This window comes from Salmo salar, chromosome ssa16 (assembly GCF_905237065.1).
Source record: "Salmo salar chromosome ssa16, Ssal_v3.1, whole genome shotgun sequence".
Lineage (NCBI taxonomy): Eukaryota > Metazoa > Chordata > Actinopteri > Salmoniformes > Salmonidae > Salmo > Salmo salar.
The window spans coordinates 66,690,411-66,834,261 of NC_059457.1; the positions used below are offsets into that span (position 1 = coordinate 66,690,411).

The 143,851-nt window shown below is 42.6% G+C and overlaps 6 protein-coding genes across 13 annotated transcripts; 2 read left to right on the forward strand and 4 right to left on the reverse strand.

The window, feature by feature from the left end:
* Nucleotides 1-17,441: 17,441 nt before the first annotated feature.
* LOC106574267 (anosmin-1) lies at nt 17,442-50,993 on the reverse strand. Of its 2 annotated transcripts, none has more exons than XM_014150050.2 (14): nt 50,735-50,993; nt 47,058-47,105; nt 41,948-42,007; nt 41,405-41,627; nt 39,364-39,548; nt 39,043-39,172; nt 38,270-38,481; nt 37,422-37,554; nt 33,394-33,525; nt 32,694-32,782; nt 32,387-32,558; nt 31,904-32,130; nt 31,329-31,470; nt 17,442-17,982 (listed from the first exon to the last, which is right to left on the reverse strand). In XM_014150050.2, the coding sequence occupies exons 1-14, from the start codon at nt 50,930-50,932 to the stop codon at nt 17,930-17,932; spliced, it is 2,004 nt and encodes a 667-aa protein (XP_014005525.1). In that variant the 5' UTR covers nt 50,933-50,993; the 3' UTR covers nt 17,442-17,929. The 2 variants fall into 2 exon arrangements, with proteins under 2 accessions (XP_014005525.1, XP_014005527.2); XM_014150052.2 differs by lacking the exon at nt 17,442-17,982 and adding an exon at nt 29,770-30,436.
* A 6,077-nt stretch (nt 50,994-57,070) lies between these two features.
* LOC106574371 (phospholipase A2 inhibitor 31 kDa subunit) lies at nt 57,071-58,361 on the reverse strand. Of its 2 annotated transcripts, none has more exons than XM_014150226.2 (4): nt 58,177-58,361; nt 57,876-57,960; nt 57,557-57,667; nt 57,071-57,313 (listed from the first exon to the last, which is right to left on the reverse strand). In XM_014150226.2, the coding sequence occupies exons 2-4, from the start codon at nt 57,925-57,927 to the stop codon at nt 57,210-57,212; spliced, it is 267 nt and encodes an 88-aa protein (XP_014005701.1). In that variant the 5' UTR covers nt 57,928-57,960; nt 58,177-58,361; the 3' UTR covers nt 57,071-57,209. The 2 variants fall into 2 exon arrangements, with proteins under 2 accessions (XP_014005701.1, XP_014005702.1); XM_014150227.2 differs by having other exon boundaries at nt 57,876-58,004; nt 58,177-58,222.
* Nucleotides 58,362-66,722: 8,361 nt separating this feature from the next.
* Nucleotides 66,723-72,363, reverse strand: LOC106574266 (ras-related protein M-Ras). Of its 3 annotated transcripts, none has more exons than XM_014150048.2 (6): nt 72,174-72,363; nt 69,234-69,445; nt 68,784-68,937; nt 68,532-68,631; nt 68,366-68,445; nt 66,723-68,257 (listed from the first exon to the last, which is right to left on the reverse strand). In XM_014150048.2, the coding sequence occupies exons 2-6, from the start codon at nt 69,424-69,426 to the stop codon at nt 68,158-68,160; spliced, it is 627 nt and encodes a 208-aa protein (XP_014005523.1). In that variant the 5' UTR covers nt 69,427-69,445; nt 72,174-72,363; the 3' UTR covers nt 66,723-68,157. The 3 variants fall into 3 exon arrangements, with proteins under 3 accessions (XP_014005523.1, XP_014005522.1, XP_014005524.1); XM_014150047.2 differs by lacking the exon at nt 72,174-72,363 and adding an exon at nt 71,036-71,210; XM_014150049.2 differs by lacking the exons at nt 68,366-68,445; nt 72,174-72,363 and adding an exon at nt 71,036-71,194.
* On the forward strand, nt 72,159-107,618 carry LOC106574264 (tyrosine-protein phosphatase non-receptor type 4). 2 transcript variants are annotated; one of them, XM_014150045.2, is made up of 26 exons: nt 72,159-72,438; nt 76,712-76,866; nt 87,638-87,745; nt 88,407-88,449; nt 88,546-88,624; nt 88,763-88,807; nt 88,919-88,971; nt 90,262-90,382; nt 90,693-90,780; nt 90,924-91,012; nt 91,901-91,964; nt 92,973-93,145; nt 94,266-94,334; nt 94,575-94,721; nt 94,955-95,116; nt 96,799-96,955; nt 97,061-97,201; nt 97,328-97,487; nt 98,456-98,658; nt 100,175-100,265; nt 100,409-100,473; nt 100,773-100,919; nt 101,107-101,235; nt 101,628-101,776; nt 102,131-102,266; nt 104,359-107,618. In XM_014150045.2, exons 2-26 carry the CDS (start codon nt 76,729-76,731, stop codon nt 104,761-104,763), a joined length of 3,162 nt encoding a protein of 1,053 aa, XP_014005520.2. In that variant the 5' UTR covers nt 72,159-72,438; nt 76,712-76,728; the 3' UTR covers nt 104,764-107,618. The 2 variants fall into 2 exon arrangements, with proteins under 2 accessions (XP_014005520.2, XP_014005521.2); XM_014150046.2 differs by having other exon boundaries at nt 94,958-95,116.
* A 3,475-nt stretch (nt 107,619-111,093) lies between these two features.
* On the reverse strand, nt 111,094-115,041 carry ralbb (v-ral simian leukemia viral oncogene homolog Bb (ras related)). Of its 3 annotated transcripts, none has more exons than XM_014149903.2 (5): nt 114,905-115,041; nt 113,466-113,647; nt 113,069-113,277; nt 111,601-111,778; nt 111,094-111,347 (listed from the first exon to the last, which is right to left on the reverse strand). In XM_014149903.2, the coding sequence occupies exons 2-5, from the start codon at nt 113,577-113,579 to the stop codon at nt 111,237-111,239; spliced, it is 612 nt and encodes a 203-aa protein (XP_014005378.1). In that variant the 5' UTR covers nt 113,580-113,647; nt 114,905-115,041; the 3' UTR covers nt 111,094-111,236. The 3 variants fall into 3 exon arrangements, with proteins under 3 accessions (XP_014005378.1, XP_014005381.1, NP_001134153.1); XM_014149906.2 differs by having other exon boundaries at nt 114,988-115,006; NM_001140681.3 differs by lacking the exon at nt 114,905-115,041 and having other exon boundaries at nt 111,099-111,347; nt 113,466-113,584.
* A 12,832-nt stretch (nt 115,042-127,873) lies between these two features.
* LOC106574263 (inhibin beta B chain) lies at nt 127,874-138,993 on the forward strand. Its single transcript, XM_014150044.2, has 2 exons — nt 127,874-129,111; nt 136,602-138,993. Exons 1-2 carry the CDS (start codon nt 128,697-128,699, stop codon nt 137,375-137,377), a joined length of 1,191 nt encoding a protein of 396 aa, XP_014005519.1. The 5' UTR covers nt 127,874-128,696; the 3' UTR covers nt 137,378-138,993.
* Nucleotides 138,994-143,851: the final 4,858 nt, after the last annotated feature.

The following is a 143,851-nucleotide window of genomic DNA, read 5'->3' on the forward strand; positions in this document are numbered from 1 at the left end:
GACTGAGGGACCTTACAGATAATTGCATGTGTGGTGTACAGAGATGGGGTAGTCATTTAAAAATCATGTTAAACACCATTATTGCACACAGAGTGAGTCCATGCAACTTATTATCTGGCTTGTTAAACAAATCTTTACTCCTGAAGTTATTTAGGCTTGCCATAACAACAGGGTTGAATACTTATTGACTAAAGACATTAAGGAGGCAACTTCATCAACACCCAGTTGTTGTTGAAGGTTAACAACCTTTCTCAAGGACATAATAGCAGGTTTTTCCAACTTAGCAGCTCAGGGATTTGAACCAGCAATCTTTTGGTTACTGGCCCAATGTTCCTAACCACTAGGCTACCTGCTACCCGTAAATGGGCTATTGTGTGCAGATCACTGACACAAAATCTAAATGTTGTAACACAACAAAACATGGAAATAGCCAAGAGGTATGAATACTTTTTGAAAGCACTGTAGCTCTCCTTAATCACTATGATGAATAAAATAGTTTTTCTTGAGTGTACTTTTAACAAAACTGATATTTACTTTGAAGTGCAAAGTGTAGCAATACAGGTGAAATCAGTTATTGACACAGACATGGTGGCATAGCAGGAAGCTTGATGTGCTGTGAAACAAGAGGGTGTGAGTTCAAATCCCAGCTGAGGTCATGTTAAATATAAATTACTCTAAATGAACATGCCCCAGGTAATCATGTGTGTAAAATATTTAAGTTGGAAAACATTGTTATTACCACTGTTGTGTGTAACTAATTCCACAGCCTTTTTTCTGGTAAGATGCCCAAATATTAATTTCTAGTTGAATTAACATATGAGACAATTTGAGCAAACACATAGTTTTAAGTTTTTGCCTATAATTTTCTCATGTTGGAGCTAAGTTTGCGCCAACTAAAAATGTTACGTTTGGGTAACACTTTGACTGAAAAGTTGCGTACACAAAAAAAGGCTGTGGAACCAAGTTACTTAATAATATTTCGTTGAAACAACTAGATTATTTTTACAGTGTGGTCTGCAGTCCCAGTACTTAAATCTCACACAAATGCAGGACTTTACTAAAACAGCAGGCAGACACATTTCTGATCTTCCTCTCCATCTAGAACAATCTGTTTGACACATCTAGTCACACTGTGGAATCCTGAAACAGTGTTCTCATGTTATAGTATATTCTCAAAATGCACCACCTTTGTCTGAAAGACCCTGTGGGCTGCCCACTTTCAGAGATTAACCAATATAAATGTTTATTAGACCACTGCATACTGAACTAAAACTAACAGCAGCACTCTACTGTTAGTAGGTTAATAATTAATTATAACTGTGACTAACTATGACTTTGTGATCCATTCGTCATTTACTGAGCTGGCCAGGCTTCAGATGCCTGACAGCACATCATGTAGAAATCAATGAACACACACGCCTCTGGTGCTGACGTATAGTCAGTGGTGCTTGACATATCTATCAATAACTCATAATTAACTGTATTTAGGGCCGTCTAACAACTGTGATATTATTACTGTAAAACAAAGCTTTTGAGCAGTGACAAAGTGAACAATTAGAAAAATAGACAAAAAATAAGTACATCTGTCAAATCTAGCTAACATGTAGTTCTCGGCATGTATGTAGTTCTCGGCATGTATGTACTGTAGGATACATTTTATTTTTGGCAGTGAAACGAGGCTACTCAGGCAAGGGAAAAACCAGTTGGAAAATATAAATTGACTGTTTGGGAAAAAAAATAAAATAATGTAAAACACATTTTTTAAATGTGAATCACATTTTTATTTGGCGTACCCCCGACGGCATTGGTATGCATACCCCAGTTTGGGAATACCTGATCTAGAGTAAGTACAGTGGCTTGCAAAAGTATTCACCCCCCTTGGCTTTTTTCCTATTTTATTGCCTTACAACCTGGAATTAAAATATATTTTGGGGGGGTTTGTATCATTTGATTTATAGAACATACCTACCACTTTGAAGATCCAAAATATTTTTTATTGTGAAATAAGACAAAAAAAATGATAACTTCAGCGTGCGCAACTATTCATCCCCCCCTTCCCAAAGTAAATACTTTGTAGAGCCACCTTTTGCAGCAATAACAGCTGCAAGTCTCTTGTGGTATGTCTCAATAAGCTTGGTACATCTAGCCACTGGGATTTTTGCCCATTCTTCAAGGCAAAACTTCTCCAGCTCCTTCAAGTTTTATGGGTTCCACTGGTGTACAGCAATCTTTAAGTCATACCACAGATTCTCAATTGGATTGAGGTCTGGGCTTTGACTAGGCCATTCCAAGACATTTAAATGTTCCCCTTAAACCACTCAATTGTTGCTTTAGCAGTATGCTTAGGGTCATTGTCCTGCTGGAAGGTGAACCTCTGTCCCAGTCTCAAACCTCTGTAAGACTGAAACAAGTTTCCCTCAAGAATTTCCCTGTATTTAGCGCCATCCATCATTCCTTCAATTCTGACCATTTTCCCAGTCCCTACCGATGAAAAACATCCCCACAGCATGATGCTGCCACCACCATGCTTCTCAGGGTGATGAGAGGTGTTGGGTTTGTGCCAGACATAGCGTTTTCCTTGATGGCCAAAAAGCTCAATTTTAGTCTCATCTGACCAGAGTACTTTTTCCATATGTTTGGGGAGTCTCCCACATGCCTTTTGGCAAACACCAAACGTGTTTTCTTATTTTTTTCTTTAGGCAATGGCTCTTTCTGTCCACTCTTCCGTAAAGCCCAGCTCTGTGGAGTGTACGGCTTAAAGTGGTCCTATGGACAGATACTCCAATCTCCGCTGTGGAGCTTTGCAGCTCATTCAGGGTTATCTTTGGTCTCTGTTGCCTCTCTGATTAATGCCCTCTTTGCCTGGTCCGTGACTTTTGGTGGGCGGCCCTCTCTTGGCAGGTTTGTTGTGGTGCCATATTCTTTCCATTTTTTTATAATGGATTTAATGGTGCTCCATGTTCAAAGTTTCAGATATTTTTTTATAACTCAACCCTGATCTGTACTTCTCCACAACTTTGTCCCTGACCTGTTTGGAGAGCTCCTTGGTCTTCATGATGCCGCTTACTTAGTGGTGCCCCTTGCTTCATGGTGTTGCAGACTCTGGGGCCTTTCAGAACAGGTGTGTATATACTGAGATCATGTGACAGATCATGTGACACTTAGGTTTCACACAGGTGGACTTTATTTAACTAATTATGTGACTTCTGAAGGTAATTTGTTGCACCAGATCTTATTTAGGGGCGTCATAGCAAAGCGGGTGAATACATATGCACACACCACTTTTCAGTTTGTTTAAAAAAAAAATTGAAACATATAATTTTTTTCATTTCACTTCACCAATTTGGACTATTTTGTGTATGTCCATTACATGAAATCCAAATAAAAATCAATTTAAATGACAGGTTGTAATGCAACAAAATAGGAAAAAGGGCAACGGGGATGAATACTTTTGCAAGGCACTGTAGCCAAGTGTTTAATGAGGTAACTGGCAGTGGATCACAAGCCTTGTACAAATCTGATGTGTATGACCACATCATTAGCATTATAGGAAGGAGAGGGGGAGAAACAAGGCACCCAGCTCTTTCATCATTCATCTCTACTGAGGACAGCTCTGACTCTATTCCACTACGCTTGCAAAGAACTCCATTTGTTTCCTTATTGATGTGAATGCTGGTTGTGGCACGTAAACAACGACCATTGAGGCCATGGCAGAGACTCAAGTTTGTCATTATATTGTCAATACCGTAACAGGTCCTGGTTTGTTTGTATGAACTAATGAATGATTCTCTGAAGATGCCATCAGATAGGAGGCAGAGGGAGTTGGATTCATAATTCATAACAATCAGCAACTAATTCAGGGATTATTACACATGTAAAGTGTCTCTGCCAATTTTGTTTCAATACCTACCGTATTATAAGCACCTAAACATTGATAGGTGTAATGGAAATGCAGAGGAGAGGCCAGAGATCATGCAATACTATGCGATATTAAAGTCTATCAATATCTGTGGGTCAGGCTGCACTCTCTTCGGGAAACCTACTCTTCTGAGGCTCCATCCCAAATGGCACCCTATTCCCTATTAGAGTGCAGTACTTTTAACCAGGAGTGCATTTTGGGAGCCATCTTGAATCTATCAGCGTTATAAGCAGCTCTTCCAATGGGAATATCCTCTGCTAGGCCTCTTCCTTACTGTTGGAAGCGTCCAAGTTATAGATCCCTGAAGATCACATGCAGTCGATCTGCCATGAAGCACAAATCAGAATTATGAAACCGCCAAATTCTCTTTTCAAAGAGACTGTGGATATTCTGAGGGGAATTGTCGCACGCAATCGTGTATGTGTGTGAGGGGGTGAGGGTTAGAGTGTGTGTGTGTGTGTGTGTGTGTGAGGGGGTGAGAGCCTGTATGCGTGCAAGTGTGTCTGAACTTTGATATCACTTCAACACTCAAGCTGATGTTTTCTCAGTCCTACTGCTATAGCACTTTTAATAGTTCACTAATGAGGAAGGTGGAAAATACGGTATAGAATGTCATGCTCTTTGATTCATCTCCTCCTTGGTTAGGGTAGAGTAACAGAGTCTGTGTTGATGGAAACCCTAAGTCAGGTCATACTTTCATTCTCAAGTATTAATTTTCCACATCAAATAATCTGTCATCTCCTCAGAAATGCAGTCACAGGCTCACAGCCACAGAATTATTCAAATTTCTATGGTCTATTCTCTAATTCTACAGTCACAGTGAGTACGCTTTAAACATACTGTGCTGACACTTTACTCAAAGACATGTTCATCTCCATAAACGTGACAATTGGAGCTCAGATACCCCTTACGTGCAACAGACCCTATCAATCAATATCCATGTTTATTTAATGAGTTGGTGAGTTAGAACATTGATGTGCAGCGTTGTTGGCTTGTTACTAAGTGAATAGAAATGCGGATCAATGCGGCCAAGGTTGTGTGGTTGGACCCCAGCACTGCAGACTTCTGTTGTGGTGACCTAGCTCTAACTATCACCATCACAAGGACATTCATGACTGGCTTAATACACATAGCAGACCAAAGAGAATGAGGAAATTTGGTTTAAGCTAGTCTCACAATGCCATCCTTCCAAGTCTCGTTGATGAAGCCTGGGAATCAAGGCTAGGTTGAATCGTGCAGAGGATACATACTTCTACAAACATATTGTATTATTTAGTTGTTTGGCATCTTGCATTGTAAGATGAACCATCCCTATGTGATATTGATTTATTGTTCCAATTTACTTTTCTCTATTTTTGCATGCATTTTTCCCTCTCTTACACACCTGTGTTAAACCCTGCTTTTGGCATAACAGCTTGGAAGAACGTCCATTTGTAATGTATTACCTTGATTCCTCAGCACTTCTAACTGCTGCTGCCAGCCCCTCTGGTTTCGATTAAGTGTCAATGTGTGTTTTATCAACCTATCAGAGCTGCCATCACCCCCCCTCTTGCTCCTCTCTCTCTCTCTCTCTCTCTCTCTCTCTCTCTCTCTCTCTCTCTCTCTCTCTCTCTCTCTCTCGCTCTCCCTCTCTGTCTCTTTCTCTCGCTTTCTATCTCTCTCTCTCAAGCCATCTTTCTCTATTCCTCTCTCTTTCTCTCTCTCTTTCTCTCTCTCTTTCCCTCTATCACTATCTCCATCTTCTCTCTCTCTCTCTCTCTCTTTCTCTCTCTCTTTCTGAGGTAATGAATCTCTCTAATTCTCTCTCTTTTGGCTGATCGCAGTGCCCATTGTTCGAAAAGAAGAAAACCCTGTCAGGATGGAAGATACAGCACAAGTGAGTTGAGTGAGTTGATGACCTTCAACACAGCGTTTCAAAACAATGGGAGACAGAGAATGCCTCGAGGTGAAGTCTGCTGTTTCATTGTCTTGTAGGTCCAATGAAGAATGAAGGTGAATTATTTTACTCCCAGCCCACTTAATCAACCCAACCAGGGTTTACAGAAAGCACAGCATCTCCAACACCAACAACTGTTATACAGGGTGTTGCCATTGCCCTGTAGTTCCTAACTGCATACATATTCCATAACAACACAGTACATAAACTTCTTCAAGCTACTATTCATTCTACAGGTAATAAATGCAGTTACCATGCTGAGCTTGTAAAAATGTGATCATAGAAAATGGTTTAAACCCTATACGTTATGCATGAGTGCACACCAGTACTTTAAAAAAGTGTTTCTCCTACATGTACATTAAATCTTTGTTGCCCTATTGCTGAGTTTAAAAACAATTAGCTATAAACCATGCCATAAATTACACACAATGCATTTCTCATCCATAACCACCTCCCTGACATAACCCACAGTATCATCTCTGCTTTTATTAGAGGGATATTCTGTCTGGACCTTGGACTGTCCCCCTTACTGACAGGCTGTGTCTCTGGATTAGAATTTCCAGCCTCTCAATATTGTGCACACATCACAACAGATCATGCATGTCCCCTAAGAGAGAGGGAGAGAGCAAGAAAGAGGAGAGCGAGAGAGAAGGGGGGTGAAGAGAGAGGGGGGAGAGAAACAGAGCGAGAAAGGGAGAGACAGAGAGAGAGGTCCCCCTTTACAATCCAGAGCACATCATATTAGGTTACATTGGAAATCACACTTCCATTTCAAGGACTTTTTATTCATTAGAATAAACAGGACATTCCTAATTAAATCTGCTAGTCCTGCTTGACCTTGTACATTTTGCTGCTCACTACTCAACAAGCAAGGCAATCACTCACTCACTCACTCACTCACAAACCACTTGGATAGCATACTTGCTGTCTATATGTGTTGTGCGATCAATATTGCACACTATATGACTTGTAGTTACATGAAAGGTTCTAGTGTATAGTGTATTGGATAAAATATAACCAATATACACACTACAGCAAGTATACAAACAAAAACAGGAAGTACCAGTGACTCGCTCAATACAGAAGTGGTCAGATGATGCAGATGTTAAGCTACAGGACTGTTTTTCTATCACAGACTGGAATATGTTCAGCGATTCTTCCGATGGCATTGAGGCGTACACCACATCAGTCACTGGCTTCATCAATAAGTGCATCGATGACGTTGTCCCCACAGTGACCTTACGTACATACCCCAACCAGAAGCCACTTTCATTTCAAAGAGCAGGACTCTTATATTTTTCTTTAACCTTTATTTAACTAGGCAAGTCAGTTAAGAACAAATTCTTATTTACAATGACGGCCTACCCCGGCCAGCCCTAACCAGGACAACGCTGGGCCAATTGTGCACCACCCTATGGGACTCACAATCATGGCCGTTTGTGATACAGCCTGGAATTGACCCAGGGTCTGTAGTGACGCCTCTAGCACTGAGATGCAGTGCCTTAAATCGCTGCACCACTCACTCTAATCCGGATGCTTATAAGAAATCCCGCTGTGCCCTCCGACGAACCATCAAACAGGCAAAGCGTCAATACAGGACTAAGATTGAATCCTTCTGCACCAGCTCCGATGCTCGTCGGATGTGGCAGGGCTTGTAAACTATTACGGACTATAAAGGGAAGCACAGTTGCAAGCTGTCCAGTGGCACAAGCATACCAGACGAGCTAAATAACTTCTATGCACGCTTTGAAGCAAGCAACAATGAAGCATGCATGAGAGCATCAGCTGTTCCCGGATGACCGTGTGATCACGAGTAAGATCTAAGGTGAACATTCACAAGGCCGCAGGGCCAGACGGATTACCAGGACGTGTACTCCGAGCATACGCTGACCAATTGGCAAGTGTCTTCACTGACCTTTTCAACCTGTCCCTGACCAAGTCTGTAATACCAACGTTTCAAGCAGACCACCATAGTCCCTGTGCACAAAAACACCAAGGTAACCTGCCTAAATGACTACCGACCCATCTGTAGCCATGAAGTGCTTTGAAATGCTGGTCATGGCTCACATCCACACCATTATCCCAGAAACCCTAGACCCACTCCAATTTGCATACCGCCTCAACAGATCCACAGATGGCACAATCTTTATTGCACTCCACACTGCCCTTACCACCTGGACAAAAGGAACACCTACGTGAGAATGTTATTCATTGACTACAGCTCAGCGTTCAACACCATAAGCTAAGCTAAGGACCCTGGGACTAAACACCTCCCACCTCCCAATTTAGCTGTTTAAACAAGTTTTGTTTAGCTAAAAAAAAATTGAAACATTCATTCTAACTATTTTTTGGTACCTTGTTAACATTACAACACGAAATCCATGTGTAAACGTGTAATCTGCTTGACACATTAAAGTTACTTACCTTACAGATCACGAAGTCAGCTAATTTCCACTCCATTCATGTGCAAATCCGTTTGAGTCATACACTGGCTTGTCTGGCTGTCATGTTTTCATTGTATCCCTTATCTACACTGAAATAATATCATTTCAGTTGTCCTCTATTATGATTATTCTTTTCTATCTGGCATAGCTCATTGGTACACCTTTGTGGTTGAATATATATGTATCTATTGTAGGTCCTAGGATACAACAATGAATAATGTGGAACAAATACATACCATCAAAGGAAACCTTACAACTTACAGTAATGAACACCTTATGAAACAGCTGTGAAAACCATCCTGGAAAAATGTAAGATTTTAATACATAAACTTTGATCGTTTTTTGGTACAGTTGTGTCATTTAATTTATTTTCACAGGTCATTTTTTTGTACACTCACATTGCAATCAGACTGAAATACTTAATTCTGGTGTGTGGAATAAAGAGGTGGGTGCTGTGTGGTTGGGAGGTTCTGCCTGTCACTTGTTCTCAACAGGCAGTCTTGGAAGGGGGACTGCTGCTCTCTTTGTTCTGAGTGTTTGCAGTGCTGGTGGTTTTCAGTTCATCTGTGTATCTCACATATTATATGCCCAGTATGATATGGCTAGCAAACTTTATTAGCAGATAATGACAACATGACAATAACAGTAGCTTTAGACGATGTAATGAGATGGAGGAGGGGATGGGATGAGTGGGCAGATTGTTGGGCAATCAGACGTCACTAGATACAGAATTCCGTCTGGAGGAAGAGGAGAGAAAGAGTTAAAGGATGAGGAGAGAGGAAAGAGGCAGAATCAAGAGATGCTCGATCAGGTGCTGTGGCTAGTTCTTCCTGTCACTTGTTCTCAACAGGCAGCCAGTCTCAGGGGTTCAGGGGTTCAATAACATGGGCCTGGTTTAGTTGGAAGCCCTCTCACAACATTTACATTTACATTTAAGTCATTTAGCAGACGCTCTTATCCAGAGCGACTTACAAAATGGTGCATTCACCTTATGATATCCAGTGGAACAACCACTTTACAATAGTGCATCTAAATCTTTTAAGGGGGGGGGTTAGAAGGATTACTTTATCCTATCCTAGGTATTCCTTAAAGAGGTGGGGTTTCAGGTGTCTCCGGAAGGTGGTGATTGACTCCGCTGTCCTGGCGTCGTGAGGGAGCTTGTTCCACCATTGGGGTGCCAGAGCAGCGAACAGTTTTGACTGGGCTGAGCGGGAACTGTGCTTCCTCAGAGGTAGGGGGGCCAGCAGGCCAGTGGTGGATGAACGCAGTGCCCTTGTTTGGGTGTAGGGCCTGATCAGAGCCTGAAGGTATGGAGGTGCCGTTCCCTTCACAGCTCCGTAGGCAATCACCATGGTCTTGTAGCGGATGCGAGCTTCAACTGGAAGCCAGTGGAGAGAGCGGAGGAGCGGGGTGACGTGAGAGAACTTGGGAAGGTTGAACACCAGACGGGCTGCGGCGTTCTGGATGAGTTGTAGGGGTTTAATGGCACAGGCAGGGAGCCCAGCCAACAGCGAGTTGCAGTAATCCAGACGGGAGATGACAAGTGCCTGGATTAGGACCTGCGCCGCTTCCTGTGTGAGGCAGGGTCGTACTCTGCGAATGTTGTAGAGCATGAACCTACAGGATCGGGTCACCACCTTGATGTTAGTGGAGAACGACAGGGTGTTGTCCAGGATCACGCCAAGGTTCTTAGCACTCTGGGAGGAGGACACAAGGGAGTTGTCAACCGTGATGGCGAGATCATGGAACGGGCAGTCCTTCCCCGGGAGGAAGAGCAGCTCCGTCTTGCCGAGGTTCAGCTTGAGCTGGTGATCCGTCATCCACACTGATATGTCTGACAGACATGCAGAGATGCGATTCGCCGCCTGGTTATCAGAAGGGGGGAAAGGAGAAGATTAATTGTGTGTCGTCTGCATAGCAATGATAGGAGAGACCATGTGAGGATATGACAGAGCCAAGTGACTTGGTGTATAGCGAGAATAGGAGAGGGCCTAGAACAGAGCCCTGGGGGACACCAGTGGTGAGAGCGCATGGTGCGGAGACAGATTCTCGCCACGCCACCTGGTAGGAGCGACCTGTCAGGTAGGACGCAATCCAAGCGTGGGCCGCGCCGGAGATGCCCAACTCGGAGAGGGTGGAGAGGAGGATCTGATGGTTCACAGTATCAAAGGCAGCAGATAGGTCTAGAAGGATGAGAGCAGAGGAGAGAGAGTTAGCTTTAGCAGTGCGGAGAGCCTCCGTGACACAGAGAAGAGCAGTCTCAGTTGAATGCCCAGTCTTGAAACCTGACTGATTAGGATCAAGAAGGTCATTCTGAGAGAGATAGCAGGAGAGCTGGCCAAGGACGGCACGTTCAAGAGTTTTGGAGAGAAAAGAAAGAAGGGATACTGGTCTGTAGTTGTTGACATCGGAGGGATCGAGTGTAGGTTTTTTTCAGAAGGGGTGCAACTCTCGCTCTCTTGAAGACGGAAGGGACGTAGCCAGCGGTCAAGGATGAGTTGATGAGCGAGGTGAGGAAGGGGAGAAGGTCTCCGGAAATGGTCTGGAGAAGAGAGGAGGGGATAGAGTCAAGTGGGCAGGTTGTTGGGCGGCCGGCCGTCACAAGACGCGAGATTTCATCTGGAGAGAGAGGGGAGAAAGAGGTCAAAGCACAGGGTAGGGCAGTGTGAGCAGGACCAGCGGTGTCGTTTGACTTAGCAAACGAGGATCGGATATCGTCAACCTTCTTTTCAAAATGGTTGACGAAGTCATCCGCAGAGAGGGAGGAGGGGGGGAGGGGGAGGAGGATTCAGGAGGGAGGAGAAGGTAGCAAAGAGCTTCCTAGGGTTAGAGGCAGATGCTTGGAATTTAGAGTGGTAGAAAGTGGCTTTAGCAGCAGAGACAGAAGAGGAGAATGTAGAGAGGAGTGAGTGAAAGGATGCCAGGTCCGCAGGGAGGCGAGTTTTCCTCCATTTCCGCTCGGCTGCCCGGAGCCTTGTTCTGTGAGCTCAACATCAAGGTACAGGCCAAGAGAAGGATTTTGTTTTTAATTAAGACATTTAACCCCCTACTCTATCTTTGTAGTATTTGACCTGATGGGGCTTGGATAGGTGTAGCAATATGGTGATGACTCAACCCTGCTGTGTAATGGACTCCGGGACACTTCTGCCATATTACATACACAAATCTAGAACCTCCGGATATGCAAACACTAACTAGAAACCAATGTCCAATTCCATGCAAACCCTGGCCTAAAACTTGATTTGGAATTGGACACAAAAGATGAATAGTTAGGGAGAAGGGGTTAAGGACCAGTAAGGAACTAGGCAACTGAGCTGTCAATTGTGAGAGAAACTCTGGGGTGGTGTTATGACCACTGGAGTCATACACCTTAACAGTACCTACCTGGCAGTGAAGGTTACTTACCGTGACCCGGTAGTTAGCCTTGAGATTGACTATCTGGACAAACCCCTGGGCCAGTGTTGATACTGCTGACAGCATGGCGATGCCACCCACCGCGAGGAGGACTCCTACTTCTGGATGCTGCACCTGCAGAAGAGCTTGAGCACGATCAATTGTAAAATTGTGGCGGAATAGTTGGAAGTGTCCAATTGCTCCAACTGGAGAAGATTGTTGGCTTCCACCGAGGTAACCATTTATGAAGACATAAAGAGAACAATGGCAGCGTTAGGAAAATTAAAACTAGCTTCAGGTTATTTTGTGTGCAAATTCAAATAGTTATTATCTGAGATTTTTTTCTATTTACCTAACCCTAACGGATGATGACCCCAGCTAGGAGCGAAAGAGGAGCGAGGTTTCCCAGGTCTCGCCTTCCTTTCCTTTCATAGTAACCGCAAAACACCAGTCTCAACATCAACAGTGATAAGGTGACTTCTAGGCAGAGTTGCAAAGAAAAAGCCATATCTCAGACTGGCCAATGAAAAGAAAAGATTAAGATGGGCAAAAGAATACAGACACAGGACAGAGGAGCTCTGTCTAGAAGGCCAGCATCTTGGAGTCGCCTCTTCGCTGTTGACGTTGAGACTGATGTTTTGCGGGTGCTATTTAATGAAACTGCCAGTTGAGGACTTGTGAGGCATCCGTTTCTCAAACTAGACACTAATGTACTTGTCCTCTTGCTCAGTTGTGCACCGGGGCCTCCCACTCCTCTTTCTATTCTGGTTAGAGACAGTTTGCGCTGTTCTGTGAAGGGAGTTTTACACAGCGTTGTACCAGATCTTCATTTCTCAGAACAAGAATAGACTGACGAGTTTCAGAAGAAAGGTTTTTGTTTCTGGCCATTTTGAGCCTGTAATCGAACCCACAAATGCTGATGCTCCAGATACTCAACTAGTCTAAAAAAAAAAAGCCAGTTTTATTGCTTCTTTAATCAGGACAACAGTTTTCAGCTGTGCTAACATAATTGATCAATTAGCCTTTTAAAATTATAAACTTGGAATAGCTAACACAACGTGCCATTGGAACACAGGAGTGATGGTTGCTGATAATGGGCCTCTGTACGCCTATGTAGATATTCCATAAAAAAATAATCAGTTTCCAGCAACAATCGTCATTTACAACATTAACAATGTCTACACTGTATTTTTGATCAATTTGATGTTATTTTAATGGACAAAAATTGTGCTTTTCTTTAAAAAACAAGGACATTTCTAAGTGACCCCAAACTTTTGAACGGTAGCGTACATATTATCTCAATTACCTCAACTAACCTGTGCCCCCGCACATTGACTTTGTACCGGTAGCCCCTGTATATACTGTAGCCTCGTTACTGTTATTTTATTGTCGCTCTTTAATTAGTAGTTATTTTTCTATTTTCTTATTTTTTTCTTTTTTACATCAGTTTATTTAGGCTTGTAAGTAAGCATTTCACTGTAAGGTCTACACCTCTTGTATTTGGCACGTATGACAAATAAAATTTGATTCCATTTTTTTTTATACTGTTGTCAACTGTATTGTGCCACAATCAATCTGCCACAATGAATTCATTTGTAAACCCTTATGTTATGCTATGTTGTGTTATGTTATGTTACCCCATAATATAATGTTATCCAAACCAGCCAACATATCCAATGGTAGAGGACCATGCTGATGCCCTGAACAAGGGAGGAGAGAGGCAGCATCTGTCCTCCTCCTCTCCTCTCACACTTCAGGCCTAGTGAGTCCCTAACAGATGTTGCGTTCTCTCAAAAGAGCAATTTTTTATAATGAAAGGAATGAATGACTCTCTCTGTAACAAACATAACGGGAACATAAAGCATTCTTCTCCGGGCACCATGCTGCTTTCAGCCAACGCTAATCCCACAGCTCAGTATGGTGTCAGATCATTAATTTATACATACATTTCACATGGGCCATTTAAAAAAAGACATACAAGAGCTGCTTTGAAGGTGGCTCTGAGGAGTTGGTTTGAATAAATTCCGCTAAACCACACAAGATTTTGTGTTTGGGAAAACAGCCTCCGTTAACACGTTAATATACATGTAACTGCCAAAATAAAGGAAACACCTCCATAAAGCGTCTTAAAGGGCATTGGGCCACCACAAGCCAGTATAGCTTCCCTGCACCTTGGTATAGATTCTACAATTGTCTGGAACTCTATGAGGGATGCAACACCATTCTTCCACGCAAAATTCCATCATTTGGTATTTTCTTGATGGGTTGTAAAACGCTGTCTAAGGCGCCGCTCCAGAATCTCCCATAAGTGCTCAATTGGGTTGAGATCTGGTGACTTAGACAGCCATGGCATTTGGTTTACATTGCTTACATGCTCATCAAACCATTTAGTGACCATTCATGCCCTGTGGATGGGGGCATTGCCAACCTATGTGGGCATAGCCATGGTACCCAAAATAATTGCAAAAATAATGGCCTGCCCAGCATTTTTGTACATGACCCTAAGGATGATGGCATGTTAATTGCTTAATTAACTCAAGAACTACACCTGTGTGGAAGCACCTGCTTTCAATAGGCGTTGTATCCCTCGTTTACTCACGTTTCCATTATTTTGGCAGTTACCAGTATAACATTGATATACACAGTAACATAAGCTTGACATATCAACATTGGATATTTCCTCAGTCACAAAGATGACCTTGTAGAATGATTTAGAATTATTTTTTTCCCCAATGAGGATACAGGTTTGTGTCATGGTGGTAAAAACAGAGGACAAAGGTGGAGGTATCAGGTGAAGGATAAGGCCAATGTTAAAAATATATATTTTGAAGTTAGTTGCTCGGTTATCATTTTGAAGTTAGTTGCTAGGTGCTAAAATAGTTAAAGACATATGTGAAATATCTTTTAATATTGTAACCATGCCGTCTAAACTTTCATATACAGTTGAAGTCGTAAGTTTACATACACTTAGGTTGGAGTCTTTAAAACTCATTTTTCAACCACTCCACAAATTTCTTGTTTACAAACTATAGTTTTGGCAAGTTAGTTGGGACATCTACTTTGTGCATGACACAAGTAATTTTTCCAACAATTGTTTACAGACAGATTACATCACTTATAATTCACTGTATCACAATTCCAGTGGGTCAGAAGTAGACTGTGCTGTACACTAAGTTGACTGAGCCTTTAAACAGCTTGGAAAATTCCAGACAATTATGTCATGGCTTTAGAAGCTTCTGATAGGCTAATTGATATAATTTGAGTCAATTGGAGGTGTACCTGTGGATGTATTTCAAGGCCTACTGTCACGTCCTGACCATAGAAAGCTGTTATTTTCTATGGTAGAGTAGGTCAGGGCGTGACAGGGGGTTTCTAGTTTAGTTTTTCTATGTTGTTATGTTCTAGTTTTGTATTTCTATGTTTGGTTTTGTTTGGGATGATCTCCAATTAGAGGCAGCTGGTCCTCCTTGTCTCTAATTGGAGATCATACTTAAGTAGGTGTTTTTTCCACCTGAGTTTGTGGGAGATTGTCTTTGAGTTAGTGTATGTTTCACCTCTGCATCACGGTTTGTTGTTTTGTTATTCAGTTTATTTATATGTATTGCATAGTTTCACAGTTCAATAAAAATGTGGAACGATAATCTTTGGTCTTTGGTCCGCTCCTTCCTACGACAACCGTGACACCTACCTTCAAACTCAGTGCCTCTTTGCTGGACATCATGGGAAAATCAAAAGAAAAATTGTAGACCTCCACACGTCTGGTTTATCCTTGGGAGCAATTTTCAAACGCCTGAAGGTACCACGTTCATCTGTACAAACAATAGTACGCAAGTATAAACACCATGGGGCCGTCATACCGCTCAGGAAGGAGACGCGTTCTGTCTCGTGGAGATGAACGTACTTTGGTGCAAAAGTGCATATCAATCCCAGAACAACAGCAAATGACTTTGTGATGATCTTGGAGGAAACAGGTACAAAAGTATCTATATCCACAGTAAAACGAGTCCTATATCGACATAACCTGAAAGGCCGCTCAGCAAGGAAAAAGCCTCTGCCCCAAAACCACCATAAAAAAGCCAGACTACGGTTTGCAACTGCACATGGGGACAAAGATCGTACTTTTTGGAGAAATGTCCTCTGGTCTGATGAAACAAAAATAGAATTGTTTGGCCATAATGACCATCGTTATGTTTGGAGGAAAAAGGGGGACGCTTGCAAGCCGAAGAACACCATCCCAACCGTGAAGCACGGGGGTGGCAGCATCATGTTGTGGGGGTGCTTTGCTGCAGGAGGGGCTGGTGCACTTCACAAAATGGATGGCATCATGAGGATGGAAAATTATGTTGATATATTGAAGCAACATCTCAAGACATCAGTCAGGAAGTTAAAGTTTGGTCGCAAATGGGTCTTCCAAATGGACAATGACCCCAAGCATACTTCCAAAGTTGTGGAAAAATGGCTTAAGTATAACAAAGTGAAGGTATTGGAGTGGCCATCACAAAGCTCTGACCTCAATCCTATGGAAAATTTGTGGGCAGAACTGAAAAAGCATGTGCGAGCAAGGAGGCCTACAAACCTGACTCAGTTACACCAGCTCTGTTAGGAGGAATGGGCCAAGTGGGAAGCTTGTGGAATTTTTACTAGGATTAAATGTCAGGAATTGTGAAAAACTGATTTTAAATGTATTTGGCTAAGGTGTATGTAAACATCCGACTTCAATTGTACATCCCATGTTTTCCCTTTTTCTTTCTTTCTTTCTTTCTTTCTTTCTTTCTTTCTTTCTTTCTTTCTTTCTTTCTTTCTTTCTTTCTTTCTTTCTTTCTTTCTTTCTTTCTTTCTTTCTTTCTTTCTTTCTTTCCTTCCTTCCTTCCTTCCTTCCTTCCTTCCTTCCTCCTCTCGTTTGCCATCTCTCCCTCTATGTTTCTGCCTTATCTCTCTTGCTCTCACTCTGTCTCTCTAGGGAAGGTCATAAATGTGTTTAGGGCATAGAGGGACCACGGTCTTAAAACACAGTCATTAATTCTGAGCCAGGATGGAGCTGGATAGAGTTGGTTATGTTCACAGCAAGGCCATTCATTCCTTATACTAAATAGACTCCCAGTACAGTGTTTACCAGAGCATTCAGCTGTTTACTGTTCATACAAGTGTTTTACACCGTTACATGCCATAGACAGAAAATTATATCGCATTAGCATAAAGAGCTGCAAGGATGGCTTTCTTCAATGTGTGAACCAACAACTCCCTCATAGGATAAAAATAAAAAGGTAAAGGACCCCAAAGACGTAAAATAGAGAGGGATAGAGCGAAAGAGACCATAGCAGAGTCATATTCAGATGCATGTGCACACATTCTGCATTTAGACAGGCAGAAACACAGAGACCAGTTGGCTGGGTTGAATGGGAATAAGTGTGACGCCATGCACCATGGGTATAGAACGCTGACAGACTGCGTTGCCGGGTGGTGTGTGTGTTTGTATTTCTACACGTCCCCACGAGACCAATGTTTCACTAGCTAACCTTTTGTTTGCACACCAAACAAGCTATCATGTCAATAGAAACACAATGGTCGTTCATTTTCTCTGGTTTATAACTATGGACTTTTGAACCATACAGTGTAAGATATATTATGCACAGACAGGACGCTTTTTGACATGGAATTTATTTTTACTCAAAACATCTCTATACAGAGTATGTCAGTTTTCTAAAGGGTGAATTGAAACGAACAAACACAGCAATACATGCAAATAAACCACTGTAGACATAAATTGTTGACAAAATGTATGTACAGCATTTACAGTACATGGGAGTTGGGACACAATATCTTCAGCCTATTAAAACGTAAAGTAATATCACTTTTTTATTGAAATGTTTTATTAATTAACACTTACAAGTCATTGTCTATTTGTCGGAGAAAGGGAGATAGTAAATACAAATAATTTCATGCCAGAAACACTAGGATTTTACATGCAAAGCCAAGGTCTCTAAGGAATCTTAATCTACTGTATAACGACTCACATCCACATGCAAAATTCAGAAGCATTCCCTCATTGAAGGGTTGAGTGAACTGTTTATCGGTGGGCTACTTGTTAGCAATTTCTTTGATTGGTAGAGTGTGGATACAGCAGTAGAGGCATGACTGAGTAGTGTCTGAAAGAGGACCCTTCTCTCTTCTGTTGGTGGCTGTTCTCCAGTGTCCTGAGTCTGGGAGGTTAGTTCTGTGCAGTCTGGTCAGCTCTGGTCAGTGCCTCTCCATGTTGGGCTGGTGCTGGTGATGGGTCCGGAGTCTAGGTCCTGAATGGTCACATTGAGATAGGCCAAACAAGTCAACAGTAAGGTCAGGGTTAGTATTGCAAACCTACTAGTAATTTACCAAAATTACGGCATCTTAGGTAATAATGGTAATTACCAGGTAATCTATGGCAATGTGTGGTAACTTTGGTCATTTATACTTAAAAAAAAATATTCATATATAAAGTATATATTTTTTTATATTTGTATCCATATTGTCAATGAATTTCTAGTAGATAGATCAAATAGTTCCAAGCGAAAATAGCCTAATTAATGAAAAAAGGATCTAATCAACAATGGTATTATTTTCAATTAACTCTGTTACTCTTCCAACTAATGACTTTTTCACTACAGACACTATAGACATATTGACATATTCAAATAAATTAAAGTGTGTAAAAAAAAAAATATATATAAAGGATATTTCATGCTGAAACCTTCATTTTAAACCCCACTCAGTGGCGATTGGTGCCATTTAAGATGAGGGAGGAACTAGATACTTTTTCTAACCTCTCTGGATTAAATCCCAAAAATGTGTACTATATTAAGTATTTAATCACAAAAAAATACAACTTTTACATTACAATGTAGTTTACCAATAAAATGGTCTGACGGGTGGACATACTGTGGACATACTCGGTATACATATCCCAAAAGAAAGAAATGATCTTGCTACTATGGAAAGGAAAATACCTGTCTATTTGTGGAAAAATCTTTCTGAATAACTCCTTAGTTATATTCCAGTTTACCTATCTGCTTATGGTCTTGCCTACACCTAGCGAACTGTTTTTTAAATTATATAAGCAAAAGATATTCCATTTGACTTGGAACGGCAAGCCAGACAAAATTAAAAGGGCCTATTTATATAATGAATATGAATTCAGACGGCAGAAATGATAAAATATTTAAGCATTAGACCTCTCACTAAAGGCATCAGTCAAACAAAAGTACTATTAATATCCAAACTGGTTCGCTAGCAAATTAGTAAAAATGTCTCACACCATGTTCAAGAATGGCTTTTTTCCCTTTATTCAAATTGCAACCTCTCACTTTCAGTTATTTGAAAACAAAATAATCTCCAAAATATCACTACTTTTAAAACAAGCCATAGAAAGTTGGTTGCAATTTCAGTTTAATCCACCAGAAACGACAGAACAAATAATACAATAAATACTGTGGTTAAACTCAAATATACTAATTGTAAAAAAATAAACATAATTTTTCTATACATAAAAAAAAAAAAAGTATACTCTTTGTAAATTTGACCATTAATAGGACTGGTGGAGTTATGTCACACATGCAGCTAACAAAAATATATGAAAATGTCTGCTCTACCCAAAATTACAACCAACTAATTGCAGCGTTACCGCAAAAATGGAAGAGGCAAGTGGAAGGGGGAAAAGTAAGGAACTTGTCTGTCAGCCCTGCATTAAAGACCAAAATTGGTTTAAATAAAAATATATACCAGTTTCATTTAAGGACCAAAAAAATGACAGCTGTGCCCTATAGATTGCAAAGTCGTTGGGATGAGATTTTCGATGTACCGATTCCATGGCACATGGTTTGTGAATTGATATGCAAAACAATGTCAGATTCAAAACTTAGAATTTCCCAATTTAAATTATTATACAAAATTCTTGCAACCAATAGAATGTTATATACAGTGCCTTCGTAAAGTATTCAGACCCATTGACTTTTTCCACATTTTGTTACATTACAGCCGTATTCTAAAATGCATTAAATGTAACAAAAAAAATCATCAGCAAAATACACACAATACCCAATAATGACAAAGCTAAAACAGTTTTTTATAATTTTTAATTTACATAAGTAATCAGATCCTTTGCTATGAGACTCCTGTTTCCATTGATCATTTTTATGGAATAGTCTGCCTACCCATGTGAGAGACGCAGACTCAGTCTCAACCTTTAAGTCTTTACTGAAGACACATCTCTTCAGTAGGTCCTATGATTAAGTGTAGTCTGGCCCAGGGGTGTGAAGGTGAACGGAAAGGCTGGAGCAACGAACCGCCCTTGCTGTCTCTGCCTGGCCGGTTTCCTCTCTTTCCACTGGGATTCTCTGCCTCTACCCCTATTACGGGGGCTGAGTCACTGGCTTACTGGTGTTCTTCCATGCCGTCCCTGGGAGGGGTGCGTCACTTGAGTGGGTTGAGTCACTGACGTGGTCTTCCTGTCTGGGTTGGCGCCCCTCCTTGGGCTGTGCCGTGGCGGAGATCTTTGTGGGCTATACTCGGCCTTGTCCCGGGATGGTATGTTGGTGGTTGGAGATATCCCTCCAGTGGTGTGGAGGCTGTGCTTTGGCAAAATGGGTGGGGTTATATCCTACCTGTTTGGCCCTGTCCGGGGGTTTCATCGGATGGGGCCACAGTGTCTCCTGACCCCTCCTGTCTCAGCCTCCAGTACTTATGCTGCAGTAGTTTATGTGTCGGGGGGCTAGGGTCAGTCTGTTATATCTGGAGTATTTCTCCTGTCTTATCCGGTGTCCTGGGTGAATTTAAGTATGCTCTCTCTAATTCTCTCTTTCTTTCTTTCTTTCTTTCTCTCTCTCGGAGGACCTGAGCCCTAGGACCATGCCTCAGGACTACCTGGCTTGATGACTCCTTGCTGTCCCCAGTTCACCTGGCCGTGCTGCTGCTCCAGTTCCAACTGTTCTGCCTGCAGCTATGGAACCCTGACCTGTTCACCGGACATGCTACCTGTCCCAGACCTGCTGTCCCAGACCTGCTGGAACCCTGACCTATTCACCGGACGTGCTACCTGTCCCAGACCTGCTGTTTTCAACTCTCTAGAGACAGCAGGAGCGGTAGAGATACTCTCAAAGATCGGCTATGAAAAAGCCAACTGACACTTACTCTTGTGTTACTGACTTGTTGCACCCTCGACAACTACTATGATTATTATTATTTGACCATGCTGGTCATTTATGAACATTTGAACATCTAGGCCATGTGCTGTTATAATCTCCACCCGGCACAGCCAGAAGAGGACTGGCCACCCCTCATAGCCTGGTTCCTCTCTAGGTTTCTTCCTAGGTTTTGGCCTTTCTAGGGAGTTTTTCCTAGCCACCGTGCTTCTACACCTGCATTGCTTGCTGTTTGGGGTTTTAGGCTGGGTTTCTGTACAGCACTTTGAGATATCAGCTGATGTAAGAAGGGCTATATACATACATTTGATTTGATTTTATCATCCTTGAGATGTTTCTACAACTTGATTGGAGTCCACCTGTGGTAAATTCAATTGATTGGACATGATTTGGAAAGGCACCCAGCTGTCTATATAAGGACCCACAGTTGACAGTGCATGTCAGAGAAAAAAAGCCATGAGGTCGAAGTAATTGTCTGTAGAGCTCCGAGATAGGATTGTGTCGTGGCACAGATCTAGAGAAGGGTAGCAAAAAATGTCTGCAGCATTGAAGGTCCCCAGGACACAGTGGCCTCCATCATTCTTAAATGGAAGAAGTTTGGAACCACCAAAACTCTTCCTAGAGCTGGCCGCCCGGCCAAACTGAGCAATTGGGGGAGAAGGGCCTTGCTCAGGGAGGTGACCAAGAACCCGATGGTCACTCTGACAGAGCTCTAGAGTTCCGCTGTGGAAATGGGAGAAACTTCCAGAGGGACAACCATCTCTGCAGCACTCCACCAATCAGGACTTTATGGTAGAGTGGCCAGACGGACGCCACATGACAGCTCGCTTGGAGTTTGCCAAATTACACCTAAAGACTCTCAGACCATGAGAAACAAGATTCTCTGGTCTGATGAAACTCTTTGGCCTGAGTGCCAAGCATCATCTCTGGAGGAAACCTGGCACCATCCCTACAGTGAAGCATGGTGGTGGCAGCAGCATGCTGTGGAGGTGTTTTTCAGCGGCAGGGACTGGGAGACTAGTCAGGATCAAGGCAAAGATGAACAGAGCAAAGTTCAGAGAGATCCTTGATGAAAACCTGCTCCAGAACGCTCAGGACCTCAGACTGGGGTGAAGGTTCACCTTCCAACAGGACAAGGACCCTAAGCACACAGCCAAGACAATGCAGGTGTGGCTTCGGGACAAGTCTCTGAAGGTCCTTGAGTGGCCCAGCCAGAACCCGGATTTGAACCCGATCGAACATCTCTGGAGAGACCTGAAAATAGCTGTGCAGCAACACTCCCGATCCAACCTGACAGAGCTTGAGAGGATCTGCAGAGAAGAATGGGAGAAACTCCCCAAATACAGGTGTGCCAAGCTTGTAGAGTCATACCCAAAAAGATTCAAGGCTGTAATTGCTGCCAAAGGTGATTCAACAAAATACTGAGTAATGGGTCTGAGTACTTATATAAATGTGATATTTCTGTTTTTTATTTTCAATAATTTAGCAGAATGTATTTTTTTAAACAGTTTTTGCATTGTCATTATGGGGTATTGTGTGTAGATTGATGATGGAAAAAAAACAATGTTATCAATTTTAGAATAAGGCTGTAACCTAACAAAATGTGGGAAAAAATCAAGGGGTGTGAATACCTTCTGAAGGCACTGTATATGGGGGATACAACCTTGATCATTCAATTTGGTACTGTCCATATGTAGCTTGTTTTTGGTCACAGGTCAAGGAATGGCGGAAGAATTGCAACATTTATCTGGAGCTAATGCCGCAGATAGCAAAACTGGGTGGTTTGAAAAGTCATAGTCAATCGATCAATAATATAATAATACTTTTAGAAAAAAACCAAATATTGAATTTAATTTCTGTAGAAACTATAAGAATAAAAATGTTCAGAACTTTTGTGAAGAATCACAGCACAGTAAAATATATATATGGAAAATAGAAATCCAATATGGATAGTGCTAAGAGATAGTTGGGAGGGGTTGAGGGTAGCGGAAGGACAGGACTAAAAACAAACAAAATGTAACTATTGTAAAATAGATTGTGTCCGTAAAACGTACAGTACCAGTCAAAAGTTTGGACATATCTACTTATTCCAGGGTTTTTCTTTATTTTTACTATTTTCGACATTGTAGAATAGTAGTGAAGACATCAGAACTATGAAATAACACACATGGAATCGTGTAGTAACCAAAAAAGTGTTAAACAAATAAAAATATATTTTATTTTTGAGATTCTTCAAAGTAGCTACTCTTTCACTTGATGACAGCTTTGCACACTCTTGGCATTCTCTCAACCAGCTTTCATGAGGTAGTCACCTGGAATGCATTTCAATTAACAGGTATGCCTTGTTAAAAGTTCATTTGTCGGAATATCTTTCATTCTTAATGCGTTTGTGTCACGAGAATTTTCATCCCAATGTTGTGAACTCAACTATCACTTAAGCTTTGAATAATTCCCAGGGGTTGTAAATCCCCGGTTAATGAAGAATTAGACAAAGTCCCAGTCTGCAATAGGTCAGACATTTATTCAGAGAACGTTCTGAAAATCATACTATGCACATAACCTTTTATACCTCACATTTGGTCATACCATACCCCTTATAAATGCCCCTCCTCTTCTCTAACACTGTCAATGCTATTTACAAGAATTTTCCAACAAATACATTGCTTCAATATGTTTCATAATCTACTGCAAGCCTAACGGTTTCTCCCCTCCCTGGGTGGGGAGACCTTCTTCCTGTTATCAGTTTCACAGTTGCATGTCACAAGTTGTCTGTCTACAGTTCCTCTTCTCCTTAAATGTCTCACTTACATTGCTAAATAGTAAAGTCTTAACTTGTCCTATGCACACACATTAGAGAATTACAGTCTTATAATTCTAATTCATCATACGTTTCAGGGCAGAATACTTTAGTCATTATAAATCATATAAATTCCTATATCAGTTTGAGGCAATCAGTTGTGTTGTGACAAGGTAGGGTTGGTATACAGAAGATAATACTATTTGATAAAAAACCAAGTCCATATTATGGCAACAACAGCTCAAATAAGCAAAGAGAAACGACAGTCCATCAATACTTTAAGACATGAAGGTCAGTCAATGCGGAAAATTTCAAGAACTTTGAAAGTTTCTTCAAGTGCAGTCGCAAAAACCATCAAGCGCTATGATGAACCTGGCTCTCATGAGGATGGCCACAGGAAAGGAAGTTACCTCTGCCGTAGAGGATACATTCATTAGAGTTACCAGCCTCAGAAATTGCAGCCCAAATAAATGCTTCCCAGAGTTCAAGTAACAGACACATCTCAATATCAGCTGTTCAGAGTAGACTGCGTCTATCAGGCCTTCATGGTTGAATTGCTTCAAAGAAACCCCTACTAAAGGACACCAATAAGAAGAAAAGACTTGCTTGGGCCACTAAACACGAGCAACAGACATTAGACTGGTGGAAATCTGTCCTTTGGTCTGATGAGTCCAAATTTGAGATGTTTGGTTCCAACCGCCGTGGCTTTGTGAAATGCATAGTAGGTGAACGGATGAACTCCGCATGTGTGGTTCCCAACATGAAGCATGGAGGAGGAGGTGTGATGGTGTGGGGGTGCTTTGCTGGTGACACTGTCTGTGATTTATTTAGAATTCAAGGCACACTTAACCAGCATGGCTACCACAGCATTCTGCAGCAATACGCCATCCCATCTGGTTTGCGCTTAGTGGGACTATCATTTGTTTTTCAACAGGACAATGACCCAAAACACATCTCCAGGCTGTGTAAGGGCTATTTGACCAAGAAGGAGAGGGATGCATCAGATGACCTGGCATCCTCAATCACCTGACCTCAACCCAATTGAGATGGTTTGGGATGAGTTGGACCGCAGAGTGAAGAGAAATCAGCCAACAAGTGCTCAGCATATGTGGGAACTCCTTCTTGACTATTAGAAATGCATTCCTCATGAAGCTGGTTGAGAGAACGCCAAGATTGTGCAAAGCTGTCATCAAGGGAAAGGTTGGCTACTTTGAAGAATATAAATATCAAAAATACGTTTTTGGTTACTACATGATTCCATATGTATTATTTCATAGTTTTGATGTCTTCCCTATTATTCTACACTGTAGAAAATAGTAAAAAAGAAAGAAAAACCCTTGAATGAGTAGGTGTGTACAAACTTTTGACTGGTACTGTATATTTTGAAGTTAATTAGTTGCTAGGATATTGACGTTTGTTGCTAGGTGCTAAAACAGTCAATTTAATATGTGAAATATATTTATATACTTGAACCATGCCTTCTAAACTGTTTTGATATATACTGCTCAAAAAAATAAAGGGAACACTTAAACAACACAATGTAACTCCAAGTCAATCACACTTCTGTGAAATCAAACTGTCCACTTAGGAAGCAACACTGATTGACAATAAATGTCACATGCTGTTGTGCAAATGGAATAGACAACAGGTGGAAATTATAGGCAATTAGCAAGACACCCCCAATAAAGGAGTGGTTCTGCAGGTGGTAACCACAGACCACTTCTCAGTTCCTATGCTTCCTGGCTGATGTTTTTGTCACTTTTGAATGCTGGCGGTGCTTTCACTCTAGTGGTAGCATGAGACGGAGTCTACAACCCACACAAGTGGCTCAGGTAGTGCAGCTCATCCAGGATGGCACATCAATGCGAGCTGTGTCAAGAAGGTTTGCTGTGTCTGTCAGCGTAGTGTCCAGAGCATGGAGGCGCTACCAGGAGACAGGCCAGTACATCAGGAGACGTGGAGGAGGCCGTAGGAGGGCAACAACCCAGCAGCAGGACCGCCTTTGTGCAAGGAGGTGCAGGAGAAGCACTGCCAGAGCCCTGCAAAATGACCTCCAGCAGGCCACAAATGTGCATGTGTCTGCTCAAACGGTCAGAAACAGACTCCATGAGGGTGGTATGAGGGCCCGACATCCACAGGTGGGGGTTGTGCTTACAGCCCAACACCTTGCAGGACGTTTGGCATTTGCCAGAGAACACCAAGATTGGCAAATTCGCCACTGGCGCCCTGTGCTCTTCACAGATGAAAGCAGGTTCACACTGAGCACGTGACAGACGTGACAGAGTCTGGAGACGCCGTGGAGAACGTTCTGCTGCCTGCAACATCCTCCAGCATGACCGGTTTGGCGGTGGGTCAGTCATGGTGTGGGGTGGCATTTCTTTGGGGGGCCGCACAGCCCTCCATGTGCTCGCCAGAGGTAGCCTGACTGCCATTAGGTACCGAGATGAGATCCTCAGACCCCTTGTTAGACCATATGCTGGTGCGGTTGGCCCTGGGTTCCTCCTAATGCAAGACAATGCTAGACCTCATGTGGCTGGAGTGTGTCAGCAGTTCCTGCAAGAGGAAGGCATTGATGCTATGGACTGGCCCGCCCCTTCCCCAGACCTGAATCCAATTGAGCACATCTGGGACATCATGTCTCGCTCCATCCACCAACGCCACATTGCACCACAGACTGTCCAGGAGTTGGCGGATGCTTTAGTCCAGGTCTGGGAGGAGATCCCTCAGGAGACCATCCGCCACCTCATCAGGAGCATGCCCAGGCGTTGTAGGGAGGTCATACAGGCACGTGGAGGCCACACACACACTACTGAGCCTCATTTTGACTTGTTTTAAGGACGTTACATCAAAGTTGGATCAGCCTGTAGTGTGGTTTTCCACTTTAATTTTGAGTGTGACTCCAAATCCAGACCTCCATGGGTTGATAAATTGGATTTCCATTGATTATTTTTGTGTGATTTTGTTGTCAGCACATTCAACTATGTAAAGAAAAAAGTATTTAATAAGATTATTTCATTCATTCAGATCTAGGATGTGTTATTTTAGTGTTCCCTTTATTTTTTTGAGCAGTGTATATCCCATGTATTCTCCCTTTTTCCTTCATCCTTCATCCTCCTTTCTCCATCTCTCCCTCTATTTGTCTACCTCCTTTCTCTCTCTCTCTCTCTCTCTCTCTCTCTCTCTCTCTCTTCCTCTCTCCCTAGGGAAGGTCATAAACATGAGGGGCCATACTCATCAAACAGTCATAAATCCCGAACCAGGATGGAGCTGGATAGATGTGGTTATGTTCGCAGCAAGGCCTTTCAGGACTCCCAGTACAGTGTACACTAGAGCATTCAGCCATTTACTGTTCAAGTGTTTTACAGCATTACCTGCCATCAGTGGCGGTCAGTGCCGCTTACAATGACGGAGGCCTTGTTTCTATTACAGCATATTGGATGACTGTCATTCATATTCCATTCACCCAGTTCAATGTAACATCAATAGGTTTAGGCTACTACATGATACTACAATTTTCCCAATACCCATCATGAGGTTGCTGTAACCTAGCCTATGAATGAAAGCTTACAACGTAGGTGCGCAAAGGTTGAGAGAAAAGGTGACAGACAGTGACACATTGACAGACAGTGACACGTTCAATACCGCCTTGCACACTCTTGCCTGCATCTAGCTTATCAAGGGTGTAATCATCAGTCCAACAGTTGCAAACAAGAGTTTCTATTGAACAAATTCAGCTATTTTTATCGCTGTTTTGTTTGTTTCTGTTTAAGAAAGGATTTTAAACAGAATCAGTGGAATCAATACAACCCTGATCACACGTAAACACAGTTCACTTTCATAGCAGCCACGTTGTATTCCTTCTCGCATCTATGCACTCTCCTCCTCTCACCTTTTCCCTTTGTTTGTGGACTTCAATGCAGAACACATCAGCTGTATGTGACCATGCAAAAAAACATTTCCAACCAAATCATATCAAAACCGCTTCCCACAGCCTACATCTTTGTCCCCATATTAGCTAAAGTAACGTCCTAGTCAACATAACTAACAGAACTAATGTGTTAGTAAACCCGCTACAATCATGCAGTGTACAGTCAGTAAGCAGTTTAGCAGTTACACCAGCGGGCCCCATGGCAATAAATTAATAAAACTAAAAGCTTACCTTCACTTGGAAGAATTCCAGTGTTGTGTTGAATAGTCATAGCCAGCTAGCTAACATAGTATCCCTCTGTTTGAGCCGGTTGTTTGAGTAAGCTTAACTAGCCATGTGCATTTGCTAGCTAAGTGAAACTGAAAGTGAAAAAATAATGATTAAATCTCTCTCCCACTCTCTCTTGCTTCTCCTTTATTGAATTTGTTGAAAACTGTTAAGCTATTGTCTTTCTCTCTCTTTGAGTCAACTACTCACCAAATGTTATGCACTGCAGTGCTAGCTAGCTGTAGCTTATGCTTTCACTACTAGATTCATTCTCTGATCCTTTGATAGGGTGGACAACATGTCAGTTCATGCTCCAAGAGCTTTGATGGGTTGGAGGACATTCCCTGGAAGTTGTCATAATTACTGTGTAAGTCTATGGAAGGGGGTGAGGACCAAGAGCCTCCTAGGTTTTGTATTGAAGTCAATGTACCAAGAGGAGGACGGAAGCTAGCTTTCCTCCGGCTACACAATGGTGCTACCCTACAGAGTGCTGTTTAGGCTACTGTAGACCTTCATTGCAAAACAGTATGTTTTAATCAATTATTTGGGGACGTGAATATATTTAGTATAGTTTTATCGAAAAATTATAACTTTGTTTTTAAATGTATTTATTCACCGAGGAGGATGGTCCTCCCCTTCCTCCTCTGAGGAGCCTCCACTGCCTGCCATAAACTAGGTTTACATCCAATTGGAGACAGATTTTAATATGAATATTCTCAAATCTGCATAAAGAAAATATTTTTTTTCATCATTGTTTCCATCAAACTGACTTATTGCAGATACAAAACAAACAGTGCGTGATGACATAGTGCACACAAAATATACTTTTTAGCTGAAGTTTTCATGTCCCGAATATAAATCTAGTGTTCAATGTGTTTCCATTGCATTTCAACTCTATGGATAGTTTTTAATCACTGACATTGTAAATAGCAAATGTGCCTACTCTGGTTTTAGCACGTGCAATGTAGCCAACAGCTCGCAGATAGAGTGCGGGTAGGCCCTGCAGGTAGGCTAGTCTACATGAAGAGATTATGGATAAGAGCGAGAATGTTTTTGTCAAAACGGTTGTCAAGCGTCGATCATCATGTCACCAGAATAAGACCCTCGACATTTATTGGAAAGGAGCATCAAGCTCATACAATGCATTTTCACCACCCTGTGAAGTTCATCATTATTTAATCATTAGCCCAATTTAAACTGCCAGGTTTCCTGAATTGTAGTGGCAGGACCACAAGTTTACTTCCATATGATGGCTATTATATCAATAATTGCGTATTAAAGGCATTTCCACCACCATTTGTCGTATAATACATTTGACTGAAACAAAAAGATTCCATGTCGAACGAATAAATGATCTGTTGGCATTTATACAATTTTACAGAAAATTCCTGCTTCCATCACAGCTGTCATGACTTTACTCGCATAAAAACTGTGGATGATAGCAAGTTAGAGAATTAAAATTATAGATAGCAAATTAAATCAGCATTAACATAGAGCAGTAAGGATGGCTTCAATGCTTGAACCAACAACTCCCTTATAGGCTAAAACTAAAAAGTTAAAGGACCCCAAAGATGTAAAATATATATAAATAAGATAGATACCATAGCAGTCATATTCAGACGCATGTGCACACATACAGTAGTAAGACAGGCAGAAACACAGCGACCTGGTTGAATGGGAATAAGTGTGACGCCATGCACCATGGGTATAGAACGCTGACAGACTGCGTTGCCGGGTGGTGTGTGTGTTTGTATTTCCACACGTCCCCACGAGACCAATGTTTCACTAGCTAACCTTTTGTTTGCACACCAAACAAGCTATCATGTCAATAGAAACACAATGGTCGTTCATTTTCTCTGGTTTATAACTATGGACTTTTGAACCATACAGTATAAAATATGCACAGACACGACACTTTTGACATGGAATTTACTTATACATCTCTATACAGGGTATGTCAGTTTACAAAAGGGTGAACTGGAAAGAACATACACAGTCAAATGTAACACAAAGACAACTGTGTACAGTAATACATACAAATAAACCACTGTGACATAAATAAATTATAGACAAACTGTATGTACAGCATTTACAGTACATGAGTTGGGGCACAAAATGACATCTTCAGCCTATTAAAACGTAAAATAATATCACTTTTATATTTAAAAAAAAGTATTAATTAACAGTGACAAGTCATTGTCTATTTGTCGGAGAGAGGGAGGTAGTACAAATAATTTCATGCCAGAAACACTAGGATTTTACATGCAAAGCCAAGGTCTCTAAGGAATCTTAATCTACTGTATAACGACTCACATCCACATGCAAAATTCAGAAGCATTCCCTCATTGAAGGGTTGGGTGAACTGTTTATCGGTGGGCTACTTGTTAGCAATTTCTTTGATTGGTAGAGTGTGGATACAGCAGTAGAGGCATGACTGAGTAGTGTCTGAAAGAGGACCCTTCTCTCTTCTGTTGGTGGCTGTTCTCCAGTGTCCTGAGTCTGGGAGGTTAGTTCTGTGCAGTCTGGTCAGCTCTGGTCAGTGCCTCTCCATGTTGGGCTGGTGCTGGTCCGGAGTCTAGGTCCTGAATGGTCACATTGAGATAGGCCAAACAAGTCAACGATACGGTCAGAGTTAGGGTTGCAAAGCTACCGGTAATTTACCTGATTCTTCAGTAATAATGGTAATTAACAGGTAATCTATGGCAACTTTGGTGATTTATACTTGAATAACAAACATTTTTATTCATATATAAAGTATACATTTATTATATCTGTGTCCATATTGTCCATGAGTTTCTAGTGGATAGGCCACATGGTTCAAGATAAAATAGCATCATTATTGAGAAAAAAAAGCATCTAATCAACAATGACATTATTTTCAATTAACTCAGGAACTCTTCCAACTATTGTCTTTTTTCACAACTACAACCAGTTTGTACTCAAAACATTTACAACAAAAACATATTGATATAGTCAATTAAATAAGTGTGTAAAAAATATTTCATGCTGAAATCCTCATATTAAACACATACATTTACTAAGTTGGTTTATATTTAGAATAATGTTTTATAGCTTTGTCTTTATATTTTAAAATCATCTTATTGGATTTTTTGTAATATATTTTACATGAGGCCACACAGAGGGCCAGAGATAATTACAGACACCTGTGATAGTCGGCGGCACCCAAAAAGGCAACTAGATGTCATCTTGTAAAATTCCATACGTTCCTTGAAAGTTACCAAAATTATGGTAGTTTACTGGTAGACTTTGAAAGTTTCCAGTAATATGCTCTCCCTTTGCAACCGTAGTCAGACTGCAACATCACCCATTTTTTTTACATGACATTTTCTATCACCTATCAAACTGGCCATATTTAAGAGAACATCAGTTATCAGTGGTTATGCATGTGCGTATTCTCATTGTAAATCTCTTAAAATCTGGAAAAGAGCAAGATAATCCAGTCAATGATCTTACTGTGCTGCTGGACTGGTGAGGTGGTGGGAGTGCAAAAAGTCTTGATGGTGGCAGGACCCTCTCCTCCTGCTCCAATCACCTGGATCTCCAGCCTGTAGGGGGTGGCTAGCTGCAGACCTGTCACTACCAGGACATTACGCTCCTGAGAGAAGAGGGAAGACAGCAAGACATGGGCTCATTAACTGTGAAAAGGGGGAGCTGGTTGGCTTTTTCCTATATGGATGTTTTGGTCACCTTACTCTACTACACATCCACCCTTTGCCGTGACGCGACTTATTTAAACCGTAACAAATCATGGGAATTTGTGAAAATGAAGATGGATTACTTTGACATTTGTTGGTTATTGCAGGGATTTTGATTTACTGAGACAAATGGTCAGATTTGTTGCATAAAGGTGGGCTAATTCATTGAGTTGATATGGGTTTCCAGTTATGGTGGCACCCCACTGGGGAGACACTGGTAGAATCGACGTTGTTTCCACGTCATTTCAATGAAATTATTATGTGGCAAAGACGCTGAATTTACGTCTGTGCCCAGTGGGACAGCACTATTTGGGTTTATACTGATGGACTTACTGGTGGTAGTATCTGGGACTGTGAGATTAGGCTGTTGGGAAGGTTGTTATGGCGACTGGCTGAGGTCACTTCCGCCCATGTGACCTGGAACCCATGGAGCTGTTGGGGTGGGAGTGGCGTAGACACCTCCCATGTAAACACAGCTGTGACGTTACCCTTGTGGGCCATGAAGGAGGCGGTCAGGTTCTCTGCCTTGGACAGCACCTTGGGAGGAGGAGGAGGAGCTCCTATGGGACAAACATACAGAGTGTTTGAGGGGATCAGTTTGAGCAAAGAGACGTGCAGAATTTCAAATCTTGATCACATACTGACTAGTTATTTAGGATGCAAGGTGATATGTAGATCAGTGATTCTGCACAGTCCGACTTCAATGTAGTTGATCTCAAACATAGAGAGGTACACCAATAGACATGTGAATTGAAGGGTCAATAGGTCAACGACAAAATGATTAAAGTCCTCTTTGGGTGATCAGTGGTGTCTCACCTTCCTGGCCGGGACAGGCTATGTGTTTGGGGCTCTTGGCCCTGATGGTGGCACAGGAGGGGGTGAAGAAGAAGGTGGTTTCTGCCTGGGCACGTCCCTTAGTACCCAGTGGCTGGAGGTTCACTCTGTACTTACAGGAGAAGAGCAGGCCGTGGAGGCTGGCAAAGCCCTCCTATAAGAGGTTAAAGACAGTGGACACAGATATGATGAGAGCAGCCTATACTGTAACTCCAATAGAGATAGATACCCTTTGTCTTACTTGAAGTTGCACCATAAATCGGTTGTATGACTGAATGAAACTGGTTACCCGTGTGATAATCTTGTCCACTCCTTTGGTCTGGTTGTGTCCACAGTACTCTGGTACCCACTGGACACGATACCGAACTACAGTGGGATCTGAGAGAGATGGAAAGTAGTGTCAATCAATAATCATTCATCAATCAATCGCATAACATTGGTGACAAAGCACACATTGGCCTTTCAAAATAAGAGTCAATAGTTCACTTCTATAAAGCTCAACTTGTTCAGACAGAACAGATTATTTGACGCAAAATGTGCGCCGTGGGGAGCCCAGTGTGCGCGCCGTGGGGAGCCCTTGGTAGCGATGCTAGCTTACTGTGCTCATGTTCCTGCATGAACAGGATTCAGGATGTACTTCTGTGCATCTTATCAGCTTGTAAGAAAACAGCCTTTTGTTTTGTGTTTAATTACCAGCAAGCAGCCTGTACATTTACGATAATCTCTGTTTACACAACGATAGGGAGGTGGTGGTTAGAGGATTATTTCCTCAGCAACACTGCTATTCTTGTCGAAGGGCAAATCAAATGTGTGTGTGTGGATGTGTGTGTGTGCACAATGGTGCGTGCATGCACACATGCGTGCCTTTTGTGTGTGTGTGTGTGTGTGTGTGTGTGTGTGTGCAACCAGTCTTGCGTGTGTGTGTGTGTGTGCTCCTATGTGTGCGTTCATTCATGCGTGTGGCTGTGTCTGGGTTTCCCCCTGCATACCTGTGCTCCTCTGCCAGTAGACACGGACCTGCAGCTGGCCGTCCTGGTAGAAGGGGGTGCCCACATCCAACACATCAGGGATAAGGCCCTCGGGGACGGGGACCGGGTGGGTGCCAGACGTCTGCTCCTGCCCTGATTGTGGAACAATGAAAATGGGAACAAAGCGATGTTAGACCAGATGCAAACATACACTACATTTCCCTTTTTTACACCGATCGCCCTGTATACACACATCAATACACGAAAAGCAAAACACAATTACAGGAAACAAACACATTCTTCAGTAAAAAAGATCCTCAAGCAGCCTTTTCTGTCAATCCAGATAATTATAAGCAGGGACATGAACAGAGGGCAATGTACACACTATATATACAAAAGTATGTGGACACCCCTTCAAATGAGTGGATTTGGCTATTTCAGCCACACCCATTGTTGACAGATTTATACAATCGATCACATAGCCATGCAATCTCCATAGACAAACATTGGCAGTAGAATGGCCTTACTGAAGAGCTGTGACTTTCAACGTGGCACCATCATAAGATGCCACCTTTCCAACAAGTCAGTTCGTAAAATTTCCACCCTGCTAGAGCTGCCCCGGTCAACTGTAAGTGCTGTTATTGTGAAGTGGAAACGTCTAGGAGAAACAATGTCTCAGCCGCAAAGTTGTAGGCCATACAAGCTCACAGAACGGAACTGCAGAGTGCTGAAGCGTGTAAAAATTGCCTGTCCTCGGTTGCAACACTGACTACCGAGTTCCAAACTGCTTCTGGAAGCAACGTCAGCACAATAACTATTAGTCGGGAGCTTCATGAAATGGGTTTCCATGGCCGAGTAGCCGCATACAAGCCTAAGATCACCATGCACAATGCCAAGCTGGAGTGGTGTAAAGCTCACCACCATTGGACTCTGGAGCAGTGGAAATACGTTTTGTGGAGTGATGAATCACCATCTGGCAGTCCGACTGACGAATCTGGGTTTGGCCGATGCCGGGAGAATGCGACCTGCCCCAATGCATAGTGCCAACTGTAAAGTTTGGTGGACGAGGAATAATGGTCTGTGGCTATTTTTCATGGTTCAGGCTAGGCCCATTAGTTCCAGTGAAGGGAAATCTTAATGCTACAGCATACAATGACATTCTAGACAATTATGTGTGTCCAACTTTGTGGCAACAGTTTGGGGAAGACCTTTTCCTGTTTCAGCATGACAATGCCCCGTGTACAAAGCGAGGTCCATACAGAAATGGTTTGTTGGCCTCCCGAGTGGCGCAGTGGTCTAAGGCACTGCATTGCAGTGCTAGCTGTGCCACTAGAGATTCTGGATTTGAGTACAGGCTCAGCCGGCCGCGACCGGGAGACCCATGGGGCAGCACACATTTGGCCCAGCGTTGTCCAGGTTAGGGGAGGGTTTGGCCGGCAGTACACGCTGACACGGTGTTTCCTCCGACACTTTGGTGCGGCTGGTTCCGGGTTAAGTGGGCATTGTGTCAAGAAGCAGTGCGGCTTGGTTGGGTTCTGTTTCAGAGGACACACGGCTCTCGAAATTCGCCTCTCCCGAGTCTGTACGGAAGTTGCAGCGATGAGACAAGACTGTGACTACCAATTGGATACCACGAAACTGGGGAGAAAAAGGGGTAAGAAAAAAAGAAATGATTTGTCAAGATTGGTGTGGAAGAACTTGACTGGCCTGCACAGAGCCCTGACCGCAACTCCATCGAACACCTTTGGGATGAATTGGAACCCCAACTGCGAACCAGGCCTGATCGCCCAACATCAGTGCCTGACCTCACTAATGCTCTTGCGGCTGAATGGAAGCAAGTCCCCGCAGCAATGTTCCAACATCTAGTGGAAAGCTTTCCCAGAAGAGTGGAGGCTGTTATAGCAGCGAAGGGGGGACCAACTACTTATTTCTCAACTGTGGCAATCATGAAATTGTCAGCCAGTGATTGTCAAGCAAATAACTGCTGGTCTCACAGTAATTGACGAATAATTAACATAAACACATTTAGCATCTCCTGGCTTCCACAAATAGCCTACAAGCCACTGATTCAAACCTTTGGAACATTACATTTTAAAAAGTCAGCTAAATCCATGTAATATAGTCTACACCATCACAATAAAGCCATTATTTATTTTATACAGGTCTAAAGAAACTGTAGTCTATTTCAGAAGAACAGAATAGAATACTCTGAGTTGTCCTTATGTTAGGCCCTGATCTGGCTATGCCATATTTGTATTTATTATGGATCCTCATTGGCTGCAGCCGAAGCAGCAGCTACTCTTCCTGGGGTCCTGCAAAATTAAGGAAGTTTATACAATTTAAAAACATTACAATACATTCACAGATTTCACAACGCACTGTGTGCCCTCAGGCCCCTACCACATATCTACAGTACTAAATCCATGTGTATGTATAGTGCGTGTGTGTGTGTGTGTGTGTGTGTGTCATATGGCTGTGGGCTACAGTACACTCGTTCATTTAGCAGACAAGATTTCCTTAGAATTCTGTGACATTATTTTATATTATTTAATAGTATGAAGAATACAATTGAACATAGCTGAATAAAATAGAAAGGATATTTTCTCCAAACGATTTGAGGGAGTGCGCACATGCGGCTATTCTGTGCTGAGCGGTTAACAACAAAACAGGTCCTCCTATGCTTCATTTAGAGTTACTTTAGTTGTGATACAGACGTTGGGCTATAACTTTTGATTTTTAATACATTCTAAGGCTGCATGACGAGACTAATGATTTATTTATTTTTTTAAGTTGTGTGAAAGGCTTGAGCTCTGCTTGTTTTTTTTGCGCAGGCTGTACACAGTCTCTGATTCAGAATTTGAAGAGCACTTGACAATGCCTCAAATTTCCCGGCGACATCCCCTTCGCGTGGCCGTAATGCTCCCTGAATAAATCCGTGCCTTTTGCGGCCATGACCGCGAATGCGATTATGCATGTAATGCTTTTACTATAAAGGTGACTTTTTATGGTGAAAATGATCTTCCGCCGAACTTGAAAGTCACACGCTGCTTATGTACAGTATGCCAGTTAGGCTCTACACCCCTTGTAAAGCAGATTAATGTGCTTCATTTTAAGAAGTTATTTGGCCACTTTAGTTGTGATACAAACTTTATCAAAACAGGCCTTTGGGCTAGGCTACATGAGGTGTGTGACTATGATTAGGAAAAGTCGCAAAAAAAGACATTGTTTCTTGTGCTGGGCATCATTGTATAATTCACAAGTGATATTGTCACCCATCAGACTATTCTTGATTTAATGATTTTGTCTTTACATATACTAAATAATATATGTGTTACATTTGTTTTGATTTAAAAAATGGACCTGTCTCGAAAACAAGGGCAGTGGAAAAAAAATACGTCATCTATGCACTTAAATAGCGAATGGAGGACGCTTTTCCCCGTGGTTCATTTTCATGCCAGCCAGGTAGGCTATACTCCTGTTGTAAAGAGAAGCAATGTGCTTAAAATAAGTTGAGAAATAAATATAGTAGGCATAGCCTATAAAAAGCTGATGGGCGCCACCTCTTTTTAGTAGAGGCCATCACTGTTTTCTCACACAATTGCATAGCCTATTGAAATGTTGCGCAATATGAGCTCATTGGCTCTCATGAAGTGTTTGATTAGATTTTCGATTACAATTGCATTGATGATGAGTACCAGGCAGTTAGCAAGTTTGGTAGGCTATTAATGACCATCAGCAGCATCAGAGCTTGGAGAAGCCTAATTACCGTGATAAACGGCCTTGTGGAATTTGACTGCCGCCATGACTCGTGACCGGCGGTGTTGCGGTAATACGGTCACCGTAACAGCCCTAGCAACTTTGGAATAAGATGTTCGACAAGTAGACTTTTGGTCATGTAGTGTATCACGCTTCCAACCTCAATATACTGGGTAAATATTTAATAGAGTTGCTAAATTCTGTAAATCCTCCAACTGGGATTTCTAGAAAAACCTGGGAACTGAGAATGTTCCCAGAATTTGGGAGCTGATAAGCATTGACTGTTGACGTACTGTGTCGTGTGTTGAAGTGCAGGGTGGCTTTGGGACTTTTCAGTGGGGTCTGTCCCCAATAGGACACAGCCTGTAGCTCCACACTGTAACTTCTGTTAACTCGCAGACTCTCCAGCTCCACATAGCTCTGCCCCTGGATACGCACAAAGGACAGAGGGGTTATGGGGTCAGGAAGACCGTTCTGTGTCCTCTGCATCCACACAACAAAGGTACAAAGTAGGTCCAATAACCACAGCATAACTTGTCGGAAATGTTCATTTTCCAAAACATACATGAGCTAATGCAGATTTTGGCTATTTAATAGCATCGATTTGCGATTAATTCACATTTGCCAGAGGCGACAACTATACAATTGCTTGGTTTGGTGTGTAAGCACTAAGCACCATCCGATTGGAGTGTTTATGGCATCAAAGCCACACACACTGCCATTGTTTATCCTTCCATTACATTTGTTGTGGCTTGAGGAAAGAAAGAACAGGCTTCCACTGTACATTGTCCCAGGGAATGTCCCATGTTAATGAGTGCCTACATGTCAGAGTAGAAAAAGGGTTCCAAAAGGGTTCTACGGCTGTCCCCATAGGAGAACCCTTTTTGGTTCCATGTAGAACCCACTTTGGAAAGGGTTCTACCTGGAACCACAAAAGGGTTATCCTATGGGGAAAGCCGAAGAAGCCTTTTAGTTTCTAAATAGCACCTTTTTTTCCTAAGAGTGTAGAGGCTATGACCATAGAAATAGAATGACTAGACTGCCAAGGCCCCTCAGAGCACATCATTCCATTTCTATTGGTATGACTGACCTACCCCATGGGCCCAAAATGTCAGGGTAGGGGACTTACTCTATGACTTACCCCATTGACCATCTTCCTCCTCTTGGTCTTAAGTGGTGCTGTGGCCCCAGTGCTGCCTGTGGCCCAGCTCCAGGACACCTTGTAGTGGTGTACAGGGACATCCAAGTCTGAGGGGATGGACCAGCGCAGCCGGACCGACACCGCCCTGCCACCGGGGCCAAAGGTCATGTTGGACATCCTCAGCTCAGATGGGGCAGGGGGGCTGGAGGGGTCTGGGGAAGACATCGTTAATCAATCAGGTGTCATTGGTCTGACGTAGACATCAGTAGTGTTTCCGGTGTTTCTATGTCAAAGCGTTTTGTTATATTTCAGTCTTCTGTGATGTGTATATAAAGTGTAATATTGGGATGCAAACTCAAAATGTAATACAGTTCAGCTCTATATCTGACATGGTTGATTCTTTTTTTAAGCCCATAACCATGTGTGTGAGGTGTATACTTGTGTTTCAAAGTAGGTTTGTTTAAGACTACTAAGAATCTGTGTGACCCTGATTAAGCCCACTGCAGTGAAAAGGTTAATGACATTACAGCTGCCAAATACATGAAGCTTTAGTAACTGTCTATTAAAGATATTCATATATTGACTGGAAGGTATTACAGCTCTACGGGGCTAAAGCACAATACAGCACTTCAGAAATGGCCAAAAGCCAATGTAATTAGTCTGTATTCATCTTCATTACAGTCAGTGCAATATCACCCCAGGGTGATTAAGTCAGCCTCACACACATACACACGCAAGCAGACACACACACAAACACAGACACTCTGCCTGACCTTTCTTGGTGTGGATGTGGCGACTGGGAGTGGTGAACCCTCTGGTCCCGTGGACGTTCACTGCTGCCACTCTGAACTGGTACCACCGGCCTGCCCGGATATCAGCCAGCCGCGCTTTCACCTCCGTGGTCTAGAGAGAGAGCGCAAGAGAGCGTGAGAGAGAGAGAGAAGGCATAAAACAGAGACAGAGCGTTGTTTAACTTCATGAACAATCAATACATTGCCACACTTTGAATTCTAAGTAGATTACATTCATTTGTCCCTTTATAATCAACTAAAAACAGTAGCAATAAGTAAGCATCCCCAAAAAGGCTGACTAACCTGAGCTACCACCTCCCACTGTGTAGCAGCGTCCTCACTGGGTTGGATCCCGTAGTTCCACCTCCTCTGGAGCACGTAGATGACCGGCTCGGCCGACACGTTGAATCGGGTGGACCAGCTCACCTCCATCTGACCAGACCTCAGCTCCTCAAAACTCAGCTCCTTCCTGGGCTTCAGAGGGGCTCCTGGAAGGGTGAGGTGGATCATTTCAACGTCACATGTGATCATTCGATTTTAGTCACTTAGCAGACGTTCTTATCCAGAGCAATTAGGGTTAAGTGCCTTGCTCAAGGGCACAGCGACAGATTTTTCACCTAGTTAGATTCGAACCTTACATGACATCAGTAAATTATCTATGCAAAAGTTAAAAAAATGTTCTCTCATCTTTGAATTGGCCCACAAATTGGTTGCAGATAATATACTGCTCAAAAAAATAAAGGGAACACTTAAACAACACATCCTAGATCTGAATGAAAGAAATAATCTTATCAAATACTTTTCTTTACATAGTTGAATGTGCTGACAACAAAAATCACACAAAAATAATCAATGGAAATCCAATTTATCAACCCATGGAGGTCTGAATTAGGAGTCACACTCAAAATTAAAGTGGAAAACCACACTAAAGGCTGATCCAACTTTGATGTAATGTGCTTAAAACAAGTCAAAATGAGGCTCAGTAGTGTGTGTGGCCTCCACGTGCCTGTATGACCTCCCTACAACGCCTGGGCATGCTCCTGATGAGGTGGTGGATGGTCTCCTGAGGGATCTCCTCCCAGACCTGGACTAAAGCATCCGCCAACTCCTGGACAGTCTGTGGTGCAACGTGTCGTTGGTGGATGGAGCGAGACATGATGTCCCAGATGTGCTCAACTGGATTCAGGTCTGGGGAACGGGCGGACCAGTCCATAGCATCAATGCCTTCCTCTTGCAGGAACTGCTGACACACTCCAGCCACATGAGGTCTAGCATTAGGAGGAACCCAGGGCCAACCGCACCAGCATATGGTCTCACAAGGGGTCTGAGGATCTCATCTCGGTACCCAATGGCAGTCAGGCTACCTCTGGCGAGCACATGGACGGCTGTGCGGCCCCCCAAAGAAATGCCACCCCACACCATGACTGAGCCACCGCCAAACCGGTCAAGCTGGAGGATGTTGCAGGCAGCAGAACGTTCTCCACCGCGTCTCCAGACTCTGTCACGTCTGTCACGTGCTCAGTGTGAACCTGCTTTCATCTGTGAAGAGCACAGGGCGCCAGTGGCGAATTTGCCAATCTTGGTGTTCTCTGGCAAATGCCAAACATCCTGCACGGTGTTGGGCTGTAAGCACAACCCCCACCTGTGGACGTCGGGCCCTCATACCACCCTCATGGAGTCTGTTTCTGACCGTTTGAGCAGACACATGCACATTTGTGGCCTGCTGGAGGTCATTTTGCAGGGCTCTGGCAAGTGCTTCTCCTGCTCCTCCTTGCACAAAGGCGGAGGTAGCGGTCCTGCTGCTGGGTTGTTGCCCTCCTACGGCCTCCTCCACGTCTCCTGATGTACTGGCCTGTCTCCTGGTAGCGCCTCCATGCTCTGGACACTACGCTGACAGACACAGCAAACCTTCTTGCCACAGCTCGCATTGATGTGCCATCCTGGATGAGATGCACTACCTGAGCCACTTGTGTGGGTTGTAGACTCCGTCTCATGCTACCACTAGAGTGAAAGCACCGCCAGCATTCAAAAGTGACCAAAACATCAGCCAGGAAGCATAGGAACTGAGAAGTGGTCTGTGGTCCCCACCTGCAGAACCACTCCTTTATTGGCGGTGTCTTGCTAATTGCCTATAATTTCCACCTGTTGTTTATTCCATTTATTGTCAATCAGTGCTGCTTCCTAAGTGGACAGTTTGATTTCACAGAAGTGTGATTGACTTGGAGTTACATTGTGTTGTTTAAGTGTTCGCTTTATTTTTTTGAGCAGTGTATATTGGTTGTAACCAACCAACAAAAAATGTACATACTGTAGTTTCTACTGTGTGTACTGGAGGTTGCTGTACCTTTGTAAAGGTTCTTGGGAGGTTGGCAGGTGTGCCCACAGCCGTTGGAACAGCACTTCTTCTGGGCAGAGCACTCTCTGTCCTCCTCGCATCCCTCCACGCACGCCGCCGCAAATCCGCTGGCCTTTTCAGGGGCAGGGCAGTCACCCTGCTTCACTGCCACCACCGAGCGCAGGAACTCACAACTCGTCACACACTCCCAGTGCTTCTTGGGAAATGAGCGCTGGGGTGGGGGATTGAGAGAGAGAGATTAGAGTGTTAGAAAGCACAGATGCTTTACTACTAAAATAACATGACCAAAAAAAACTGAAGAAACTGTAGGAAAAAGATCAGTTTCTGATTACGTTTGACTGAGTAAGGAAATTGAGGAAGCACAGAGGTAGAAGATGTCTGTGTCTGATTACGTTTGATGAAAAAAAAAATCCTATGGAGGAGAATCTGAACCGAACTCTACTAATTTAGCCTCTCAACATGAAGCCTCTCCTCAGCGCGTTCCTCCCCCCTAACTTAACGAAATGGGAGGCTGTCAAAAAGTCATCATACCTCACAAAGCTCCCGGCACTGGCTCTTCAGGTCCCAGGAGGCCTTGCAGGGTTCCAGGCACTTTGAAGGTGACAGAAACAGAGATGGAGGTAAGGGCTTGTTACACCTTCCATGCCACCACAGGGGATTTCTGAAGCAGCTTATTACAGTAAAAAAACGTGTCACCATGGTTGCCACTAACTTTAAGCAGTTTGAGGTTTATTGGGATGAATCTTTGTATGTATCTGACATCTGTGGCCTTGTCGGTGTTCCTGACTCTCTTGAGGAGAGAACAGCTAAAAGAACTTGACAGCCGGTTGCTGGGCCTACATTTAATTTGGGGAACATCATTATAAGGGAAATAAATAGGATGTTTGAAAATCAAAGAACACCACTCTTCCAAAGTGTGTTTGTTAAGTATGTGCTTCCTGTAGCGGCTTGTAGATCTGTACTGCTGTCCTTGTCCCCTGAGTGACACTCTTCCTGCATGAGTAACCCAGGCTAGACTGCCCAGGGGAATATTCACATTTCCAATTTCATGCTGCAATGAAACACAGTGGTTGGTAGCTATGGAGGAAAGGCAGTGGGGAATGTTGCATCTAGGGGTAATTTGAAAGTTACCATATTACAGTAACAATATCCATTTGATGTCACTCTTTTTCTAGGTGTAACTATGCTGAACCAAAATATAAATGCAACGATTTTACTGAGTTACAGTTCATATAAGGCAATCAGTCAATTTAAATAAATAAATTAGGCCCTAATCTATAGACTTCACATGACTGGGCAGGGGCACAGCCATGTGTGGGCCTGGCAGGGCATAGGCCCACCCACTTGGGAGCCAGGCCTAGCCAATAAGAACGAGTTTTTCCCCACAAAAAGGGCTTTATCACAGACAGAAATACTCCTCAGTTTCATCAGCTGTCCGGGTGGCTGGTCTCAGACGATCCCGTAGGTGAAGAAACAGGATGTGGAGGTTCTGGGCTGGCGTGGTTACAAGTGGTCTGCGGTTGTGAGGCCGGTTGGACGTACTGCCAAAATCTCTAAAAAGACGTTGGATGCGGCTTACGGTAGAGAAATTAACATTCAATTCTCTGACAACAGCTCTGGTGGACATTCCTGCAGTCAGCATGCCAATTGCACACTCCCGCAACTTGAGACATCTGTGGCATTGTGTTGTGTGACAAAACTGCACATTTTAGAGTGGCCTTTTATTGTCCCCAGCACAAAGTGTACTTTTGTAATTATCATGCTGTTTAATCAGCTTATTGATATGCCACGTCAGGTGGATGGATTGTCTTGGTAATCTCTGGGGTCTTTTATTTCAGCTCATGAAACATGGGACCAACACTTTGCGTTTATATTTGTGTTCAGTATATAAACTCGGTATGCTTATGGTTATTATTTTTTACTTACTTATGCCTTGACACAAGTATAACAGCATGTCCAATACACTCCTACAACCTTCTAGAGAAAACCTCAGCCATGTAATGCGTTGTTGAAAGTTTAAGGCGTGAAGATGGGAGTTATCCAGGGGCAACGTTTTGGTCGGAATGAGAGTGGGAAACACATTTATCTTCAGTTGCTGTGAAAACATGAACAAGTGTGTGTGTGTGTGTGTGAGTGTGAGTGTGTGAGGGGTGGAAAGTGTTGGTAGTTGTCGGAAACTCTGAATAATGTGAAGGAAGGAGGCGCACGTTTAAATGCAGCTGAGGTGCCCACTTTATGGAGGGGGAAATGCGGAGACCCTGCCGAGCTCGCCCCAGGCCCCACTGCTACTTCTATAGAAGGAACATCCTGAAACTGCTAAAGGCTGACGTTGTACCCTTTCCCATTCAGTAACACATGCTCATACATTCAGCTAGCTCCCTCTCACCCCTCTACTCTCCTGTAGTACCCTGTCCTTGCTTTCCTCTCTCCTACAGTCCCTCCATACTACAACGTAATGCATGTCTAAAGCTCTCCCATAGCGTCTAGATCCTCGGCTCCCTGCCATAGCCGAGTGCCATGCTGTACTCTGAGAGTCCCTGTCCTGTCATCTCTTATCTCCCTTCTCTGGTCTCCAACTTGAGATTCTTCCTCTAATCCCAACTGACGCTCAGACTCCCGTCTCCTCGTTTCTTATTGTGCCTCGGCTACGCTCCATTTTCTGCCCCATTTCAAACTCAAACCAAGCATTCCTCTCCACTTGCAACCAAACGCAAATAAAGCAGAGTTCTAGGACTCTGATAGAATGTCTAGGAATTTACAGAACACCTAAGGACTCTCTTCCACTGATGGCAACAGACAACGGAGTGTTACCCCTTGATGGCATAAATTTGATATACATTTCAAAGTCAATAATGCTTACTCTTAATTTTGAACACAGGAAAACCTGCTCTGTTTTACAAAGGAACCCGGGAAAACAGGAAAAGCACCACCAGAATGCACATGGCCATTTCAGGATGTAGTAGGACAGGAGTGAACCGTTTCCTTTGTGAACGACGGTAAATAATGGCCTCAGTGACTTCTCTGCTGACCGTGCATAACGCTGCTATTCTGTTGGGGGAGACTGAGCCTGCTTCCCAAACGGTAGCCTGTTCTCTATATAGTGCACTCCTTTTGACCAGCGCCATATGGGCCCTGGTCAAAATAAATGCACTACTTAGGGAAAAGGGTGCCATTTTGGGATGCGCCCTGGCTGTACTGTAGCACACAAGTGTTTGATACAGTGCCCAGACGACACCCTCCCTGGAGGAAAGCATTTGTCTCTCCCTTCCTGTTTCTACAAATTGAACAGGCTTTGAGGGGGTTCCAGAGTCTTTCTCAAGAGGACAAGCCACCTCTCTGTAGTACTAACACTGTGCATTATTTAACATGGTCATGTCTGTGGTGGAAGATGCATTCATGTGGTGTGCATTCAAAAGTAGTGCACTATATATGGAATAGGGTGCCATTTCAGCCTTATTTATAGTCCTTAGGGCCACATCATCCCAACTGCTAGACCAGTAAGTGTTAGTTAGTACACTAATGACTCCCAAGTGCCGCCTAAACGCCAATCTGAAGGAGCCGAGGCTTGTCGTGAGGTGATAAAAAAAATAAAAATAATAATGACTTGAACTAAGCATTCATATCTGCAGAGCTGAGAGGCTGACAGGCAGCCCGGTGTAATGGCATGGCAATTATGACCGTCCACGGCTCTCCTAAATGAGGCACTGAAGCGATCCTGTCATCCCCTGCTAAGCCTTTAAATGAAGATGTGACCGGACTCCATTTTGTCAGGCTATGGTAATCATCTATAGTAGCCCTAATTGACTGCCTGCCTCGAAGAGATAGTGACAGGCGGATTAACAGTCACCCATCGTTACCAGGGAGGTCCACAGAGACAACGTGATGCTGAGTGTGCACGGGCAAAGTACAGGATGATCGGACTATTGTGACCAAACATGATCATAGCTCTGCTGGATGTAGTCATTGAGGGCTTTAAAAAAAAAAATGGCAGCACTGTTGTTGTCTTCGATAAGTTGCGGGTGGACTTTTAGTGTAGCTGTAAGCACTGCTGCAAGCAATAACCAAATGCAGACATCCGATGGCTTATGCAGCGAAAACAAATCATCTCCTGTAATCAAATACTGCAAAACATGAGGGTCTGACTTCCAAATTTGTGGTTGAGCTGGAACTACAGTACAGCTTTCATAGTAGGCAGTGACATTTCAGGAACACCTTAAATCAGACTGGAATCCTTGGGCAGCCTATCAAATCTAATGTTGAGTTCTAGTGATATACAGAACCGTTGGTGGCACATAACCGAACTGAAAGCAAAGCAAGTTTACTTTTAAAGTGAGACCCGCAGAGACATTAAGATCTCCTTAGTGAGAATAAATTGATTCTTGATCTCTACTTCAGAGCCTCTAATTTGGCAATTAGCTGCCGTGTAATAAACATTCTACAAGGAAGAGAATTCTAATTGGCTGTGTTCTTTCTTAACAAGAATAGAATATCATTATTACTTTCTTTGTGTGAATAAAATAGCATTGTCACTCTTCAAGAAAACAAGGAGAGCGCTGACATTTTATTATCTGTAGCTTGGTATCCAAACTGATATGCTCAGTTTCACCGTTAAACAGAGCATATTGGTTTCGGGTTGCAGGCTATATTACATGGACCTAGTGTGGAGGATGCTATCATGCTGCAGGGATTGACCTGGTTTAAAGTTTGAGTGAAAACTCTCTCTGGAGTTCTGGAGAAATCTGCTGAGCAGTTGGCCAAATGTTTTCACGGACCCACCAAGAGAGGTCAGAGCCTGTCTGACTACGTTTCTGCTGCAAGCCTACCCTGGGGTGTGTCTGTCTGTCCCAGAGAGAGACGCGTGTTGTTGTGCTTCTCTCCCATATGGCGACAAAACACACAACTAGCCAGAGTGTTATACTGTAGTAAACAAAGCAACAAAACAATCACAAAGGCAATTCTAAACTGATTAGGAATGTGGCTTCAGAATAAATAGCTACGAGTGTGAACGTGTTATTAAAAAAAACATTATTCAATTTATCAAAAACATATGAGATAATATTGTTCATAATGGTATTTGACTGTTGTTTTCATTATGAGATATGATAACTGTGCAACCATTCTATTTCCGTATACTACAGTATAGCCTGTGGAATAAGCACAAAAGCAACATGTCAGCTTCACTTCTGTACACTGCAGGGATTGTATACTGCAGGGCTGTTAGAGAACGTTACTGTCCTCATTACCAGAAATGAGTGGAACCTCATTACCCAAAGACAGTTGACTTCCAGAGAGGGATGTGGAGAAATGTATTTGATGAAAACACAAAGTGGAGAGACTAAGAGCTTAACAGCCAAGCATCCATCTAAAGCACCTGTCGCTATACATTGCAATCATATATTATGTAGGCTCTGTGACCGACAGATGAACAGTACATAGCTAGCTGCAGTATATTTGCTGGCACAGTGATGTATGGTATTGCATGGTAAATAGAGTACTGTGTAAGAACCACTATGACAATGATGTATCATGCTATTTGCTCAGCTGCTGACTTTCCCTGAGAGTTTTTCCTCTGAAAATAGATCATTCAGTTTGTGTGATTGTCATGTTAGGTATGGTGCGCATGTAAACATCTGTACGTTACCTTGGCACACTGTTTATGATTTTGACACCAGCCCAGGTATCCATTGTTCTGTAGGGGGAGAAGAGAGTAGAGGGCAGTCAGTAGTATAATTACTAGGGAGAGAAGAGAGTAGAGGACAGTCAGTAGTGTAATTACTAGGGAGAGAAGAGAGTAGAGGACAGTCAGTAGTGTAATTACTAGGGAGAGAAGAGAGTAGAGGGCAGTCAGTAGTGTAATTACTAGGGAGAGAAGAGAGTAGAGGACAGTCAGTAGTGTAATTACTAGGGAGAGAAGAGAGTAGAGGGCAGTCAGTAGTGTAATTACTAGGGAGAGAAGAGAGTAGAGGGCAGTCAGTAGTGTAATTACTAGGGAGAGAAGAGAGTAGAGGACAGTCAGTAGTGTAATTACTAGGGAGAGTAGAGGACAGTCAGTAGTGTAATTACTAGGGAGAGAAGAGAGTAGAGGACAGTCAGTAGTGTAATTACTAGGGAGAGAAGAGAGTAGAGGACAGTCAGTAGTATAATTACTAGGGAGAGAAGAGAGTAGAGGACAGTCAGTAGTGTAATTACTAGGGAGAGAAGAGAGTAGAGGACAGTCAGTAGTGTAATTACTAGGGAGAGAAGAGAGTAGAGGACAGTCAGTAGTGTAATTACTAGGGAGAGAAGAGAATAGAGGACAGTCAGTAGTATAATTACTAGGGAGAGAAGAGAGTAGAGGACAGTCAGTAGTATAATTACTAGGGAGAGAAGAGAGTAGAGGACAGTCAGTAGTGTAATTACTAGGGAGAGAAGAGAGTAGAGGACAGTCAGTAGTGTAATTACTAGGGAGAGACGAGAGTAGAGGACAGTCAGTAGTGTAATTACTAGGGAGAGTAGAGGACAGTCAGTAGTGTAATTACTAGGGAGAGAAGAGAGTAGAGGACAGTCAGTAGTGTAATTACTAGGGGGAGAAGAGAGTAGAGGACAGTCAGTAGTGTAATTACTAGGGAGAGAAGAGAGTAGAGGGCAGTCAGTAGTATAATTACTAGGGAGAGAAGAGAGTAGAGGACAGTCAGTAGTGTAATTACTAGGGAGAGAAGAGAGTAGAGGACAGTCAGTAGTGTAATTACTAGGGAGAGAAGAGAGTAGAGGGCAGTCAGTAGTGTAATTACTAGGGAGAGACGAGAGTAGAGGACAGTCAGTAGTGTAATTACTAGGGAGAGAAGAGAGTAGAGGACAGTCAGTAGTGTAATTACTAGGGAGAGACGAGAGTAGAGGACAGTCAGTAGTGTAATTACTAGGGAGAGAAGAGAGTAGAGGACAGTCAGTAGTGTAATTACTAGGGAGAGAAGAGAGTAGAGGACAGTCAGTAGTGTAATTACTAGGGAGAGAAGAGAGTAGAGGGCAGTCAGTAGTGTAATTACTAGGGGGAGAAGAGAGTAGAGGGCAGTCAGTAGTGTAATTACTAGGGAGAGAAGAGAGTAGAGGACAGTCAGTAGTGTAATTACTAGGGAGAGAAGAGAGTAGAGGACAGTCAGTAGTGTAATTACTAGGGAGAGAAGAGAGTAGAGGACAGTCAGTAGTGTAATTACTAGGGAGAGAAGAGAGTAGAGGACAGTCAGTAGTGTAATTACTAGGGAGAGAAGAGAGTAGAGGACAGTCAGTAGTGTAATTACTAGGGAGAGTAGAGGACAGTCAGTAGTGTAATTACTAGGGGGAGAAGAGAGTAGAGGGCAGTCAGTACTGTAAAAGTTAAAGTCTTAACTACTGTCCTAACTACCATGTAACAAAAGTCGAAAGTGTACAAACACGATTTTTACCCATTCATGTTGGCAACACAGCTTTTGAAGTGGCAAAGAAAGTGACCTAAAGTGAAAGTGACTAAGTGAGCTAATGTCTTGAGGAGACCGAGCAGGCCAGTCACAGGCACCCTGGCCTTCGTCTGTCCAGTGCAGCCACAAGGGTCTGGAAGGGGTGGTTGTGGGCAAAAACGACCGCTGTGTCCTGTGCCGGCAAGGCTAAAGACAGAGTCATCTGACTTCTCTGTCATTATCAGGTCAATGAATGCCTGCATCCCAAATGGCTGGTCAAAAGTAGTGCACTATGAAGGGAATAGGGTACCATTGGGGACTCATCCAATTCATCATACCCATGTTATGAAGGCTACTATGGCAGCCCAAGGGACATGAAAGTCAGGACAGATAAGGGCATTTTGTTATGTCACTTTGACTCAATGAATGGAGCACAATATGACCTCTGACGCAAATCAGAACTAGTCTCACAAGTCAGACAATTGTTTCCGAAATACTACATGTGAAAGACTGGAAATCAAGGGTACGGCTACATCCCAAATGGCACCCTATTCCTTATATAGTGCACTACTAATCCTGATTGATGGTGGCACTAACATGATTTGAAGTCACTGTCCGGGGTAGATTCAGTCATGTTAAAAAGTCTCCATCAAATCTCAGAAAGGGACTTTCCAATATGGAAAGTTACGATAGATTCAACGATCTGTACCAAGATGTATTTCCGTGGCTGCTTCCGGCACATTGCCAACAGAGACCTTTCAAACAATATGCTTCATTCTAGTCACGTTCATCTGTCCATTACTATGTGTCGAATTGATGAAAACGTATAGCTGAAGCGTACTGTAGCTATATACCCAAGTCTGGCAATAAGAATTAGCCATTTTATAGGCTGACATGACATAGTATCCTATCCACTCCTACAATGGGTAGATTTGATCTATGACAGGAATTCCATCACAGAGGGAATAGATGGACTGCCCTTGCAATCTAACATTGACCCTGCTACATGATCCGTGGGAAGTAGTGATTAAACAGGTTAAAGGTCATATCCTGACCCTTAGAGAGGTCGCGAGTGCTTGACAGTGTGGCTAATGATCTGATGTCAGTGCAGTTCCAGTCCTATGATAATAAACCATAGCTAATAGCCATGTCTCACTAGTCCCCCATTCCATATTCCCTATGGATCAATTCATTCAGTAATCTATATAGGCCTACTATGTGGGAGTATACTAGTGGGCATTCTCACGGGGCCATCCTTCCAAATCCTGAGGCTGAATAGCGAGTAACTGGGCATGTTCACTGCTAAGGCTAAGTTATCTCCATGTACTGTATGTTATCCAAGGAGGAGGACATGAACTTGATCATGTGACCTGGGTGGCTCAGTCAGTGTGGTAGGCTTGGGACTGGAGGGGCAGTGAAGGGCTTGGTATGGACGTAATTAGGATAACAAGCCTCTCTCTCCATCAGCCAGTAGGTTGCTCCACTTCTCAATGCAGAGTCAGATTTAAAAATGGGACATGGTAAAGACAACTTTCTAATGAGGAGTACAGTGTATAGTCAGTTTCCTGTCAGAACATGGTACTGAATTGTCTTCATATATTGTGTCTAGTTTGCTTGCAAACTTAACAAATCTGAAGCAGTTATTGTGAGGCCAAAAACTAAACTTCAGTTATCAGTGAATAGTCAACTAAATAAACAAATTAAATATAAACAATGAAAACAAACATGTTCTCGTTAATGGGGTGGTCTATTTCAAGCACATTCTTGTTTATTAATTCATTTAGCATTAAAAAAAGTTAATGGAATATTATATAATGCAGTAGAAAAATTCTGATTGCCTGCGTTTGATCCAACTTTGACTTTATTCCATGAAGACAGCGGCATGCTCGCGGGCTTGTTTTGGCCTTACCTCCACCTGAGATCGTTTGGAGAGCGTCGCTATACGAGTGCTGTGCAAGCTGAGGCACCGAGACGCACATCTCCCTCTGTAGATGTCGTTCATAGACCGGGTCTCGTCTTTCTTCCGCGTCTTCGCATTGACACTCAAGAACAAGAAAGTCCACAAACACAGACTCGCAAATACACCTCGACTTTTGAATAACGACATTGTCGGGGACTTCTCTCTTGCGTGTTTCGCCTCGTCGCGACGGGACGGGTTTATGACAGTTTGTGGATGCAGCCCGGGAAACTGATGAAACTTCCATGTCGAAGGGAGGAGCCAGGATCTGAGCTCAGCCTGCCATTGGAAGACATTTACCATAAACGGCAAATGATCTCAGGTACGATGCGTGTGATGAGTTTGGACCGATGCCATCTAATTGTTTAATTGCTGACGTATTTTAAATTATGATTGCCAAATAGCCTCCAAAATTACAATCTAAATGTAAGGGATCATTTACCTCACGTTATAAATCTAGGTCTAGTATTATCTTTAATGATAATGTCCTGCTTCAAATGAAGAATGCATTTTGATAAAGGGTAATTATACATGAACAAAATCGACAGAATCCACTCCTCAGCACTCCTGTTCACCTGTAACTCACTACACCTGTTTGTGGTCTTGCCCAATGCATTTTCTGGAGCCTCAAAAAACAAAGAACTGCAACAATCACTTCATAATCTCTTAAATGTTATCCTTGACTGTACTGAAAAACCCAAGTTCTACATATTCATTGTGTCTTATTTGGGATTCATCCCTTCATTTTCATTAATTCATTCAGTATTTCGTTAATTCATCCATTCATTCATTGAAACTTACCTAACTAACAAGTTTGTTGCCTCATGGAAACCTATCTTGGGGGCGGGAAGTTACACAGCTTCCAGGGATCCCCATCATTTTCACCGGTAGCAGAGAACAACATTTTTATGGGCAAAACTATAAAAACTAACCACTAACATATCTCACAAAATATCTCTCCACGTTTTGGCATCGTTTTCTGGCCCACGGAAAGGAGAGAATATGACGTGTAGGAAATATTGAAGAAATCCTCCCGTAGTTGGTATTTTTTGCTCATGCTCGTTGAAAAATAGTCTCTGCTTGGTGCGTTAGCCTCCTGGGGTGATAATGACTGGCCCATACCTCTTCGATGTTAGGTTTTATAGAGTGGTGCTGTGCTGAGCTGTGTGGAATCACAGCAGCTGTGCCGTCTACTAACTACAGTGTCATAATTAGTCTACAGGTGAGGAGCGTTTCTGACACTGGCTGCAGTTCAGAACCAGAGTCAGGTTCAATCTGTCCATTTACAGTAGCTTTAGTTTACACAGAGTGAGATTGCGGAGAGTGAATGGTGAAGAGTTTGGTAACTCAGTCTGTCTTCCGTCATTTGGACCGCAATTGCATGTTTAAATGCAATCATGTATTTAGTAGAAATGGCATGGGGCCCCTCTCAAATCCTTGGTCATGCAATGCTGAGTGACAGTGTGTGACTATATCTTAAAGGGGCAATCCACAGATGCTACATACATTTTTGGCCTTATAAAATAAGAAGAATATAACTTTTATAAATGCCTCATTTATAATGCCTCAGAACCAAAAATATAAGCTTGTTTTATATCATTTGTGTGCAAACATTGTACATGTAAACAAACACTATATAGCCTCAAAATAAACTTCAAACTATATTTTTTTCTGTCCTTGCATCAAGAGCTCTGTATTTTTACCAAAACAGAGGCAGGGTAGCCACTTTGTTATTGTTTCAACTACAGATTACCCTTTTAAACTCTAAGGCTATATATCAGGCAATGCCAGAGTTACTCAATAAATGACGCATGTACATTTTATTCACCTGGTGGTCCAACCACACTGCAACTTTCAAGTGGAGGAATACCCCCTGCTCCTTTAAAAAACATTTTTTAAAGAATATGTACTTATATGCATGCGTGTGTGCAGAGAGGGGATCCTTGCAAGTACGTGGTGGAAGAAGTAGCTAGTTGGTGTGGGGTCCTGCAGTCTCCTGCAGGCTGCTGAATGGTATTTTCCACAACCCTGGTGGTTTCCTTTCCTGACTGGGGGAAGCCGCTGCCAATGGGGTGTCCCCTACAATATGGGTCATAAAACCAGGGTCAGGAAACCCCTGTGTCTATGCGGGAAGGGGGGAATGGGCGTGATACGAGTTGCCTACTTCAGCCATCAACGTTTGTATGTGTGTGTGTTTGTGTGTGTGTGATTGTGTGTGTTTACGCATGCGTGTGCGTGCGTGCCTGTGTCAGTGTGTGTGTGTGTGTGTGTGTGTGTGTGTGTGTGTGTGTGTGTGTGTGTGTGTGTGTGTGTGTGTGTGTGTGTGTGTGTGTGTGTGTGTGTGTGTGAGTGGGGGGGATTTTCGCTGGCAACCTTAGTTTACAAATACAAATATTCCCTTGACTGTGTTAGTATTTAGAAAACAACAATCACATTTGGAGCGTGATCATACAATTCCCTAGGAGGTGTAACGATCGGTTATTGGAGTGTAATGAAATAAATCAATAACTATTGACACCGACGGAGCTTGTCTCTCAGCATGGGTGTTTGAGTCAATACACTACTACACGGAGTCTCATGACACTAGGGCTGAGTCCCAAATGGCACCATATTCTCTACATTTCACCTTATGGGCCCTGGTCAGAGTAGTGCACGAGCCCTATGGGTCCTGGTCAAAATGAATGCACTATATAGGGAAAAGGTGCCATTTGGGACACAGGCAAATAATCATTATCTGTATAGAGTTTGAATTATTAATACATTTTAGTTTTGTTAATCTCAAATGCGTGATCATAATATATTGTAGGAAACTGATAAATGTAGTTTGATTCAGCGTTTTAATAATGCATGTCTGTCACGATGGAGTGATCTTTATGCTGTGCCCAGCTGAACCATAAGTTATTTTTATTGGACTATGCTGTAATTTGGAGCTCTGTTGACATCTAGTGGAAGAATTATGTATCAGTTTATTTTCACTGTTGACAAATCGGCCCTGAACTCATGTTGTAATTATGTTGTAATATTCTCTGAGTAGAAGTGTGAAACTGCAACCTAAAAAAACATCTTTAACCTAAGACTATAACCTAAAAAAGATCCACGAACGTTGTAAACATGCAGATATTTATTCATTTTATTTTTAGGCTGTGTGTGATATAACAAATGGAAGACTAGAGAAGGCATTTTAAATGCACTCTCTTTAGTGGTTACAGAGGTCATATTTGCAGCAGTAGGTGTGGAGGAGTCCTCCCTCGATGCCCTGGAGATGTTCACACTCTGTGCTGCTGATGAATCCTCGGAAACATGACACCATTACAAGGAGAGAGAGGTGGACAATGGGACACAAAACAGATGCAATCACAACATCAACAAACGTACACAAACAATATAAAAACAAGATTTCACTGATCGTAATGTTGTAGATGATGAGATATTGGGGAAGAGGAGGAATTAGAGTGAGTGGAACCTTTATTTGTGGCTTTCTCACATTTGATCTGAAATAATTCCTTCCAATAACCAAGTGATAAATGAGACGTCTCCACACACATCTTCATTAGTGTGTCTGGGCGACACCGGTAACACTGGAGGGCCTCTCCTACATCTAGACAATACAGTACCACAAACTCAGTTAAAAATGGTTTGTTGTAAACTTTAATATTGTGTTCTTATTTGTCAGTATATTGTATATCCACTGAATCAATTAGGTTGTTAATACAGTTCACAAACACTATACAGCATGTTATTATCATGAACGCAGAGTGGAAGAGTTTCAGTGTTGTTTTGAAGTTATTTCCGGAACATTCTATTCACTGACATACCACAAATATAACTCATCAGAAGAAGGAAAGATATAGCCAAGACTCTCATCTTCACTGCTTAACCAAACACAGGATAGTCCGAGATATTTTCTTTACCAGGTATTTTAGAATGGTTATGTAAATGTCACCTACAGAATGTAATAATCTCACCTGAGTTCTTGTGCTTCACAGGTGTCTGTGAAACTCTAGTGTGAACACAGTGCTGTCCTCATATAAACTGCCTTATCACTGTTACATAAATACAACTTTATCACTGAAGTTCCTGATAAAGATGGTGTAGTGTTCTGAGAATTGTGACACGGCAGGCTGCCATGGGAAGTATTCTAGGAATGCCACCTGGATCTTTCCCACTTGGTCACTATAGTAACGGCAGAGAAGCTCAAGCCTTGGGTGGTGGCATATAGTGCTGCTCGGTGCTCATGTTTTATGCCATCAACTTACCTGACCAATCACATGCTAAAGAGTCAGATGATATCTGTATAGGCCCATCTATTTTATCCAACTGAATCATGCATTCAAGTTAAAGCTGACATCAATAAGCAAATGGAAATTGTTGGGGAATGAAGCAACTTTAATTTTGTAACTGCTTCACAACAACAGTAATAGATGGTAAATGGACTACATATGTGGTACTCTTGCGGTGCCAGACATCACACCAAATTAAAGAATCAACTATGGTAGTCAACGGTTGTCTCAGTTGCATAGGTCAGAGGGACAGCACCAGACATGAATGTTCTCACTCTCGTCTCCAAACATCTGGCATTCTGACATCTGCATGCGTCTCTTAAATGTTTAGGGAGCTGTGGAGAGAGGATTGAAAATACCAGATACCTAAAAGACATAACCTGGGCCTGTATTTATATAGCATCTCAGAGTTCTGATCCAGGAATAGGTCTTCCGTGTCCATATAATCTTATTCATTATGATCTAAAAGGATAAACTGATCCAGGATCAGCACTCCTACTCCAAAATGTGTGTGTTTTACTGATCATTTAACCTTGGTAGGTCGCACCGATGAAGCACAAGGTAAAGTGGCCAAGTGAAGGAGGGAGCTAAATACGAAGTGAGTGTTTGAACGTGATTCTCGCACAGACCTTTTTATTTTTCGCTTTGGCAGGTCTCCACTGTGTCTCGGCTGTGGTCTCCACTGTCAAGACATTTGTTGCACCTTAGGCCCTCTCCTGGACATACAGTAGACCAGCATTATCTCTGGTGTAGTTTAGTAGCTTGGTTAAACCTGACTGAATGCTTCACGTTAAACAATGGTGAAAACAATTGTTTAGTAGCTTGGTTAAACCTGACTGAACGCTCCACTTTAAACAATAGTGTAAACATTTGTTTAGTAGCTTGGTTAAACCTGACTGAACGCTCCACTTTAAACAATGGTGAAATCATTGTTTAGTAGCTTAGTTAAACCTGACTGAACGCTCCATGTTAAACAATGCTGAAAAAATTATTTCACAATGGTTCAGTCTGGTTAATAACCAAGCAAGTATTCAGTGAGACAGTTTATCATACCTAGTAAAACATAGAGTACTCTTTTTTGGGCAGACTCATCATAGCTTAAAGACAGCAGCAGGAGAAGGAGAGAAACACACACCACTTTCATCTTTCCTTCTCTTCAGGTGTCTTATGAGCTGTCATTTTAACGATAGAACATATGTCATCAAAGAGTGCTTAGTGTGACAGACGTATACAGTTGGTCCTGTCCCGGTGCATCACATGTAGGCTTGTGTATAATGATAGACATGGTGAAACCCAAGTAGCACAATTTAATTGAGACAAATATTTGTGACACTTTATAACTTTTTAAGCATTTTGGTGTTTGTGTTTGTTCTCGTGGCGATTTCTAAGCTTTGTTATAGTGCGTTGTTATGAGCAGTAAATAGTGAAGTAGTTGCAGGTAAGTTACAACTCAAACAGAATCTCTGACCTGGTTAAGTTTCCTTCCGATGTGTGTGGAGCTGTCCTTTCTTAGCACAGCATTTCCTAGATGTCCTCTTGTCTGGATCTGAATATCGGAATGGGAATTGCTGGTTTTCAGAAGAGATTACGCAAGACTAGAAAGTTTACAGCGATCAGTGCCACATAACAGTGACTGTTCCAGACCTGGCCAAAAATCATTATATTTTGTAGTTTATTTGAAAATACAAATAGTTTTAAAAAGTAGTCATTTTTGGGATCTGTATTCAAATCGTTGTAGGCACCTCCAAAGTAACTATTTGCTCCCCCGGATAAATAGTTACTTTCCACATTGCAGAGTTATCCAAGGTCTGCTCTGTTCCACATTGGGACATTCAACATCGGGACAGAGTGTGTAATGACAATTTTAATGGAGTCTATATTTTATGTTGTGTTACTGGGTAACACATCATATAGCCTATAAACTAGTCCTGTATATATCAGCTATAAACTAAACTTGCTCATCACAGGTTAATTATGTCAAACATAAATAATCATTAAATGCAAACTGTTTGGAACAGACGCAAAAGTACAACTTTATTTCTGTAACTTCTTGACAGTTTCAATCATGTGCATTGATTAGTGATATTCAGCTTAGTACAATAAATGGACTGTATAGTATACAGTATGGTAGACAGAGGGTGTGTCTCTCAGTTGCACTGGTTGGTGGTGCAGCAATAGGCATCGATGTCCTTGTTGCTTCCCAGCAACATGCATTCTGACATCTTCATGCATCTCTTGAAGTATGAGATAGCTGTGGAGAGAGAGAAGCGAGACAGGGTAAAACACCAGATATAGAAGACACAAACCAGCACATTTTCTTGATTGGATAAAGCAAATGTTTCCTTAGATGTCAATCAAAAGGATTGGTTATTTTGTGTTTTATCGATTGGTTACTGATCCTCGGGTTACACACATTGTAAAGTGCCTAGTGAAGGGATATATACAGATGAAACTCAGGGTATACTGCCTAGTAAAGGGGATAATAGATACGTACGGAGTGGGGGCTTGAATATGACCGTGCCGCATGTGTCATGGTCAATACGGCAGGTCTCCACTGTGTTTCTGCAGCCTTTGCCAACACAACGGTTGCATTTCAGGCCCTCTCCTGGAGAAAACAGAAGAACAGCATTATCTCTGTTGTATTGGAGGGAGTCTGGTTATCCATTGTGTAAACTGGGAGACTGGAGATTAAAGAATGGAGATAAGAATACGCAGGCAAGCTTTAATCTGGGTCAGATGAATCTGTTTATTTGGCATTGTCCCTGTCAAATAAAGACATGAAATAAGATGAAGACCTTGATGGGCAGACTCACCGAAGCTACATGCCAGCAGCAGGAGAAGGAGAGAAAAACATATAGCTTTCATCTTTCCTTTGTCTTTCTTCAGGAGTCTGTTGATCTGTCGTTCCAACAATAGAAAAAAGGCATCACCGAAGACTCCCTCTATGCGGTGGGATTATGCGATGTTCAACAATTGCTACATGTAGGTTCATGTAAGTCTGATTTATTTGAAATGTGCAGAAACATTCTGAAACCAACCATTTGACAACCCCAGTAGCACAATACCATGAGACAAAGTTATTAAGGAGCTGTAGATAGTAGAGTAGTTGCTCACCTGACTGTATTTCCTTTAGGTGTATTGAGCTTCCTTGACTCTCCTCTCCTTCTTCTTCTCCTTTTATACAGCATAGTACGCTAATAAAGCTGTTATCTATGAGTCACTTGTGTGAGATATTGGGCAATGTATTTACTCAGGTTTAGCACAAGTAGTACCCTATGTCTCTCTGTAAAGGACTGGAAATTCCCGGATTTCTCAAGACAAAGGTTTGCAGTGTCGTGTTCCACACTGGGACATTCCACATTGGGACAGGGTGTTTAGAGAATTTTGAAATATCAAAGCTCAACAAAACAACTGACTGGTGTGCATAGCTTATGTAAGAGGCGGTGTTGGATGCTGAATCCTTCATATCATATGTAAACAAGTTCTTCTTATGACATTTAGACATATGTTGAAATCAGGAACAAAAGATAAAAAAATACAATTTTGCAATACTGAATGTATTTCATTGCCATTTGAACTGGGCTCCAGCCACATGCATATCAATGATAAAGAAGGTGAGTATGGGTCATAGGTCTTATAGGTTGCAGTTGTCCCAGCTGCAGCAGGTGACTCTCAGATCCTTGGTTACACCAAGCTTCGAGGACTCCATCATCTTGAAGCAGGACTTGTGGAAGGTGTTCTCTGGAGAAATAGAGAGAGAAAGATAGAGAGAGGGGGGGGAGAGATGATGATGACGATACCCACTGGGCACAGACGTCAGTTCAACATCTAGTTTTGATTTACATTTGGTTGAGTTGTCAACTAACGTGAATTCAACTTGAAATCAACAAGAAATGTCACCATGTCATTGGATTTAGGTTAAAAGCTGGGTGAAAACATTTGGAAATTCCCTTATATTGGTTAACTTTTGCAAATCCAATCAGTCATCACATAGATTTTTGGGGGGGTTAAAATGACGTGGAAACAACGTTGATTCAACCAGTTTTTGTCCAGTGGGTAATGACTGACGACTGAGTGATAATCTTGTAGGCCTACCTAGTAAATAGATTTGTGTTGTGTGTGTGTGTGTGTGTGTCTTTGATTGATTTCTGGTCGGATTAATAAGGCATTGTGGCGTCTCTGCAGTGATTGTGGCTATATGCCATGCTGACTGAATGGTGCTGGGACTCACCATAAGGGGAAGGGTAGGTCACTTTGGCACAGGCGTCCAGCTCAGGAGGACAGGTCTCCACAGTCTCCACACAATCACCACTGCCTGGTGTGGCCTGGACACAGTTATGGCACTGCAGGGCCTCACCTGAGAGAGGGGAGAGAGAAAGAGAGAGAGAAATAGAGAAACATGAAAGAAACCACGACTAAATCTTGAAAGTCACTGGCCATAGGCCATAGTCATAGTGTGTAGTCTAGTGCACACTATTGACCTACTATCAAGGTTTTTTTTTATCTGAACTTTTGAAAATAAAAACATTAGGATGGTTCAACATGAAGAGATGATATTTACCATAGATGACGGCCACCAGGAGCAGGAGACCAAAAGCAAAGACGTTCATGTTTGGATGTGGTTCTAGGAGAGAAATACACTTTTAAACAGTGTAACCTATATAGACACTACAGTTAACATATTGTTCAATGCCTGAAAGTCTTTGTGTCCTAGGCTCAGACAGACGTTTCAAACAGGTTCAAAAAGTGTGAAGTCAGTTCCCTTTTGCCCATCTTAACCTACTGGACCTCTGCAGGTTTCAGTGTAACTCTCCTTCCTCCGGCCCCTCCTTTTATACAGCAATATGATACTGAAAGACAGTGCTGTGGGAAAAGAACCAGATAAAAAAAAACATGTTATTTTTAAAGCAAGGACACAGGTGCAAAGTCAGAGGATCATTGGGTTTAATATCCTGGACTGGCATCAGCTGTAATTGTGATGTAGCTATGTGATTGTGCGATATAGCAGTTACAGGAGCTAAACATACTTTTTCATCTTCCAACTATTTTTCATTAAAAAAAAGGGTTGAAAAAGGAGGTGTGGAAATAAGAAAATAAGATCAACTATTTGAAATGAACCTGTAAAGCTTTGAAAATTACAATAAAAACAATGAAAAGAAAAAAGGGGGAAATATAAAGAGTTGAAATGTTAGGCCTTCCTAAAGGATGAGGAGGCTGTGCAGCCCGCGCTGTGAACCTACCTGATGCTGCAGGTCAGAGTGGGTCCCATTATGCCTGGCAACAAAAAAAAACCACTGCATTCCACAGTAAGAACCTTAAACCAACGGTCAAGCATGGTGGTTGTTGTGTGATGGTTTGGGAATGCTTTGCTGCCTCAGGACCTGGACGACTTGCCTTAATAGAAGGAACCATGAATTCTGCTCTGTATCAGAGAATTCTACAGGAGAATGTCAGGCCATCCATCTGTAAGCTGAAGCGAAGGTGGGTCATGCAGCAAGACAATGATCCAAAACACACAATGAAGTCTACATGAAAATGGCTAAAAATAAAGAAATTTGAAGTTTTGGAATGACCTAGTTAAAGTCCAGACCTAATCCCAACTGAGATGTTGTGACAGGACTTGAAAACCCAAAAATGTTGATGAGTTACAGCAGTCCTGATTGGAAAGGTGGAACAAAATTCCTCCACATTGACGTGAGAGACTGATCAACGACTACAGGAAACGTTTGGTTGGAGTCATTGCAACTAAATGTGGCACAACCAGTTATTGAGTGTAAGGGGTTATTTACTTTTTCACACAGGAGCGTTGAGTGTTGCATACCTTTGTTTATGAAATAAATAAATGAAGTATGTCATTGTTGTGTTATTTGTTCACTCAGGTTCCCTTTATCTAATATTAGGTTTTGGTTGAAGATCTGAAAACTTTCAGTATCAAAAATATGTAAAAATAGAGAAGATTAGAAAGGGGACAAATACTTTTTTACAGCACTGTACTGACAATATGCCAAATAAAATGGGAGTATACTGTACGTTTAAAACAGGTTAAAACAATAATGTTCTCACTTTATTCGCTTCCAGAAAACTAGAATATAATAAAATACATATAGAATAAAATGGATATATAACCCTAGCAAGCAAATATGAAAAATCTGATATATTCTCCAGAACTCCTTCACATTATGTTGGCCTATTGAAATAAGCATGTTAATTCTCTATGCTGCTGTTGATCTTTGTATTGTATGTCTGTCACAGGGGTCGTTGAATGGAGACCAAGGCGCAGCGTGTATAGTGCTCATTTTTAAACTTTTAATGAAAACACTTCAACAACAAAACAATAAAACGACCAACAACAGTCCCGTCAGGTACTCTAGACTAAACGGAAACAACCACCCACAAAACCCCATGAAAAAACAGGCTGCCTAAGTATGGCTTCCAATCAGAGACAACGATAAACAGCTGCCTCTGATTGGAAACCATACCTGGCCACAACATAGAAAATGACAACATAGAATGACACTCTAGACAACCCACATAGAAAACAGAAAACCCAAAACACATAGACAAAACACCCCCCTGTCAAGCCCTGACCAATCTACTAGGGAAAAATGACCTCATACCAGGGTCAGGACGTGACAATGTCGTGCTCTGCGTGATCCATTGTACTACTCTCTGAGCTAGACCATTTCCCCTATGATCACAAAGGATCGCATTATTCATTATCAACCCTCTTCACTACGAAGTACACTTAGTCACAAGCCTAAATTGGATTATCATGAAATTAACATCACTGGCTAAATGCTGCATCCTTTGAAAAGGGGCTACATAAATCTGAGAATCTAAGAAACAACAAATTGATTCATTACATAAACTAGATTTGGTTATTTCAGTGCTTAGCTTTCTGTGGGATACATTGCTTTCAGAAAGTATTCATACCCCTTGAAAATTGAAAATGGTTTAAATCTTTTTTTTTATTACCCATCTACACACAATTCCCCAACACTGTTGGCAACAATTGCAGCTGTGAGTCTTTCTGGGTAAGTCTCTAAGAGCTTTGCACACCTGGATTGTACAATATCTGCACATTATTCTTAAAAAAAATATTAAAGCATAGATTTTCAAGCTGATTTAAGTCAAAACTGTAACTAGGCCACTCAGCAACATTCAATGTTGTCTTGGTAAGCAACTGCAGTGTATATTTGGCCTTGTGTTTTAGGTTATTGTCCTGCTGAAAGGTGAATTTGTTTCCCCATGGTCTGTTGGAAAGCAGACTCAACCAGGTTTTCCTCTTGGATTTTGCCTGTGCTTAGCTCCATTCTGTTTATTTGTACACTTAAACACTCCCTAGTCCTTGCCAAAGACAAACATACCTATAACATTGTGCAGCCACCAACATGCCTACAAATAGTGGTATTCACTGATGTGTTGTGTTGGATTTACCCCAAACATAATGCTTTGTATTCAGGACATAAAGTGAACTTCTTTGCCACATTTTTTGCAGGTTTAATTTAGTGCCTTATTGCAAACAGGATGCATGTTTTGGAATATTTTTATTCTGAACAGGCTTTCATCTAGTCACTCTGTCATTTAGGTTAGTATCGTGTTAGGAAGGACACCTGTCTTTGTAGTGACATGGGCTGGATCTAGCTTTTTTGAGCCCTAAGCGAGATTTGGTTGAGGGACCCCGTCACCAAGAGGGAAAAATGTTTTATTAGATCCCCTCTTGACAGCAGAGAGAAAAATGTACATTTTAAAGTTAATTTGCAATTCTACCCATTTTGCCATGAGGCGTACAGAAAATGTTGCAGTTTCAAGGCAAGTTTTCTGCAGTTCTACACATTTTTTCATGGGGTGGAGAGAAAATGTAGCAATTTTATAACACATTTCAAACAATTCTGCTAATTTTGCCATTTGTCAGAGAGACATTTTGCATTTTTAAAGCACATTTCCTTCAATTCTACCCATTTTGCCATGGGGTGGAGAGTTTTAAAGGGAAATTAACCTTGTATTCATCCTTTTCAGTACCAAACCAGTGTCTACATGCAGTGAATTCAGAAAGTATTCAGAGCCCTTGACTTTTCCCACATTTTGTTAAGTTACAGCCTTATTCTAAAATTGATTTTAAAAAATCCTTAGCAATCTACACACAATACCCCATAATGACAAAGCAAAAACAGTTTTTTAGAAATTTTTGCAAATGTATTAAAAAGAAAAAAACAGAAATACCTTATTTAGATGTTTCTACAACTTGATTCGAGTCCACCTGTGGTAAATTCAATTGATTGGACATGATTTGGAAAGGCACACAACTGTCTGTATAAGTTCCCACAGCTGACAGTGCATGTCAGAGCAAAAACCAAGCCATGACATAGAAGGAATGTCCGAAGAGCTTTGGGACAGGATTTTGTCGAGGCACAGATCTGGGGAAGTGTACCAAAAAATGTCTGCAACATTGAAGGTCCCCAAGAACACAGTGGCCTCCATCATTCTTAAATTGAAGAAGTTTGGAACCACCAAAACTCTTCCTAGAGCTGGCCGCCTGACCAAACTGAGCAATTGGGGGAGAAGGGTCTTGGTCAGGGAGGTGACCAAGAACCTGATGGTCACTCTGATAGAGCTCTAGAGTTCCTCTGTGGAGATAGGAGAACCTCCCAGAAGGACAACTATCTCTGCAGCACTGCACCAATCAGGCCTTTATGGTGACCAGACGGAAGCCACTCCTCAGTAAAAGGAGTTTGTTGGCACATGACAGCCGACTTGGATTTTGCCAAAAGGGACCTAAAGACTCTCAGACCATGAGAAACAAGATTCTTTGGTCTGATGAAACCAAGATTGAACTCTTTGGCCTCAATGCCATTTGTCACGTCTGGAGGAAACCTGGCACCATCCCTATGGTAAAGCATGATGGTGGCAGCATCATGCTGTGGGGATGTTTTTCAGCGGCAGGGACTGGGAGACTAGTCAGGATCAAGGCAAAGATGAACAGAGCAAAGTACAAAGAGATCCTTGATGAAAACATGCTCCAGAGGGCTCAGGGCCTCAGACAGGGACGAAGGTTCACCTTCCAACAGGACAACGACCCTAAGCACACAGCGAAGACAATGCAGGTGTGGCTTCGGGACAAGTCTCTGAATGTCCTTGAGTGGCCCAGCAAGAGCCCGGATATGAACCCGATCAAACATCCCTGGAGAGACCTGAAAATAGCTATGCAGCAACGCTCCCCATCCAACCTGACAGAGGTTGAGAGGATCTGCAGAGAAGAATGGGAGAAAATCCCTAAATACAGGTGTGCCAAGCTTGTAGCATCATACCCAAGAAGAATCAAGGCTGTAATCACTGCCCAAGGAGCTTCAACAAAGTACTGAGTAAAGTGTCTGAATACCTATGTAAATATTTTTTTATTTTATTTTTAAGAAATTAGCAAAAAATTCTGAAAACCTGTTTTCGCTTTATCTTTATGTGGTATTGTGTGTAGATTAATGAGGAAAAAAACAATTTAATCCATTTTAGAATAAGGCTGTAACCTAACAAAATGTGGAAAAGTCAAGGGGTCTGAATAAAGGCACTGAATGTGAAAACAGCGCGCTTCTATGATCTGTGGTTAAAAAGATAATGTCCTAAAAAAATGCTTCTCTGTGACATCACATGGTAGGATTAGAAGTACAAAACAGTGATTTTCAAAACCTGGATGTCACGTTGGTATGAAGAGATTCGGGAGACAGGCGCAGGAATGTTTAATAGGGTTTTTTATTCATCCCAAATGACGGAGTGCCGTGTAAGGGCACGAAGACCAAATAAACACGTAACAAAAACACAGGGTTGAAACCCAAACAAAAGAGAGAGGAGTACCTCGAATAAATACACACGCGCACAATGATTAACCCACGGGACGAGACTCGTAATCGTCTGCGCAATCCACAATGGCACGAAAGCCAAAACACACAGCACAGTTACTCCAACGGACATAGTAACAATAATCGACAAGACCATGGAAACCAAAGGGCACATATATACAAATACTAATCAGTGGAAATAGGGGACAGGTGTGCGTGATTAAAGTTCTGGAGGGATCCGTGACACTGGAACGAGTTTCTAGCACAAGGTAGGGTCTTTTCTTGCTCCCCACATCACCTTGAATCTCATATTGTTTGAAAATCACTGTTTTAAAAAATGTTTTACCTTTTGATGATGTCATCGGGTAGAACATTTCAACTTTATATTTAATTCTACGAAACTTAGAAATTAGCCATTTTCACATATGTTGATACTGGTATTGTGCTGGAGATAATGCAATTGAGGTTGAAAAGTTGCGGTTTAAAGCAAATTACCTGCAATTCTACTAATTTTGCCATGGGGCAGAGATTTAAAAAAATCACACATTTTATTTGCTGGAGCACCCATCCGTAGCACGCGCTCCAGCAGGTATATTTCACTGGTCACCGCCAAAGCCAATTCCTCCTTCGGTCGCCTTTCCTTCCAGTTCTCTGCTGCCAATGACTGGAACGAACTGCAAAAATCACTGAAGCTGGAGACTCATATCTCCCTCACTAGCTTTAAGCACCAGTTGTCAGAGCAGCTCACAGATCACAGCACCTGTACATAGCTCATCTGTAAATAGCCCATCCAACTACCCCATCCCCATACTGTTATTTATTTTGTTCCTTTGCACCCCAGTATCTACTTGCACACTCATCTTCTGTACACCTATCACTCCAGTGATTAATTGCTATATTGTAATCATTTCGCCACTAAGGTCTATTTATTGCCTTACCTCCCTTATCCTTCCTCATTTGCACACACTGTATATAGACTTTTTCTACTGTCTTATTCCATGTGTAACTCTGTGTGGTTGTTTGTGTCGCACTGCTTTGCTTTATCTTGGCCAGGTCGCAGTTGTAAATAAGAACTTGTTCTCAACTAGCCTACCTGGTTAAATAAAGGTGAAATAAAAAATATATATTTAAAAAAAAATATCATAGAATTGTACACATTTGCCATGGGGCACAGAGACATTTTTGCCGTTTTAAAGAAAGTTTTCTGCAGTTCTACACTTTTGCCATGCAATGGAGAGAAAATGTTGAAATTCTATAACACATTCTATGCAATTCTACTCATTTTGCCATGTGGCAGACAGAATTCTTTGCAGTTTTAAAGCTAATTTCCTGCATTTCTACAAACAGGCCCCAAGTTTGGATAACTGGCCAGACAAACTTAGCAATCTAAAAATTGTTAGCTGACATGGCTAATTGAGTGACTGTCAGTGACTGACAAAACAAGATTTTGAACTTGCACCTTGTGTATTCTACTATTCTAACTCAACAGTAAGTTCAGACCCCGACTGAGTTCCAAAAAACCCCACACATAAAATCATTTGTAAACATTTCGAAAAACGTCATTCCATTTTGACATTATGGGGTCTTGTGTGTAGACCAGGGACACAAAATCTCAATTGAATCACTTTTAAAGTCAGACTGCATCACAACAAAATGTGGAAAAAGTCAAGGGTTGTGAATATTTTCTGAATGCACTGTATATTCCCAAGAGCAAAGAGCCAAATGTACAACCATGCTAAATGTTGTTCCATTCTTGCAATTACATTTATATCCACTGGAGGGTACCATCAACACACTAATATTCACTGAGAATGACAGAGATAGACAGTCTTCTGTGTCATAATTATGGTTTTATCCAGACAAACCATTTTACCCAAGATGTGTACACATATAATAGAACACAAAATGTATTAACACACATTTATTACTTTGCTTACAAATGTTTTGTTCCTTCAATTTCTTAGTTAAGCTCTGTGCTTTGTGCCTCTCTGGAGTAGCCTTCTACTAATGATAACACAGCTATAAATTACTTATATAAAATAAATAATGAAATAGTAGCAAAGCAAACTAATATTCAGATGTGAAAATAAGATTTCATCGTCTAGGCCACAACATATCCGGGGAACTCATGACGCACACACAAACACACACACCACAATAGTGTGTTTGAAGCATTTTGAGAAGTACACAAGTACATCCAGTGAGCACTGATAAGTCAAAATGGTAATGGTTCATAAATGTACATTCAAATAAGACATTTGGTGCATTCAATAAACTTCAATGCAGTTATATAACAGTCTTGTTCGGAGGTTATAAAGACATTCTCCCTGTATAAGTTATGGGGCTACACATTGGCTGCCTCCCAGGCTTTGACACAATGTCTGGAGTCCCTTTGCCAGCTGCTATGCATTTGGAATATCTCTTTCTCTCTCTGTATCTCTTTCCTCACTTTCCCTTCTTCTCTCTGTTGTCTGACAGGCCCACTGATTCCAAAACAAACAGACACATCCTCTCCCCTCCTCTCACTCCCCTCTCTACTATACTCCCCCTTGCTGGGGAAAGCTCTCTGTTTCCTCCCTCCTTCCAGTGCTTTACTCAATGGCCTCCATCTTAATGAAAACATGGACCAAGTTTTAAAGGCCTACTTCTTAGTAAAACAATGTTTAAATGTCTACCTCTTAGTAAAACAATGTTTAAAGGCCTACCTCTTAGTAAAATGTACAGTATGTCTAATTATTTACAGATTTACTTTGTGAGCACATATGTCAAGTTTCTCAGTCAAAGAGCTTCATTGGTAGATAAAAGCAGTCATGCTAAAGTGATGCCACTTTGCGGCGGCAGCGTAGCCTAGTAGTTAGAGCATTGGACTAGTAACCGCAAGGTTGCAAGTTCGCATCCCTGAGCTGACAAGGTACAAATCTGTCGTTCTGCCCCTGAACAAGGCAATTAACCCACTGTTCCTAGGCTGTCATTGAAAATAAGAATTTATTCTTAACTGACTTGCCCAGTTAAATAAAGATAAATAAAATATCTCCATGTTGTTGAGTAAGTTAGTGCACATCCCCAGAAGAGCTGTAAATTGTTGCACTGGTCCTTTTAGGGCGAGTCAGTCACATCCCATGTCTGGGCAACTCCCTACTACCTAACTCATGTGCCAGGGTAGAGGGCACAAACTGCCTCCTGGCACTCTGGGTAGAGAGTAAACACTCCTAAATTAATCATCTTCCCGCTGTCCTGTAGGGAGCAGCTGTACAAGTAAAAGCCATCATAGGACAACACAGTGCAGTCTGTGGGACACAGTGGACCTGTCGGCCCGCCACTTGGCTTTCCTCTTCTTCTTCTGGCTCCTCTCTGGAATCTGTTGCCTGGGTGAGAGAGAGAGGGAGAGAGAGAGAGAGAGAGAGAGAGAGACTCTCATAGCATTTGTATCAAACAGACAAACCTACTCTAAATAATCTGTGGCGGTAACATACCTGATTACCCTAACTAACTCGTGGAACGCCTTGTCAACATTCATGGCTGGGTCCTTAGCACTTGTTTCAATGTAAGCTATCTGTAAATTAAAAAGCTCCGAATTTAGTATGGAGATCAAACAATATCTGTCAATGATATATATGTCAAGTTCACACATTCACTCACACTGTGTTTACTAGCCATCTCCCTCCCCTGATCACTGGGTATTTTACGTAAATGCAGCAGGTCCACTTTGTTGGCCACAAGAACCATAGGAAAGGATTCCCTAAAAAATAAGAAAAATAAGAAGGAATGAATGAACGAACGAATGAATGGATGGACGGACTAATAAATGCATGAACACATGAATAACTGAATGAATGAATGACTGTTGTCCTAGCCACGGCCACCAGTGGGAAGTTAAGTAGTAAATCCCACCGGTCCTTCACCCTGAGGATGAGTTGATGGAAGCGGTCCACATGTTCAAAGCTGGCCTTGTCTGTGACAGAGAACACGATGAGGAACCCGTCCCCAGTCCTCATGTACTGTTCCCTCATAGCACTGAACTCCTCTTGGCCTGCTGTATCCAGAACTGCAGAGACAGACACATGCACGATCAGACAGGTCACACATATAACATCTACAGTGAGAACAGTATTACAAATGATCCTGGTTATTCATGAATATTTGTAACTGTGTGCTGATCCCTCAGATTTCACAATGGCTGCACAATAACGTTATCCTTTTTTCTCCTTATAACAGAACATTCAATCGTGTTCTTCAGTACATTGGAAAGATTATTTCGGGGGAAACGACATAGTACTTTGGCCAGGTTAACAGGTCGTACTTTTTATTTGTAATGTATGTGCTATCTATAAATCCATTTACCGTCCAATATGGCCCACTGGGCATCAATCTCAGTGTGTTTGAGGTAGGAGTCCTCGATGGTGGGGTCGTAATCAGGGACAAAGATCTTCTGAAAGAACTGAATGGTGAGAGCACTCTTCCCCACTCCCCCATCCCCCACCACGACCAGCTTATACGTGGGGAGATTGTCGCTGGGAACAGCGCTCGTTGCCATAGTGACAGCTATGCTATACCTGGAACACAGAGGGAAGACAGAAGATGGTGTATGTCTGACTGATGCCATTTAGAATGGGCTCTTTGCCCCTCTCTTGCTCTGGACAAAAATACCTGACAAAAATCACAAATGAAATGCCACAGGTAATAGTGTGGTAATAGAATACATCTTAAATGAATATTATAAAAGCAGAGATCCTTCTATTTCACTGCAATGCATAGAAAACATGGTAATCATAATGTTTAGCTTCCATTCCTTATATAGTCGCTTACTCACTCGGCCAAAACAGTATCATTCTTATGTTGGAATACCCACACCTTTTCACTGAAAACATCAAACACTCAAACAAGGCTGAGGTCTGTACTGTAGCTGTCTATTCCTTGTCTGCTGGATCTTCACTGATGTACTTAAGTCAGGGAATCACCCACCCACACACACGCCATGAGTAAGCAAACCCAGCCTGCAGCTCCATACAATGGCACTGGTCTAACATGATGACGTCACAAAGAGAGCTCTTCCTTCCTGCGGTCAACAATGGCGGGACGTGGAGAGTTTCCTTTCTCAGTGGATACTGTAGCCTGTGTCCCTGGCCAAAGCAGGAAAGGGACCCAGATGCCTGTGGAACTTACAGGCCCTCCAGAACAATGTTGTAGCCAGAGAATGGGCCAAGGGCCGACCAACTCAAACAATTCTCAGTCAAACCTGGGGGCTGGGGAGACCCTATTCTGAGGGGTACTTCTTTGGGTTCCAAGGGGTATCACATTCTCTAGGGCAGGGTTCCCCAACTGGGGAATTTGTCCCCCAAAGTTTCAGAGAACAACAAAAACACTGGGTTTTTTTTACATAAAAGACTGTAAAAACACCAGGAAATCAGCTCCAAGTTATTTTAATTTAAGAAATCTGTTAAAGTATTCCCACGCATAATAGAGAGATACGTGATCTCATTCAAATGTTAGCAAGGTTTTAAATAATTGTTGAAGACATTATATCTATTTGGGCTTCTTGTGGACAATTTGATGTCTACAAATGATGTGTAATTATGTTCCAGCCCCCCCCCTCAAGAAAAAATCGGCCCATGGCTGAATCTAGTTGATGATCCCTGCTCTAGGGTCATTATGAAAATACTGTTGTTGTTTTTTCAGTTATATGTCATCAAAGGCTGTTCTAATCGCATATTATGTAGGCCTACCTGCAGAGCACAACCTGTTGATCAAGAGGACTACTTCATGTAGTCTGACGTGGGTGATTCCTTATTTCTCAGACACATTTCGCGCACACATTCACCTCATTTGTGATCAGTCCGATCTGTGACTCATAAATCCCCATTCATCTGTGATTCACAAATCCCATATCCCCGACTGAACACTTTAGTTTTTATTGTGCCATATTCGACCCAGTAACAAAGTTGAACAATTATTTGCTTAGGCATAACCAGATAAAGTGGGATTCCGTATTGTAAAATGCCTCGCCATTTCATATTATTACATGGTATAATTTGACTTTCACACACATTTCAGTAGGATACAGCTAGCCGTGACTTTACATCTGAAAACACCAGACATCCCAAAGCAACGCAATCTGTAGTAGCCGATTAAATAAAAAAGCTTACCCCAATATATATACTGTAAAGTCGCCTGAATGAAGTCACATTTCTTGCCTTCTCGTGTTGTAAAGCTGACTTCATTCAGATCTGTACATTTATATCCAATCAATTTCATATCACAGCTGCTGGAAAAGCCAGCATCTGCCACAAAAATGTAACAGTTACTTTGCGCTGCAACAGCTGATACGATAGGTTTGCTTCAAGCGGGAGAAGGGGGGTCAACATTTATTATTTTTGAGCAAATAAGCCATTATTTTAATGATTATAGGTCACATTTAGAGTTTGTCGGGCTTAATTTAAGTGCTTAAGTATTGACTTTCAATATGTTATGTTTTTAGCCTGCCACTTTTGGAGGGTAAGTAAAACAATATTTGAACAGGAGCCCCCTGATGTAGAAATGGAGCATTCCATGATGGCTCAAGTCCAGATGTGATCATATAAAAAATAATGTAAGTCATTTTCAACCAATGTATAGCCTATTGCTTATTTACAAAGTATCTATAAACTATCTATAAAAACGAATAAAGAACCATTTATTAACAACTTCCAAACTCTCCATGAATAATTTTAAGTAGGCAATACCTTAATGTTACTTACATGTTACCTACAAGTGGGCAGTTCTAGATGCGGATGTACAATATCAGAGTTTCTGCATTTCATTTTGAAACTATATACAATATACCAGTTATTACCATTAATCTCAAATAGAAGTGGCATGAACATAGAATTGGCCACAAGATGGGAGTATAGGATATTTATTTGCAAAGGTAGATAAATGTTTAATAAGCGTTTAATATATCACACACAAACTACCTTTATGGAAAAAGATTTGAAGTTACGTACAATCTAATAATAATAATAACAGTATTAACGTTTAATATTTTTCCCATTTCTCACAATATAGGCTGCGCGCGTGCGTGTTGTGAAATCTGCGCCTCGAATGCCACGCCTACTAGTTTGACAGACATCACCCCCGTTCCAAAAAAAATATGTGTTGTGGAGTTTACGCCATATTTCGTTGCTGCCCAATGGTTTATGCTGCATATAAATGATCAACGTCTTCAAACGAGGTTGTCTTTGAATTGAACTACAGTTTGGGGACCGCGGAAAGGAAGTTCTGTTTTTTTGTGGTAATCATACCTACCTGCTCGTGCTTGCCTTGCTCGCATTACAATGGTTGCGTCCTGTATTGACGTTTGCCTGGGTCCATCATCGCTGTGGTGCTGAAGAGAAACGAACCTGTGCGGCCGAAACGAACCTGTGCGGCCGTAGCGAGTGTATGCTGCTGCGAACGATGAGGAGGTTTCTGTGGATCTGCAGCGGTTGAATTTCACCACTTCGCCCACTTATTGCTGTGTTCTTGATTTTATCCCTCAAAAACCTGGACTCTACCGGCGCAGTTTATGAAGGTAACGTTAAGCAGCCTGCATAATAATAACGTCATGCCATGGTTAGCTTGCTAGCTTGCATAGCACAGCTGTTGTAGCAAGTTAGCCAACTAGCTGTTAATCTATCCAGAGACAGTATTGCTACACCACTACGTTAGCTGATGCTAGTCCTAGTGACAGTGACAACTATTTGATGGCCTGGAGGTTGGCTTTCTAGCTAGCTAACATCAATGTGTTGTTTGTTATTTTTTCCCTGTCATATGCCAGTTGGCATGCATATAGGCTACAGTTAACTAGAATAGAACAGAACAGAATAGAGTGTGCACTTCTGGTTTTGGGAGAGGGAGGGAGTGTAGGCCAGGGGAGAAGGTAGAGGTTAAATATATGTCTGGGTCAATAGATGGATGAACCTGTTTCTTGAATCAGTACACAGAGAAACCCCACTGATTCTGATTACAGGTAGGCTAAACACTGGTTTAGCTGGTTGACATAATAAACTCCACTCAGATTTCATACAAGTCCTGTTTGCCTGTAATAATGCAGTTATGACACATATTCATGTTGTATTCATGCTGCTGGATGCAAGACCCAGTGCTCGGTTCCTATCACAAGAAATATGGAAGCTCTAGTCTAGTGCACTGACTGACTTCGTAGAAACACTAGGCTTCTAATCTACCTGCCGCTACAAAGAAAGACTGAGGGAATAGAGCTTCACAGAAATGGCTTTGTCCCTGGAATCTATAGAATCCCCAGTGATGTCATCATGACATTTCCTTCTCTGCCTCCTTTGCTGACCATAGTGGAATATAGAGCTAGAGGAGCAGCCATTTGCTATCACACAATCTCAACTGTCTCTCTCTCTCTCTCTCTGATGAAGAGCTGCAGAGTAGAAAGAAGAGGATGCTTGTATCCTCCACCTCTCCATCTCTCTCCGTCTGTCTAAAGCAGCCTCACACTTTTAGAGACTGGGTCAGTTATTGTCAAGTGCAAGGCTTTTGACAGTGCAGTGAATGAGAGTGATGGAGGACATGGGATTTGATGGGGGAGAAGGGGGGGGGTGTGCTGAAACGGATGAAACCGATCAACGTAGCGTGTGCTGCAGACAGCGGAAAAGTGTGTGGCAAATGACATAAAACACATATGTGCTCATGAAGCTCAAAAACAGGATGAGTCACTAGGGGGTCTACACTGTAGTGTCCCCACCTCCACAGTATGGGGGTGGTGAGTAAGTAACTACACTGCAGCTGGGGCTAAATATCTGAATGAATGAGATCAATAGCAACAAACACCTCTGGAGCTTTAAGAACGGGAGGGGGAGGCGGAAGGAAGGAACCAGGGAGAATGAGAATGGCCGCAAATGGGGTTTTATCAATGGCAACGTTCTCTAACCTCTAGCTCACGGCAATCGACAATGTAATTGTGTTTGTTAGGTTGTTTATCATTATGCACCATTCTGTGTGGACATAATTGATAGCCTATGTTGCACAGGAGTGCAGATGATTTTAACAAGCCTTTTCAGAGTGAATCTCTTATGTCGTGAACAATGTTGTTTAGATTTGTGCCCAGGGCTTGTTAGCTACTGTTGGCTTTAGCCTCACAAAGCTGAGAAGGCTTGCTAGACCACGCACCGGACCAAAAAACTGAGAATAGTGGAAAGAGAGAGAAAAAAAGAGCGCATACGCTCTCTAGTGTCACGCATGAGTGTGTGATCTGTGATGCATGTGTGGCGCTCCACAGTTGATCTAATGATGGCAGCCCTCCAAATGGCATCCTATTCCCTACATAGTGCACTACTTTTGAACAGAGCCCTATGGTGAATAGGGTGCCATTTGGGACGCACATGTGGTGACTGAGGTCTGCAGAGTGGAAGATCTGAGAGGAAGGGGAACTCCCTTTGTGTGTGGAACATAACCTATCTGGGTTGTGTTCAGTAGGCCACACTGTAGCAAAATGTGTTGAAACGAAAATGCGTGTTTGTTATTGGACAAGTCCAAGTAGTCCCTCCTTGTTTTAGTCCATTTTCTTCCGTTTCATGCCTAATGAACATGACCCTGGTTGTTTGTACTGTAGTCTCTTGGGGGAGAGATGTGTCTGAACTGTACACACAGCATGTTAATCCAGTGCTGGAGTGGGTGGGAGTGTTTCAGGAGCCAAGGTTTAATAAAACGATTATGTCCCTTAGCTGTCATCGCAGTTTATTGTACACAGATGCTTTGAAGAATGAATGTAGCCTTAGTACATTAAGGGATTTCTGTTTTATAACCCATAGTGATTACTGTATCAGATAGGTAATGCTGTTCTGTTGTACATGGTGTGAAAATACTAAGACAACGGCAGGCCAATATATCACCTGATGGATCTGTAAAGCAATGTGTAGCCTACTTTATTCAGGAGTGAGGTTATTAACTTCGGTCTAGGGCCTAGGAGTTGCATTAGGATTCAAGGTAGTCTATGCATTTGGAATGGTGTCCAGAGCTGTGGCTCTATTACTGAAAGGTCACTCAGCCCCATAGATGATTTGGACTCTGTTATGGTGGGGGGTGTTGTTGGCAGGCGAGCCAGGTTGGAAGCGGGTTACACTGACACTGTCACACAGTCTATCTGCTCCCATCCCTCAAGTTCATGGATATTGGATGGACCCACCCTCCACTCAAGGCTAGCTGCCATGGCTATTCACTGCCAGCTTTGTGTGGTTGTCCTGGAGGCTATAGTGACAGAAAGTGCAGTAAACGAACACAGTGACAGACAGTAAAGGTCAAAGTAGGTATTTATGGATCAGTATGTTCATTAGGATTCTACTGTGACTGTTCCATGTGTTGACATCTGCACACTGTAGGTGATGTTTTTGGACTGCAACTTTGTTCAAAGGAGGGACGACGTTGTAAATAACCTTAGTCTTAACCTGAGAGTCGTTTGGACATTTGTCTTTTTTCTGTTGGTAAGCGATAGTAACCAAAAACGGTCATTTCCTGAATAGACTTGAATAGATAATAAGGTATGGGTCAAGCCAGGACAGCCACTCCCTAGATATTGTTTAGGCCTAGTTTGACCATTTCATTCAAGAATTCAGAACATGGAAAACATAGACAAAGTGCATGTGAACTGTTAAAAACATGTTTAAATAATGGGAATGATTAACACGATAGAATAATAGCTAGTAGGTTTTGAAGTGTCTGATCCCTGATCCCCCTGCTTTAACCTCTCTCTAACTGTTGAGAAGTTGAGACCCGTGACAGGGTATTGACCCATGTGGGTGTTCTAGAGATGGGGGCCAGTGTGACAACACAGTACAGCGCCTCAGCGTGTCTTTGTGTGTTGCACTATGACATTCACAGGAACACCATTGTCACTGACAAAAGCCCTGCTGCTGGTGTGGCCTTGGTTTATTTCGGGACCTTTCTGTGTGCAGTCAATGGATGATGTCATGCAGGAAAAAGGTCAAAGGTGATATAGCCTATCCTAGTTGTTTTAAAACTTTTTCTATGTTTCTGCAGTCACTTTTCTCCCTAATATTTGATATGATTGTGAAATATGATTTGAATAATTATTTATCACCCTTCCCCCTATTATTACAACTTTATAACTCAGAATTAGGCCTAACAGCATCCATCCGAGCGTGTGTGTGTGTGTGTGTGTGTGTGTGTGTGTGTGTGTGTGTGTGTGGACTCTGGTAGGGACGTGAAGACTGCTATCCCTCCTGGGGAAGTCCTCTGTAGTGTGTGTAGCTGTCTTCCTCCCAGCGGTAGTGAACTGGGTCATGCCTCACTGAATCCTTTCATCGTACTGCAGCCTGACTGTGAGAGCATAGACCATAGAGGATCAAGGGCCTTGGATCTGCTAGGGATCTCTTTCTAGAAAGTACTAGAATGAAGTATGACATCCTCAGCATCAGTCACAGATTTAAGGAGGGGTGCATTGTCTTTATTATTTTTACTTGACTCAAATATGCTGTTGCCGACTGTTTAAATAAAAAGTGGTATACTGGTGTTGAAGACGAGGCTAACCATTCGCCATTGCAGAATGTTTACTTTTATTTAACTAGGCAAGTCAGTTAAGAACAAATTCCTACCCTGTCCAAACTCTCCCCTAACCCGGACGATGCTGGGCCAATTGTGCGCCGCCCTATGGGACTCCCGATCACGGCCGGGTTGTGATACAGCCCAGGATCGAACCAGGGGCTGTAGTGATATGCTGTGCTTTAGACCGCTGCACCACTCTGGAGCAATGTAATGTATTTAAATGCAGTATAATAAAAAGGTCCCTCACCCTGCTGTTTTCTTTCTCTGTGTTGCAGACCCAGTGTGGACAGTAATGACCTCACCCTCCCAGTTGCCAGCTGGCAGTAACTACAATGACCGAGCATCAGAGCTGGCACAAGACAGGCAGCACACAGAGGTGGTCTGTAATGTTCTTCTGCTGGATAACACAGTTCAAGCCTTCAAAGTTAACGTAAGTACTGTACTATACTACCCCCGGCATCTACACTGACTGTACAGCCCTACATATCACCATAGAGAATGACTAGGTCAGGGCCTTCTCTCTCTTCTCTCAAGACCAGTTGTCTATCAATAGGCAACACAGTAACCAAGTAGGCCTATAAAGATAAATTAGACTTTGTTTAAAGGGTAATTCTGCCGCTTTTCAACCTCATGTTCATTACCTCCAGCACCATACCAGTGTCTACGTATGTGAAAACGGCACGATTCCACGATCTGTGGTTAAAAATATTTTTTTTAAATGCTTCTCCGTGACATCTCAGGGTAGGATTAAAACGAAGACAAATTAGAGGGAGGGTATTTTCTTGCTCCCCACAAATCTTATAGTGCTTAAAAATGTCATAGGGTAGACATTTTTAACTTTATATTTTTCTACAAAATGTAGAAAAGCACAATTTTCACACAGTGCATTCAGAAAGTATTCAGACCACTTTGACTTTTTCCACATTTTGTTACGTTACAGCCTTATTCTAAAATGGATTAAATCGTTTTTTTCCTGTAATCAATCTACACACAATACCCAATAATGACAAAGAAAAAACAGGTCTTTAGTATTTTTGCATATAAAAAATAATGAAATATTGCATTTGCATAACTATTCTGACACTTTACTCAGTACTTTGTTGAAGCACCTTTGGCAGAGATTACAGCCTCAATTCTTCTTCGGTATGACGCTACAAGCTTGGCACACCTGTATTTGGGGAGTTTCTCCCATTCTTCTCTGCAGAACTTCTCAAGCTCTGTCAGGTTGGATGGGGAGCGTTGCCGCACAGCTATTTTCAGGTCTCTCCAGAGATGTTCGATCGGGTTCAAGTCCGGGCTCTGGCTGGGCCACTCAAGAACATTCAGAGACTTGTCCCAAAGCCACTCCTGCGTTGTCTTGGCTGTGTGCTTAGGGTCATTGTCCTGTTGGAAGGTGAACCTTTGCCTCAGTCTGAGATTATGAGCGCTCTGGAGCAGGTTTTCATCAAGGATCTCTCTGTACCTTGGTGGTTCCAAACAACTTCCATTTAAGAATGATGGAGGACACTGTGCTCTTTGGTACCATTTCCCAAATCTGTGCCTTGTCACAATCCTGTCTCGGAGCTCTACGGACAATTCCTTTGACCTCATGGCTTGGATTTTGCTCTGACATTCACTGTCAACTGTGGGACCTTATATAGACAGGTGTGTGCCTTTCCAAATCCTGTCCAATCAATTGAATTTACCAAAGGTTGACTCCAATCAAGTTGTAGAAACAGGATGTACCTGAGCTCAATTTCGAGTCTCATAGCAAAGAGTCTGAATACTTATGTAAATAAGCTATTTCTGTTCTTTATTTTTATTAAATGTGACTCACCACCTGGATTTTGTCTTATGTAGCAACATTTGAATTTCATTTTTTTTTTTTTACATTGGATAAAAATAGAGACTCAGAGCTACAAAATGCTATATCATACACAGCATTTTTGAGGAACAATGGGAAAGTAATTCTACTTTGAAAGTTTATACACTTGTAAACTCACTTTTGAAAAAAGGGCCTTTGAATGTTTTGGTACCTACTAGAGAGCTCTCCTTTGTCTACACCCATTCAGCATTATTCACACCCTCTTAAGCCCCACCCATCTCTTTAAGGATTCACGTGAGGTCATGTGCTAAAGACTAAAAGTGGTAGTATCCTACAACAAGGAAACATTTCAGGTTAACAGAAAGTGTCCAGATAAAAATATTTTCTAAATATTAGATGACGCTTACCCAGATACACTTGTCTAAATTGATAGGTCATGTGAAAGAAATGTTATAACCCCCAGCCACATCCAGTGGTGGAAAAAGTACTACATTGTCATACTTGCGTAAAAGTGTAAATCATTTCAAATTCCATATATTAAACCAGACGGCACAAATGTATTAAAAAATAATAATAATTTGACGGATAGTCAGGGGCACAATGTACTTAAGTATCAAACGTAAAAGTAAAAATATTTCATTTCAACTTCCTTATGTTAAGAAAACCAGACAGCACAATTGTATTATTTTTTGATGGATAGCCAGGGGGCACACTTCAACACTCAGACATAATTTACAAATGAAGCATTTGTGTTTAGTGAGTCTGCCAGATCAGAGGCAGTATGATGACCAGGGATGTTCTCTTGATGAGTGTGTGAATTGGACAATTTTCCTGTCCAAATGTAACGAGTACTTTTGGGTGTCAAGGAAAATGTATGGTGTAAAAAGTACATTATTTTCTTTACGAATGTAGTGAAGTAAAAGTTGCCAAAAATATTAATAGTAAAGTCATGTAAAGTAAACTACTTAAGTAGTACTTTAATGTATTTTTACTTAAGGACTTTACATCACTGCCCAAATGCCTTCACACCAGTACATTAGCATACTTTATATACTGTTACACATGCACTTATCACATAGTATTCCATACATAAGTTAAGGCCATGCAACCTGAGTTAAAACCTGAGTGAGGTGCACATGTCCAGTACATAAACAGATGCATGCGCCATATATTTAAGTGGTGGACACTTAATACAGTCACATGATATTGTTGTGGTATGTCACAAAATCATGTTACGACCACACATATCAACAATATCAGCCACGTATGGCGTGTGTGTTAGGAGAGAGTCATGTGAATAGAGGCACTGCAGAGAGTGCTGATGAACAGGTCTGTCCGAACCACGCATTAACAAGGGAATCTATAGTCGGAGAGCCTGTTTCTGTCCTGCCCTTGACTTTGGTGCAGGGCATGTGATGTCCATAGCCTCTTTGTCGCAAAACTCCCTGATCTTGTCAAAAAGATAGTTTGTCTAGCTGTGTCCGGTCCAGGTGGTGCTTTTATAGGCAGACCATCTATGGGAGGAAGGATGTCAGCGTTGCGCTTCAGCTGAAACCTGGTCACGACAGTCCGAACGCCCCTTGGCGACAACACCAGGCTCCAGAGCATCGAAGGTGTAAAACAGCGAATAACAAAAAAATCTGAATACATTACAACCCTGCACAACATCAATTCACCTCCCAAGTTTAGATAAGAATAACCTCATACAAAGAAAATACTTTTTTACCTGAAGTGCTGATCTGTGGCACTGAAGTATGGAGTCAGGTGTTGTTGCCAGCCATAGCTTTCCACAAGCACCGTACCATCCTCCAGGCCAACCAGCTGTGGGATGTTTACCCCTGTCACTGTGCTGTCCTTCACAACACCAGCAATCTCAGACAAAGTGTTCACTCTGGTCTTTCTGAAGCGCTGCTTGATGAGGCCGAAGCACAAGTCAGGGGCAAACTTGGTGTGGCCTGTGATCAGGAAGTGAAGGTCCAAATTGTCGTGGAGCTTGTGCATGGTCCACCAGGTACAATACCAGAGCACAAACTTGTTCTTGTTTTGGCCACTGCAGTTATCACAATTCAGGTCCACACGTGTTTTCCCAACTCTATATATAGTTGGTGAAGAAATGGTGCATGTAGTTGATGACTGCGCTGCTGCCTTAGCTTGCTTGGGCCAGCTCTCTTTTTGATGACTGTATGACTGGTGTGTTCTACTGATTAATGCTGAAAGACAAATTCCAGATACAAATATTGTAGCATTATTATACAATAGATGCGAAATGGCATTCTGCGATATCACTACACACAGTTCATACAGGTAATGTTAGCTACTGTAGCTAACCAGCCATCTAACGTCAGCTGGCTAGCTAACAGCAAGCTTTAACTAGCAATACAGACTGATTGTCATAGCTAGCTAAAGTTAAACAATAAGTTCAATGTTAGCTAGCTGACATTAGGCTATAACTAGCAACGTGAAATGGCATTCTGAGAAAACATCACTAATGTTACACACACTTCATACACGTACAGTTGAATTCGTAAGTTTACATACAACTTAGCCAAGTACATTTAAACTCAGTTTTTCACAATTCCTAACATTTAATCCTAGTAAAAAATTAGGTCAGTTAGGATCACCAATTTATTTTAAGAATGTGAAATGTCAGAATAATAGTAGAGAGAATGATTTATTTCAGCTTATATTTCTTTCATCATATTCCCAGTGGGTCAGAAGTTTACATACACTCAATTAGTATTTGGTAGCATTTCCTTTAAATTGTTTAACTTGGGTCAAACCTTTCGGGTAGCCTTCCACAAGCTTCCCACAATAAGTTGGGTGAATTTTGTCCCATTCCTCCTGACAGAGCTGGTGTAACTGAGTCAGGCTTGTAGGCCTCCTTGCTCACACACGCTTTTTCAGTTCTGCCCACAAATTTTCTATGGGATTGAGGTCAGGGCTTTGTGATGGCCACTCCAATACCTTGACTTTGTTGTCCTTAAGCCATTTTGCCACACCTTTGGAAGTATGCTTGGGGTCATTGTCCATTTGGAAGACCCATTTGTGACCAAGCTTTAACTTCCTGACTGATGTCTTGAGATGTTGCTTCAATATATCCACATCATTTTCCTACCTCATGATGCCATCTATTTTGTGAAATGCACCAGTCCCTCCTGCAGCAAAGCACCCCCACAACATGATGCTGCCACCCCCGTGCTTCACGGTTGGGATGGTGTGGTTTTGGAGCAGTGGCTTCTTCCTTGATGAGCGGCCTTTCAGGTTATGTCGATATAGGACTCGTTTTCCTGTGGATATAGATACTTTTGTACCTGTTTCCTCCAGCATCTTCACAAGGTCCTTTGCTGTTGTTCTTGGATTGATTTGCACTTTTCACACCAAAGTACGTTCATCTCTAGGAGACAGAATGCGTCTCCTTCCTGAGTGGTATGACGGCTGCGTGGTCCCATGGTGTTTATGCTTGCGTACTATTGTTTGTACAGATGAACGTGGTACCATCAGGCATTTGGAAATTGCTCCCAAGGATGAACCAGACTTGTGGAGGTCTACAATTTTTTTTCTGAGGTCTTGGCTGATTTCCCCATGATATCAAGCAAAGAGACACAGAGTTTGAAGGTAGGCCTTGAAATACATCCACAGGTACACCTCCATTTGACTCAAATGATGTCAATTAGCCTATCAGAAGCTTCTAAAGCCATGACATAATTTTCTGGAATTTTCCAAGCTGTTTAAAGGCACAGTCAACTTAATGTATGTAAACTTCTAACCCACTGGAATTGTGATACAGTGAATTATAAGTGAAATAATCTGTCTGTAAACAATTGTTGGAAAAATTACTTTTGACATGCACCAAGTAGATGTCCTAACCGACTTGCCAAAACTATAGTTTGTTAACAAGAAATTTGTGGAGTGGTTGAAAAACTAGTTTTAATGACTCCAACCTAAGTGTGTGTAAACGCCCGACTTCAACTCTAAGTTAATGTTAGCTAGCAAGCCAGCCACCTAACCTCAGCTAATGTTAGCTAGGTAACAGCAAGCTGTAACTTGGGATCTTTTGTTTAGACATGTCACATTAACGTTAGCTAGCTAAAAAATGTACTATTTTCCCAATCCATAGAGTAACGTTACTAGCAATACAAACAGATTGTCATAGCAAGCTAAAGTTAACCAAATTACATTAGATTCATTGTTAGTTAGCAAGCCAGCCATCAAACTCCAGCTGGCTAGCTAACAGCAAGCTTTAGCTTGCAATGAAACAACTTTTGGACAAAATTAGAAACTTATAATATCTGAATCTGTAGCTAGATTCTTACCTGTATACATGGATGAAAGCTTAGTTTGCACAGCTTGTTTGGCCCGTTGTGTTTCACTGATTTCAAAACGTGTTATGAAATGAGAGAGTCAGCATTGCGTGGCACGATCGTCGTCCAGAAAGTAGTCCATCACAACTTTTTCCCACTGACCTTTGTTGATAGCGCCTGATAAATCCAGGGCAGCAATGTTATTGAGAGCAGTAGCAACATAATATGTTTACAAAAAAACTGCAGTAGAAACTATTATTTACGCATTACGAGCAGCAGGCAACACCGACCAATACAAACTCATCTCTCGGCATGTCCAGCCCACTCATTATCTCAGCCAATCAAGGCTAGCGGGAAGGTTGCTCACTTTTTCTGTGGCTAAACCAACTAGGCTCATAATTTAACAATTCTATTCATATTTACAGATGACATACCCGTTTGATATTAAGGCACATGAAAGTTCACATATTCGAGAAGGCATATCTGCCAAAAAACACATTTTGATTAAAAAAAATAATGTTTTATTACGTTTAAAAGGCTCTCCTGGGAAGTCGTGACTTGCGACATACGCCTAGTTTCCTGAATCGGGTCACAAATGTGCAAACATTTCTAAAAACCTGTTTTCACTTTGTCATTATCGGGTATTGTGTTTAGATTGATGAGGAAAAACATTTAATTTAATACATTTTAGAATAAGGCTGTAACGTGACAAAATATGGAAAAAGTCAAGGGGTCTGAATACTTTCCGAATGCACCGTATATAGACACTGGTATTGTGCTGGAGATAATAAAAATGTGGCTGAAAAGTGATGGAATTGCACTTTAAAATACAGATGCATTGTAGTAGTAAGGACCAAAGGAGCCTGGGTCATTTTAGATATCTGTCATTAATAGCAGCATAGCAGCGACATCGCAGAATGTCTGGCATTCTGGTTTAAAAAGACACTCCAGGGGTTACTAGCCAATGGCGTAAACACTTACACCAGGACTGAACTGCACACATCACAATAGCTTTTCCGAGCCAAGCGTGGGGGATATCTGGCCCGTGTGGTGCACTGTGGGGAACGGGGGCAGAGAGGCACAATGTTAATGCATTCCCCTCTGTGAGGTACTCTAATTACAACACACACACATAGCACCTCAGTCTAACCCCCGACCATCTCTGTTGCCCCGACACTCTTTGTTCTGTTCTGGGTCAAATAAATCTGCTCAGCCGCTGACCACTAATCCCCTGGTCATGAATTAAGATGAGTTCATTTCAGGGACTACAGAGCTGTCATTATGGAGTCCTTTGTCTTTACTAGTGCCATGCTGGGCTGAACCAGGTCAAGGCTTCACTGCCAGTCAGGATTAGGTGAATACAGGCCCTCATGTTTGTGTGCGTATGTGTTTCATATACTTTGTTGGCGTTGATGTGGTTTGTATCCTCTGGGAACCATCCAGTGTGCACAGACACACATCATGTTTACACAGGTGAAGTCAGTACTGAATGACAACTGACAGCTCCATTATCATGTCCTCTGGCATTCTACCGCCATGCGTGCGCCACCTCCAATACTTGCACTGCACAGGGAATCTACAAGAAGGCTTCTAACAGGCATCTGTTTAACTTCTAGAGCTGGAGAGCTTCAGTGTTTCAGTAAAGCCCCTTGTTAGCTGGTAGTTTGGTTCCCAACATGGCTGCTGTGCATTAGCCTAGTGGCTGGACAGAGTATGACCTGATAGCTGCTGAACGCTATGGGTAGAGATCATCTCCACGTTGACGCACAGCACTCTGATTTCACTCGTTGGCGCCACATAGACTTGTGTGGGGTGTTTAGGGCTGTTGCGGTTACCATGTAACCGCCACACAGGCAGTCATGAGTCACGACCGTAGTAAAATTCCACGTGACTCGTAATCTCCTCTCTGGGGCAGCAGCGTAGCCTAGTGGTTAGAGCGTTGGACTAGTAACCGAAAGGTTGCAAGTTCAAATCCCCGAGCTGACAAGGTACAAATCTGTCGTTCTGCCCCTGAACAAGGCAGTTAACCCACTGTTCCTAGGCCGTTATTGAAAATAAGAATTTGTTCTTAACTGACTTGCCTAGTAAAATAAAAATTATGCACTCTGGACATGCTGTGGTAGTACCTAACTTGCTAACGGTCAGGGTGCTAATGGCCTAGTACTCAGGGCTCTGTTGTCCCTCTTAACCACTATGACAGCAATGCAAATGCAGTTGTGTGTGATTTTAAAACTCGCCTCACTGCGATGATCAATTTGAAGAAAGGAGTTCAGCATCAGGATGAAACAAACTACATGGTCGTTGTGGATGTTGTTTCAAAGCCTAACACAATGAAATGGACAGCACTTTCTAAGGCGATGATTCATTCAAAACACCCATGTGCATATTAGAGCTTATGAATCAAAATGATAATTGTGCCGTTATACAATATAGCCTTCCGCATATTACGCATGGCGAAAAAAATACGAAACAGATTGAGGATGTCTTTGGTCCATAATCAGTCTAGCCTAAACTCCAAAATTAAACACATTCCAGTCATCGCCTTTGAGTGTATCATTATGCATACTGGGTGGTCTGGTTACCTTAACCTCTCTAGGGTCGGCGGGACGAAATCGTCCCACCTACGTAACAGCCAGTGGAATCCTGTGCCGCGTTATTCAAATACCTTAGAAATGCTATTACTTCAATTTCTCAAACATATGACTATTTTACACCATTTTAAAGACAAGACTCTCGTTAATCTAACCACACTGTCCGATTTCAAAAAGGCTTTACAACGAAAGCAAAACATTAGATTATGTCAGCAGAGTACCCAGCCAGAAATAATCAGACACCCATTTTTCAAGCTAGCATATAATGTCACAAAAACCCAGAAGACAGCTAAATGCAGCACTAACCTTTGATGATCTTCATCAGATGACACACCTAGGACATTATGTTATACAATACATGCATGTTTTGTTCGATCAAGTTCATATTTATATCAAAAAACAGCTTTTTACATTAGCATGTGACGTTCAGAACTAGCATACCCCCCGCAAACTTCCGGTGAATTTACTAAAAATGTACTAAATTACTCACGATAAACGTTCACAAAAAGCATAACAATTATTTTAAGAATTATAGATACAGAACTCCTCTATGCACTCGATATGTCCGATTTTAAAATAGCTTTTCGGTGAAAGCACATTTTGCAATATTCTAAGTAGATAGCCCGGCATCACAGGGCTAGCTATTTAGACACCCAGCAAGTTTAGCACTCACCAAAGTCAGATTTACTATAAGAAAAATGTTATTACCTTTGGTGTTCTTCGTCAGAATGCACTCCCAGGACTTCTACTTCAATAACAAATGTTGGTTTGGACCCAAATAATCCATAGTTATATCCAAACAGCGGCGTTTTGTTCGTGCGTTCAAGACACCATCCGAAAGGGTAAAGAAGGGTGACGAGCACGACGCATTTCGTGACAAGAAATTTCTAAATATTCCATTACCGTACTTCGAAGCATGTCAACCGATGTTTAAAATCAATTTTTATGCCATTTTTCTCGTAAAAAAGCGATAATATTCCGACCGGGAATCTGCGTTTAGGTAAAAAGACGAAAGAAAATAAAGCATGGGGTCGACTCGTGCACGCGCCTAAGTCCATTGTCTTCTGATCGGCCACTTGTCAAAAGCGCAAATGTGTTTCAGCCTGGGGCTGCCTCGATATCATTCAGCTTTTTCCCGGGCTCTGAGAGCCTATGGGAGCCGTAGGAAGTGTCACGTTACAGCAAAGATCCTCAGTCTTCAATAAACAGAGACAAGAAGAACAAGATCTTGTCAGAGAGGGCACTTCCTGTAAGGAATCTTCTCAGGTTTTTGCCTGCCATATGAGTTCTGTTATACTCACAGACACCATTCAAACAGTTTTAGAAACTTTAGGGTGTTTTCTATCCAAAGCCAATAATTATATGCATATTCTAGTTACTGGGCAGGAGTAGTAACCAGATTAAATCAGGTACATTTTTTTATCCGGCCGTGTCAATACTGCCCCCTACCCCCAACAGGTTATGCTACGCTCCAAAATGTCTATCCACGAGTCTGGGAGAGAACTTATAGCCCTAGGCGATGCTGTTGGTTCATTGATTGTGCTAACAGTTAGCCTACAATTGTAGTGAATTTTCATTTTGAATGGCCTAGTAATAGGGCTTTTTAAAATGTATTATTGATTGGGTGACAAATGACCTTTTAGCTCTAGAATATCTCACCACCGTGCGTTTCCATCTCCTCCTCTCTCTCCTTTATTGCTTTCTGCAGCGTGCAGAGGGGCTGTCAACAGTTTAGTGACATATGTTTCATATTGATGTTCCTGAACAGATTTCACTTAGTGTAAATGAGAACTTGTTCTCAACTAGCCTACCTGGTTAATTGTTTTTATTTTTAGTATTTTTTTTTAATACCTTTATTTAACAAATTCTTATTTTCAATGACAGCTTAGGAACAGTGGGTTAACTGCCTTGTTCAGGGGCAGAACAACAGATTTTTACCTTGTCAGCTCGGGGATTCGATCTTGAAACCTTTCGGTTACAAGTCCAACGCTCTAACCACTAGGCTACCTGCCGCCCCAATAAATAAATAAATAAAGGTGAAATAAAACAATTACAAAAATAGTAGCCTGGTGGGTAGCCTATATGACATGGGCCAATCAAATCAGGCAAAGAGAAGTCACTGTGTGTAGTATAATTTGTGTTCCTTCCTTCTCCCAGCTCTCTGTAAATAATACATGGTCTGGTTCTGTGTTCCGGAAGACTGTGGCTGCACATTGCCCTGACACTTCTAGAAAGCAGGCTGTGAGGCCTTGTTGTGAAACGCTTACAATGCTCAACCTCCAGTTAGAAACCCAGTAGGGTAAGCATTACACATACTTGTGTGATAGATTTGCAATAACCCTCTATCAATTAAGTATTTTTAGGCTACACTGTATTGGAGGTTTCAATCGCTTTATGGCCAACACACTTCCCAGTCCTATGTCGCTTCAGTCGTCTGTATCATGAGATAGTCATGTATCTGTACCACAGACTTTTGACGGTCTTGTCTGGTTTCTCTCCCTGCAGAAGCACGATCAAGGACAGGTCCTGCTGGATGTAGTGTTTAAACACCTGGAGCTGACGGAGAGAGACTACTTCGGCCTCCAGCTGGCCGACGACTCCTCAGACAGTCAGGTGAGGCCTCTTATCGGAACCCAGAACCAAATCTTGCGTAAGCTAGGTAACTAGCTAGCTGCTCGATTGGCTCGTTTATTTCGACAGGCTGTCGCAAGAGATTAGGTGAGGCCGTGAGGTTGTGCGCGTTAGACCACATTGCAGTCGGACGGCGCAGAATCATTGATCTGCAAATCAACTGGCTTCCGAAATGACTAATTATTATGTGATCAGGATTAGCGGATCTACGCAGGGCCCTGCTCTGGCTGATCCCCTCAAATACTCTGATTGGCAGCATAGCAGCATCTCATGAATAGGCTTTCTCCAGCCCTGTCAGCAAACTGTGGCGTTTCTGCAGCAAACCGATTGAGATACTAAGAAGATTATGGGTCATGACCTGCAAACAATGGAGTTGAAACAGTCGCTAGAATACTGTGAAGGGGCTACAGATTGTGTTTCTGAAAGTTCACAAAATAACAATGCAAATATTCATTTGTGACAGCAGAAATTCAGACTTTTGTACATATGTATATTTTTGATGATGCTGTCTCACAGAACAGTTCGATTTCTATACGGAACATGCTCTAATGTTTTGAGTAAAAATGTATCTTAATTTCTTTATGGCCTATTTTCCCTCTTGTCCCGTACTGTGTCTGAGGTTGTCTTCATCCATATTTTACAGAGGTGGCTGGATCCGACCAAACCCATCAGAAAGCAATTAAAAGGTATGTTTGATACATTTGGAATATTCTCTAGTATTTTCATTATTATATTTATTGCTAGTTTTAGTTCCATTAATCTGCTTGTTTGTTTTTCTTCAGGGGGGTCTCCACACAGTTTAAATTTTAGGGTTAAATTCTTTGTAACCGACCCCAATAAACTTCAGGAGGAGTATACAAGGTAAGTGCTTAATGGGTGGCACTGTGACAGAAATAGGAAGTACACTATAGGTCTTCCTCACTGCTATTCTCTAGACAGTTTGATTATAAGGGGACTTAAAAGCTCTGTATTGATCTTGCTGTTTTGGGTCCCCTTTAGGTACCAGTACTTTTTGCAGATTAAACAGGACATACTTAGTGGAAGGTGAGTGTGGATTTGATAAACACGCAGCTCTGTATGTGGTTGGTTTATTCAAACATTTTTAATAATCTTCATGTGGTGAATTTGAGTTATAACTGAATCCTCGGCTCGCAGACTGCCGTGTCCATACATCACAGCCGCTCTTCTTGCTTCATACGCTGTTCAATGTAAGTACTTCAATTATTCCTCTTAGCTATTCAACTAGAACTATACTACTGACTTATGGTCGCATAAATTCTGCCTGAAACCTTGTAACTAACTGGACTAATGATAGAAAATGTTAAATAGTGTATTATCTCTATCACCCTCTTAATATCCACCATGTGATTTCAAGCATTGAGAGTATGGGGGGGGGATCAGACTATTACAGTAGCTTGGAAAGCCCAGACCGAAACACAACTGTAATACTACTTCATACTGTACTTGGCTTGTAATGATGCAGCTTCCTTGTAGCCTGGCTGCTGCGGGTCTTTGTTTACACATTGACCCCAATACGCCGCTGAGGGGGGAGGAGTAACAGCACAATCACCACAACCAGGCTGGCAGCAGGGCAGAAGAACACTGCTCATTGGTTGTTAGCTTAATAGGCTGGCTGACTGCCTGGCTTGCTGGCTGACTGGCTGACTGGATGGCTGGGATAACTGGCTGACTGGCTGACTCCCTCGTGGGGTTGTAGTAAACGTATCATGCTATGTGGGAGGTATAGAGGTCACAGGAGGAAATGGAAAGTTGCCATGGTGGTCTCACCGCATTTACTGTAATAACAACAATAGAATGGAGGACATTTCACAAGTGCCAGTCTGTCTGTCAGTCACAATTCTGACCAGGATAGTTAGTGTATACTGGGCTATTACTGTTCATTTTTCCCACTGTTTTGGCATACTGATGTAGTTTCTATTAAAATGAAAGAGCGGGGCTCTTTATTAATTGATTCACATTATTGTGCTACATACTTTTCTTAAAGTGCTTCGGAAATAGAGGCACTTAACCCCCAACTTTCTCATGTCTGCTCCCTTTTCATTATGGAAGATGGCATGTGTCCCAAATGGCACCCTGTTCCGTATATAGTGCACTATTTTTGACCAGAACCCTATGAGCCCTGGTCAAAAGTAGTGCACTGTATAGGGGATAGTGTGCGATTTGGGACGAAGGCAGACTGTTTATACAGTATGGAAACACTGAGGCACTCAGCAGGAGGACTCGTCTCTGTCTCTCTTTTCTAAACATTGACAAAAAAGTGTTTGGCTCCTCTCAAGCTGCAAAAGTCCTGCTTCTTTCCGTTTGCACACAAAGGACAAGTTTGACCAGAAAATTAGTGAATGAATGGGAGCTGTGCAGGAGGGAGAGAAGGAGAGGATTAAAGGCCTCATTGTGCTCTATGTCACACACACACACACACACACACGCACACTTGCACTTACACACTCACACACTGTGTGCTTTGTGTTGTGTTGCAGCTGAGCTAGGGGACTACAGTCAGGACGAGAACTTGCCCGGCTACCTCTCCGAATACTCTTTCATCCCCAACGCACCACAAGACTTTGAGAAAGAGATTGCCAAACAGCATCAGCAACACAAGTAAGAAGCAATCTCTCAACTGACATTGTGTGAGTGTGTGGATACATTGGTGTAAAACGGGAAATGCACAGAAAATATCAAATAACTTGTAGATTAAACAGGGATGGACTCTGCTCATTCGCTGAAGCTGAGGCTGAGGCGGCTCAGACTTTGTGCCCAGGTCAGAACAAGGGCTGTCATTGTTCATCCTCTCAAGTAGATGGTAGGGTGGCCTACTCTCCGCTCTCTGAATGGCCTGTGTGGAGCCAACTAAAGTGTCTCTCTCTCGCTCTCTCTCCCTATCTCGCACTCTCACTCTTTTTCCTTTCAGGGGACTGCCTCCTGCCCAGTCAGAGTTCAATTATCTAAACACAGCACGGACGCTAGAGCTCTATGGAGTCGAATTGCACTATGCAAGGGTAAGGGTTCAGGTGTGAAATGGAGTGATGGGTGCATACTATGCTCCCCAATCAACCTCTGTTAAGTAGAATCCATACATAGGAAGTCAAAAAGCTGGGCACCTTACAATCCTCCCTGTCCTTTTTCCCCTCCTCCGTTACAGGATCAAAGCAACACTGAGATTTTAATCGGAGTGATGTCAACTGGGATTGTCACCTATAAGAACAGGGTACGAATCAACTGCTTTCCATGGTGAGTCAAATCAGTTGAGTATGTTTCCACATTCAGCCACATTCTCCATATAGGGGAGCCATTGGATGGGACGCTCAGAACCTAAAGAGTATTATAAATTGGGTGGTTCGAGCCCTGAATGCTGATTGGCTGACAGCTGTGGTATATCAGACCGTATACCATGGGTATGACAAAACATTTATTTTTACTGCTCTAATTACATTGGTAACCAGTTTCTAATAGCCATAAGACACCTCGGGGTTTGTGGTATATGGCCAATATACCACGGCGAAGGGCTGTTTTCAAGCACCCCGCGTTGCATCGTGACTAAGAACAGCCCTTAGCCGTGGTATATTGGCCATATACCACACCTCTTCGGGCCTTATTGCTTAAGTAACAAACAGCAGTAGCAAACATTGGATGGATAGCATTTATGATGCTGTACTTCTTTGGCCCAGATTTAGCCATAACTTACTCCAGCTCTACTGTAAAGTGACAACATGAGCCCTCTCCCCACTGTTTGATCTTGCCCTACTCCCTTTGATGGTACAGTACAGTGAGAGTTTATCTTCATGAAAAGAGACTTCTGCAGAAATGAGTAATAGTGTAATTGTGTCAGGTTGCGACAGTGCGGTCTATATTTAGATTCTCCCTCTGAGTCATGCTTTAAGGAACCAGGGAAATAGGCCAGCAGGCACAATGGAACTTTCGAACACCTGAAAATGATTTGTTTCTGATTGAAGAAACAGAGGGGATTCTTATGGATGATAACATGGGTGGCAAACGGGACTATGTATTCTATAAGCTTATCCAGTGGCTTCAGAATACTGGATAAGATCTCTGTTATGTAGGAAATAAAGGAGAGATTCCTTCCTATTGGTGGTAAAAGCTTATTTTTCTTTCTTTCAGGCTACAGATTGTAAAGATCTCGTTTAAATGTAGACAGTTTTTTATTCAACTCCGAAGAGAATTGGTAAGTATGTCCTGGTTTCAACTGTGATTGCATCCCTACTATTCTGCCCTACCAAGAAAAAAGGCAGTAACTGCTCATTTGGTTGAAAATGAGTTAATGTCATTTTTGCTATATTAAATACATGCTTAATCATGTGGACAAGTATCCTGCCTCTATTGTACTGTGTTTTGGAGAAAATGGGGGTCATGTTAGCAGTAACTGCATAACATTACTGTGAAATTAAGGTAAATATAAAAGCCATTTTTCTCAGTTCCACGCGATGAGCAGCTACTGCCTTTTTGCTTGGTAGGGCAGTATTGTGCGAGCTCAAATTCTCTCTCATCATTATTCATATTGGAGAATGCATAATGCACGGTGTGTGTGTGCTAGGCTAGTCAAATGAAACTAAATCTAAAAGGATTTGATCCCAACAAGGGCGTCTAGTAGTGGAAGACACACAAAAACACCTGGTTGAATAATGCAAGCCAAGGAGACCTTTGAAAGCAGTTGTACAGTACTTGATATCTAGATGAAATGATGTCATGCGCTATAATTCATGTATCCGAGTAGAGATGTACTACAGAGCACACCATAGTGTCTGGCCTAGAAGAAGCTATCTCATGGCCAGCTATGCAAGTCGAAGGGTGATTTTTGTCCTCTGCATCCATGTTCTTTTAGCTAGATCTGTGTGACATCAGTTGATCATGTGTGATAATCACACACACCTACTGTACTGTACGCCTAAGTGTGCTGAGCCCACCACTGACCTCTCGCTCTCTCATCCTCTCTTTCTCTCTCTCTCGCCCTCTCTCTCTTGCCCCCTCGCTCGCTCGCTCTCTCGCCCTCCCCCTCTCTTTCTCTCTCTCGCCCTCCCCCTCTCTTTCTCTCTCTCGCCCTCCCCCTCTCTTTCTCTCTCTCGCCCTCCCCCTCTCTTTCTCTCTCTCGCCCTCCCTCTCTCTCGCTCTCCCTCCCCCTCTCTTTCTCTCTCTCGCCCTCCCTCTCTCTCGCTCTCCCTCCCTCCCTCTCCAGAATGAGAGCCGTGAGGCGCTGTTAGCCTTTCACATGGTGAACTACCGAGCCTGTAAGAACCTATGGAAGGCCTGTGTAGAGCACCACACCTTCTTCAGACTGGACCGACCCTTACCACCACAGAAGAACTTCTTTGCACATGTCTTCCAACTGGGCTCCAAGTACCGCTACTGGTGAGTGGGCCTGGGGAATGTGTCGCTGTGTCCCAAAATGGCACCCTATTCCTTATAAAGTGCACTACTTTAGACCAGGCCCTGGTCAAACGGAGTGTACTATGTAGGGAATATGGTGCCATTTTGAAGTGCATAGTCTCTGGTGACGTTAGCCTTTAGCCGATTTGGTCCATGGCGCTGAGGTTGCATATTAAAATGTGTTTTGAAAGAGAGTCAGTGATCAAGTTGGGATCCCAGCAGGCAGAACTGGCTGTAATGATGGCGTTTCAACCAGCTTTTCCCGCTAAGATTGTGTTTGTTTGTCAATGTTTACATGAGTCTTGTGAACGATAGTGTGTGTAACTGTATAGCTGCTGTCTGAAGGTGTCTAACCCTCACCAGAGAAAACAGTACACTCTTAGAAAAAGGGTTCTGCGGTTGTCCCCATTGAAAAACCCTTTTTGGTTCCAGGTAGAATGCTTTTTGGTTCCATGTAGAACCCTCTGTGGAAAGGGTTCTACATGAAACCCCCAAAAGGTTCTACCTAGAACCAAAAAGGGTTCTTCAAAGGGTTCTCCTATGGGGAAAGGTAGCACCTTCTTTTTCTGAGTGTAGGCTACACATGACCTAATCCTTTCAATTTCCCTTGACTCACTCAGTTCAGATCCAGTCCTCCCTAATTCGTGTTGCCCTCAGGATAACACCATCGTAATTTTGCTGACGCATATTTACATTTTTGTACCAATCACGACGGTGCCATTTGACCCATTGTGCCGCGTATCACAGAAATCGTGTGGGCTGGTTTGCATAACACAGGAATATGTTTACTGTGCCTCCTACAACTGCCAGTAGAGACCCAAAGCTCCAGTCCTCAGCTTTCCCAATGCCATGTCACGACGTATGAGTGACTGACAAATAATGTGACAGAGTAAAGAGAGCTGTGGTTTCACACACTGGGGCGTGTCCCTCTCAATACGTCCTGCTGGCTCACCACACACATTTATAAAATGTCTAAAAAGTAGATAGTGCAACACTGGTTTGGTCCTATCTTATTCCAGGAAATGAAAGTGTGAGGGCAGAGGTTGCTGGTGAGTGTTTTCCGTTAAATGTTAAAGAGATCATGTTTCTGTGTTATATGCAGTGGTAGGACAGAGGTGCAGTCTGTCCAGTACGGCAAGGAGAAGGGCATCAAGGACAGGGTGTTCGCCAGGTAAGACCCATCCTGAAGCCCAAATGAAGTGACACTATTGCTTACTGATACTAAGAGAATGACGTCAGAAATGTGAGAACATGAAGAGACGGGGATGGAGGAATCGTACACTGAATAAGGAGCAAAAGTCTAATGAGTCGTAAACCGTTCTCATCCTGCTAAATTGAAATCTGATGAACATGTTACCTGCTGCAATCCAATCTATCAATAACAATGACCTCCATATCATCAACCCATCAGGTCTCCCAGTAAGCCCTTGGTGAGGAGGCCGATGGGTGGAAGGATGGACTGGGAGTCAGTCAGCCGGAACTCCAGAGCCTCTCTGTCTGACGACCGCCTGGAGACCCAGAGCCTGCCCACACGCTCCCCACCAGGCACCCCCAACCAGTGAGTAGCCCTAACCCGTAGTGTAAGCAAACAGTACATTCCTTAGTTTCAAATCCATGAGCGGGACTGAACAAGTGCACACTTCGGGGAGACGGAGGGTAAAGGAAATTGGGCTATAGATGTAACCTACTGTTGAGGAGGAGGAGCAATGCCAAGTAACTCTAAATAACCTTGGATGACTACACTCGGGTACCTTACATGGCCCTCCCTCCTCCTCTCTCCTCTTGTCTCAGCAGGAACTCCAAGTTTGCACAAGAGCGCCTGCGGCCGTCCTCCGTGGGACACCTGCTGGACCATGTGATCTACCACGACCATGCCTCGCCCTGCCCGACCTTCGCTAATCACAAGTCAGCCTCCTCAACCCAGGCCAACTCCATCAGCCTAGATTCTACCCCGTAAGTCTGTCTGCCACACACGCCCACGCACACACAGCCCTGAGTCATTTCAAACCAAAACATCAGACAAAAGAAGAAACATGGACACCGCTCTTGATAGTATCACTGCTCTTTAATAACCTTCAGGTATCGGCCTCAAGGCCTCCGTCAGAGCGTTGAGGCCGATGCCTAAAGCTTATTAAAGAGCAGTGATACTATCAAGAGCGGTGTCCATGTTTCTTCTTTTGTCTCATCTTATTCAACTGTTACCATGCACCTACAAAAAAAATCAGCTCAGATGTGCCTTTTGAATTTTCAAACCAAAAGACCAGGCCATGAGCGTCTCTTTCATCGAGACTTGATCGGGTTGAATGTCCTCATACCGTAAACACACACATACACACACACACACACACACACACACACACACACACACACACACACACACACACACACACACACACACACACACACACACACACACACACACACACACACACACACACACACACACACACACACACCGCCCTCTGATTTCTATGTCTTTACAAACCATTTGTTTTTATTATGTAAATACCCCGGGGCTGTAGCACCAAGCTCCGGCTGCCTGTCGACTACAAAATAGGCCTCTTTCATGGCTGTCATTTAAGCGTCCATAATGAGGTTGGTGCTTGGCAGGCAGGCCGAAGCCAAAGAGCTGCAGCAGTAGGTTGGGGCTGCAGGCACATCACAATGGCGAATGCTTGTTATGTTAATAACACAGACAGAGTGGGCTGAACCATTGCAAATCTTCTCATAACATCAAGGAAATATGCCATTACCCCGTTTCTCTTTCACTCTTGTGAAGGATGGTGACACACAGACAGTATTCTCTGAAAGAGCAGATTTCTTTGAAGTGGTTTGGCGTGTTTGTTTCGACTTGGATCGTTTTTTCTCTCTCTCTCTCTCTCTCTCTCTTCTCTCTCTTGCTCACTCGCTGTTTCCCTCTTTCTTTGGATAGGCACTTCCTCAGTGTACCTGTGCATGTCGTTTTTTGACCTTATCGCTCTCTGTGATCCTCTGTGTATCTCTGTGTAAACTCCTTTTGAGGAGCCCATAGCGCTAGACGATGTTTGTTTTGGTGAGTGCTGTCCCAACCGGTTAACCTCCACCAGGGTCTGCTCAGGGCTGCTCCGAGGCAGACAGCAGGCTAGACAACGTGGAGGCTCTCTGACTGGGGGAAGTACATGAACACATCAAGCTGAGGGTAATATGCTGGTTGGACACACAGCGCCTTTCCAAGGGGCTAGTAAGCCGTTCTCGTCCACAGGTTGAGGCTATAGCACTGAGCAATGTTAGGAAATAGGGGGAAGAGTTCCTATGAACTGAGAAACCCCTCTGCTCTGACTGAGCCCTGTAATGATTCAGTGTACACAGAAGATGATCATTACCTTCTGAGAAATGGGGTCAGGTGAAAGGTCCATATTCCATTGAGAGGTTAAGCTCTGGAACATCACAGTTTCCACTGTGTAGTTAATGTTGAGTCAGAGAGCTCTCGACTAAGTGTGTGCGTTTCCAGGTTCATATATAAACACGCAATAACACGCTTAATTTATGCATTTATTGACTTGTTCTCAATAAAGCCAGCACTGGGTTGAGGTTTGGATATATATACTGTATTCTGATTTTGCCGCGAGGACTCATTTGGATTTGTCTGTGTCCAGGTCACCAGACTCGACCGTCGACGGCCAGCCGCCAGCTCTTCCCCCTAAGCAGGCCAGGAGGCCTCTGTGCAGTCAGTCCCAGTCCCACTCTCAGCAGGAGTTGGACAACCACATCAATGAGCTGTACGACACGCCTCTGTCAGAAGACAAGACTATGGTAGGAGAGAGACCTACGCGCGCACGGACGCACACTCACACGTTGTGATTTCGTTTGACTAAAACGTTGTTTTGTGCGTTGTGTTTCTTCTTCTCACTCTCCCAGCCCAATGGAGTGCTTCCTCATGACAATCTGGTGTTCATTAAAATGTGCCCCGACGAACAAGGACGATTTGGATTCAATGTGAAGGGTGGGCTGGACCAGAAGATGCCTGTGATCGTGTCCCGAGTGGCCCCGGGAACAGCGGTACGTGTCCTACTACCTGGGCTACCGTCACTGCCAAACCCCTGAACTTCTCAAATGACCTTCACAGGTAATGAATTATGAAAAACCACACTGTTCTCTTCTATTCTGTTTTAATGCCCTCCCCAGGCTGACCTGTGTGTTCCCCGGCTGAACGAGGGAGACCAGGTGGTTCTGATTAACGGTCAGGACATCTCAGAGCACACCCACGACCAGGTGGTCATGTTCATCAAGGCCAGCTGTGAGGAGAGCGACTCAGGAGAGCTGAACCTGCTGGTCAGACCCAACGGTGAGGAGAGAACAGAACAGCCCTCTAACAGGCCTTGTGGTCCTTTACGGTCATTTATGATCCTTTGCGGTCCTCTGTAGCTCAGTTGATAGAGCATGGCAACGACAGGATAGTGGGTTTAATTCCCAGGACGACCCATACATTAAAAACAAATGTCACTTTGAATAAAATCATCTGCTAAATGGCATGTATTATTATTCAATTTTTTTACAGCAGGGTTTGTAAAACCATAGCTTGCCTGTCCCTGAAACAAGAGCGAGTGAGTAAGGGACCATAGCTTGCCTGTCCCTGAAACAAGAGTGAGTAAGGGACCATAGCTTGCCTGTCCCTGAAACAAGAGGGAGGGAGTAAGGGACCATAGCTTGCCTGTCCCTGAAACAAGAGGGAGTGAGGGACCATAGCTTGCCTGTCCCTGAAACAAGAGGGAGTGAGGGACCATAGCTTGCCTGTCCCTGAAACAAGAGCGAGTGAGTAAGGGACCATAGCTTGCCTGTCCTGTATTGGGTCAATACAAATCCACTATACTATGATTAAAGCTGGAATCCTTTGCGGTGAAACGGCCACGTCCGTGTGGGATATTACAACAACAAAGACATTGCTTCAAACAACAAGCCCTGTTTCATTCCCTCAGACATGGTTGCACGCGCGATAGAGCAGCAGTGTGTTCTGCGATTTATTTTTATTACGTTTCTCGATGCTCATCTCCTTTTCAAAACCAAAACAACAACAAATGCGCCTGGGGCAGCCAGTGGCGCTGTCTCGCCTAATGCGGATCTCTGCTTTAAGGCAGAGCATCAGTCTGACAGTGTAATGACTTAGGAGGGACGTTTTTCATTTGGCTGCTACCTTTTTGTCGTTCCCTTTTCTCTGTTTTGCTGTCGTTGTTGCTTAGTTTGTCTGAGTGCCTGTCACCTGCAATGGATGTGCAATGTTCAATCACGCTGTCATCCTTCCTGTCGTTCCTTCAGCCATGTATGACCTGGTGGAGGAGGAGAAGCTGGAGGATGGAGATACGGAGTCTAACTACCAGTACTCCCCAGAGAGGGCTCCCCAGGACCAGCCCCAGGACCAGCCCCAGTCCCAGCCAGACCACCACCCATCCTGCTGGAGAGACTCCATACTACAGCTGAAAGAAGGCTTGAGCACTGGGGCCGTACAGCAACAGTTTGATGTTAGTCCACATATACTACAAAATATAGTTTATGTTTAGCTGAAGGAGGGTTTGAGTATTTGGAAGGTTGATGTTTATTGGGATGAATCTTGTCCTGGAGGCAGAGCTGAGCGATTTCTGCTAGATGGGCCAGTTGCAGTCAGAATTGGCTATATTGTAAAGAAAATATTCAAAAATTGGTCTTAATGTAAGGTTAGGGTTAGGCATAAGGTTAGCAGTGTGGCATTATTAGATATATTTTTGTGGTTAACGTTAGGGTTAGGTTTAAAATCAGATTTTATGACTTTGTCGGTGACTTCCCCGCATACTTGCCTCCAATACATGAGTCATTCCAATAAGAGATTTAATTAATGAGGGTTGCAGGTAGCCTAGTGGTTAGAGCGACAAAGTGAAAAATCTGTCGATGTGCCAATGAGCAAGGCACTTAACCCTAATTGCTCCAGGGTCGCCGTTGACAATGACAGACCTGGGTCGTGACCTCACTCTCCGAGGGGTGTCTCAGAGGGAGCTGGGATTTGCAAGAAAACACATCAAATAGGACAAATATAAGCACCCACCAAATTATATTATAATTAAATGCCAACCTGCGAGTACTGGGTCCATACAGGCACAGTTTGATCAAAGATTTTTATAACTAACCCAAGATACAGCACAGCCTGTTTCCATTGGGAGCAAATTAAGCATAGTAGGTAGAACAAGCAAGGAGGTAGGCAAAGCCAAGCACGAGCTAGTGAGATCCTATTGGTGCATTTTAGCATGTATTTGCATAATTCCATTGGGTAACGCCTACTCTGTGAAGTGCTCATGTGCAATAACTAAATTCGCCTTTGCACTCCTAAACAATGCAATTTTTGGAAATGTTGGGAAAGGGTAAAGTTCACAAACTTAGTCCAGTCTTTCCGTAAACAGATTCTTGTTTTGGGAACAGAAAACTGTATGGAGATCAAATGCTTCTTCGATGACAAAATCTACAGAATGGTGGGGAGTGGAAATTTCAACTGGATGCTTCAGATTTATACATCCAGTGTAACAACTGGCTCCTTGCTCTATCTGTGGTGTGATGTTAGTCCACTCATACTAACTATAGTAATATGCTTGTTGTTCACATGGGCCAAATAACTAGCGCTACCGCTGTGGCCCCTGTGACTCTAAACTGCTCCAAGTCCACTTTGATATTATTAAATGCAGTTGGTTATTCAAAGTTTCCACTGGTTCTAGAAAGTATTTCACATTGCACATGGCTAAGACTGATCAGATAGCATCTAAGTAATTCACCGGAAAGAGAGAGATGGAAGAGAGTAAAATAGAGAGATGAAAGGAAATATTGAAAGTCTATTGCTTCCTGTTATTGTTCCACACTGTCTTAAACGTTTCCTGTTCGTGTTCCACTGATGGGTTATCAGTGAGAATGTGGTTTAGTGTAACGTAGAAACCAAGCCCATGTCACGGCCTGGTCTGAACTTCAGTTAACTTATGACAAATGTTAACCATTGTTTTTTGTTGCGATGTTTCTCAGCAACTCTACCGGAAAAGGCCTGGATTGACAATGTCATGTGCCAAATTACCTCAGAACATTTCCAAAAATCGATATCGAGACATTTCACCATGTGAGTATACTGAACCATCAGAACTGACATCTTCTGTCGCATATGCTGTACTTCCTCATACAATGATGTAAGTAATGCCGTCTGTCTCACCTGCCACCCCTTTCTCTCTCATGCTCTCTCTTCCTGTATCTGCTGTCTCACAGATGATGCAACCAGGGTTATTCTGAAGGGCGAGGATGGGGACTATATCAATGCAAATTACATCAATGTGAGGGCCTTCTCCCTTCTTCTTTTCTTGATACTCAACACTCTTTGATATATACGCCACAATCTTTGATTTTATTACCAAGACCGGACACCTTCCTTCGACCTAGGTAATGAATATCTCACACAGCCAAAAACACCACCCGGAAAGAGACAGACTGACTTTGCTTGATAGATACTCACTTCTTAAAAGTGTGTGTACATAGACTGAAACATGGATTATGCTTACATATATGAATTTGCCACTATGCAGCTATACATATGTGTATATTTGCCAACCCATGCCATTCTCCTGACCCATAGATGGTGATCGCAGCATCCAGTGCTGTAAACCGCTACATCGCGTGCCAGGGCCCGCTGCCCGCCACCTGCTCTGACTTCTGGAGGATGACTTGGGAACAGGGCTCCAACATGGTGGTCATGCTCACCACGCAGGTGGAGAGAGGACGGGTATGTCACGTCCCCAACCAGGGTTCGCTCTCTCCATTTCAGCCCCTTCCCAATGCTTTTGGTCTCGTTTTGGAATTTCTTGTGGTAACATATGAGGTGAAAATGAAAGACGTTTCCAATCCCCACAAAGAAAATAGACAAGCTATTCTTCCTCTTATCTCCAATGATCTTTTTGTTTCATTCCCAGGTGAAGTGTCATCAGTATTGGCCCAACTCTGGTGCCATCGCTACCCATGGGGACTTCCAGGTGTCCTGTGTGACAGAAGAAGGGAAATCAGCATTTCTGGTCAGAGAGATAACTCTCACACACCTGGAGGTAAGGACCATTTCTTGTATCATCTCTCGTGGACAGACTACGTAATTTTTTTTTACCTTTATTTAACTAGGCAAGTCAGTTAAGAACAAATTCTTATTTTCAATGACGGCCTAGGAACAGTGGGTTAACTGCCTTGTTCAGGGGCAGAACAACAGATTTTTACCTTGTCAGCTCGGGGATTTGATCTTGCAACCTTTCGGTTACAACTCCAACGCTCTAACCACTAGGCTACCTGCCGCCCCAAAACATCGAGCATCTGACCAAAATGTCTTGAGATTTTATTTCTGGGTTAACCGAGATGACTTCTTGCACTTGGTGAAAACTGTATGAAAAAAAGTATAAAAACATAATCATACATTTGATTGATTTATTGATTGATTGATTATATTCAGAGTGGGGAGAGCAGGCCGCTGACTCAGATCCAGTACATGGCCTGGCCTGACCACGGTGTCCCAGACGACTACACTGACTTCCTGGACTTTGTCAGTCTGGTCCGCAGAAAGAGGGAGGGCAAAGAGGAGCCGGTGATAGTACACTGCAGGTAAGGTCTAGTTCTTACACAAAACACTGCATACACTAGCAAGTAAGCTCTTATCCCCTCAACTAACATCTGTAAGCCATATCGCTGTTGAAACAGCTTTGAAGTAGGTGTAAGGCCTTTTACGCAACATCTTTGAAGAATATAAGCCTTTGTACATCTGCCTCATAACCTGACTTCAAGAAAAACAGGTTCCCTTTTTCTTCGAATCAGAAGTTAAGACACTTTGCGTGTTGTTGTAGCAACAGTGATTGATTGACAGTGTAAGTCGAGGGAACGAGGATTTGAATCCTCTTCTGTCATTGCTGCCATCTTCAGCCTCATCTCACTCACCTCGTCCTCTGTGTCTCTGTGCAGCGCTGGGATTGGTCGGACTGGGGTGCTCATCACCATGGAAACAGCCATGTGTTTGATTGAGTGCAATCAGCCCGTGTATCCATTGGATATCGTGAGGACAATGAGAGACCAGAGGGCCATGATGATCCAGACCCCGGTAATCTGATCTGTGATGCATAGAAATGAGACTAAGAGAACAGCGGAGGCTCTTACCTCAATTGACGGGTTGGTTGTTTAGCAACAAAGCCGACCCGTGCGCAACTATGGGGCAAAACAGACGGGGTTGGCTTAGGCCAGGGGTCTCCAAACTTTTCTAGCATGAGAGCTACTTTTAAAAGAATTGACATGACGCGAGCTACACATTTTTTATTTTATAGCTTTCAAATCGGCACATTCTTCTCTACCATGCAACTTTTCCCTGGGTCCTTGGTGTACAAGATAAACTCAGCAAAAAAAGAAACGTCCCTTTTTCAGGACCCTGTCTTTCAAAGATAATTCGTAAAAATCCAAATAACTTCACAGATCTTCATTGTAAAGGGTTTTAACACTGTTTCCCATGCTTGTTCAATGAACCATAAACAATTAATGAACATGCACCTGTGGAACGGTCGTTAAGACACTAACAGCTTACAGACGGTAGGCAATTAAGGTCACAGTTAGGAAAACTTAGGACACTAAAGAGGCCTTTCTACTGACTCTGAAAAACACCAAAAGAAAGATGCCCATGGTCCCTGCTCATCTGTATGAACGTGCCTTAGGCATGCTGCAAGGAGGCAAGAGGACTGCAGATGTGGCCAGGGCAATACATTTCAATGTCTGTACTGTGAGACACATTAAGACAGCGCTACAGGGAGACAGGAGGGACAGCTGATTGTCCTCGCAGTGGCAGACCATGTGTAACAACACCTGCACAGGATCGGTACATTCGAACATCACACCTGCGGGACAGGTACAGGATGGCAACAACAACTACCTGAGTTACACCAGGAACGCACAATCCCTCCATCAGTGCTCAGACTGTCCGCAATAGGCTGAGAGAGGCTGGACAGAGGGCTTGTAGGCCTGTTGTAAGGCAGGTCCTCACCAGACATCACCGGCAACAACGTCGCCTATGGGCACAAACCCGTCGCTGGACCAGACAGGATTGGCAAAAAGTGCTCTTCACTGACGAGTTACGGTTTTGTCTCACCAGGGGTGATGGTCGGATTTGCGTTCATCGTCGAAGGAATGAGCGTTACACCGAGGCCTGTACTCTGGAGCGAGATCGATTTGGAGGTGGAGGGTCCGTCATGGTCTGGTGCGGTGTGTCACAGCATCATCGGACTGAGCTTGTTGTCATTGCAAGCATTCTCAACGCTGTGCGTTACAGGGAAGACATCCTCCTCCCTCATGTGGTACCCTTCCTGCAGGCTCATCCTGACATGACCCTCCAGCATGACAATGCCTCCAGCCATACTGCTTGTTTTGTGTGTGATTTCCTGCAAGACAGGAATGTCAATGTTCTGCCGTGGCCAGCGAAGAGCCCGGATCTCAATCCCATTGAGCACGTCTGGGACCTGTTGGATCGGAGGGTGAGGGCTAGGGCCATTCCCATTCCCCGCAGAAATGTCAGGGAACTTGCAGGTGCCTTGGTGGAAGAGTGGGGTAACATCTCACAGCAAGAACTGGCAAATCTGGTGCAGTCCATGAGGAAGAGATGCACTGCAGTACTTAATGCAGCTGGTGGCCACACCAGATACTGACTGTTACTTTTGATTTTGACCCCCCCCTCACATGTCTGTGGAACTTGTTCAGTTTATGTCTCAGTTGTTGAATCTTATATCATACAAATATTTACACATGTTAAGTTTGCTGTAAATAAACTCAGTTGACAGTGAGAGGACATTTCTTTTTTTGCTGAGTTAATGGATTATCTGTCAATATATCTGATAATATAATGGTTCATGAAAAATTCTACGGGATCTGAATTTCGTTTTCTCCGTGAATTCTTTTCTTCAGTTTTTAACTTTCAATATTACAATTATTCATAGACAAACAACAGAAAATGATGTTCTGAGTCCATGTCAATGCCTAAATCACATCCGAAGACAATTTTTGCGTGTCATTCTAGTGCATCTATCAAGAGAGGAATGTGTTGGCCTAAGCTATGTTTCTGCTGTTAGGCTGAATCTAGTTACACTATAACCTTGGTGTCATCAGTACTGTTCACTCTTATATAACCTCGGTCTCTTTGCTCTGTTTGCTTCCAGAGCCAGTACAGGTTTGTCTGTGAGGCGATCCTCAAGGTGTACAAGGAGGAGCTGGTCAAACCCCTGACACCCGTAGAGTCTCTGACACCCACAAAGCCCCTGACACCCGTAGAGTCTCTGACGCCCACAAAGCCCCTGACACCCGTAGAGTCTCTGACGCCCACAAAGCCCCTGACACCCGTAGAGTCTCTGACGCCCACAAAGCCCCTGACACCCGTAGAGTCTCTGACGCCTACAAAGCCCCTGACACCCGTAGAGTCTCTGACGCCCACAAAGCCCCTGACACCCGTAGAGTCTCTGACGCCCACAAAGCCCCTGACACCCGTAGAGTCTCTGACGCCCACAAAGCCAGAGGTAGAGACAGAGACAGAGTCGGCTTTAGACCTGCTGGGACGGACGGACTGACTGACTGACTGACACAGGGCTGCATGGGCCTAAGCAACACCCTCTTCTTCCACAGCCTGTCTGTCTGTCTCCCTATGTCTCAGTTACAATAGTTTCTTCCCACATCTTGAGTCTGGCAAGAGAGACTAGTCACAACCATGGAGACGACTACCGACAACCACTCAAACTGGCCTGGGAGGGGAAACAAAGCACCGTTGCACTTTATGACGACAAAACGCGATACTTTGGAGAATTAACGGAAGAAGAAAAAAAGAAAAGAAGTTACGATGATCAACTGGAATTTGGGATGTTAGCAAGTGTCCCGGATCAAGGGACAAGTGAGAAACAGAACAGTAGCTGGGTTGGATTATATTGCTGTAGTGTCATTACTTTCAGACAAACCTTCATAATGAACAGGACAACTCAATGGAACGTGGACTGACTTTTGTTTTCAACCCATCAGTGCATCATCATCAGGTGTCACATCAGTGGTTTCTTCACAGACTAGTCTTTCTGTCTTTGATTACTCCATAGACTTAAGAGTCCGTTTTCTTTTTTAAATGGAAAACTATTCATCGCCAACTAAAGATCCGTTCAGAAGTGGGTTGACCCTCTATGTGAGGTCCTAGTAAAGCGCTCTGACTTCTACTCTATGGTACTACTCATCTTATCATCTCGTTATTTCTCTCATTGAGGCTATAGGTTGTCCGATTTGTTTCGATCAGATGGGTACTTTTTGAGCTTTTATATTTATTAGTCTGCGGATTGGAATCATATCCAGTGCAAGTTCTTACAGCTCCAAGTCCTTTGTGAAGGTGTTCCAGACCAGGGTAAAGGCAGGGTAGGTTAGAAACAATGGAGGCTGTTGAGGGGACGACGGCTCATAATAATGGCTGGAGTGCAGTCGTTGGCATGGCATCAACCACATGGAAAACCACGTGTTTGACGCCATTGACTCTATTCCAGCCATTGTTATGAGCCGTCCTCCACTCAGCTACCTCCACTGGTTATGAGAGGCATCCCTCCCCCTTTACCATCTCATTAGCTGATTACCTGTCATTGAGCTCGGCACGTGGTGGTGGTGTTGTCGCTGTTATTTTCGAGGCAGCTATTCAACTTTGATTCGAGATGGCTCATCATGTGATGTTACATCAGTTTCTCGAAGATACTATACGACCAGGCCAAAACTGGGTAGTATTTCTATGCAGGTTTTGTTATTGCTAGTAACATAGAATGATCTTGCCGTGCAGGATTGGGTTGGTACAGTACATAGGTGGTTTATCAAGTGTCATTGCATCAGATTTTGAAATTGAATATGAGGTATTCAGAGCTCTCTGAATAAGTGTTGTTTTTTTGTTTGTTACCATGGTACTGTACATCAGGATTTTAGGCAGTTGGTGTACAGTACATACAGACGGTACATACATTACATTAAAAAGACTGAGCTTTCAGGACCAATAGGTTTTTAACCTTGTGAGTAAAAGAAAATGTTTTCAAATTAACCATGTGTTGAAAAGCTGTAAGGCTCAAGCTATAGATTTGCTTCTGATATTTTTAAAAGAAACCATTTTTGCTTCTTGGGAATGGACAGCACTTTTCAACTGAACGTGTAGCATATTTGCTGCTATGTATGATTAGACCCCCAAAAATGATTTTGGAATTGTATATAATTTTATCCGTTTTTGTTGGATATAGACACCACTATAGGAAATTTAAGCTATATGGTGTCATCTAGATTTGTGTGATGTAACTAGTGTAAATTTACTATGTTATAAATTAAGGCATAATTAAAATAATGTGAGACAAAGTTATTTTTATAAGAACAGAAAGGTTCAAAACTTTTCCACTTGTGTAAAGTCCTGCTGGAATTAGAAATGATTGTTATGGGAAAGCATTGCAATAGATGTATGCTGTGTAAAAGTGCTCCCCATAAGTCCAGTGGCAGTGGAAAGAATTGGGACGGGCAACATGAAGCTCTGTACACTGACAAATTCCCATGATTTCTGGTTGAATCAATAGATGTGATTGTGCTTTTGAAATCAGAAAGCTGGCTTGGTTGGCTTGGTCAAACTTAATGTTGCTGATACTTCTACAGTGCAGTACCTCGCTGACAATGTTTACAATGGTTCGTGAGTTGGTTCTGTGATTTAAAAAGGACGTGTATCTACTGAAAGTCGGTGTGTTTACAAAAGCTGTTGTGCGATGGGGGAACTTTGGCCCAATCAGATCACTCGCCTCTCTGCGTCCCAAATGGCACCCTATTCCCTATGTAGCGCACTACCTTTGACCGGGCTCTGGCCAAAAGTTGTGCACTAGATAGGGAGCCATTTGGGACTTAGACAGCGTCTACCACTTCACCATGAAATAGACTGAGGCACTGGAATGTTTATTTTACCAGGTTGTCCCATTTAAGGTCAAACGCCTCTTTTTCAAGGGAAACCTGGGTGCTATGTTTTGTTTTTATTGCGCGATGCTTTTCTACCTTATCATCATCATCATCATCACTTAGTAATAGTACAACATTCTGCACAACTCTGATGTAAATATAAGCTTAATCTGTGAACTAGTGAAATATATTTAAAGATCAATCAGGATGATGTACAAATGTAATGTTTGTGGTGAAGCTGTACAGAAATTGAATGTATCCATCTCAATCTTTTAGTTGCTCAAAAACTTAAGGGATGTACAATTTCACTTTTGAGGGGAAATATTTTTCATACTACTGTACTTGTAAATGCAGGTAAATATCAGATTCTCCATTGTCTCAATGGGCTCTGCCTGGTCTGCGACATGCTCTGTGTTTTTGTTGTAAATAGGAGCCATATCATGTCAGTGAAGTGCCAATGTTCTGTAAGTAAAGTCTAATTTCTGCTGTATTCTTTTGTTGACATGGTCCTTTCTCTCTATGCCTCGACTGTGAATATGTACACAGCACCAACACTGCCTCATTTGCCTTTCCACATTCACCATTCTAGATTGAACACTGCAGCAACAACCACCATAGAATCAACAACCATTGAATTAGAATTCTGCCCATTCTATTTCTACTGTATAGTCTTTTCTATGATGTGACAATACAGTATGTATACAGTAACACAGGTTAGGGCAGTCAGCTGGAAGGAGTGGAGTCAGACTGTATAAGTCACATGCTCAGCACCTCCCTCTCTACTGGTGAGTCAGGCCTAGTTGTCCATGTTCAGCAGAAGGAAACAAAAATGATTCTTGCCTTTCTATCAAGATTCTCTGCCTCCACCTAGTGTTCAATTTCAGACTGCTGTGGCTGATGATCCTGAGACAAACAACTCAACTAGGCTACAGCAAAGATGTTGTATTATATTTCTCTCTGACCGCAGGACATGATATTGCAAAATCCTGACATCTACAGAGAGGCTACAGGTCTGATGAAGATGTGGCTTGTCTCTTATTCTGTGTTTAGTGACTGAATGACTTGAGTCAGGGCTCTCTTGCCAAGCTAGAAGGGTCTTCAGAACTAGCTGAGGTTTCTCAGGCCATAGGTGTTGTAGTGTCAGTGAGATAGGATGTACTTGGGAAGAGGTTAGCCAGCCGTCAATGGGACATGCCATCTGTGTGCTACTGGATCTAAGGCTGACCTGGATCCTATTCATTAAGCACCAAACGGAAGAAAACAGGCTAAAACAGGGAGGAACTACCCGGACTTGTCCAATAAGAGACACTAGTTTGGTTTAGTTTTATGCAGCAAAAATGGTTTGCTACAATGTGCACTAATGGATATGACCCTGTCCTGCTGCTTTGCAACAGTGTGTTAACAGACTGAAGGCCACAAGGCCTCTGTCATCCATTTAGTCAAAGTCAAGTTTAACAGCACTGGAATGGTGTTTTACAACACTCATAAACATAAAACCTTTTGGTGCTCTTCTGCCCTCAAAACACATCAAAGGCACTAGTCAAACCACACCAGCAACAAATAGTCCAGCACATGTGACAAGGCCGCAACTCCTTACCGCACTCTTTTCAAGCACATTTTGAACAGCACCTTTGACCTTGAATGACTGGCAACTGATAAGACAGACACTCAGGAGATGACAGACCCAGAAGTTGGACAGCAGGGTTGGGGTCAATTCCATTTAAATGTAGGATGTACAGGGGCTACTTTTAAATACTGAGCTGCACTGCGAATTCATTACAAAAGACAACTTTATTTGGCAACACAAAAACTGTTTGTATATAACCCATAATAAGTGTGCATACAAACAGTAATTTAGTTTAATGCTTCAGTTTGAAGTGTAGAATTAGAAAGGCAACACTGAAACGTTGACATTTGTGGAGAAAAAGTACAGTCGACAAAATGTGTTAACAAAAAAAAAAGTACCAGTCAAAAGTTGACACCTACTCATTTCAGGGTTTCTTTATTTTTACTACATTGTAGAATAATAGGGAAGACATCAAAATTATGAAATAACAGTAACCAAAAAAAAAAAAGCTGCATGGGGTAGTCACCTAGAACGCATTTCAATTAACAGGTGTGCCTTGTTTAAAGTTAATTTGTGGAATTTCCTTCCTTCTTAATGTATTTGAGCCAATCAGTTGTGTTGTGACAAGGTAGGGGTGGTATACAGAAGATAGACCTATTTGGTAAAAGACCAAGTCCATATTATGGCAAGAACGGCTCAAATAAGCAAAGAGAAACAACAGTCCATCATTACTTTAAGACATGAAGGTCAGTCAATGTGGAAAATTAAGAACTTCGAAAGTTTCTTCAAGTGCAGTCGCAAAAACAATCAAGCGCTATGATGAAACTGGCTCTCATGAGGACTGCCACAGGAAAAGAAGACTCAGAGTTACCTCTGCTGCAGAGGACAAGTTCATTAGAGTTACCAGACTCAGATTGCAGCCCAAATAAATAAAATAAAAGTTCAAATAACAGACATCTCAACATCAACTGTTCAGAGGAGACTGTGTGAATCAGGCCTTCATGGTCAAATTGCTGCAAAGAAACCACTACTAAAGGACACCAATAAGAAGAAGAGATTTGCTTTGGCCAAGAAACACGAGCAATGGACATTAGACCGGTGGAAATCTGTCCTTTGAGATTTGAGGTTCCAACCGCCGTGTCTTTGTGAGACGCAGAGTAGGTGAACGGATGATCTCCACATATGTGGTTCCCACCGTGAAGCATGGAGGAAGTCGTGTGATGGTGACACTGTCTGATTTATTTAGAATTCAAGACACACTTACCCAGCATGGCTACCACAACATTCTGCTGCGATACACCATCCCATCTGGTTTGCGCTTAGTGGGACTATAATTTGTTTTTCAACAGGACAATGACCCAACACACCTCCAGGCTGTGTAATAACTATTAGACCAAGAAGGAGAGTGATGAGTGCTGCATCAGATGACCTGGCCTCCATAATCCCCCGACCTCAACTCAATTGAGATAGTTTGGGATAAGTTGGATCGCAGAGTGAAGGAAAAGCAGCCAACAAGTGCTCAGCATGTGGAAACTCCTTCAAGACTGTTGGAAAAGCATTCCAGGTGAAGATGGTTGAGAGAATGCCTAGAGTGTGCAAAGCTGTCATCAAGGCAAAGGGTGGCTACTTTGAAGAATCTAAAATATATTTGGATTTGTTTAACACTTTTTTGGTTACTACATGATTGAATGTGTCATTTCATAGTTTGTCTTCACTATTATTCTACAATGTAGAAAATAGTAAAAATAAAGATAAACCCTTGAATGAGTAGGTGTGTCCAAACTTTTGACTGGTACTACATATGATGTGGATATAGTACATGTTGGATTTTACATGTGGATAATATGTTGGATTATGAATACGGTGACTTAATTATCTGACCGATTTTCATGCAGTGGACCATAAATAAAAAAAGTTAAAAAATAGTGTAGTAGTGGAAGTAGGAATATAAAATTGATTGCAGTGCAAACAGTAAGACATCAAACAGCATAGCCAATTTCTCTTGGTGATGAGGCTACTTATTCCTACAAGTGAGTATTAAACCAAGGCCATATTTAAGTAGTGTGCGAGTGAGTGATTGTCTGCGATCATAACCTATATATTCACGATCAATGTTGAGGCACTTCATCTAAACAGTCCCCTCTGGACCCGTCCCCAACAGTGGCACAACGGATGGTTTGCATAACTAACATAGGTTAGTGATAAGGCCACCCCTCTGACTGCCACAATGTGAGAGGTATTGTATATGGATTTGATATGCGTGTGTTAAAGGCAGAAGGCTCAGTTCAGTGGGAAGGATCTGTAGATCTGGGTTGTGTTCAGTAGGCAAGAAACTGAAGAAAATGCTCCAAAAGGGAGACGTAATATATTGTCCAATAAGAAACGCAATCTTTTTTTGTTTGTTTTTTTTTCATTGCAAAAGGTTTCGAAACATTTTGCTACAGTATGTCCTAATGAACATGTCCCTGTCTAATGCCACTGTGCTGCGGAGGCTCTGGTCTGGTTTGGCTCTGTGTGTCTGACTGAAAGGTCTGGCCTAGATCAAAGCAGACAACATTTGAAAGCCTTCTTGATCTTGCCTTCTTTTCCACCCTTGTCCTTGCTCTCTGACATTTTCTTTTTTCGCACCTCCCTCATGAGATCAAAGAATACCTGAAAAGAATGGACAGTTATTATTTCAACCATATAGTTACATTGAAAGTTGTTTTACTGTTAAGGTTGTTTTTAAAATCATGCTTGCTTGTCGTTTCTGGTATCCCATGTGTTGAAACACATTCCTATAACCTAATTCCACCCCCCCCCCATCTAAAAATGTAGAACTCCTAAGAAAGAAATTACATGAAGGTGTATTGTTCCTAGTCCTACTGTAGCGAAGTGCACAGTATGTTTAAGTTTGGTTACATACCTTGTCAACGTTGGCTCGTGTCTTGGCTGAGGTCTCCACGTACTGCACCCCCCACTCCTCTGCCTTGGCCCTGACCTCGTCCAACGACACCTGCCTACGGTCCTCCAGATCCGACTTGTTCCCCACCACCAACAGAGGGATGGTATCGTTCTCTGCTTTCACCCGCATAATCTGCTCCCTAGGAAGACACATACAATACATTAGTCCTGATGAAGACCCAGTTGGATCTAAACACTGTCCTAAAAAAAAAAAAAAACTTAACACTGGGGTGTAATTAGCAGGAGCAGATCAAATTAGGTGTCAAATGAAAGCTTAGGATATACTTTTTTTGATGGCATAAGTAAAGGCTTTGATTTCTGGATAAACAGATGGGGAAAGTATCAGAAATACATCAAAACACAATGTTGACGTAAAGACCCCTGCCAACTAATATGAACACATTTATTGCCTTGTGATTACGTTCCAGAAACACATGTCTTTAAGGTATTCACACCACTTAACTTACAGCCTGAATTGAACATTTATTACATTGAGATTTAATGTCACTGGCCTACACACAATACCCCCTAAATGTCAAAGTGGAATTGTTTTCAGAAATTAACAAATTCATTAAAAGATGAAAAGCTGAAAAGTCTTGAATACTTATTGACTCAACCCCTTTGTTATGGCAAGTCTAAATAAGTTCAGGAGTAAACATGTGCTTAACAAGTCCCAAAATAATTTGCATGGACTCACTGTGTGCAATAGTGTTTAACAGGATTTTTGAATGACTACCTCATCTCTATACCCCACATATACAATTATCTGTAAGGTCCCTAAGTCAAGCAGTGAATTTCAAACACTGAATCAACCACAAAGGCCAGGGTGAATAGAAGGAAGCCTTTACAAAATACAAATATTCCAAAACATGCATTCTGTTTGCAACAAAGCACTAAAGTAATTCTGCAAAAAATGTGACAAAGCAATTCACTTTTTGTCCTGAATACAAAGTGTCATATTTGGGGCAACTCCAATACAACACATTACTGAGTACCATTTTCAAGCATAGTGGTGGCTGCATCATGTTATGGGTATGCTTGTAACGTTAAGGGGTTTTTCAGGATAAAAAAATATATATACATGGAATGGAGCTATGCACAGGCAAAAGCCTAGAGGAAAACCTGGTTCAGTCTGCTTTCCACCAAACACTGGGAGATGAATTCACCTTTTAGCAGGACAATAACTTAAAACACAAGGCCAAATCTACACTGGAGTTGTTATCAAGAAGACAGTGAATGTTCCTGAAGGGCTTAAAGTTTATATAAAGCACTAAATGTTTCTAACTAAATACATGTATATAGCCAGAATATTTCCAGGTTAGGTCATGTGGTCCTGGCCCTATATTGTACATGGGTAAGGCATAGCCTGTCATTGGTCAGTTGATCATGTGTTTGATGTACTATAAATCGGCCTATCAGAGTGGACGTACCGGAACTCTGAGGTGGCGGTGAACGACTCATGTTCGGTGATGGAGAAGACTAGCAGGAAGCCCTCTCCGCTCCGGAAGTAGTTGTCTCTGATGGCAGCATAGTCCTCCTGTCCAGCTGTGTCCAGGATGTCAATCTGGACCTCCTCTCCATCCAGCACCACCTTCTTCCTGTAGCTGTCTGCCTTGGTGGGCTCGTAATCCTCCACAAACTAGGAGTTAGGAAGGAGTGAGGGAATTATTTTATTTACAGAATCGTAAACTCTTTTCAATGGAAAAGCAGTATTGGAGGTTTGAGTGGTAGCTTGCCCAAGTCTTTCTTTAGCCTGGGCGTCCAGACCACATTCTACAAAGGGAGCAATGTACGGAGTCTGGTAAGGACTAGACTTATCGCTCTTACCTCGTCATACATGAACTGCAGAGTGAGGGCTGACTTCCCGACACCTCCACTTCCCACCATGATCACCTTGTGCAGCACCAGAGAGCTCTGGTTCTTACTCTTTCCGGTAGACATCTTTGGATTTGGACACTGTTTGCAGCTACTACACTAACGGAAACCGCCTCCACCAACACCAGAACTTCCTACAGTTGGACACAAACATGTAAATTAGCCTACAAAACTAAAACATTTAAGTTGCAAAAGTGTCCAGAGAAAGAAGGTAGGGTTTTGTATACATATGTACATATAATGTCAAAACAGATCCACATGGACCTAAAAGGTTGACAAAACAGCCAATCTCAAAATGGCAGCTGACTGAAACATAGGCTGACCCCTATAATTTCATTAATGAGGGCAGCAGTGGTGTGGCAGCCTTCTAGGGCAAAATTATGTAGGCCTAGCCTACTGCACTTTCAGTACACACCTTCACAGCCAATAGGTTGGGAAGCAAAGCAAACATGTGCCTAGCCAAGTACCTCCTCCACGGAGTTGAGTGCTGACAGCAGTTTTTAAATGAACCTCCGACTCGCTATGCAGTCGCTAAGTAAAAAAGTGTGTTTGTCCTCTGTTGAAGCGCGTCTTTCTTTTAACATTATTATGGAGTAGAGACATCCCAAGGACCCCAGATAGCAAGGACCATAGTCAAAATAATCTGAAGGAATGATATCAGTAGATCATGAAATGGATGTATAAATCAAGCATACCACAAGAAGCAGAAGAAAAAAAATAAGTGTGTGTGAGAACCTCCTGTGTCATCAACTGAATGAAGGCATCATGTCTAGTGTAGCTGCTGCAAAAGCTAACGAGGATCCAAATATGAATTATAAAAAAATTATATAAACAATGTATTGCTACAAAACCAGAGAAAACATTCCCACAATGTAATAGGCCTTATTGTCAGTTCCAAAACAGAAACTAAAAGCATAATAAAACATTGTTCTCAGGAACTATAAGACCATAAGTTCCCCATAGCCAAAAGTATTTTTAAAATAATGCAGCTAAACGCATGTCCCTTTTAAGTGCCCTAACTACTGCCCCAAAATCACATTCCAAAGATAAAACTGGGTGGACATGTCTCCCGTCTCCCCTAGTGAAAGTTGCACCCCTACCAAAATCCAAATAGATTTTTTTTTTAAATTGATTTGAGACTTCTGATACTTTCTTCCTGCTACTTTTCTAGACCCGCCACTTTCTCTCAAGGAGCAGCTCTCGATTGGATATATACAAATTAGAAAGCTGTGGTCAACCGAATATTGGATGAGAATCTGTCAATCAAAAGACGTTAGCGCAAACTTTGGTATGTTTGACCAATATAAGATATAAATCAAAACCCGCTTCTGATATCGATTTCCACTTGTACATACTTCTACAAAAGTGCATAGAGATAGCAAACGTCTCACCTCGTAATGAGTTTGGTGTATTTCTTGGCTGTTATCCGGTATACACCATGGGAACGCTAACGTAGAGGACAAATTTCACTTACCAGCCGCAAATGCGGATATTTTGACCACTCCCGGACGTCGTGTGAAAAAAACGTTTTATGAACAGGATGTGATGTCATTTGGAATTGTGCCATCAAAGACAGTACAATATGAACAAGATGGGCGAAGACTGCTTCTCCGATCACACTTGTAGGCGATGTCATGGCGACGTTGAATAACTGATGCCGAGGTAAAAACCAAATTATGGTGTCGGTGATCTTCACGTCGGAAAGTCGGAGCTCTAGAAAGAGACCCGACTCCCGAGTTGGAAATCCGAGTAGGATGACTGTTCGAAAGGCATGCTGCATTTTTTTTAAAGACTGCATGTAAAAAAATATTAATATTTAGAAACTTGGCGCACACAATACATATGCATTTTTCCCTTTATAAATCAAACCGGCCCCGAAACTGTGCGCAGGTGAACTAGCATTAAAACTGCCTGAAAAACGCCCATCATTCAACTTTTATGTTGGCAATAATGCCTTTGTTTGCTGCATGCTTTTAATGTATGGAGTAGGGGAGACGGGATGGTAGTAACAATTTTCAGCTTTTCGTCAGTTTCTCAGAGATTGTTTATGGTAGTGTATTCGAAACTTGACACAAACAACCTACAGCTGTCCTTTACAAATTGGTGTGGTTATTATATATGTAAATCAAATTGCAAATGCATGGTGTTGTCTTAAATACAAGTAGTGAAGTGTTACAATTTACCCAATGGTCTAGGTTAGTAACAGTGCTTGGGGTGAATTGTAACATAATAAAAAGTGCATAAATCATGACATGCGACTAATTATTAAACACCTTTACTGAGAACATGAGAGCAACATTGCCATGTTTAACATTTTGTATGGCAGAAATAATAAACTTAAATAATAAAATGTATTATTTTACCCTCTAAATGGTATTTCTCAACCATACAACAACTAGGCTAAACTAAACACCAACACCTGAATGTTTGTGGTGTGTGTCTGAGACTTTTTATGCTCTTCTTCCAGTGCCTGCTTGACGGTTGTATCCGTCAAAATCACAGTTTTTCCCCTCTTCCTACCCCTTGTAATTTTCCTGGGCCCTGCTTTTGGGAAGGGGCGTACATTGAGTTTATTGAGTTTATTTTATTTTTACAGGGACAGTGCACATTAATCAACGTTTCAGTAAAAGTGCCGGTTTTAGCCAGCCGGCTAATTTTCAACCGCAGTCCCTGGGCAGGTTATTAAAAACAATTACAATATAGACAATCATTGAACAGTGAGCACACGCAGAGTAACATAGGACAAGCAAGACATAGCATACAGACAGAGCAACATAGGACAAGCAAGATGTAGCATACAGACAGAGCAACATAGAACAAAAAGCAACAAGACAAAATCCATAAAAACAACAGTGTTTCCACACCTCACAAGCTACAGACAACAGACAACATGGAAAGCGGCAATACACAGCTAGGGATTATGTTCACAAGTCTGATTGACCTTTAGCCATGTCTTCATGCATTTTGTGAAAGTGTGATATGTGGTGCAGTTATGTGTGTCTGATGGCAGTGTATTCCAGACATGGGAAGCTCTCACAGAGAAAGCAGTTTTACTGAAGGTGCTTTTCCTTAAGGGAACTATACAGTCACCTCTCATGGCAGACCTTGTGGATCTGCTGCCATATGTTTGGGTTTTCTGTTTTACAAAAATACTGAGTGGAGGGGGAGCTAGGCCATTTAGGATCTTGAATACAAGACATGCGTCGGTGTATTGCACAAGATTTTCCCAACTCAGGAGCTCATGCTTTCTGAGGATGTAACAGTGATGATGGCTATTGGGCTTTCTATCGAGCACTTTGAGAGCCTGTTTGTAGACAGACTGAATAGGTTTTAATGTTGTATAGCAAGCTTGGGTCCAACTAGTCAAGCAGTATGTTAAGTGGGGGAGTATCATCGATTTGAAATACAGTTTTGCTACCTCTGTGGTCAAACAATTTCGTATAAATCGGAAATTAGCTAGGTTGAATTTGGTTATTTGAATTACCTTTTTCACATGCTTTTTAAAAGAGAGGTTGGAATCAAGTATGATTCCAAGGTACTTAAAATCAGATACCACCTGGAGCTTCTCCCCTGACACATAGACATCTGGCTCAGTAGCATCTGTTGCCCTCTTTGTGAAGAACATGCAAACAGTTTTTTTCAGATTGAGATGCAAACACGAGTCACTGAGCCACTTTGTAACCTGGACCATTACAGTAGTGAGTTCTTGTGCAGCTTGTTGTTTGCTCTTTGCATGCACATATATCACTGTATCATCTGCATACATTTGAACTTCAGACCCAGTGCAGACGGAAGGCAGATCATTAATGTACAAGCTGAACAGGAGGGGCCCCAGTATTGACCCTTGGGGCACGCCCACATCATAGCTAAGAGTGGGCGACAGCTCATTGCTCACTCTGACACACTGAGTTCTGCCTTCAAGGTATGATTTCATCCATCTCACTATCAGCTTCCACGTCTGTATAGGACAAGAGATCATTCCAGTTAATTCCATTAATTGCTTTTTCAAAATAGTTTAATTCACTCTTAGGTATTCTTAGTTGATCCGGCTTTCTAACAGTAGAGAGCTTAAACCTGCTCTTAGACAACTTTCTGGCTATAAGTGTCAAATTATGATCAGATAGCCCAGTAACCATATTGAATGATTTAGTCACTCTCTCTGGTTTATTACTGAACACCAAATCAATCTGTGTTTTAGAGCAACAAGTCACCCTGGTTGGCCCTTTAACGAGCTGTGTAAGGTCAAAGGTATTAGTGATCCGTTTGAGGGTTTTCCTACAAGACTTGTCTTCATAATTAATATTAAAATCTCCCATTAAGATGACCTCCTTCCCAAAATCACATTCCCTAAGCATGTTATTAAACTGATGAAAAAACACACTTTTGGTGGAAGGTGGTCTATACATTCCAATAAGGGTAAAGGACATTTGGGGAGACAGTGTAACGTTCAGGCCAATACATTCTAGTTCATTATCACATGACCACTCAATTTGTTTACATCGGATATGTTCTTTAATGTAAATCATCAGACCCCCTCCTCTTCCTTCAATCCTGTCTCTCCTGAAAACATTGTAGCCAGGCACAATCAAAGCAGCACATGGAGAGTTTGTATGGAGCCATGTCTCTGAGAGGCAGAGGAAGTCAAGGTTGGAGTCTGTGAGTAGATGTTGAATTTGATCACTTTTTGGAATGACACTACGAATGTTCAAGTGCCCTCCTAGTAGTCCCTTGGGCTTAGCCCGTGGGTCCCAGATGACTCGAGAGTGATTGACACATTGAAAAAAGTTACAGCTGGGTTTAGGCCGTTTTGTTTCGTTTTGATTAGGGGCAGTTCGGTAGCGGAATTAACAATCCCTCCCGCTTGCACTGGATGTGAGGAACTACTTAAAACAGCTTGCGTACCAGAAGCAAAGTCAGGGATCGCATATAGCGGCTTGGGTATGTTTGAAGAGTCCAAATCTATCCTGGAGCTGGGTGAATCGAGAGAAACCATGGGACGATAGCACTCACCCACTTCCACAGCGGCGATGATCTGTGGACGAGGCCATCCCCTGCTTTCCACTCCGGTGAGTATCGCTGGCTCGGTGATGTTAGGCCCAGGATTAAGTTGCACATCCCCGGAGAGCAGCAGGGATTCAACTGGATTGAAATCAGAAGGGTAACAAGGTGTTTCCCAGCCACAGCCTGATACATGTGGGGAGTTGCCCTGTGAGGTGACTGGAGAGGTGGCCTGGAAGGCAGTTAGAGAGGTGGCCTGGAAGACAGTTGGAGAGGTGGCCTGCAAGGCAGCTGGAGAGGTGGCCTGGAAGGCAGCTGGAGAGTTGGCCTGGAAGGCAGCTGGAGAGGTGGCCTGGAAGGCAGCTGGAGAGGTGGCCTGGAAGGCAGCTGTAGAGGTGGCCTGGATAGCTGTGGGCACTGTGGGCAAATTGGCCTGAGGGGTGTCTGAAGAGCTGACCTGGGAGGCAGCTGGCAAGACCAGTGTGTCAGCTGGAGCAGGACGATCAGTGATAAGTGTGGGTGCAAAGTCACATTCCTGAAATATATCAGGGTTGTATGGCCAAATGCCAGTGCACCTGAACCCAGCCAGTACATTGGTGGGTGTTGTGGCACCTGTTTTGACAAGGCCTGGAATGTCATATATGGTCAGTTGGAGAGCTGGCCTGGAAAGCAGTTGGAGAGATGAACTGGAAGGCAGCTGGAGAGGTGGCCTGGATAGCTGTGGGCACAGTGGGCAAATTGGCCTGAGTGGTGTCTGAAGAGCTGACCTGGGAGGCAGCTGGCAAAACCAGTGTATCAGCTGGAGCAGGACGATCAGTGACAAGTGAGGGTGCAAAGTCACATTCCTGAAATAGTCACATTCCTGAAATATATCAGGGTTGTATGGCCAAATTCCAGTGCATCTGAACCCAGCCAGTACATTGGTGGTTGTTGTGGCACCTGTTTTGACAAGGCCTGGAATGTCATATATGGTCAGTTGGAGAGCTGGCCTGGAAGACAGTTGGAGAGATGAACTGGAAGGCAGTTGGAGAGATGGCCTGGCAGTCAGCTTGAGAGGTGGCCTGGGAGGCAGCTGGAGAGATGGCCTGGGAGGCATCTGGAGAGGTGGCCTGGAAAGCAGTTGGAGAGATGAACTGGAAAGCAGTTGGAGAGATGAACTGGAAAGCAGCTGGAGAGGTGGCCTGGGAGGCAGCTGGAGAGGTGGCCTGGGAGGCAGCTGGAGAGGTGGCCTGAGAGGTCTCTGAAGAGGTGACCTGGGAGGCAGCTGGAGAGGTGGCCTGAGAGGTCTCTGAAGAGGTGACCTGGGAGGCAGCTGGCAAGACCAACTTGTCAGCTGGAGCAGTTCGATCAGTGACAAGTGAGGGTGCAAAGTCACATTCCTGAAATATATCAGGGTTGTATGGCCAAATGCCAGTGCACCTGAACCCAGCCAGTACATTGGTGGGTGTTGTGGCACCTGTTTTGACAAGGCCTGGAATGTCATATATAGTCAGTAGGAGAGCTGGCCTGGAAAGCAGTTGGAGAGATGAACTGGAAGGCAGTTGGAGAGGTGGCCTGGCAGTCAGCTGGAGAGGTAGCCTGGGAGGAAGCTGGAGAGGTGGCCTGGCAGTCAGCTGGAGAGGTAGCCTGGGAGGAAGCTGGAGAGGTGGCCTGGCAGTCAGCTGGAGAGGTAGCCTGGGAGGAAGCTGGAGAGGTGGCCTAGAAAGCAGGTGGAGAGGTGGCCTGGGAGGCAGGTGGAGAGGTGGCCTGGGAGGCAGCTGGAGAGGTGGCCTGGGAGGCAGCTGGAGAGATGAACTGGAAGGCAGCTGGAGAGGTGGCCTGGAAGGCAGTGGGAGAGGTGGCCTGGATAGCTGTGGGCACAGGGGCAAATTGGGCTGAGTGGTGTCTGAAGAGGTCACCTGGGAGGCAGCTGGCAAAACCAGTGTGTCAGCTGGAGCAGGACGATCAGTGATAAGGGAGGGTGCAAAGTCACATTCCTGAAATAGTCACATTCCTGAAATATATCAGGGTTGTTTGGCCAAATGCCAGTGCACCTGAACCCAGCCAGTACATTGGTGGGTGTAGTGGTGGCACCTGTTTTGACAAGGCCTGGAATGTCACATATGGTCAGTTGGAGAGATGGCCTGGAAGGCAGTTCGAGAGGTGGCCTGGAAGACAGTTGGAGAAGTGGCTTTGGAGGCAGCTGGGGAGATGAACTGGAAGGCAGTTGGAGAGGTGGCCTGGGAGGCAGCTGGAGAGGTGGCCAGGGAGGCAGTTGGAGAGGTGGCCAGGAAGGCAGTTGGAGAGATGGCCTGGAAGGCAGTTGGAGAGGTGGCCTGGAAGGAAGTTGGAGAGATGGCCTGGAAGGCAGCTGGAGAGGTGGCCTGGAAGGCAGCTGAAGAAGTGGCTTTGGAGGCAGCAGTTGTGAGATGGCCTGGAAGGCAGTTGTAGGTGGCCTGGAAGGCAGTTGGAGAGAAGGCCTGGAAGTCAGCTGGAGAGGTGGCCTGGGAGGCAGCTGGAGAGCTGGCCTAGGAGGCAGCTGGAGATGTGGCCTGGAAGGCAGCTGAAGAAGTGGCTTTGGAGGCAGCAGTTGTGAGATGGCCTGGAAGGCAGTTGTAGGTGGCCTGGAAGGCAGTTGGAGAGATGGCCTGGAAGTCAGCTGGAGAGGTGGCCTGGGAGGCAGCTGGAGAGGTGGCCTAGGAGGCAGCTGGAGAGGTGGCCTGGGAGGCAGTTGGAGAGGTGGCCTGGAAGGCAGTTGGAGAGGTGGCCTGGAAAGCAGTTGGAGAGGTGGCCTGGGAGGCAGTTGGAGAGGTGGCCTGGAAGGCAGCTGGAGTGGTGGTCTTGATAGCTGTGGGCACAATGGCCTGAGCGGTGTCTGTAGAGGTGACCTGGGAGGCAGCTGACAAGACCAGTGTGTCAGCTGGAGCAGGGGTCATGGTCTTTCCGGGCTTCATCCTCAAACAGTCATCACTGGCTGAGTTCACCATTTTCTTCAATGGCCCGTACACGCTCCTGTCCAGTAGCTTCCTTCTCTCTTTGTAGCATCTGTACAGAGTGACATGACATATGCCGTACAACTTTGATCTGATTGACTTCCCCTGCTCTGCTACATGATCTGCTACATCCTTTTTCAAACTGTGGAGAGGTACTCCACTGTCTGTCTTTCTTTTTCATGACCTTGTCATGGTGAAAGTATAAGAAAACATGTACCAAAAACATTATGTTTTACTCAGGGTTCGGTGTAAGATTTCCTCACAAGTTGTTACAACTAGGGCCTCCCAAGTGGCACCACTACAGATCCGGGTTCGAACCCGGGCTGTGTCGCAGTCGGCCACGACCGGGAGACCCATGAAGTGACGCACAATTGGCCCAGCGTTGTCCGGGTTACGGAAGGGTTTGGCTGGCCGGGATGTCCCTATCCCATCGCACTCTAGTGAATCCTGTGGCGGGCCGGGCGCATGCACGCTGACATGGTCGCCAATTGTAAGGTGTTTCCTCTGACACATTGGTGTGGCTTGGCAGGGTCGACGCATGGCTCTCAACCTTCGCCTCTCCCGAGTCTCTACGGGAGTTGCAGTGATGGGACAAGACTGTAACTACCAATTGGATATCACGAAATTGGGGAGAAAAAAAATCTAAAATAAAATCCTGACCCATGCCGACATTAGCTAGCTTCCATTGCTAACATGCATTAAATATCTCTACATAGACTGCTTATAAACCAGATATAAGTTTGGTGAATAAAACTACAAAGCAGTTGATGCCATCAGAAAAAACAAATGTGTCAAAATAATGACTTTCTTTCCTCAAAATCATATTTCTGTCGTTGGAATCTAAAGAATTTATCACAGGGACTTGCTTTTTCACATGAGGGTTCAGGACTAAACTGAGCATGTACATAGGGAATCAGATGATTCTACCTTGCTCCTGATTGGAGTTTCCATTGTTACACTTTCCAGTGTTACAACCATCTCCGGTCTTCCCTACCACAGTATGAGTCATAATACCCATAACATCTAGCGGTCAAACAGGGAAATGGTTCCAATAGTTTTTCCAATGTTAATTTTTCCCATAGGGGATTTTAGATACAGTTCAAATAAGGGCTGTGTTTTGTGTAGGCTTACCCTGGCATGATATTTTGAAAACAAATCTCTCTTGGACAAGGACTTTTATCAATATTTTTGCCTGTATTTACCCACCAAAAATGAAATGTTAATTAGCTGCTAATGTGGCTATCATAAAGAACTACAAATGCCATGATGATCTGGACGAGACTACCGAATCGAGGCAAAGGTAAGAATCTCTGGATTAACAATCTAATGTAGTTAGCTAAATGTAGTAATTAATAAATTGGCTAAATCTCTTTAAATTGACAATTCTGTGAACTGTCTTGTGCAAGTTTTAAATTGACACAATACATGTTAGCAAAGGTGTCAGCTAGAGATAACGTGCAGGACCTTGCAGGGATTTGTAGTCTTGCATGTCTACGTTGATGCTAATTAGCATTTTCGAATCTGAGAGTAAATAGAGACGAATATATTGATAAAAGTCACCTTATCCGAGAGAGAGTTACATGGTTATCAAAACGTCACGCCAGGATAAGCCTACACGAAACACAGCCCTTATTTTAAATGATTCTAAAATCCCCTATGGGAAAAATGAATGGTGGAAAAACGATTGGAATAATTTCCCTCTTGACCACTAGGTTTTATGGGTATTATGACACCTCCACTGTGGGGCTCTATAAAGCTTGCCAGCTTGTAGTCCTAAAACCCAGAAATTAGTTAACTATGGGGTTTGTTCAGCCATCCCTGGGAAAAGATAAATGAGGAAAGACCCTACACCCAAACAAGGGCACTGCGTTCATCCACCTCTGGCCTGCTGGCCCCCCTACCTCTGAGGAAGCACAGTTCCCGCTCAGCCCAGTCAAAACTGTTCGCTGCTCTGGCACCCCAATGGTGGAACAAGCTCCCTCACGACACCAGGACAGCGGAGTCAATCACCACCTTCCGGAGACACCTGAAACCCCACCTCTTTAAGGAATACCTAGGATAGGATAAAGTAATCCTTCTACCCCCCCCCCCCTTAAAAGATTTAGATGCACTATTGTAAAGTGGTTGTTCCACTGGATATCATAAGGTGAATGCACCAATTTGTAAGTCGCTCTGGATAAGAGCGTCTGCTAAATGACTTAAATGTAAATGTAATGTAAATGAAAGAACAGGGTTTTGGAATAAATTATGAAAATAGGGTCTGATGTTAACCTCTATGTGATCGGTGTACCCCCCCCCACAGGATGGTTGAGCTAATGTGTGCTAATGTGATTAGCATGACATTGTAAGTAACAGTGAAAGAATACCATGCTATTGTTTGAGGAGAATGCACAGTTATGTACTTGAAAATGTATCAATAAACCAATTAGGCACATTTGGGCAGACTTGATACAACATTTTGAACAGTAATGCAATGGTTCATTGGATCAGTATAAAACTTTGCACATACACTACTGCCATCTAGTGGCCAAAATCTAAATTGCCCCAAAACTGCGATAATACATTGTGGCCTTTCTCTGGCATTTCAAAATATTGTTTTAAAAACTAACAAAATAACATGTATTTTTCTTTGTGTTATCTTTTACCAAATCTAATGTGTTATATTCTCCTACAGTACTTTCACATTTCCACAAACTTCAAAGTGTTTCCTTTTAAATGGTATCAAGAATATGCGTATCCTTGCTTCAGGTCCTGAGCTACAGGCAGTTAGATTTGGGTATGTCATTTTAGGCGAAAATTGGAAAAAAGGGTCCGATCCTTAACACAAATTTAGGAGATCTTACTCGTTTTGTTCTATGATATAATAGCGGTTAACATGACCATTATGAATTATGAAGCCTTTATGTGCTTAATGTGCTTTTTTTATAACATCAATTCTTCAAAAAGTGAAGTTAGCTGATGAAGATTATTTCATAGAACAAAACGTATAAGATCTCATAAGCCTGTGTCCGCCACAGACCTTGTTTTCAGGGTTTATCCAAAAACCATACGAAGACACCATTCATTTTCCTCATAGGTTTTGTCCAACAAACCATGGCAGAGTTAGTGACTACAAAAGGACTCCATTAGGCTACTATTTCTCTCTATTGCAATCAGGCCAGGGCAGTCTGTAAAGGAAATAGCAATGGCGAACGTGATCAAATGTCTCTGGAGGTGTTGGCAGAATGTTTTAAACTTTTACAGTGACATTTGCTGTATCTGACCGCTTCTAAAAGAAAAAAAAAACAATTGCAAATTGTTGTGGACCTGTAAACAAATCGTTTGAATTCAAACAAGTTTTGCATTTACTTTTTCCCCAAACCTAAATATGCTGCACTGCCCGCAAATTCTGAAACGTTGTCTAGCAGCTCGACAAAATGTAAAACCTAGTAGGCCTATTTACAGTGGTATCCTACACTCTTCAAAACAAAAGATCAACTGTCTGTTCATCTGTTGAATTCTACTGTAGGCTATATTATAAACCACGCTCCCTTTTGAATGCATAGAGCAAAATACTTGAAATAATAGCCTACCTAATAGGCCCAATTAAATGAGAGATGCGCATGGTAATTTGTTGTAGGTTAAAACATATTCTGTAATATGAACCTATCATGGCCAGGAAAGGTGGGGAGGAATTTATTCTGCATGACAATATGTATTATGTATTATATTTATAAATTAAATGTTGTTTACTTGAGGCATTTGAAATTACAGTAGGGTATTCACATATACAGCCTAAAAACACGTAAATGGAAAAGGATTTGTTCTACCATTAAACTGCGCTTCCGAATCGGATCGCATGGAGTAAAATTGGCTACTTGAAATCTAATTACTACGATAAAGTGGGTCCACGTTGTAGGCGAAGGGGGAACGTCCCTCCCACATTCTGAAATTGCATTTTTGTCCACCCGGTTTTATCATTGGAATGTAATACCAAATGAAGCTGGTGTGCTTTAGGACCATGCGGACGCCTCAGAGGGGTCGGTAGGCTGTTTGGAGTGTTAATCAGACAGCCTATGGGGTACTTTTATTTTATTTATTTCACCTTTATTTAACCAGGTAGGCAAGTTGAGAACAAGTTCTCATTTACAACTGTGACCTGGCCAAGATAAAGGAAAGCAGTTCGATACATACAACAACACAGAGTTACACATGGAGTAAAACAAACATACAGTCAATAATACAGTAGAAAAATAAGTCTATATACAATGTGAGCAAATGAGGTGAGATAAGGGAGGTAAAGGCAATAAATAGGCCATGGTGCGAAGTAAATACAATATAGCAATTAAAACACTGGAATGGTAGATTTGACAGTAGATGAGTGTGCAAAGTAGAAATACTGGGGTGCAAAGGAGCAAAATAAATAAATAAATACAGTAGGGGAAGAGGTAGTTGTTTGGGCTATTTATAGATGGGCTATGTACAGGTGCAGTGATCCGTGAGCTGCTCTGACAGCTGGTGCTTAAAGCTAGTGAGGGAGATAAGTGTTTCCAGTTTCAGAGATTTTTGTAGTTCGTTCCAGTCATTGGCAGCAGAGAACATGAAGGAGAGGCGGCCAAAGGAGGAATTGGCTTTGGGGGTGACAAGTGAAATATACCTGCTGGAACGCGTGCTACAGGTGGGTGCAGCTATGGTGACCAGCGAGCAGAATACTTCGTGACTATGAAACCGTCACAGTCAGAAAAGGTGAGGCATTTATTCTGCAATCATCATACGAAATATCTATTTTTAGAATGCAAAGTTGCAGAAAAATGGATCTTCACTCTTCTCACTAACAGCAAATAACTGAATCATATATATTATATTATTTGTTTTGTTTGTTATGAAGGTAGCACGTCATCATATCCCCCATTTGCTCGAAATACTCCGCTGCTTGCTTGCTTGCAATGCAATACTTCATCCAACCACTAGAAACTGTGCGTACGCATGGTCTAACTTTGCGAAAGCTAAGAACATTCGCAGGTAAAGTTCAGTTTTTTTTTTAAATGGCGCACGCATGTTTTTGGGTAGCCTATATATTTGGTATGTAGGTCTACGCAACGTTTATAAATGAGGCCTCATGGGTAATTGCAATTAACTACAGGTGGAAACAGAATCCAAAAGTGTTTCTGCTCTCCAGGACTGGAATTGCACAGACTTGCATTTGACAAATACATCGCTATAGGTCTGTAGGCCTGACAATTAGAAACGGTGAAAACGTTTTCATTTATCACACCTAATTATCTAAAGTAGCCTACACAGTCATTGTGCATTGTTTTCCCTCAATATTATCCAGTATATTTCATGATTTATGCTGTAAATTAATGTTTTATTGTTTAACTGTTAGATAGATATGCCTATATAGGCTATATGGCTCAGTCCTATCGGTTTATTGCCTGGCTGCAGATTGTAAAAAAATGTGTACGATTCATGCAATGTGTAGTTGCAATATTTAGAAGATGGGTGGCAGCATTTAACAACTTTCAACTTGATCTGTTTGTTATAGTATTGGGAGAGCGCACATAAACAAAAAGTGCGTTAAAATATGTTGGGCATTCACAAATTACTGTGTTGCCAATGTTAGGTAAAATGTATTGTGTGATATATGTATTAAGCTTATATTTCACTCATATTTGAGTGACGATAAAACAAAGCTCTGACTTGAATTGGTCAATGTTTTTGTATCACTTCAAATAATAAAAGTGGTGCCTTGGCAGTGTCACCTTTGGCGCTTAAATCTGTATTACCTTGGTGTTGTTTCCAATTCATCCAGTATTGTTTGGGAGATGCTTATGGTCGCCATGCTGTCATGCTTGAGCCACAAAAAGAAAGGCCTGTCAAAAATCTGTCGGTACCATTTTATTTTTTTCATTTGGAGCATCTATAGGGAACACGTTTTCTGTTTGTTTGTGCATGAAAAGGCAAAAAAACAGTACATTTGGATAGCATGTTTTATATTAAAACATGGCCTTGTCTAGGCTATTAGACCTACAGGCTTCATAAGGAGCATATCAAATGTTAATTTATTATATAATTGAAGTTTATTGATGTAATCCTCGTTCTTATTTCTAAAGTAGATCGTTTCCACTGTAAAGATAGCCTATGCTAGTGATTCTATATATTGTGCGCAAATCAATTCATTATGCACAAGCCATCAGGCAGTCTGGTAAACAATTGGTTACTTCAATTCTTAAGTAATTTTTTTTATCTCTCCTAATTCGTTTTCCATAGGCCATAAGCATTTTCTCTGGACAGGAGAGCTAAGGAGGATAGTTTACCTTAAGCCTATGCATAATCTCCTACCAAATACTAGGAGTCTGTTTAGTTGGTGGGACGTCCCACGTGGTTTCAACTCCTTGTATAAAAACTTTCAGTCTATGGAGGGCTCCTAAATCGACATAGCAAGAGAAAGGTTCGTCCGATCATTAGGCCTCTTTGTGCTCAAGTATATCAGGGCAATTTCATATCGGGAATTCAAATCCAATTAAGGTGCATTTTAATAAGGATACACAGGAACAAAAACTGAAGGAATAAGTCCAAAGCAAATGACAAACTGGATGCTACAATATGCGATAAGTTATTATTTGACCGACCCTTCAGCTTTTTCCATTTATGGAATATCCTGATTTGTGTTTATCAACCAATGGGTGATTTTCTTTTCGTTTAGTTTGTCCTCTTCTAATCGTTTCTAAATGATGATTATTGCGGATTGCAGTTCAATTAAACCATGGCATGATACGTCAGGCATTGAACTGAAACTCAATTGACGGATAATGGTAGCCTACTGGTTTTTAAATTGTGTTATCTTGAAAGGGTGAAGCAAAGTCATTGAGACAAGCAGAACGGACTTGACTCCCAATGTGCCCCTGAAGTGAAGTCAACTGAGTGACAGACATCGGGAATGAAAACAGACACGAAATAAGGGGAATATTTCAAGTTACGGTGAATGGAATAGTTAATTCCATCAAAATGCGTCTGAATTGAGTGAATATTTATTATTGCATGGACTCCTTGCAAATGTATACGGACTAACGTGATTCTGCAACTTTATCTTTCTTTTCATTCGAAATCGTTTTTTTTTTTAAAACGCCAAGTGAATAGTCTACATTTGACAGAAATATTCTGCATACCTTTTTATAGTAGAAAACGAATTATTGCACTTCAAATATCACGACTTTTCTTCTTCATAAAGAAAATGATTAACTGTATAATCAAAGTGGCATTATTTGTGGCTTGCGTGTTGTCTGTCCGCTGCAAAGAAGCGGCGCCGGGATCCTTGAACACTTTGCCGGGAATAGAGACGCAAACCGTAGCTCAGGAAACTTGCTCTTCGTGTGGCATCGGTCAGCCCGAAGAATCGGGACAGGTGGACATTGACTTTCTGGAGGCGGTGAAAAGGCATATCTTGAGCAGGTTACAGATGAGGGTAAGACCCAACATCACCCATCCTATCCCGAAGGCGGCGATGGTGACTGCGCTTCGGAAACTCCACGCGGGTAAAGTGCGCGAGGATGGGAGAGTAGAAATCCCGAATCTGGATGGACACGCGACCAGCAATGCCAACGAGGTGCTGGAGGAAAGCTCGGAGATAATCAGTTTCGCAGAGACAGGTGTGTAATTATTGTATATTACAGGCAAGCTACCGTTTACTCTATTGTATTAGGAAAAAAACGAACAAATAAAACCACTTTTACGCAGACCAAGCTGGGTATGGTGCGTAAAGTTTGGACTAAACATTTGATCAAGGTGATGTTGCGCATCATCCCCGGCCGCGCTAAGTGCAGAAAGGGTCTGTGATTTGAAAACAATACATTCACAAATTCCTTACAGTAGGCACAGTAGTAGCCTACTTTCTAAACATTAGGTAGGGAGCATGAAACCAGAAATCAACTGATGCGGGTTCCATGCATACAGGAAAACTCAGTCAAATAGCTTGAAATATAAAACTAAACAAAATCAAATGTTGCTTCTGTTTATAATTTATAGGTGTTTTAAATTATTATTTTCCCCAAGCTATTCTGCAAACACTTTGGGTTATTTGGTAACCCAGCGCTGGTTAACTAGTGGACATAACACATGTTTGGTTATTTTGACCCAGCCAGTTGGGTTGGGTGAATAACCCAACATGTTGGTTTGTTGGGATTACCCACACATGGGTTAATTTAATCATCAGTTGGGTATTTTTTTACTCTCATGCTGGGTGGAACAAGCAGCTTGGCCTTTTTGAATGTAATCCTTAGGTTATTTCCAGGAGGCGTGTCTTATTAGGGGCGTGGCTTTCAGCTATATCTTATTGGCCACCCATGAGTTTAGTTTATTAGCGTCCCCATTAGCTATGGTCATGGCTAGAAGGATCCAGGTTTTGTCAAATTAACAGTTGACATTTTTTGGAAACCACGTGTTTGTTGTATTTGATACTATCCCACCTATGCCGCTCCAGCCATTACCACGAGCCCATCCTCCCCGATTATGGTGCCACCAACCTCCTGTGGTCCACATAGAAACCTACAAATACATGACAAAGTACAGAACAGTAATAGACAAGAACAACATAAATATTACATTAAATTCTAAATAAAAATAGTTTTAAATATAGGAAAGACACCAAGATTCAACAAAAACACTTAACACACTATTCAGATATACATATCAATATTCTTATACAGTACAGTTAAATTAGATCTTTAGAAATAGGAGAAGCGTGGTGATACAATATGTTTTTTAAATCAGTTTTTAAAGTTAGACTTGCTGTTTGCCTGAGTAACCTCTGGTGGAAGAACATTCCATGATGACATGGCTCTATACATACTGTAACTGAGCGACGCATTCAATCTGTTTTTGGTTTGGGTACCGTAAGAGACCAATAGTTGCATGTCTGGTGCGGAACAGTTGAAGTCGGAAGTTTACATACACCTTAGCCAAATACAGTTAAACTCAGTGTTTCACAATTCCTGACATTTAATCCTAGTAAAAATTCCCTGTCTTAAGGTCAGTTAGGATCACCATTTTATTTTAAGAATGTGAAATGTCAGAATAATAGTAGAGAGAATGATTTATTTCAGCTTAACATTTTTTCATCACATTCCCAGTGGGTCAGAAGTTTACATACACTCAATTAGTATTTGGTAGCATTGCCTTTAAATTGTTTAACTTAGGTCAAACTTTTTGGGTAGCCTTCTACAAGCTTAAGTTGGGTGAATTTTGGCCCATTCCTCCTGACAGAGCTGGTGTAACTGAGTCAGGTTTGTAGGCCTCCTTGCTCGCACACGCTTTTTCAGTTTTGCCCACAAATTTTCTATGGGATTGAGGTCAGGGCTTTGTGATGGCCACTCCAATACTTTGACTTTGTTGTCCTTAAGCCATTTTGCCTCAAATGTGGAAGTATACTTGGGGTCATTGTCCATTTGGAAGACCCATTTGTGACCAAGCTTTAACTTCCTGAATGATGTCTTGAGATGTTGCTTCAATATATCCACATCATTTTCCATCCACGTGATGCCATCTATTTTGTGAAGTGCACCAGTCCCTCCTGCAGCAAAGCACCCCCACAACATGATGCTTCCACCCCCATGCTTCACAGTTGGGATGGTGTTCTTCGGCTTGCAACCCTCCCCCTTTTTTCTCCAAACATAACGATGGTCATTATGGCCAAACAGTTCTATTTTTGTTTCATCAGACCAGAGGACATTTCTCCAAAAAGTTCAGCTTCTTCAACTTGTTGAATGGTCAAACCCTTTATGCATAACTCCAGTTGAGGTTTAGGTCTAAGAGAATACTTTGAACCAAATAAAATGCTTTTGGTTTTAGATGTATTTAAGACCAGTTTGTTGTTTATTACCCATTATAGCACTGACTGTAACTCCTTGATAAGAGTCTCAGTGAGCTCACTGGCTGTAGGTGCTGATGTGTAGAGTGTGCAATTATCAGCATACATAGTCATTTTAGCTTCTTGTAAGACAAGTAGCAAATAATTTGTAAAAATAGAGAAGATTAACAGCCCAAGGCAACTGCCCTGAGGGATACCACACTGTACATATCTGATGTTAGAGAAGCCTCTATTGAAAAATTAGTTCTATTGAATAAGTAACTCTCCAACCACTTAATGGCAAGTTATGTAAAGCCATAACAAGTGAGTTTTTTCATAACAAATTATGATCAATAACATCAACGGCTGCACAGAAATCTAATAATACAGCTCCAACTATCATATTATTATCCATTTATTTTATTAAATCATCAGTCATCTGAGTCAGTCCAGCACAAGTTGAGTGCCCTACCATATATGCATTTTGAATGTCAGTAGTTAACTTGTTCATAAAAAAATAGCATTGTATTTGTTCAAACACAATTCTCTCCATCATTTTACTAAGAACAGGCAGCAAACTGATTGGGCGGCTGTTAGAACCAGCAAATGGTGCTTTACTATTTTTAGGTAGTGGAATTACTTTAGCTTCCTTCCACGCATGTGGACACACTCCTTTAGGCTTGGGTTAGACATAGCAAATAGGGGCGGCAATACAGTCTACTACCATTCTCAATAGTTTCCTATCTAGGTTGTCTGTACTTGGTGGCTTATCATTATTGATGGATAACAACCGCTTTTCAACCTCTTCCACGCAAACTTGACCAAATTTAACGTTGCAATCCTTCTCTTTCATTATTAGATCTTCAATACACAAATATGATGGTTCACTGTTCAATGTTGTCATTTCACTTCTCAATTTGTCTACTAATAGCCATTGAAATCAATGGCTGTATCAAAAGGTTTTGTTAAAAATGACCCATCAACTTCAATGTAAAGTTTGGTCACAAAATGTCTCAATTTACAGTATGTCAACCAATCAGCTGAGCAGCCTGACTAGTTTGCCACTTTTTGCATAATTGCTTTGAACCATAAAATTCATCATTGATCCAGGGGGCTCTAACAGTTCTCACAGTTAGTTTCTTAATAAGGGGTGCACGTTTGTCAACAATTGGCAAGAATAATACTCCACGTGCTGCATCTGCATTCTCCTCCTTTATTAGGGACCAACCATGCATTTTTTAATTCTTCAACAAAAGACTCCTCAGAAAACATTTTGTAGGATCTCTCGGTAGTTTGGCTTTCCTTGTTATTGCCACAATGTTATGGTCACTACAGCCAATGGGGACGTATATTGCTTTGGAGCAAAGCTCTGCGGCATTAGTGAATATATGATCAATACAAGTGGATGTCACAGATCCAACACTATTGGGAAACACTAGTTGGTTGAGTGATAACCTGAGTCATGCTACAGGCATATACAGGCAGTACGATGCTTCATCTTGAGAGGACAACTGTTAGTATCAGAGACCTTATCTAACATCATAAATGTCATTCCTGTTCATCATCCTGAATTTAAAAAAATGAATTATTACATATTATAATAAGGTATACCACCTTATTGTATCCCAACAATGGGATGTACAGAGACTTTTAGGGAACTCATACACTTCTATAAGCATCATTAAAGCTACAAAGAAGTCCATGGTTAACCATAGCATGTGATAGCTATTCAACAGAACAGATGAACAGGAATGACATTTGCTCAGGTGGCTAAAAATAACTATCTGAATGCCACGCCCCCTACGAAACTATGCCTCCAGTCTTCTGATCCTCTGGGTCGTATCTCAATAACCCAGCGTCAATTACCCAGCAGTTCTTAAAGAAAACAAAACCAACTAAGTGACCCAACACCTGCAGCCCAGCAGTTAGGTCAACCAAACTACCAAGCATTTGTTAGTGTGAGCACAGAAAAAAATGTGTCCTCAGGCTGAGGTTCACGCCCCCAGAGACTCATAAAAAATCTCACTAACAGCCTCATAGCACTCATCTTCAAAACAACAGAATAGATTAAGGGTAGGTATAATATCACATTCAAAGGAAAGGAATGATCTGGACAATCCCAAAAAGATTTGAAAAGCCCCATAATGTTTTCACATTATTCACAAAAGCTCTGTAACTTTGTACTGTACATTTGTGTAGATTCAGCTGGGTTGCCTTCCTTGTGCCTCTTTGCCCTCCTTGCCAGTTGGCAGTATTACACAGGGTGGTAGCTGCTGCCAGCTGGTCGTGGCACTGAGAAGAGCTCACAGAACAATTTGCTTAGAGATGATGAAGGGGGACTGGAAATGATCAATGATGCCACCTGCTTGAGCCCACGTGTATTCAAATCAAACGTCTTATTACCTCTTATTCTTATAGCAGTTTAAGTCACCCAAGATTTTCTCGAACCGGATGCACATCTCTCCAACACAATGAGTGTCAGTGATTTGGTTAGCTGATCAGAGATATGTTCATAACCAACCCTGTTTGGTGCTTCTCAAATACACGTAGAAAAAAATGGTGCTATCTAGAACCTAAAAGGGTTATTCGGCTGTCCCCATAGGAGAACCGTTTTTGGTTCCAGGTAGAACCCCTTTGGGTTCCAGGTAGAACTCTTTTCACAGAGGGTTCTATATGGAACCCAAAAGGGTTCTTCTACCTGGAACCAAAAAGGCTTGTCCTATGGGGACACCCGAATAACCCTTTTTGGAAGCCTTTTCTCTAAGAGTGTACAGTCAATCTAAGACACCTGATAAAAACCTAATGTTCACCCATGCTGAGCGTTTCATCTGAATGCCACCCATATAATATAATTCTCCTGTGATCTCCTGGTACCAGCTATAAGCTGACCTGAAAGAAGAGCTGCTTTAGATTGGCTGTACATCTACATAAGGTCAGCGCTTTGTGCCAGGACCATGCATGCTGAATGTAGAGTGAACTGGAATGGTGAACTCACTGCCACCGACTGTTCCGTATTAGAATGCATGGTGTGAGGGACCATCTCCCTTATATAGTCCTAGAGTGGGACTTGGTTCCTGCCTGCACAGTACTCATTGGCTTCATCATGCTTGTACGTTAGACCTTGTATTTGCTGTTGTGTATCGTTACTACAGCAGTCGCCTGACAAAGATGCAACAGTGTCAGCTATAGTGATAGCATCTGAAGACGCTTTCGCTGCAACTCTGTTTCTGTCCCTGAGAAGGATAAAGAAAGAATGCTGTATACTGCGTTGGCGCTCTTATAAGATCACCTGACAAATCACTTTCAGATTAGATGTGCCTTTTTGGGGAGTATTCCGTTCTTGAGTATCCTGTTCCATCTGAGATAATTTCCCTCTTTACTCACAGAGTGAAAAATGGACCCCTTAGGTTTGTTTCACAAAGCCCCCCTTTTCCCGCCTCCCCTGATGAAAGAAGAAATAACCGATACAGTAATATATCAAAGTCATCCATTGGTAAACAGAAGATAAATAGAACATCCATTTCAAATCAGGAGACACTAGATCTTAGCTTTTTGCTTATTGTTGGTCACGTCTTGACAGCTGTGCTGCCACCCATGGCCTGGTGCTAGTACAGTCAGAGTGTGGTCTATAGCTGTCTGTTGACTAAGTCTTTGAGTTGAGTAATAACAAGGAGATTACCTGTCTTGTGTTGTGTGAGGCAGTGCAGATGGAGACTGGCTGGGCAGGACAGGGCAGCCTCCATTATAGCTATGCCTGATGATGGGGCCCAGGCCCGCCCAGGTCGGGTCCCCTCGCTTTGGGCGGCAAGCAAACAGGCAGGCAGCACAGCTCAGTGTTCAGGCTGGAGAGGTGACCCTTGACATGTGTGCGTTTTCCAACTTTCCTTCACCTGACAGCTTCATGTTGCTCAGTCAGTCACAGAGTATCCATGTAGCGTGTTGCTGATGGTCTCTCAGGTTAGAAGGTTTCACTCTTACTGGAGGACTGGGGAGAAACCATCTATTTCAGTTGCTGCCTTAGCTACTGAAGATGTTACTGTCTCTTGGGTTTCTTTAGGTAGTTCAAGGTTCAGGTCTTCTCTTGATCAACTGCATGGTGGTGCAGGAAGCCTGACCAGGCAAAGTCAGTGTGGAAGAGGAGGAGTTGTTTTAGTCATGTCATGTGCCAAGTGCAAGTTAGATTTGAATCTGACTTTGGACCCTGACCCTACCCTAACCCGAACCTGAACCTACCCACACATGAAAACAATATGGCACAAACCTAAAACAACTAAACATTGGCACGCACTGTACAGCCAGAAAAGGTTTCTGTGGTGATAGTTGGGTTGTTGGGAAGGCCAGCTAGTTTCATGTAAATTCGTTTTTTCCTTCATCATGAATCCACAGTGAAGCCGTGCTCCTCTTCACTCAATGTGCCTGGCTTTACCATGCCTTTACATCACATTACTGTGCATTGTGTAAGCAGTTAGGCCCAGTAAGCTCTCGTTTTTCTGCAGTATTCACAGCAAAGCCTTTGAGCCTTTGTACTTGGCTCTGATAAGCCCTCTTCTCCATACCCAGCCTGACTCAGGGCCAGGGGCAACTTCAAGTGGGCCTGATCCCAGATCTGTACTGTCATTGTCACTGTCAAGGCTCCCTATAAGCAAGGGCCAGCTGGAACTGATTCCAGACCTGCTGATGCTGTCGTTGCAGACCTCATGTAGACCTACGTGACAAGACCAGGGCCTGTATTCATAAAGCGTCTCAGAGTAGGAGTGCTGATCTAGGTACAGGTCCCCCCTATTTTTCATGATCTAAAATACAAAACTGATCCTGGATCAGCACCCTGAGACACTTTCTGAATACGGGCCCAGAGCTCAGAGCTGACACTCAGAGCTGAGTGTCTCTGTTAGAGCTGTCTCCCAGTGTACACCCATCCACCAAATCCCTTTAGTACCATTCCTAACTCTGTTTACGTCCCAGGCCAGATAAAGATGACATTAAGACAGGCTATAACCAGGGAGACCATAGTAACCGTCTATCTCAATTTAATCCCAAACTGTTGAACTGTTCCCAATGTGCCCAGTTCTTGTCCAGCTATTCATCCAACAATCCAAGCTTGGGACCACTCAGTGTGGTAGTATCTTCTTGACGCTTTGTCCAATAGCAGTAAGGTTTTTGAAAGATGTTTGTTTAGACCATATAGCCAATGAATCTGTGTGTTTGTCTCCTTTTTTAACATTGCCATACTGACCTTTAAAGGTTTAAAACGGACTTTTAACGGACCTTTTCCTATTCTGTTCCTGTCTTTCCCAGATGAGCTGGTATCATCCAAATCCAGCCTGTTCTTCCTGATCTCCAACGAGGGAAACCAGCACCTGTACGTGACCCAGGCCACCCTCTGGCTGTACTTAAGGCTGCTTCCTAACACCCTGGACAAGGGCCAGCGGAGGAAGGTCACAGTCAAGGTGTACTACCAGGAGCCTGGCCTGGGCAGCAAGTGGAACCTGGTGGAAAAGCGTGTCGAGCTGAAGAGGAGCGGCTGGCACACCTTCCCCCTGACCAACGCTATCCAGATGGTGTTCGAGAAGGGCGGCCGGCGGCAGAACCTGGACGTGCGCTGTGAGGGCTGCGAGGACCTGGCGGTCTTACCGATCCTCGTGAACCAGAACGACGAGTCCCACAGGCCGTTTCTAGTCATACAGGCCCGGCAAGCGGACAACAAGCACCGCATCAGAAAGAGGGGGCTGGAGTGTGACGGGAGCAGTAGCCTGTGCTGCAGACAGCAGTTCTACATAGACTTCCGCCTCATCGGCTGGAACGACTGGATCATTGCGCCGTCGGGGTACTTTGGGAACTACTGTGAGGGCAACTGTCCACCGTACATGGCGGGAGTGCCAGGGTCGGCGTCGTCCTTCCACACTGCAGTGGTCAATCAGTATCGGATGAGAGGCATGAGCCCTGGCTCCATGAACTCCTGTTGCATTCCCACCAAGCTCAGCACCATGTCAATGCTCTACTTCGACGATGAATACAACATCGTCAAGAGAGACGTACCCAATATGATCGTGGAGGAGTGTGGATGCGCTTGAGTTGAGACCGCATGTGCTTCAAGTGGACTTTTATGAACATTTGTAAACAAGAAAAGGATATTCCAAAATTAATTATACAAATCAAAGTGATATTTATGGACAATTATAAGGCATACACACATGCACACACAGCTTCATTCATTCACACATATCCTACACACTCATTCTCACATATGCCTGAACAAACACTTGTATATATATTTATGTTTGTTAATAATATTCTCTGGTAGAAGCCTTTTTTCTTTTGCCAACATATGAACATATGATTTAACCCCATTTTTTTGTGAACATGTGTTTGCAAATTCATGTAGGTGTCATTATCAGAGGGATTGGAACTAAATGGTACTTATCGCATGATATATTTTCCAAGATTGCCATTTCTATTCTGAAAATGGAGAGTTCTATTTCGATACTCTGACGAAGGTGGAAAAGAGCCTGAGATTATGAAGGAGGTGCACTTGCTGATAGACAATTCCAAACCACGCCTCTTTCAAGAAAGTATGACTGCAAAATGTATAGTGAAAGCCCTGACAACTCACCTCTTGTACAACTTCAGCACTTCTAACAAGAAATACATCTCGTTGATGTGTCACAAGATTCCATTTTATATAAAAACTTTTTCATTTTACGGCCAGCATCCGGAAATCAAAATGGCTTCCATGTCAGAAGAGTGAGCAGAACATAAAAATACATTCCAACACACCATGCAAATGCTGAAGCTGTCATGAAAACCTGGGAGTTTAGGCTGTGATATGAAACAGTGACAATAGGGAAGAAACATTGACCTTTCCATTACTTCCTTCTGAATCCTTTCTTCTTTCGTTCACACTTTTAACAGGAAGAGTCACATTTCTTCGACAGCTGAAGCACAACCTCTCCTTTCAGTCAGCCAATCAAAAGCGAAGAGTTGCCATATTGTTTGGTTAAAGTCCTGGTGCAGCATAGCACTTCCTAATGCACATTAAATAGCACTTGCAGATTGAAATGCCTTTAAAGAGTACAATGTGGTACACCGACCCTTGCTCACAATCCTTTTAAATATAAGTGCCACATGAGCTATGCAATGTATAGTATTGACCCACGGACACCAGACAAACTGAACTTTTAGTTATAGTTATTAACTATTACCAGTACTTGAAATGTAATCTTTCGCTTCCTCTTCAAAGTGAATGATAGTTACAATATTTGCACTGAAAAGTTGTGTGATTTAGTTAAAAAAAAAGAAAGAAACTGCCATTGGAAAAAAACATTTTTTTTATAGAAAGCAAATTGAGTTCTGTTCAAATGTATTATACCTAATCATGGAACCAAAGAGGCCAAGATTTCTTTTTTGGTAATATTTTATAAAATACTTTGTGACCAGTTAAGAGGCCTAAACACTACATCAGGGTACAATATTATGGATTCCATTTTCAGTTCAATGTCTTTTTTTCTATTTTGTATAGACAAATATTTTTTCATCGACTTAAATACTTGTAGGTTTTCTAGTTCATTTCTTGTTCCAGAATCATTTAGAAAAAACACGTCATCTCTGTACAGCTGATGTAAGATATAAATATGATTTAAAAATATTTTGTTCTTTTGTAATTGTTGAAAAATAAATGTCTTATTCTGAATTAGGTTGGAACTCTCTTGAGTCTTTCTGGGGACTACTTCAATTTTTATTTAACTAGGCAAGTCAGTTAAGAACAAATTCTTATTTTTAATGACGGCCTAGGCCTCGTTCAGGGTCAGAACGACAGATTTTTACCTTGGGGATTTGATCTTGCAACCTTTTGGTTACTAGTCCAATGCTCTAACCACTAGGCTACCTGCCACCCTAATATGTAAGATATGGCAGGAGTGGTCAACTCTAATCTAACCGTTAAACGTGTAACCACTCAAACTCGAACACACACACACACATAATAATTAGTGCAGAGTGAATCTGGGCAGGGCTCCAGGGCTCAAGTGGTTGGCCCTAGGTCACACTCTCAGTGATTGGTAAACAGAAGCAATCAACAGCATTAGCTGATAGCATCAGATCTGGTTACTTATAGGCTCCCGTTTGTTTTGCAGTAGTGTTTTTAAAGAAGGCAACTCAGTGTCAACCTGAGGGTGAACAAAATACCTCACACGTCAGAATCAGTGAGAGAGACAGACAGGGCAGGACTGCACACGCACAAACATGCATGCGTGCGCGCACACACACACACACACACACCAATGCCAAGAGACCACACATGACAGCCCAGGCCTCTTGAAAACACGATGCTGTGTCTCTCACGTCCATCAGCAAGATAATCACTTTAAATGTATCTATCACTGTCTGCCAAGGGAATGAAGTGTTTTTGTCAGCTCGGTGAATTAATATGTTTCAGATAAAAACAGACCGTCTCTCAATCTGGCAGTGAAGGGATGAGTCAGTGTTATAATCTGGTGTTGTGAGGGAGAGAGAGAGGGAGAGAAAGAAGGAAGGAGGGAGGGACATAGAGAGAGAAGGAAGGAAGGAGGGAGGGACAGAGATAGAGAGCGCGAAGGAGAGCAAGAGGAGTGGGAAATAACGAAGAGAGATGTTTCCTAAATTACAGAGAGGGAGAGACAGAGAGACAGAGAGAGAAATGGAGAGCGAAACAGAAAGAGAGATGGTGAGAGAGCGACAGAGAGACCGAGAGGGGAGGATAGACAGAGAGAGAGAGAGAGAGAGAGAGAGAGAAAGAGAGACATGCAGAGAGAACAGGCAGGCTGAGAATAGGCAGGCTGAGCTAGGCAGGCTGAGAATAGGCCAGCTCTGTGTTTTGACGCTAACTGACAGCATGATCCGATTAGAATCACATGGCATGAACACAGCTAAAGCCAAGTGTATGTTGCTACAGCTATATTAATTTATGGTATGGTGATTCGCTAATCTCATTTTTAGACCATAAATTCATACGAGCATAAATCCCTATGACAGCGTATGCACCAGCTCATACCTGTCAATAAAACCTTCTCTTAAGACATTAATTGTTTAAGTCAGGTGTTCCATTTTCCAAGAACTTTTGAAGATATTTCAGTTAGAAGTTATTAGCCATAACTTATGCAATTGATCTGTGGGCTATATACAAGACTTATCACTCTGTGAGTTGGTTATAGGTTCAGCTGTGGTTGAACATGTACCTGCAGGTTTTCATTTAGCTGAACCCATCAAACCGTATACCAGTCATAACCTACAGATCGTCTTATTACATGTACGTGCCCATCAACCCTGGAAAGGTTGTCCTGAATAAAGGTGTGAACGTCTCCCTCACTGTTAGATCGAACTGTTCGGTTTATTGGTTTTTGACGGTCAAAATGCCAAATTGAAAAACATACCTACTAAAGACAAATATGTGATTTTCACACAGAAAAACCTTGCATGCCCTAAGACCCTTCTGCCCTTCAGTACTATAAACCACTCCAATATCCACAAATATGTCACACAAGGCCTCTTCTGTACAGTAGGAATGCTCTTCGGTTTCATGGAATTGACTCAGCTCCCCTCTCAAGGGGCTTTATAGCTAAAGCAAGAGACAACAAAGAAACATCTGAAGAGCCATAACACGTTGTCATCGACCCCTAGTGACCTGACCCAACTCCAACCTCATCCCTCCTCTACCCCTTCTCATTCCTCCTAACTCCGCACTCATCCTCCTCACTACCCCTTCTCATTCCTCCTAACTCCGAACTCACCCTCCTCACTACCCCTTCTCATTCCTCCTAACTCCGAACCCACCCTCCTCACTACCCCTTCTCATTCCTCCTAACTCCGAACTCACCCTCCTCACTACCCCTTCTCATTCCTCCTAACTCCGAACTCACCCTCCTCACTACCCCTTCTCATTCCTCCTAACTCCGAACCCACCCTCCTCACTACCCCTTCTCATTCCTCCTAACTCCGAACCCACCCTCCTCACTACCCCTTCTCATTCCTCCTAACTCCGAACTCACCCTCCTCACTACCCCTTCTCATTCCTCCTAACTCCGAACCCACCCTCCTCACTACCCCTTCTCATTCCTCCTAACTCCGAACTCACCCTCCTCACTACCCCTTCTCATTCCTCCTAACTCCGAACTCACCCTCCTCACTCCAACCTAACCCCTCCTCTACACCTTCTCATTCCTCCTAACTCCGAACTCACCCTCCTCACTCCAACCTAACCCCTCCTCTCCCCCTTCCTAACTCCAACCTCCCCCTCCTAACTCCAACGTCACCCCTCCTCACTGCAACCTCAATGAGATGGCTGGGTGTGGCCTTGACAGGATGAAAGGACAAGTCAATGTTGTTCTCGCCAGACAGCCAAAGTTCACAACAAGTTCTCAACAAAACACTTGATTGATCTATACACAACAGACACATTCTTGTAAACGTCAGGGAGATGCTTGCGGTATTGAAAATCCCTGAGTGTATGCTTGAATGAACCTTATACGCTCTATGAGTGCACTTCAATGGAATGCGGTAACGTAAAACATGTCTTTAACTTCTGTTTCAAAGACAGAACACAGGAACAAAAGAGGATTCTATACTATTATTATGAGAGAGATAACGTTGTCTTCGACAACTTTAAAGTGAACACAGGTACCCGTCGATTATGGACTATGATTATGGACTCTAGACTCCCTCCTTCCCTTGTAGTTCTCTTCTTTTTCTGTCTTTCTTCTTCTCGTTAAGTAGGGACTTTTCTCTGTTCTGAAAAATCATCGAAACGGTGACTGAATTACGAGGCTTGGCCTGAGAGTCCCCTTCTTGGATAGGAATGTAAGAATGAAAACACCATTCCATGTGAAATGAATTAAATTGAGATTTTTGATCACTGGCCTACACACAATACCCCATAGTTATGTTTTTCAAAATGTTTATAAATGAATTAAAAATGAAAGCTGAAATGTCTTGAGTCAATAAGTATTCAACCCCTTTGTTATGGAAAGCCTAAATAAGCTCAGGAGTAAAAATTTGCTTAAAAAGTCACATAACGTTGCACACTCTGTGTGCAATAATAGAGTTGAACATGATTTTTGAATAACTACCTCGTCTCTGTACACCACACATACAATTATCTGTAAGGTCCCATTGTCGAGCAGTGAATTTCAAACACAGAATCAACCACAAAGGCCAGGGATGTTTGCAATTCTCTGCAAAGAAGGGTACCTATTTGCAGATGGTTAAAAATAAAAAAGCAGACATGAAATATCCCTTGATGGTGTATCAATACACTCAGTCGCTACAAAAACACAGGCATCCTTCCTAACTCAGTTGCCGAAGAGGAAGGAAACCGCTCAGGGATTTCACCATGAGGACAATGGTGACTTTAAAACAGTTACAGAGTTTAATGGCTGTGATAGGAGAAAACTGAGGATGGATCAACAACATTGTAGTTACTCCACAATACTAACCTAACTGACAGAGTGAAAATAAGGAAGCTTTTACAGAATAAAAATGTTCCAAATGCATCATCTTTGCAACAAGGCACTAAAGTCATACTGCAAAACATGTGGCAAAGTAATTCGCTTTTTGGCCTGAATACAAAGGGTTATGTTTGGGAAATCCAATTCAACACATTACTGAGTACCACACTCCATATTTTCAAGCATAGTGGTGCTGCATCATGTTATGGGTATGCTTGTAATCATAAAGGACTGGGGAGTTTTTCAGGATGAAAAGGAAATGGAATGAAGCATGAAAAATCCTATTGGAAAACCTGGTTCAGTGTGCTTTCCACCAGGCACTGGGAGATTAAGTCACCTTCCAGCAGAACATTACATAAAACACAACGCCAATTCTACATTGGAGTTGCTCACCAAGAAGACAGTGAATGTTCCTGAGTGGCCGAGTTACAGTTTTGACTTAAATCTACTTGAAAATCTATGGCAAGACCTAAAAATGGTTGTCTAGCAATGATCAACAACCAATTTGACAGAGCTTGAAGAATTTTGAAAAACATATTGGGCAACTGTTGCACAATCCAGGTGTGGAAAGCTCTTACAGACTTACCCAGAAAGACTCACGGCTGTAATCGCTGCCAAACGAGCTTCTGCAGTGCTGACTCAGGGGTGTGAATACTTACGCAAATGAGATATTTCTGTATTTCATTTTCAATACATGTAAACATTTCTAAAAACATGTTTTCACTTTGTCATTATGAGGTATTGTGAGTAGATGGTTGAGGAAAAAAATATTTAATCCATTTTGAATTCAGGCTGTAACAAGTCAACCAGATATGAATACTTTCTGAAGGCATAAACATAATTCCTAGTTAGGGAAAAGGATTTAACAAGATGGGACATTCATGCCAGCCCATTATCAGCTTCAAAATATAATCCTGTCACATTTTTGCTAAATATTTGGTGTTAACCAATTGATGCTTATGTCAATTGACCATGCTCCCATCAGGTTTTGCGGTGCCAATGGGAAAAGATGAGCGTCAACCAATTGATGCTTATATAGTGGCTTGCGAAAGTATTCACCCCCCTTGGCAT

Excerpts from the sequence above, each read along its gene's own strand:
- LOC106574371 (XM_014150226.2), bottom strand. The coding sequence starts at position 57,927 with ATGAAAGCTATATGTTTTTCTCTCCTTCTCCTGCTGCTGGCATGTAGC. Across the intron at positions 57,668-57,875 it reads GCTGCTGGCATGTAGCTTCG|GAGAGGGCCTGAAATGCAAC; the intron begins GTGAGTCTGCCC and ends TGTTTTCTCCAG. Across the intron at positions 57,314-57,556 it reads CATATTCAAGCCCCCACTCC|CTATCTCATACTTCAAGAGA; the intron begins GTACGTATCTAT and ends CTCTCTCCACAG.
- LOC106574266 (XM_014150048.2), bottom strand. The coding sequence starts at position 69,426 with ATGGCAACGAGCGCTGTTCCCAGCGACAATCTCCCCACGTATAAGCTG. Across the intron at positions 68,938-69,233 it reads CCAGTGGGCCATATTGGACG|TTCTGGATACAGCAGGCCAA; the intron begins GTAAATGGATTT and ends CTGTCTCTGCAG. Across the intron at positions 68,632-68,783 it reads ATCCTCAGGGTGAAGGACCG|GGAATCCTTTCCTATGGTTC; the intron begins GTGGGATTTACT and ends CTTATTTTTTAG.
- LOC106574267 (XM_014150052.2), bottom strand. The coding sequence starts at position 50,932 with ATGTCGTTATTCAAAAGTCGAGGTGTATTTGCGAGTCTGTGTTTGTGG. Across the intron at positions 39,549-41,404 it reads TCCCAAGAACCTTTACAAAG|GAGCCCCTCTGAAGCCCAGG; the intron begins GTACAGCAACCT and ends TCACCCTTCCAG. Across the intron at positions 32,783-33,393 it reads CTACTGGCAGAGGAGCACAG|ATCCCACTGTAGTTCGGTAT; the intron begins GTATGCAGGGGG and ends CATCTCTCTCAG.
- ralbb (XM_014149903.2), bottom strand. The coding sequence starts at position 113,579 with ATGTCTACCGGAAAGAGTAAGAACCAGAGCTCTCTGGTGCTGCACAAG. Across the intron at positions 111,779-113,068 it reads ACCGCCACCTCAGAGTTCCG|GGAGCAGATTATGCGGGTGA; the intron begins GTACGTCCACTC and ends GTGTCTTCCTAG. Across the intron at positions 111,348-111,600 it reads CACGAGCCAACGTTGACAAG|GTATTCTTTGATCTCATGAG; the intron begins GTATGTAACCAA and ends CATTCTTTTCAG.
- LOC106574264 (XM_014150045.2), top strand. The coding sequence starts at position 76,729 with ATGACCTCACCCTCCCAGTTGCCAGCTGGCAGTAACTACAATGACCGA. Across the intron at positions 100,266-100,408 it reads ATATCGAGACATTTCACCAT|ATGATGCAACCAGGGTTATT; the intron begins GTGAGTATACTG and ends GCTGTCTCACAG. Across the intron at positions 101,777-102,130 it reads CCGGTGATAGTACACTGCAG|CGCTGGGATTGGTCGGACTG; the intron begins GTAAGGTCTAGT and ends GTCTCTGTGCAG.
- LOC106574263 (XM_014150044.2), top strand. The coding sequence starts at position 128,697 with ATGATTAACTGTATAATCAAAGTGGCATTATTTGTGGCTTGCGTGTTG. Across the intron at positions 129,112-136,601 it reads AATCAGTTTCGCAGAGACAG|ATGAGCTGGTATCATCCAAA; the intron begins GTGTGTAATTAT and ends TGTCTTTCCCAG.